Here is a 119,019-nt window from a genome sequence, read left to right as displayed (position 1 = left end):
TGCAAGGATGAGAGATTAGGTGTGCATCCTGGGCTGAAGCTTCTGAGTGGAACAGGAGAAGCATATTGGCCTCAGCTGGACTCATGTGGGCCAAGCCAAAACTCCTTCGTGATCCTCAGCGCACACGGCAGTGATAGCAGCCAAGATGCCAGCTCTTTTCCTCTGGTTTTCAGACATGAAGACCTCTGCTCATTATGACGTGAGTGTGGGAGACCCTGAGACACTGTCCTGGGAACTGAGCAGGTGGTAATGTCTTACTAGGCTGGAAATCACTGTGGTGACAAGGTGACGGAGTAGTCACCATGGTGATGGAGATGGAGGCCTTTGGCCATAAGTCCCAGTTTTCTGCATGGCAGCTCTAATGACAGAATGGTCACTATGGCAACCACGGCCCTCTCAGGAGCACAGAGGCCCTGCAGGAGAGTCCCTTACTCCACACCTGGCTAGAGCAGGAAGTACTGAGTGCTACTGAGCCCAGGGAAGCTGGTTGGAGTGTGAGGGACACAGTCACTTGTGGCCTCATTACTCAAAAGCCGTCCCCAAGCCACTGGAGGATACAGACCTTTTCTGCTGAGTCTGTCTAGTGGACAGCAAGCCCTCACAGCTCAGCATAGCCAGAGAGAAAGCCGACTAGCACTGAGGACGCTGCCTCAGAGACGCCATGGCCCTGCCTAGAGAACACCCGGCCTGATGAGGCCTTAGCAAGGAATAGTCCAGAAGAGAACAATGAAAAGGAGGAAATTGTAATTGAACTTCAAACCCCAAAGCAACCTGAGGTAGACCATATTCTCCCAGAGGCCCAGGGCTGGCTGTGCTCAGTGCTGGGGAGAAGCCTGGGATATCTCTGCTTTGGAAGCCTGGTAGGAAAGGCTGGGGCCCAGCTCCCCCGAGCTGGCTGCTGTGCAGATGCTGGATGACAGAGCCAGGATGGAGGCTACCAAGAAGGAGAAGGTAATTCTGCCTTATGAAGAGTTTTAGAAATGTCTGGTTTTGAGTACCCAACACTCGGGTTCATATGGCACCTGCAATAGTTTGTACCTCGGAATCAGCTTTATATATAGGTTCTTTAAAGATGTGGCTGGGGTGCCCTGTGGGGCAGGAAGGCCCCTGATTTCTAGACTGGCCCTATGATCTGGGAGTCAGGCTGCCAGGAGGCCTGGAAAGCAGCCTCCACTGGGAAGAGGCTGGGAGGGAGTTCAGAGCCCCAGCTAGAGGGCTTGGGGGCTTGATTTTGACTCAGTAGACATCATGATAGGTCAAAGGCACCTCTTCCTCACAGGAAGCACCTATAGGATCCTGAGAGTTGAGGCTCCCTGGTGAGGAGTACAGAGAAGTTAGTTTTTCCAGCAACAAAGAGATCCAGGCATTCTCTGAACCAGCCCTAGGTTGAACAGTGAGCAAGGAGAAAGGTGGGACAGAGGGCATTTGCTGTGAAATGTTGGGGAGAACACACCCACATCTCTCATGCTAGATACTGATCAGAATGAGGAAAGACATGATCAGTGAGCAGGATTCAGTCACTTTGGGCATGTTTTCCTCTGGCTTCTCTCCTCCTCTATGTGAAATGACGTGGTCAGCATAAACACCCCGCTGGTCTGCTTCTAGCAAAGCTAATGATGTTAGGAGAAAAACAACCAGCCCAAGTCATAGGGCCTGCACAGTGAAGTCAGAGGAAGGTGCCCAACCAAGTTTAGAGAAGAGATTCTGCCCAAAGGGGCTACTTCAGGCCATCTGGGGAGAAGGGAAACATGTTTTTTGGTTGATGCAAGCAGAGAAATTGCTAAAAGTGGTGAGAGCTGAGTGTATGGGCTGGAGATCTGGTGCTGTTCCCAAAATGGGGGAGAAACCATGGTGTGTGCATGTATATGCTTTCATGCTTGTGTGTATACAATGCCCTTCAAAGAGTTGCCCCCAAACCCCTTCATTCACAGAAGCTTATGGGGTGAGATGTAACTCAGGCTGGTTGAGTATTGATTCTCAGAGTATGGGGCTGCCCATGCCCTTTCCATTTCTGCCCCACAGGGAGGGAGTGCTGGTCTTCACCAGGTCTGTGGACTTCAGGCCCCAGGGGGCTCAAAAATAAACTTTAAAGGAGTAATAAAATGTCAGTCATCAAGATATTTTTTAAAAATATTTACTTTTTAGTTGTAGTTGGACACAATACCTTTATTTAATGTATTTATTTTTATGTGGTGCTAAGGATCGAACCCAGGGCCTCACACGTGCTAGGCGAGCACTCTACCACTGAGCCACAACCCCAGCCCCATCAAGATATTTTATCACAATATTTTTTAAAATATTTTTTTAGTTGTAGATGGACACAATATCTTCATTTTATTTGTCTTTATGTGGTGCTGAGGCTTAACTCAGTGTCTCATGCATGCTTAGCAAGCACTCCACCACTGAGCCACAACCCCAGCCCTAACACAATATTTTTAAAAGATCAATATTAATTCAAAAAAATTATGATGAGCAAAATATCAAATGCTAAATGAAAATAGAATGAGTATCACTAATTCTGGCACTATGTAGTAGGACCCAGGGTCAGATGAGGGCTGTGGAACTGTAATGCCCATTCCCCTCCCCTCTTCTATGGCTGGTCAAGGATTCACCCCCCCTTTTTTTTCTTTTTTGTTTTGTTTTTAATTTTTTTTTTTTTTTAGATGTAGATGGACACAATATTTTTATTTATTTATTTTTACATGGTGTTGAGGATCAAACCCTGTGCTTCACACATGCAAGGCAAGTGCTCTACCACTGAGCTATAACCCCAGTCCCCCCTTTTTTTGAGGGTAGCCTGACTTATATTTAGGATTGTCTTAAGCATCTGTCTTCTCTGAGCTTCCCAGGTCCCCAAGGTCTACTTCTTTATCCCTGAGAAGTGCTGTCCCCTGCTCAAGCCCAGGTCTAAACTTGGAGCAGCCCGCAATATCTTTCTCACACTTTCAAAGTTGTTCCCTAGATTTCAACTGTGGTTGAATCTATGCAAGCTCCTAGAAGGAAATGGGGCACTTAACCACTGAGCCACATCCTCAGCCCTTTTTATTTTGAGATAGGGTCTCCCTAAGTTTCTTAGGGCCTCTCTAAGTTGCTGAGGTGAGCTTTGAACTTGCAGTCCTCCTGCCTCAGCCTCCCAAGTTGCTGGGATTACAGGCATGCCCCCTTAAGTTTGGCCCATTTCCTTTTTTGATTGCATTAAAGGAGATCAATTTTGCTCTTTCTATTTCTCTGACTGTGCACAGCCATCTTGCTTGAACTGACCTTCAGGGACTCACCTGTGGTCATTTCTTTATGATCTGCAGAAGCAGCATGTCCAGTGGATTCCCCAGATGGCCCTCAGCTCCTAAGGGGCCAGCCTGATCCTACTAACATGCCCTTATTCCTTACAGCCCCTTCCCCACTAGCTATGGCTGCTGAGTACCCACCACTTCTGGTCCATTCGTATGGCATTTTCCTCCATTTCTTGATGGACCACCACTTCAGGTGACCTGAATATTAGGCCTTGAGGACTTTTTGGTCCGTATTTTCCTCTCCCTTCACTGTGGTCCTTCTGCTGGTCCAGAAAAACAACTGGGTGACCCACATTTTCCACAGATCACCTGGTGGGGTGATGAGGAGTTCACAGCAAGTATGTTTGTTAGCATGGCACTTTTGAGGAAGGAAACTGAAGAGGTACTATTCAGGTATATTGATCAGCTGGGCTGCCATGCCAATACCATAGGTGGGATGCTTTAGAAAAAGAAAGTCGATTTATTTCTGCCTATCTCTCTCTCTGTGTCTCTCTATTTCTGTCTGTCTTCCTCTGTCTCATTTCTACTGCAAGAGCCTGATACAAACTTTGATCTTTTCAGGACCCAAGTCTAGCAGACTTGAGAATGTCATCTAAATAGAACACTTAACCTGTTGGGAACAAGCAGGCAACAACACACCTGCATCCCTCTTCAGACACTGGTAGGCTACCAGGTTCCTTCCTTCATACCCATTCCCAAGGCCTGGGCCTTGTCCACTAGAATGAAGATGAGTTTTTCTTAGATTCATCTTTAGCTTTTCTGTAGATTTAAAATTCCTACCACTCCTTCTCATAGAACTGCAAACAGTGTCAACTCTGCTTGAAAGTCCAGAGTGGCTGAGGCCCTTCCATAGTAGGACTAGAGGACAGCTTGGCTGCTACTTCTGCTTCATCTTCACTGGGCTCCAGGAGTGTCCCTGAGACTCAGAGGTGCACGTGTGTGCCTGTGGGGTACATGTTTATGGGATCCCATGACAGTGAAGCCTCAGGCACAGGTGAGAATTGGCCAGAGCCAATGTAGTAAGGAACTGTTAGTAGGTGCAGGGCCATTGGGAAATTTTCCAGTCTCTCCAAACCCATTGAATTCCCAATTCCTGTTTCTATCTCCATAGGCCACCAGGTATTCGAGCTCCTAGTTACCTGTAGCTCCTGCTACTGTTGCTACATCCCAGGCCTTGCTGATAGAGCCCTCTACACCCCAGACAAGGTCTGTGCACTTCCCATATGCATATGCACCTGAGTCTGTCCCTGGGGGAGGTAAGTGCTGGGCCTCAGTAGACAGACAAGCATTGGGGGTCCAGGGGCTGCCACTCAGCCTCTCTGGGCCCCTGGCAGGTCACTAATTGAAATAATGCTTTCCTCCATCAGCTGCTAAGGAAAGGAAGGAAACATTCCTGATAGAGTGGTTAACTGTGGGACAGAAGATGACCTGAGTTAGAGGGAGAGTTGGACATACTTGAGGTGTGGGCACTCAAGTGACCAAAGGCTACAGCTCTGGTGTTTGTGGTCCTGCAGGTACCAATAGCCTTGACCCACTCCCTGGGGATTTCTCACAACTCATCTCTGTGCACAACTACTCTAAGAAGTGAACATCTCCCCCCGTTCTGTGATGATGGAATGAAGGTTGACTAATGTCATGCTAAGATCACACGGAAAATACAAACTGGGACGGAGCCAGACCTCTCAATTTTGAAGCCATGTGCATGGCTCCATGGCCACTGCTCTGGACCATCCCAACAGCTAGAGCCTTTTACTAAGCAGCAAGTCTGAGAGCTCTAAGGGCCTCTTGAGGTGCAGGGGCAGGGTAGAAGGATGCTTCCTGCCCTAATCCCATGACACTGAAAATTATCTGTTGGTGTCAGCAGGACTGGTTCCTTCTGGGGGATCCAGAGAAGAACCTATTTCCTGTCCTTTTCCAACTTCTAGAGGTTGATGGAATTCCTTGACTCATGGGCCCTTCCTCTATCTTCAAAGGCAGTATTGTATTCTTCTCACCTCTGATTCCATCATCACTGCTTCTCTGACTTTCCTACCTCCCTCTTCTATCTTATTTGCATCCTTGTGATGACATTAGGTTCACCCAAATAATCAAGCATAATCTCCTGATTCTGAGGTTCTTAATTAAACCACGTCTGACAGTAAGTCCCTTTTGTCACATAAAGTCACACATTAATGGGTACTTTAAGTCATCTTTAGGTCACTTTTAACGTCAACACAATATAAATGCTATGGAAATAGTTGTTACACTGTACTGTGTAGGGAATAATGAAAAGAGAGCGTATATACATGTTTAGTACAAACACATTTCTTCTGAATATTTTTGTTACATGTTTGGTGGAATCCATGGACACAGAACCCAAGGATACAGAGATCAACTGTGCACCACATATCCCAGCTCCCCCCAGGTGAGGTCTTCATGATCAACTGCTGCCTCATGCCAGGAACCATCAGCACTCCTCTCACCACCAGTGATCCTCATGTCATCAGCTGAAAAAAGTTCCACCTCTAGTGGCTGACACCTAGGGTCACTATGGTACTGACTGTTTTAGGTTCTAAAAGCAGAGCATTAAGATGAGGATTCATACACCTATGGTGTATATGAGTCTCTCTGAAGCAGGGCCATCTTTTGTACTCCTACATCCATCAGTCATTGGGGGTCCCTGGGGAGAGGCTAGAGCTGCCAGATGTAGCACATAACATTTTCAAGATACCCAGTTAAATGCAAACTTCAGATATGCAACAAGTAACTTTTTAATATATATCTCAAATAATGCATGACATACTGTATTTTCTCTGCCAACCACAGAAGACCTAACCACCCACATATTTCTCTCTGAGGCAACTTTGTGGATCAGGGAGCAAGTTCCAGAAGAAGAGCCCAGCTATGACCTGTTAGCAGCCAGCCCTGAGCTTTGGTGAGGGGCCATGGACCAGCAGGTGCCACAGCATCTGCAATATTTGCAATGAACAAGATCATTACATAGATACACAGACATATCTACTCTTGAGTTCTTTAAGGATCAAATAATTAGGTAGTTAATGTTTTAAAGGTTTTTATATCATGTGGAAATATTTGGTGCACTGTTATATCTAGAGAGAACTTTAGTGGCATTTGGGAATTAGATGGGTTTATGGATAGGCATCATGCTTTTTCTCATTTAAAACCATTACTCCTCGGCTGGGGCTGTAGCTCAGTGGCAAAGCACTTGCCTAGCATGCATGAGGCATTGGGTTAAATCCTCAGCACCACATAAAAATAAACCAATAAAATAAAGGCATTCTGTCCATCTACAACTACAAAAAACAAAACAAAACAAAACAAAAAAACCATTACTCCTATAGAATAATGCTGCTATCAGAAAATCAGCTGTCCTGTACATTTTCAAAATGGCTGTAAATGTATAGATGTCAAGATGGGTGACTCCCAGGAATATAATGCATAGCAAAATCCTTAGCACATTTAGCTAGTACCATTTACATAAATCTCAAAGAAGTAGAAAATGAAATACATTACTGAATAAAAGGACATGTAAACTCCACAAAGTAAAAATAAAGGAGTGAAAATTAAAAAAAAAATGGCTGTAAATGTCACAAGTGTGGTTCACCCACTCAGGAAACCCATGAGGGGCAGCATAGGCTGGGTTTAGTTGAACAGTCAATGCTAAACTAAGTCGGCAAGTAGAATAGATACTTCCTTTCAGTCTTTTCTGACACAGCTCACACCACTGCATCAAGTTACCTTGTGAACTTTAGCCTCTTGGAATTAAGCAAGGTGGTCCAGTTGGGTTGGGAAGATCAAGTCAAGTAAATCCTTGGTATGGAGGCAGTCAGACAGCAAGAGAGCCTCAAGCTGGGAGAAGGGAGATGGCTCAGGGTGATCTTATGCACAGATCTTGGGGTTAAGGCTATAGATGAGGAGGGAAGCTTGTATTGTCTGTGCTCAGCTCCTCCCTGCATGATGTCAGTTTAGAGTGCTTATAACAGAGAAAACAGAAAAGGCCACCAATCAGGCATTTTCCATGCAGACCTAGTTGTTAACCTTTTTTCAGCATAGCACAGGGCTTCTACCACCTTGCAGGAAGCTTCCCTTTGCAGGCTCCTGATTCACCTACTTTCCTGATCCCAACCCCACCCATCTACGGTCACTACTTTGTGTGCCCTCCTTGACTTCTTTAGAGCTCCTCTTCCTCACAGTCCAGGGAAGATTGGTTAACACCACTGTGTCAGTTAGGGCTATAGGCTGTACCGGATACCTGACTAAACTGAGTTCATCAATAGGTTTTATTACCTTGTATGATCAATAGTCCAGAGGCAAATTCTCATTCTGATATGGGACTCTGGGTTAGCTCTTCTGATTCTCTTGACTTTACTCTCATGGCTGCCAGATATTGCCACAAGCTCCAGAAACCAGGTCTAGCAGATGAATGCAGGTGGAATGAGGTGAGGCAGGCCCATTCCTGGTGCTGGGCATATTGACACCTGACCCTGAGCAGAATGGAAGTCCTGTGGGCAAGGAGGAAGTCAGCACTGGTTCATAGGAATAAGAAAGTGTCTGCCTCACCCCCAGGAGCTCACGAGGCCAGGAGCTGTCCCAGGGGCCTCTCCAACACAGAATACCAGGAAAGTGAGCCTGAGCCTGCCTGCAGGGTGTGGCTTTAGGTTTCACTGGCCTCTGGATGATAGAACCATTATTGAGTATTGAGAACCCATGATGGACCCAGCCCTGGGACTCAGAACCTGCAGAAGACCCACAAGTTCTGCTCTTATGGGATCTGCCTCTTAGAAGATGGCAATGGCACTTAACCCTAAACAAATAAAATGGGAAGTGTTTTCCAATAGTGACAGTCTCTGTATTAGTCAGATTTTTGTTGCTGTGACAAAAATGCCTGACAAAAACTTAGAGAAGAAAAAGCTTATTTAGGGCTCACGGTTTCAGAGGTTCATTTCGTGGTTGGCCAACTTCAATGCTCTAGGTCTGAATGATACAGAGTATCCTGGAAGAAGGGTATAGTAGAGGATAGCTATTCAGCTCAAGGCAACTGGGAAGCAGAGTCAGAGTGGGAGGAGCAAAGGACTAAATATATAATCTCAAGGTACTCCCACTACCTCCAGCCATACTCCACCTGCCTACATTTACCACACAGTAATCAGTTCAAATTATTAATCCACTGATTAGGTCCACAGATCTCATAATCTAGTCATTTCACCTTCTACATTAAAATGGAAGCTATTGGGGATCATCTTATATCCAAACCATAACAGTCTCCAAGTGACATTTGGGCTGAGAAAGGAAATTGGATGTTGACCAGATACCTTGCTTTCATGATATTTATTCTCCCACACTCAGGAGAAGTAGCCTGAGGTCCAGGACACTGGACTTCAGGAGTTCTGGCTCTCTTGGACAGAGAACAGAGTTTTCCCCTCTGGGAACCACATCTTCTTGGCTCTATAACAAAATAAAATCTCTTTTGAATAATAGGATTTCTCATCTAATCCTTTGGAGTCAAGTGGCATCTTATCTGTTTTATAGGAGTGGACACAGAAGTTTTCAGGGAATAAATTGCTCGTCCGTAGTAGCTAATAGGAGTCCCACCAGCTCCCCAGAGCCTTGTCTTCTGCCTGAAGTACCATTGAGAGAGCTGGAGAATGGGTTCCTTAGTGCTCTATCCCCAAAGGGAAAGATGTAGCTCCAGTCTCTCTAGGCAGCTGCTGGCATCTGAGTATTTTCAACTTCATCTTCTGCTCTTCATTAAAAAAAAAAAAAAAAAAGCTTAAGGTATAATGTCCACACAATAATATCCACCTTTTGCTGGGTGCAGTGGCACACACCTGTAATACTAGAGGCTTGGGAGGCTGAGCCAGGAATAACCCAAGTTCAAAGCCAGCCTCAGCAACTGAACAAGGCCCTAGGCAACTTAGTGAGACCCTGTCTCAAAATAGAAAATAAAAAGGAGTGGGGATGTGGCTCAGTGGTTAGGTGTCCCTGGGTTCAATCCCTGGTAGAAAAAAAAAATCTGTTTTTAAGTACACAGTTTGATGATCTTTGTCAAATGTATATGGTGATATAACAGTCATCACCACCAAGACAATATTTCTATCACCCCCAAATCCCCTCAGGCCCACCCCTTTGGAAACACTTGATCTGTTTGCTTTCCCTTTTGTTTTTTGACCTTTCCCAGAATTCTCTATAAGTGGAATCGTCATGTACAGAACTTCTGAGTGTGGCTTCTTTCCCTTGGCATGAGCTTTGCATAGATCAGGAGTATATTAGTCTTCCCCCTGCCTATTGCTGAGCAATGTGTGTCTACAGTTGGGTTGTTTTCAGGCTTTGGCTATCATGAGGGAGGCTTCTGTAAACATTCCAATACATATGTGTGTCTTCATTTTGGAAAGATAAATGTCTGGAATAGTATTGTAGGTAAATGTATATTTGACTGAAGAAGAAATTGCCAAAGTGGTTTACCATTTGTCACTTCCACCAGAAATGTTTAAAGATTCTAGTTGCTTCACACACATGTTCCCCAACTCTTGGTTTTTCCCAGCTTTTAAATGGTAGCCATTCTGAACCGTGTGTAGTAGTACATAATTGTGGTTTTAATTTACATTTCTCTTTTTGACCAATGATGCTGTATATATTTTTGTATCTGTAGTGAGCATTCTTTGGTGAGTTTGTTTATTTGTTAATTGGTTTCTTGTCATTTTATTGAATTTTATGTTCTGTGTATAAGGCATTTTGTCGTGTATGTACTTGCTTATGGGTGTATGGCGCTACATAGATCCTGATAAGCACCCTGGGCCTGAGTCTGTGTTCATTACTATGAACACTGTCCACACTCTCTACTTACAAGACCTATGCCCCAGAATCCTTCATCCATCACCACTCCCTCCGCTATGATGGTTCAGCTTATCTGTCCCTCCTCTAACTCTCAGAACCAGGATAACTCAGTGCTTCAGAGTGGGTCTTAGAAATAGGGTTCAGGATTTAAACTTCATATTAGCGAAGCTGAGAAGAGTAACTAAATTACTTTATCTCTCTGCAACATAAGGACTTCACTGAGGAAAATAAAGATACTTCATAAAGATGTCTTGAGGATCAAATAAATTAGTCCACATAAAAAGTTTAAGACAGTGTCTGACACAGAGTACAGATTCTCCTTGACAGGTATGGGTTTACATCCTGGTAAACCCATCATAGGTGGAAAATGCATTTACCATACTTAACCTACCCATCATAATTGAGCAACACAGCACACTATAGAGTCTCAGTTGTTCCCCATGGAAGCTGTGGTGGTACCTGCAACTGCCCAGGATTATGACAAAGGATTGTACCACTCGCCCAGGGAAAAGATGAAAAATAAAAATTTGAAGTACAATTTCTATTGGATGTGTATCACTTTTATACCACCATAAAGTTGAAAAGTCAAAAGTCCAGCTGTTGTAAGTCAAGGAACATTCTGAATACATGCATATTAAGATCATTATTCTCCTAGCCCCTCTGTCAGTATCCTGACTCCACATCCCTCACACATATTCCCTGACAGCCAACAGAGCCTGTCTATCATCCCTTATTTATTTATTTTGGTACTGGTGATTGAACTCAGAGGCACTCAACCACTGAGCCTCATCTCCAGCCCTACTTTGTATTTTAAGTGTGAGACAAGGTCTCACTGAGTTGCTTAGCACCTCACTTTTGCTGAGGTTGGCTTTGAACTCGTGATCCTCCTGCCTCAATCTCCCAAGATGCTGGGTGTCATCCCCTTATTTAGTAATCCATTGTAAGTCTATCACCAGCCAAAACAGGCACATATTTTTAAAAAACTAGCTGGTTTGGTGTTCTTGTAGGGAGAAAGTTCTTCTACAATTAATAATATTTTTCTGTTGTTATCCACATATTCAGTTTTTTTCTGTCTTCCTAAGTCAATTTTGAAAATTTATGTTATCTGAAAATCTTCCTTTTCCTCTATATTTTTAAAATGCATTGATGTCTTATATATAACTCATATATTTTTCAGCCTTCCTTGTATCTATAATTAAGTCACTTCCTCGTTCCTGAAGTTGTTTATTTGTGTATTTTCTGTTACCCTTGATCAATTACCAAGTGATTATATATTTTATTGGTCTTTTAAAAGAACTGGGTTTGAGATTTCTTAATCAATTTTACTGTTTGTTTTTTTGTGTGGGCAGGGGTAACTGGGGTTGAACTCAGGGGCACTTGACCACTGAGCCACATTCCCAGTCCTATTTTGTATTTTATTTAGAGACAGGGTCTCACTGAGTTGCTTAGTGCCTGGCCATTGCTGAGACTGGCTTTGAACTCTCGATCCTCCTGTCTCCGCCTCTGGGATCACAGACATGCGCCACTGTGCCCAGCTACTGTTGTTTTGTTTGTGTATTTTCTATATAAAATACAAATAGTTTCTACTTTTATCATTACTGATTCCTTTATTCTGATTTTTGTTTTATTTATTTTATCTTCTTTATGTTCAAGCTTTCAGCATCTTGAGAGAATCCTTTGCTCATTGATTTCCCATTTAGTTTCTAGCAAGTGCATATGAGGATGAAAATGTTACTTAAGCATTGCTATGTCTATTATACATATGTTTTCTATTCAGTACATTCATGGTCATTCACTCATAAAGGGTCTATAATCCAATGCTGTGTCCCTCTTTGGCCCAAATGCCACTTACAGAAGTACTTTTCCCTTTCCAAGTGCACAGAATTTTGGGTTGCCCTTTTGTTCATTGCTAATCCTTGGCCAAGCCTCATGTGCCAAGTGGACCCTCTGTGCCTTAAGTCTGAGCCACCTGAAACATTGGTATCTCTCCAGCCACTTTGACACTGTCTTTAGGGACCTCCACCTGAAATGTGCTTCTTACTCATGTACTACAGCCTATGGGAAATTTTCTTAAGAAAGCAAGAATCTCCAGAAAAAATCTATTAATCTCTTTTATGTTTCCTAAAAGTCCCTGTAGCTTTGCCAATTTCAGTTTTTATTAAGTCTTTTGTCTCTTCTGCTAGATGGTAAGCTAAACCCTAGTCACTGTGCTCATTTTGGCAGTGTTATGGGTTAACTATTAGGTGTCCCACAAAAGCTTGTATGTGAGACAATGCAAGAAAACGTAGATGTGAAATGATTGGGTTATGAGACTCTTAACCTAATCAATGCATTAATCCCCTGATAGGGATTAACTAGGTGGTAACTATAGGCAGGCAGGGTGTGGCTAAAGGAGGTGGGTCATTGTGGGTGTGGGTTTGGGATATGTATTTTGTCCCTGAAGAGTGGAGTATTCATTCTCTCTCTCTCTCTCTCTCTCTCTCTCTCTCTCTCTCTCTCTCTCTCTCTCTTTCTCTCTCTCTCTCTCTCTCTCTCCCTCCCTCCCTCCCTCCTGGTGTGATGTCCTGAGCTACCACACACTCTTCTGCTGTGATGTGCTGCCTCACCTGGAGCCATGAGGAATGGAACCAACTTTCTAAGACTGAGACCTCTGAAACCATGAGCCTTGAAATAAACTTTTCCTCCTCTAATTGTTCTTGTCAGGTATTTTGGTCACAACATTGAAAAAGCTGACTGAAGCAGACAACAAGTATTCTAACATTGGAATGAGAGAGATTAGCATAGCTCCTGTGCAAGAATGACATGCAAACTCATGAAGAGTTCTATATTTTTCTGAACATACCTTCCTTAAGAAATTCCAAAAACAAAAAGAAAGAAAATAAAAACTAGTAACTTTCATAAACGCAGACTGAGCATGAACTAGGTACTCAATAATGTTGAAGGAATGAGTGATCTTGTATTCCCTTCCAACTCGTTTTTGGTCACTAATGCATTCATTCTGAGTTTATAAGGGCACACTTTGTTGCTATAACAAATACACTGAAACCAATACCACATAGAATTGTATTTCCCACAACAATCAAATGCAGGTCTTCATCAGCTGGGAGATTCTCCCCTACAGAGTCATTTAGGAATCCAGTCTCCTTCCATTCCATTTTAATGGCTCCACCCATCCCCTAAAGTTGAGTCATTATCTGCATCTAGTCAGGAAAAAAGTATGAAAGAGTTACTCTCTTCTTTAGTGCCTGAATCCCCAAATGGTATGTATCACTTCCACTCATATTCAATGGTGTTTTAGTTAGCTTTGCATTGCTATGACCAAAAGACTTGACAAGAACAATTTAGAAAAAGAAAATTTTATTTTGGCTCATGGTTTCAGAGGTTCAGTTCATAATTGGCTGACTCCATTGCTTTGGGCCCAAGATGAAGCAGAACATCATGATAGAAGTGAGTGGCAGAGGAAGATAGCTCAGGACATGACAGCTAGTAAGCAGAGAGCTCTGTTCATCAGGGACAAAATGCCCCAGTGACCTACTTCTTTCCTCCAGTCATGCCCTTCCTGCCTACAATTACCACCCATTAATTCATTCAAATTATTAATCTAGCAAATGGATTAATCCACTGATTGTGTTGCAGCTCTCATAATTTAACAATATCTCCTCTGAACACTCCTGCATTGTTTTACACATGAATTCTCAGGGATTACCTTAAATACAAACCATAACATTCTGTTCCTGGCCCCCAAAATCTCATGCCCACTGCACAGTGCAAAATATATTTAATTCATTTCCAAGCACCCCCACAATCTTAACAGTTTGAGCATTTCCCAAAAGTCCAAATCCAAAATCTCATCTGAGACTCAAGGCAAACTCTTAGCTATGAGCACCTGTACAGATCAAAAACAAGTTACATATACTCAACATATGATGGTAGAGTAAACATTTCCATTCCAAAAGGTAGATATAGGGGTATAGAAAGACAGGATAGGACCAAAGCAAGAGAGAAATCCAGATGAGCAAATAAGTCCTGTAGTTCCACATCTAACATCTGGGGCTCATGACATCCTGAGCCCACATGGACTCTCCCTTGGATTGTTTCTGCTTGATTTCTGCAGATTTCCTCAGTAGACATTCCATGTTTCAGGAAATCCTTGGCACCTTTAGTTTTCTTTATATATCTTCACATATTGCCCTCTCAGGGGCTGCCTATAGGGATTCTGACCCTGTTACGCTCTGCCTGCCCTCCCAGACTTTCCTTCAAAATCTCAGTGGAAGCCAGATGTGGTGGCTCACACCTATAATCCTGGCGACTCAAATGGCTGAGGCGGGAAGATCACAAGTTCAAAGCCAACCTCAACAACTTGGCAAAGCCCTAAGCAACTTAGCAAAAACCTGTCTCAAAAATAAATAAATAAGGTCTAGGGATGTGGCTCAGTGGTTAAGTGACCCGGGGTTCAATCTGCAGTATAAAAACACAAAACAAACCTCAGTGGAAGGCTCCATAACCCCTTGACTCCAGTATCCTGCATTCCTGTAAAACAGCCCCATGCGGATGATGCCAAAGTGTGTTGCCATCTTGAGCAGTAGCCAGGCCTCCTGGAACCATGGTTTCGGGGCATCTGAGCGCCTTAGTAGCCAAGCATGATCAAACAACTTCCTAGGCCACTCTGTGCAAGCAGGCTGCCCCCCATGGTCTTTTCTCAAAGGAATTTTTACATCTACACCCTTGAATATACAATATGTATGTCCTTGCCAAGACCAGAGACACTCTTAAGCCATCTTTCCTATTGTCTCTCCTATTTACAAATCACTTAGCAACTCTTTAGTGCCTGTAAAATTTTAAACAACCATAACTTTCTTGGCCCCAGCTTTATACTAACTAACTTTTGTTATTTGCTTTACACTCACTTTTCTGGTCAAATTGCAAGTTTTTCAAATCTTTTCACTATGCTTTCTGCTCCTCTCAATAAACTTGGCTAAAAGCCACTAGCAATGTACATGTACTGCCTGAATGCTGTGCTGCCTTGAAATTTCTTCCACCAGATTAATTAATCCATCACTTTAAGTTCAGTCTCACAGAAAGTCTCAGATCATAGGCAAAATGTAGACAATTTTGCCAGAATGTAACATGAGTGTCCTCTGGTCCAAGTTTCAATAGAGCTTTTCTGTTCCTCTAAAACTATCATGAGCCTTACTGTTCATATTCCTATCAGCATTCTGGTCTTCTCAGTTCCCACCAAAATTGCTCATTAAGGTCTGCTTACTATATTCTAAGGTTTCACCAGCCTGCATCTCCAAACTTTTCCAAATTCCTCCCACAAATGAGTTCCAAATGCTTCCAATCCACATGGTTTATTTAGTCACAGCAGTGACCCCACTTCTGGTACCAATTTCTGCGTTAATTCTGGAAGAGTGTAGGAGCTGGACTCTGATGTCCTCAGGCACTCACAGCAGCAATCAAAGCACCTTCTCAAGAAGAATCAAGTTTGCATCTACATCAGATTCTTCATTCTTCCACATGCCAATCATTCCTAAAACACCCTCACTGACAAACCCAGAAACCTCTTAATCTTAAGCATTTCTTAATCCAATCAAGTTTGACAATACAGATAGACTATCATGAATAGATTCATCTCACTTCAAGGGAGGAAGAAAAACACAGAAGCTTGCCATCCAGGTGCTCAGCATTGCAATCACAGTGGGGAAAAAATGTCATGGATCTGGGTCCACAGCTAGCAACCTCTTCCACAGTCCACTCCACCATGTGACTCAATCCACCCATGTATTTCCTTCTTACACACAGAATACACAACCCCTCATGCAGTCTCTGCATCCAAGACAAAGTCTAAGATGGGGGGCAAGAAGAAGTTCTCAAATAATGCTATTTTGTGAATTAAAAATGAGTCACCCAACCACCATGGAAAAGAGGATTATGGGCAGGGTGTCTATGTTAGCTTTCCATAATCAACTTATAAAGAGAACTTATAAAGAGAAAAGGTTTATTTTGGCTCATGGTTTTATAAATTTTAGTTTATGATCAATTAGCCCCATTTCTTTGGGCCTGCAGCAGCACATCATAATAAAAATATACAGAGTTAAGCAAAATTGCTCATTTCATGGATGGAATGCAAAAGAGAGAGGAAGAGGAAGAGACTGGGTTCATAAAATCCCCTTTAAAGATATACCTCCAATGACCTAAAGGCTTCCCTCCAGACCATGCTTTCTAAAGATGCAGCACCTCCCAATAGCACCACCCTGGGAAATAAAACTTTACCATGCGAACTTTGGTGCTCACTTAAGGTTCAAATTATAACAGTATCTTCTTTTTAAAAAACCATTTGGCTTTGTGTGGTGGCACATGGGAGGCAGAGGCAGGAGGATCACAAATTTGAGGCCAATCTCAGCAGCTTAGCAAGATCCTTAATAATTTACAACCTTTCTCAAATTATAAAAAGGACCACGGATGTATCCAGCACTCCACCCCACCCCCCAAAAATCTTCCATTTAGTAAGAGAAAGGATGGGAAACAAAATGCTTCCATAGCAATGATAAAAATCTCACTTAACAGGCAGGAGGACCCCCACCCCTTGCCAGATTGAGCATGTTTCTTGAAAGGAATCTGGATCTACCTCCACAGTGAACCCAAATGTCCACTGTCCTCTGCAGCCTCAGCCCCACATTTTGGGAGATCCTTTTACTACCACCTACATGATGATCTGAAGTTCAGACTATCCTTCCACAATCTACTTCCACCTGGTAAGTTTTGGGGAGCCCAAGAATTACTTTGTGGCTTGAGCACTCAAAGGCTTTTTCAAGCCAAGCTTGTGGGATTTTCCTCTTAAAAATTTAGTAGGCATCTCATCTCTTTGCTCATGGGGAGCAAAATGTACCAATAACTACCACAAAAATTCTCTCCTAGATTGGTTTTTATGCCCACTTTATTTCTTTTTTTGTTAGTCCCTATGCTCCCTTAACTTACTGGTAGGGACTTTAAGGCTTCTGAAACAAGATTAAGGTGAACAGTCCCTTCAAATTAATCTTCACCATAGCATTGAGTCTCTTTGTTTACTGAGATTTCTGAATGGGCCCTTGCCAGAAGTTTCCTTAGGCTTATGTCTAATTTTGAAAGAATCCAGAATTAATTACCTACTCTAACTCTGTCCATGTAGTGTCTGCAACTATGCAAGGCACAGTAAATAGTGTTGAATGAGTGGAACACACAAGTTTTGTACTAGAAATTCTAGCCAGAGCAATTAGGCAAGAGAAGAAAATAAATTGCTCTGGCTAGAATTTCTAGTACCACTGAGTGGCAATTCCATTTGAAGAAGAAAAAATTTGCTTTTACTCTGAAAATAGGCCAGCTTGTTAGTCATCCTCCTTTTTAAACTTAGGATGAAATATGTGTACCATAAAATTTGCCATTATAACCATTTAAAATGTACAATTCAGAGCCAGGCATGGTGGCAAACACCTATAAATCCCAGCAACTGGGAGGCTGAAGCAGGAGGATTGCAAGTTTGAGACTAGCTTAGGCAACTTAGTGAGGCATGCCTCAAAATAAAATAAAATATAAAAGGGCTGCAGATATACCTTAGTCATAGAACACTTCTGGGTTCAATCCCCAGTATTGGGGTGAGGCATTAAGGTACCATTAAGGTACCATTCAGAGTTACTAAGTACACTCAAAATATTGTGCAACTATCACCCCTGTTTCTAAAACTATTTCATCATCCCATTCAGAAACTCAGTAACTCCCCATTCCCCCACCCCCATGTCCCTAGTAGCCACTATTTTGCTTTCTATTTCTGTGAATTCACTTTTTTTTGGGGGGGGGGGTACTAAGGTTTGAGCCCAGGGGAACTCTACCACTGAACTACATCTGCAACCCTTTTGATGTTTTGTTTTGAAGCATGATCTCACCTCTCCAGTCACAGAATTTCAGCAGGGCCTGGAGGGAGGTGAGGGGCACAGAAAGATGCTACTTGACTCTGGTCTGGCTTTGGGGATCAGGCTGTACCGTGGGTACTAGATATGGAGGTTGCCTGCTTCTCCAGGCAAATTCATAGATAAATAGCATTCCATTGTATGTATAATTTGAAGTCAGGTATTGTGATGACCCCAGAAATGCTGTGTGTGTGAGTGTGTGTGTGTGTATGTATGTGTGTTTAGAATTCATTTGGCTATTCTGGTTTTTTTATTCTTCCAAATGAAGTTTAGAATTGTTTTCTCTAGTTCTTTGAAAAATGTCATTGATATCTTGATGGGCATTGCATTGAATCTGTATGTTGCTTTTGTTAGTATGGCCATTTTAACAATATTAATTCAGCCTATTCATGAACATAGGATATCTTTCCATCCTCTTGTGTCTTCTTCAATTTCTTTCTTAACATTCTATAATTTTCATTGTAGAGGTCTTTTACCTTTTAGGTGCTTTAGATTTATTGCTAGATATTTTATTAATTTTTTGAAGCTATTGTGAATAGGATTGTTTTCTTGATTTCTTTCTCAGCAGATTTATTATTGGTAAACAGGAAAGCTATTGACTTTTGTATGTTGGTTTTGTAACCTGATATTTTGATGGATCTGTTATTAGGTGAAGGTCTTGTGGTAGACCTTTTTGGATCTTCTAAGTATAGGATCATATCATCTGCAAACAGTGATAATTTGACTTCTTCCTTTCCTAATTTTTTATCTCTTTTATTTTCTTCTCTTGCCTAATTGCTCTGACTAGAATTTCTAGTACCATATCGAATAGGAGTGGTTGAAAATGGACATCCTTGTCTTGTAGATTTTTAAATAATGCTTTCAGTTTTGTCCATTCACTTGATATTGGCTTTAGGTTTGTCATATATAGCCTTTATGATGTTGAGATAAGTTCCTTCTATCCCTATAGTTTCTTCAGTGTTTTTATCATGAATGGGTGCTGAGTTTTGACAAAGGATTTCTCTGTTTCTATTGAGATGACCATGTGAATTTTGTCTTAATTATTCATTTGGTAAATGACATTTATTCACTTGCATATGTTAAACAATCCTTGCAACTCTAGAATAAAATCAACTTGGTCATGATGTAATTTTCTTAATATGTTGATGAATATGATTTGCTAATATTTTATTAAGGATTTTTGCATCTAAGTTCATCAAGGATAGTGGTCTATATATATTTTTTAATTGATGTGTTCCTATCTGGTTTTGGTATCAGGATGATACTAGTTTCATGAATGAATTTGAAAGTGTCCCCTTTATGTTTCATGGAATAATTTGAGGAAAATTGACATTAGGTCAACCTTTAAAGGTCTGGTGGAATTCAGCTGGGAATTCATCTGTTCCAGGATTTTCTTTGTTGGAAGACTTTATTACTGATTTTATCTCATCATTAGAATGTTTTTAGGTTTTCTGTACCCTGTAGATTCAATTTTGGCAGGTTATATGGTGTCTAAGACTGTATCCATTTTTTCTGGGTTTTCTAATTCATTGGAGTATAAGTTTTCAAAAGAGTCCCTAAGAATCCTCTGGATTTCTGTGATGTCTGTGGTGATTTCTACTTTTTTATATATAATTTTATTAATTTGAGTCATCTCTCTGTTTCTCTCAGTTAGTTCTGTTAAGGGTTTATTTAACTTTTGAAAGACCCAACTCTTTATTTTGTTGATCCTTTTTGTATTATTATTTTATTCTCTGTTTCATTGATTTCAGCTCTGATGTTAATTGTTTTCTTCCTTCTGATGGTTTTGGAATTGGTTTTTCGTTGTGTTTTGAGGAACTTGAGATATATCATTAGATTGCTTTTTTGGAATCTTTCTGATTTTCTTATGTAGGCATTCATAGCTATAAACTTTCCTCTTAGAACTGCCTTAATAATTTTCCAGAGGTTCTGGTATGTTGTATCATGATTCTTATTTGACTCTAAGAATTTTTAAGTTTCTCCTCTGATTTCTTCTAACACCCATTCTTCATTCATAAGTACATTGTTCAATCTCCATGTGTTCATATGGTTTCTAAAGTTTTTTTCGGGGGTGGAAGGGGGGTGAGTATTGATTTCTATCCCATTATGATCAGATAAGATGCAAGGTATTAAATTTTTCTGGATTTCCCAAGAGTTGCTTTGTGTCCTAAATTATGGTCTATTTTAGAAAAGTTTCCATGAGCAGCTAAAAAGAAAGCGAATTTGGCTATTGTTGGATAAAAGTCTATAGATGTTTGTTAGGTTCATTTGATTTATAATATTTTTTTAGGTCTGAAGAGTTTTTACTGAGTTTTTCTGGATGACCTATCTATTACTGAGAGTGGTGTGTTGAAATAACCCAGTATTATTGTACTGGTGTTTATCTGATGTTTTATTCAAGTAGTGTCTGTTTTGTGTAATTAAGTGCACCAATGTTTGGGCATAAATATTTGCTCTCATTATATCTTTTCAAAAAACATCTTTAGTTGTAGATGGACACAATACCTGTATTTTACTTACTTATTTACTTACTTGTTTACTTATTTATTTTTGTGGTGCCAGGGATCAAACACAGTGCCTCACACATTCTAGGCAAGTGCTCTACCACTGAAGGCAAGTGTTCTACTTGTTGCATTGTTTGTTAATTTGGCCTTATTTGTTCTTCTGATTTAATTTTGGCTTGAAGTCTGCTTTGTCAAACATGAGAATACTTGCTTATGATTGTTTTCAGTCTCAATTTGCATGATATATAATTTTTTATGATATATCAATTTTAATCCTTTTACTTTGAGCCTATGATTGTCTTTGCCTATGAGTCTCTTGCAAACAACGTATCATTGGGTGACTCTGTCTTTTAATCAGACAGACAATTTATATTTGTTGCTATTATAGACAGATGTTTATTTCTGCCATTTTGATTTATTTCTAATGTTTAATTTGGTCCTGTTTCTCATTTGCTTAGCTTCTCTTCAAATAAGATTTATCTGTTCTTGAGCTCTGTGGTTTGTTTTAATTTCTTCTGTGTATAGTATTTTCTTAAGTATATTCTGTGGAGCTTAGTGGTCATTAATTCTTTTGATTTCCACTTATCTTGGAAGATGTATATTTCCACTTCAATTCCAAAGAATAGCTTTCTTGAATAAAGAAATCTTGGTTGACAGCTATTTTCTTTCAAGTCTTGAAACACATCTTTATAAGCCCTCCTTGGTTTTCAAGTTTGTGCTGAGAAATCACAAGTAATTCTGATTGGTTTGCCTCAAAGATGTAACCTGATGTTTTCTCTTGAAGCTTTAAAAATTCTATTATTGTTCTGTATGTTAATAATTATAATGTGTCATGGGGATGTCTTTTTTGGTCTTGTCTGTTTGGGTTCTGAATGCCTCCTGTAACTGGATGTTTATCTCATTTTAAGGTTTGGAAATTTTTCTGTTATTATATTCCTGGAGAGTTTATCCTGGCCATTAGCCTGCAACTCACAACCTTATTTTATTCCAACAGCTCTTAAAAAATTGGTTTCTTAATATTGTCCCACATTTCTTGTATATTCTGGTCATGGTTACTTATTTTCTTTCTTAATTTTTTATTTTTTGGTGCTGGTGATTGAACACAGAGGCATTTTACCACTGAGCCACATCCCCTGCCCCCCTACCCTCAAACTTTTTGAGACAGGGTGTCTCTAAGTTGCTGAGTTGCCAAGGATGGCCTCAAACATATGATTCTCCTGCCCCATCATCTAAGTAGCTGGGATTACAGGCATGTGTCATTGCATCTGGTTCTTATTTTCTTTAATACTTCCTGAATGTTCATAGCTGATCACTTTGTCTTCCAGCTCTGAGATTCTGTCTGAGACATGATCTACTTTATTAGAGAGACTTTTATCTGAACATTTTATTTGACAACTGTGTCTTTCATTTCCAAGATTTCTATTTGTTTCTTTTTCAATATCTCTATGTCCTTATTGAATTTCTCATATATATCTTATACTGTGCCATCTGTGACCCACACAGCTAAACTAGAGGTCACTCAAGTAAAATTCCTAAGGCATCAAAATAAAACATGCCATGCTCCCTCTCCCTATCCCACTATGAGTCAGTCACCTTATATCAGAGAAAACATTCACCATTTGTTTTTTGGGGATTGGCTAACTTCACTTTGCATTATCTTCTCCAACTGCATCCATTTACCTACAAATGCCATGATTTTATTCTCTTTTAGTGCTGAGTAATATTCCATAGTATATATATGCCACATTTTTTAAATCCATTCATCTATTGAAGGGCATCTAGGTTGGTTCCACAGCTTAGCTATTGTGAATTGTAGAGCCCATCATTCTTCAAGTCAAGTTTATGCTGTGCCCTTGCATAATGGAAAGGGCAAGAAAGCTCTCTGAGCTTCATTTATAAGGCACTAATCCTATTCAAAGGACTCTGCCCCTCTGAATTAACTAATTACCTCCTAAAGGCCCCACCTTCTAACACCAACACATTTGATATTAGGATTTAACACATGAATTTTGAGAGGGCACAAACATTCAGACCGTAGCACTTTCCAATTTACCCATTTTCCTTCCCTAATTGCTTGGGTTAGAAATTGCATATTATGTTGAATAGAAGTGGAAAAAGTGGTTTTGTTCCTGGTCTTATGCAAGAAAATTTTAAGTCTGAGTATGTTGCTAACTGTGGAATTTTCACATATTACTTTTATCATGTTGAGGAAATTTCCTTCTAGGGATTATGTGTGTGTGTGTGTGTGTGTGTGTGTGTGCGCGCGCGCGCGCACATGTGGTCACAAGTGTGCTGGAGATTGAACTGAGAGGTAAGGGGCTTTTTACAACTGTGTGCATCTTCAGCCTTTTTCTTTTTTATTTTGAGACAGAATCTCATTAAGTTGCTGAGGTTCTCACTAAATTGCTGAGACCAGCCTTGAACTTGTGACTCTCCTGCCTGAGCCTCCTGAATCACTGGGATTACAGATGTGTTTCACTGGGCCCAGGTCTAGAGTGTTTTGATCGTGACACAGAGTTGGATTTTGTCAGATGCTTTTTCTGAATAGGTTGATATGATCATGTAGTTTCTTTCTCTTATTCTAATAATGGATTGATTTTTGTATATTGAGTCACCTTCGCACTGCTGGGATAAATTCTACTTGATCATGATATATAATTCTTTCAATGTGCTGAAGAATTTTGTTTGCTGGTATTTTATTGAAAATTTTTGCATCTAGATTCATGAGAAAGTTGGCCTATAGTTTTCTTATAGTATCATTGCCTGGCTTCAATATCAAAACAATGCTAACCTTGTAGAATGAATCAAGAAGTGTTTCTTCTCTTCAGTTTTTTTGGAGGAGTTTGAGAGGATTGGAGTTGATTCTTTTTTAAATGTTTAGTAGAATTCACCAGTGAAGTCATCTGGGATTTTCTTTGTTGATAAGAGTTTTGATTACTTATTCAATTTCTTTATTACTTGTTATTAGTCTAATCAGATTTTCTAGTTCATCCTGAATTATTTTTGGTAGTTCATATGTTTTCAGAACTTTTCCAGTAATTACAGTGGTTCAAAGTATTCTTTTATAATTCTTTATATTTCTGTAAAGTTGATAATAATGTCTACTCTTTCACTTACAATTTTGGTAATTTGAATTCTCCCCTCCCCCATCATAATCTAGATAAAGTTTTGTCAATTTTGTTGATCATTTCAAAGAGCCACTTTTGGTCTTACTAATTTTTCTGTATTGTTTTTCTATTCTCTATTTCCTTTATATCTACTCTAATTTGTATTATTTCCTTCCTTCAGCTAGCATTGGATTTAGTTTTCTTTTCTTTTTCTATTTTTTTTATTATTAGTTGTTCAAAACATTACAAAGCTTTTGACATATCATATTTCATACATTTGATTCAAGTGGATTATGAACTCCCATTTTTACCCCATATACAGATTGCAGAATCACATCGGTTACACATCCACGTTTTTACATACTGCCATACTAGTGTCTGTTGTATTCTTCTGCCCTTCCTATCCTCTACTATCCCCCCTCCCCTCCCCTCCCCTCCTATCTTCTCTCTCTACCCCATCTACTGTAATTCATTTCGCTCTCTTGTTTTTTTCCCCTTTCCCCTCACTTCCTCTTATATGTAATTTTGTATAACAATGAGGGTCTCCTTCCATTTCCATGCAATTTCCCTTCTCTCTCCCTTTCCCTCCCACCTCTCATCCCTGATTAATGGTGATCTTCTTCTCATGCTCTTCCTCCCTGCTCTGTTCTTAGTTGCCCTCCTTATATCAAAGAAGGTATTTGGCATTTGTTTTTTAGGGATTGGCTAGCTTCACTTAGCATAATCTGCTCTAATGCCATCCATTTCCCTGCAAATGCCATGATTTTGTCATTTTTTAGTGCTAAGTAATACTCCATTGTGTATAAATGCCACATTTTTTTTTATCCATTCATCTATTGAAGGGCATCTAGGTTGGTTCCACAGTCTAGCTATTGTGAATTGTGTTGCTATGAACATCGATATAGCTGTATCCCTATAATACACTCTTTTAAGATCTTTGGGGAATAGTCCCAGAAGGGGAATAGCTGGGTCAAATGGTGGTTCTATTCCCACCTTTCCGAGGAATCTCCATACTGCTTTCCAAATTGGCCGCACCAATTTGCAGTCCCACCAGCAATGTACAAGTGTACCCTTTTCCCCACATCCTTGCCAGCACTTATTGTTGTTTGACTTCATAATGGCTGCCATTCTTACTGCAGTGAGATGGTATCTTAGGGTGGTTTTAATTTGCATTTCTCTGACTGCTAGAGATGGTGAGCATTTTTTCTAGTACTTGTTGATTGATTGTATGTCCTCCTCTGAGAAGTATCTGTTCAGGTCCTTGGCCCATTTGTTGATTCGGTTGTTTGTTTCCTTATTGTTTAATTTTTTGAGTTCTTTGTATACTCTGGATATTAGGGCTCTATCAAATATAAATCAAAGGCATTCCTGTATATCAGCGACAAATCTTCTGAAATGGAAATGAGGACAACCATCCCATTCACAATATCCTCAAAAAAAATAAAAAATAAAATACTTGGGAATCAACCTAACAAAAGAGGTGAAAGATTTATATAATGAAAACTACAGAACCCTAAAGAGAGAAATAGAAGAAGATCTTAGAAGATGGAAAAATATAGCCTGTTCATGGATAGGCAGAACTAACATCATCAAAATGGCGATATTACCAAAAGTTCTCTATAGTTTTAATGCAATGCCAATCAAAATCCCAAAGGCATTTCTTGTAGAAATAGATAAAGCAATCATGAAATTCATCTGGAAAAATAAAAGACCCAGAATAGCAAAAGCAATTCTAAGCAGGAAGAGTGAAACAGGTGGTATAGCGATACCAGACTTCAAACTATACTACAGAGCAATAGTAACAAAAATAGCATGGTACTGGTACCAAAACAGGAGGGTGGACCAATGGTACAGAATAGAGGACACAGAGACCAATCCACAAAATTACAACTATCTTATATTTGACAAAGGTGCTAAAAGCATGCAATGGAGAAAGGATAGCATCTTTAACAAATGGTGCTGGGAAAACTGGACATCCATATGCAACAAAATGAATCTGAATCCCTTTCTCTCACCATGCACAACAGTTAACTCAAAATGGATCAAGGAGCTTGATATCAAAACAGAGACTCTTCGTCTGATAGAAGAAAAAGTTGGCTCTAATCTACATATTGTGGGGTCGGGCTCCAGATTCCTTAATAGGACACCCATAGCACAAGAGTTAAAAACAAGAATCAACAAATGGGACTTATTCAAACTAAAAAGTTTTTTTCTCAGCAAGAGAAACAATAAGAGAGGTAAATAGGGAGACTACATCCTGGGAACAAATTTTTTTTCTAGTTTTTTTAAGGTGTAAAGGTAGGTTATTGATTTGAGACTGTCTTCTCTTTTAATATAGGCATTTTCCATTGCAAATTTTCCTGTGAACACTGATTTCATTGCATCCCATATATTTTGGAATCTTGTGTTTTAATTTTCATTCATATTCTCCAATTTTCCTTGTGATTTTTTTTCTTTGACCCATTGGTTGTTTAAGAGTATTCATTTAGTTTCTACACATCTGTGAGTTTTCAAATTTTCCTTCAATTATTCATTTCTGTTTTCATTCTGTATGATCTGAAAGTTATTTTGTATGATTTCAATCTTTATAAAATTATTAAGTCTTCTTTTATGACCAAAATATAGTGTATCCTTGAGACTTTTAATGAACATTTGAGAATAATGTTATGCTCTTAATGGGTCTATTAGATCTCATTGGTTTATAGTGTTTTCTGAGTTCTCTTTTTTTTTTTTAATCCCAACCTAACTATTCTGAGAACAATCACCCATGCCATTATGTATATCAATAATTCATTCCTTTTTTTAGAGAGAGAGAGAATTTTTTAATATTTATTTTTTAGTTTTCTGCGGACACAACATCTTTATTTGTAATGTGGTGCTGAGGATCGAACCTGGGCCGCACGCATGCCAGGCGAGCGCACTACTGCTTGAGCCACATCCCCAGCCCTCTCTTTTTCTTTATTGATTTTCTATCTGGTTGTTCAATCCATCATTGAAAGTGGTATATTGAAGTCTCCAATCATTAGTGTAGAACTATTTTGTCCTTTGATTATGTAAATTTTTGCTTCATGTGTTTTGGAGCTCTGTTGTTTATATATTTTTTTGCATCTTGATAGATTGGAAATTTTATCAATATATAACTTTCTTTTGTCTCTTCAAATTTTTTTGCTTAGTATCTATTTTTGTGATAATAACTTAGCTAACACATCTCACTTTTGATTAGTTTTTAAATGGAATATCTTTTCCACCTTTTAACCTTTAAACCATTTGTGTCTTTATGCCTAAAACGAATCTCTTGTGGATAACATAGTGATGGATAATGTTATTTTATCCATTCTCCCAGTCTCTGTTTTTTAGCTGTTTTTTAGATTAGAGTTTAATCCCTCTACATTTAAAGTAATTCATGTTAAGGAAGAACTTCTACCACTTTGCTATTCTTTTTATATGCCATCATATATGTTTTTGTTGCTGTTTTTGTTTTTGTCGTTGTTGTTCCTCAATTAATCCATTGCTGGATTTTAAATTTTAGTTTATTTTTGTGCTATTCCAACTTTATTTCCTTCTTTCAATTTCCATTTTTGAATTATTTTCTTAATGATTGCCTTGAGGGTGACAACTAATATCTTAAACTTATAATAACCTAGTTTGGATAACAGTTTCAATACTGTACAGATACTCTATTCCCATACCTCTCCATCCTTCTTTATTTATATTATTATTCTCACAAATTATGTTTTATCTGCTGTAGCCCACTGACAGATTTATAATTTTTTTTTTGTGTGTGTGCCTTTTAAATCATATAGGAAAACGAGAGGAGTTATAAACCAGAAGTACACTAATATTGACTGTTATAATTACCTCTTAGTGCTGTAGTGATCTTCACAGTCTTTTATTTCTTAAGCTATTATCTAGTATCTTTTTACTTCAATCTGAAAGTCTCCCTTTAGCATATCTTATATGGCAGGTTTACTGGTAATGAATTCCCTCAGGTTTTTTTAAATCTGAAATTTCTTAATACCTCCTTTATTCTTGGAGAATAGTTTTTCTGGTTACAAATAACTAACTGTCTTGATTGACAGGTTTTGTTTATTTCAGTACTTTAAATATGTCATTTCACTGCCTTCTGCCCTCCATGTTTTCTGATGAGAAATCAGCTCTTAATGTTATTAATTAAGATTATATGCAACATGTCACTTTTCTCTTGCTGCTTTCAAGGTTCTATTTTTGTCTTTTGACAATCATACTATAGTATGTTTCCATATGGATCTTTTAGAAGTTTATCCTTCTTGAAGTTCATTGATCTTCTTGGGTTTATGTCATATTTTTTTTTATCAAACTTGACAAATTGGTTTACCATTAGTTCTTCAAATATGTTTATGCCCTATCCATTCCTCTTTTCCTTTTGTAAATCCCATTATACTTACATTAGTATGTTTGATGATGTCCCACAGGTCCATCAAGTTTTGTTCATCTTTTCCTTTCTTTTCTTTTTCTGTTCTACAGACTGAATAACTTCAATAGCCTTATTTTCAAGTTCATTGATTCTTTCTCCTGCTTGGTAAAGTCTGCCATTGAACCCTTCCAGTGATGCTTTCATTTAAGTTATTGTATTTTTCTTTTCTTTTCTTTTTTAATTTGTTTTAATCAGTTACACATGACAGTACAATGAACTTGACATATCATACATTTGAATCAGATGGGATATAAGTTATTGTATTTTTCATCTTAGAATTTATATTTGGTTTCTTTTTTAAAATTTGTTTATTCTAATTTCTTATACATGATAGCATAATGCATTTTAATTCATATTACACAAATAGACCACATTTCATGTCTCTGGCTGTACAAAAGGAGAGTCACACCATTCGTGTCTTCATTCATGTACTTAGGGGTAATGATGTCCATCTCATTCCTCTGTCTTTCCTACCCCATGCCCCCTCCCTTCCCCTCCCTCTTCTTTGCCCTATCTAAAGTTCCTCCATTCCTCTCATGCTCCCCTTCATCCCCATTAAGGATCAGCATCCTCATATCAGAGAAAATATTGAGCATTTGAGTTTTGGGGATTGGCTTATTCACTTAGTATAATATTCTCCAACTCCATCCATTTACCTGCAAATGTCATGATTTTATTCTCTTTTAATGCTGAGTAGTATTCCATTGTGTAGGTATCCCACATTTTCTTTATCCATTCATCTACCAAAGGGCATCCAGGGTGGTTCCAGAATTTAGCTATTGTGAATTGTGCTGCTATAAACATTGATGTGGCTGTATCCTGTAGTATGCTGTTTTTAGTCCTTTGGGTATAAACCAAGGAGTGAGATAGCTGGGTCAAATGGTAGTTCCATTCCCAGTTTTCCAAGGAATCTCCCTACTGTTTTCCATATTGATTGCCCCAATTTGTAGTCCCACCAACAATGTATGAGTGTGCCTTTCCCCCCTACATCCTTGCCAACACTTATTGTTGTTTGTATTCTTAATTGCTGCCATTCTGACTGGAATGAGATGAAATCTTAGAGTAGTTTTGATTTGCATTTCTCTATTTGCTGGAGATGTTGAACTTTTTTTATATATTTGTTGATTGATTGTATATCATCTTCTGAGAAGTGTCTGTTTAGTTCCTTGGCCTATTTATTTATTGGGTTATTTGTTTTCTATTTGGTTTCTTTTGATAAGCTTATTGTCATTCTCTATCTGTTCATACATTGCTCTCATGGTTTCCTTTAGTTCTTTGTCTATGATTTCCTTTATCTCATTAAACATATTTAAGACAGTTGATTTTTTGCCTAAATATTAAAGTTTATTAATCTATAATGCTATGAACTGAGATCATAAAATGGCTGCACTTTTGTTCATATCCATCAAAATAGAGCTGAGGAGCCACTGAAAGAGTCAGGTCCTTTCACAGTAACAACAGAATATTTTTTAAACTGGACCACACCATAGGAACCACAATATCCTGGACCCTAGCTTGCTCTTGATGCATATGTGAGTAGTGATATAATGAATAGCAGTCATTACTAGACATTTGGGCACATAAATTGACCAATTGCCTCACATAGTCATGGGTTTTTGCCTTTTTTACACTCTGGACACCTCCCTCCTTCACAACACAATCCAGTTGCTTAGAAACCTTGTAAGACATTTGGTTTTAAAATGTCTATGACAAATTAAGTCCAGTGTCTGGGTTTCCTCAGGGACAGTTTCTTTTTAATTCTCTCTCTCTCTCTCTGTCTTTTTTTTTTTTTTTTTGCTTATGATTGGGACATATTTTCCTGTTTCTTTGTATGCCTTGTAATATTTTGTTAAGAACTGGCCATTTTGCCGGGCATGGTGGCACATGCCTATATTCCCAGCAGCTTGGGAGACTGAGGGAGGAAGATCACAAGTTCAAAGCCAGTCTCAACAAAAGCGAGGCATTAAGCAATTCAGTCTCTAAATAAAATACAAAATAGGGCTGGGGATGGGCTCAGTAGCTGAGTGCCCTGATACCCAAAGAAAAGAACTGGCCATTTTGAGTAGTACAATATGATGACTCTGGAAGTCCGATTCTCCCTCTCCCTTGTTGCTTGTTGGGTGCCTGTGTGCATGTACCCACCCATGTGTCCACACACACTATATGTATATATATGCATATATATATAAAACCCAGCATGTATATCTCTTTAAATATTCTTATAGATGCCACCAGGGAAGCTACAGCAGCCTGAAGGGGCAGAAGCAAAGGAAAGCTCTACTCTAGGCCCTCAGGGACCCACTAGATCAACAATATTCCCAACCTCAAATTTCTAGAAGCCTAGGTCCTTTCTGCATTTTCTTGCTCCACTCAGCTGCTCTGGAAACATGAACATTGTTGCCATCACCATAGGAGGACTGAGGAACAGTGAATAGTTGCTAGTTTTCCTGTGATGCTCACTTACAAACTGTTAGTAGCCCTCCCCCCACCTCCATCAGGCATTCCTATAATTGCTGTTAGGGTCCAGTCAGATTGCAGAATTATGAAATAGTTGATGCTTAGAGGGATTTTGCTAACTTAATGGTTAGTTAGGTGGAGGGACCATCCCTGGAACTTTCTATTCTGCCATTTTCCATGACAAAACCTCATAGTCCTTCTGTTTTCAGACAAAAGTTTCATTGATTTAGTGTAGGAATAGCGCCAAAGAGAATGTGCCACCTGGTCTGACTTCTTAGAACCCTCTGAAATAATCAATAGGTAGTGGGAGGGAGTTTGGCATTAGACCTGCCATAGATCAAGAGCTTGGGATAGCCTGTGTCCTCGACTGGAATTGTGTTAATTGTTTTTCTGTCACTATGACAAAATATCTGAGAAAATGATTTAAATGTCAAAAGATTCATTTTGACTCACAATTTCATAGTTTTAATCCATTGTAACTTGGCTTTGTTGATACTGGGCCTGTGGTGAAGCAGAAAATCATGACAAAAAGTATGTGGCAGAGCAAAGCTGTTCACCTCACAGTGACCAAGAAACAGAAAAGGGGAGAGAGGGAGAAGAAGGGAGTGGGAACAAAATATAAATCCTTCAAAGGGCCACCCACAATGAACTACTTCTCCCAACCAGGTCCCACTTCCTGGGTTACTTACACCATCTCCTAATAGCATCACAAGCTGGCAACCAAGCCTTTAGCATGTGTCTCCCCAGCTAACCAAGGGGTTGAAATATCTATTGTTGGTAGCAATAATAGTTACAAACTATTGAAGAACTTATGTCAAGAGCCTTATCTGCATTATCCCATTGAACCATCTCAGTTGCCCTGTAAAGTAGGTGATTTGTTATCCCCACTTTTGCTGAGGAGAAAACTGAGGCCTAGAACCACTAAAGGACTTGTCAAAGCCCAGGAGCCAGTGAACGCAGAGTGCATCTTTGGACTCCAGCTGGGGACTTCAACTTCCTGTGTTACCTGGTATTGTCATATTTCACTGCATGGGGTCCTGAGTGATCCTCCCACCATTCTGACCCTCCCTAGCCAATATAAGGGACTTCCCCCATCCCTCACTCAGACTCTGTCTTTGTCTTCTACATAGCACTGGCCTTTAGTCTTAGTTCCAGGCCTCTACCCCCTTTGCTATCAGAGGCAAGTGCTGAGGCAGGGGAGAGACTCTGTGGCTACCCTCTGCCAGCTGAAGCTGAAGCCTTCAAACATCTCCAGCTTGGAAGCAGCCCTGAAGAATACTTCATAGCCCCAGAGTGTGCTTGGCCCTTAAGAGCTACCCATCTAGTCAAAAAGACTAAACTTTAACAATCCTGGAATCTGAATGACCTGAGGGTAAATTTGGCCAAACCTCTTATAGCTAGTACATTCTAGCAAGTCTATTAACTCCTGTTGACCTCAGTGTCCCTATGGCACACAGTCAGTGGTAATCCATATTAAGGTGCTGACATAGCAATTTGCCTATGGAGTCCACTGAGTACCCATTAGCTTTGGCATCTGATCTTGGCATATTAAGCTGTCTCTCAGTCTCTCCCTTGCTCTCTGTCCCTGATATCCTGGCTATAAACCCTATTCACTGCCTAACACCCTCCCATTCACCAGGCCCCTGGACTGCTCTTAGCACAAAGGCCTAGCCAATCTCAAATCTACCCTGTGATAAGCAAACTCTTGCAACACTTGCTGACCTCTAAGTATATTGCATCAGTGTGCCTGTGCTTGGTGCCCAGATGGTGCTGGGGGGAGTCAGGAACAGGCTGGTAATGGAGGAGCTGGCACTGTGGAGTCCCTGGCTTCCTGAACCCCATTTTCTTTCCTATTTGCACAAGAGGTCTTGCAATTTAGTCAATGTGACACTGAATCTCTATCCTTTAAAATCTGGTCCTGGGAGCTTCTACACAAAAATATTAGATAAGGCTCAATCTTTCAGTTTTTTAAAGTTGATTTTAAAATATTACTGTATCAATACACATCATTGCAGGAAATAGAGTAAATAACAGATAAGCAAAAATGAAAATAGGGCTGAGGATGTAGTTCAGTGGTAGAGAGCTTTTCTAGCATGAATGAGGCCCTGAGTTTAATCCTTAGCATTGGGCATGTGCATGCGCACGCATGCATGCGCGCATACACACACACACACACACACACACACACACAAAATGCCTATTACAAAAAAGATAATAAATTAAAATCTCTAATATTTTCATCATCAAGAATAATGCTATAACCATTTTGCTGTATTTCCTCCCATATTATCTATATCATCTGTATCTTCTACACATATCTATGACAAAAATGGATCATATCATGTTTTCTAACTATTTTCCCCTGTATCAGTCATCTGTTGCTGTTGCTATAGGACAAATTATCTCAAGATTTAGTAGCTTCAAACAATAGACCTAAGCATGGAGGTACACACCTGTAATCTCAGCAGTTCAAGAGGCTGAGGTGGGAGGATTGCAATTTCAAAGCCAGCCTCAGCAACTTAGTAAGGCCCTATGCAACTTAGAGAGAACTTGTCTCAAAATAAAACATAAAAAGGGCTGAGGATGTAGTTCAGTGGTTAAGCATCCTTGGGTTCAATTCCCAGTACAAAACCCAACCAAACAAACAAGAATAACAACAACAAAAAACAAATCTAGGCCAGGCATGGTGGTGAACACCTGTAATGAGGCCCTGGATTCAATCCCTAGTTCTGCAAAACAACAATAAACCTTTACTATCTTACATGTTTTCTGTGGATCAAGAATTCAGAAGCATCTCAGTGAGAATCACTTGATGTCATGGACATCTTTCAATGCCAACAGAGGCAAACCAGCCTTTCCATTTTTTAAATGATTGCATATAAGTGTGTAATTTGTTTGGCCAGCTCTCTGTAGTTAGATACATAGGGCATGTACCATTTTTTGGTTCTAGAAAGAATAATCTTGAATATCCATCTTTGAATGTTATAGTTTGGATCTTGTATGTTCCCCAAAAGTCCAAGTGTTGAAAGTTTAGTCACCAGCCTATAGGCATTATTGGGAAGGGTGGAACCTTTAAGAGATGAGCCTAGGGCTGGGGATATAGCTCAGTTGGTAGAGTGCTTGCCTTGTATGCACAAGGCCTTAGGTTCAATCCCTAGAACCACCAAAAAAAGAAATCTTATTAAAAAAAGAGATGAGCCTAGGGGGAAAAATTAGGTCACCGGGGCATGCCTTGAAGGGGATGTTTATACCCTGGACCCTTCCTTTCTACTTTGTTTCTATGCCATATACACCAGCCATGATGTGCTATACGGCCACAGGTCAAAGCATCAGGACCAAAAAATCATGGACTGAGACCTCTGAAACCATGAGCCAAAATAAATATTTCTCCTTTAAGGTGTTTATCTCAAGTACTTTGTCACATCAATGGAAAGCCACCCAACACACTGCACTTGTCATATTATATCCTTGAGATGAGTAAAAAAGTCCTGACTATCTGTCAGTTCCTTGAACAGCAAAAGACAGGCATACCGACTAGGACATAGAGTAGGGTCCCTTCTAATCTGCCCTGCCCTTTCTCTCCTCATTAATTCAGAGTTCACTATCTATGGAAACATCTTAGCTCATTAATGCACAGCTCTGTTTTGTTTTTAAAGAAAGTTCCAAACAGAAACAATGTTTGTTCATCTTCCTCAGACAGCCCTTCAGATACTGAAGTATGTCCTGGGAATCCCCATGGACCATCATCCCTGAAGCCCTTCTCTTCCTGGCCTCTCTTTTCTGGACAGGCTTGTCCGTCCACAATGCTTTGAGTGTAGAAATGTCTCTTTGCCGCACTGATCTTTACTCCAGTGAGGTGCTGGCCCATTGATGCTGTTTCCTTACCCACTGAGGCAGCACAGGAAGGTTGGCGTGGGTGCTAAAATCTGATCCTGGAGGCTTGTCTAGTGTAAGGAAATGGTGTGCTGAACCTTTTTCTGCCCTCACAGGTGCCAGTAAAGAAAAGGAAGTCATCCTCAGGAAATGGCTCTGATAAAGGGTGCTTGTTACTCAAAGTACAAGCAGTCCAGCCAAACCACAAAGAGGGCCCATTTGCCTTTGGCCCTCCCTTAGCCCATACCCTCTGTTGATGAATTTGGATCCTCCTCACCTGTACTATAGCTTGGCTTAGGGGAAGGACAGAACCCCTGGGCAGCTGTTCCTTGGCCTGACCAGTCCAGAAGAAGACTCACCACTCCAAACTCGGACATGAGCCTGCCCCCACAGCAAACAAGGCTCTAAGCCAGGGGTGGAGTGGTCAGTGACCTGTCACATGAGGTCTGGTGAGGCCATCTTTGCTCTATTTTGGGGAAGGGATCAATTGTGTTAGGGAATGACCATACTAACCGTTGGCAGGAGAACCTGGCATTCTTACAGGGCACCCTCTGTACTCTGACCCACTTGCCAGTTGCAGCTAATTTTAGCAAGGCTTGACAGGTGCTGGCAAATGCAGGATAAGTGAGGGTTACTCTTAGATGAACCCAAGGAGGGGCTCCAGGAAATATGTACACCCCATGGATGCACCCAAAGTTAATCCTGGGTCTGAACTTTGCAGTCACAAAATCTAATGTCCTCCCTACTTTATTCCTTTTTATTATTGTTGTTCTGAGAATTTTGAGGGGAGTCTATGATTTACTGTTGAAGAATAAAATGCATATTTTTATGTGGGGGACATGTGAGGGTAGCCCTGGGGAACCGTACCTGTTTCTGCTCATGTGTACATCGGGTTATAGCTAATTCTGTACATTAGGTACAGATAGGCTTTGTACCTAATGGAACAGAAGGATATGATGCCCTGAAATCCCATAAACTGCAATGAGCATCTCAGCTCCTAGACCCTCCAATGCCGACTTGTACACTCCGCTGTGGTCTAAGCTGGGCCCTTCCCACAAAAGCTTTGGCCTTCCTACTACTCAAACACCATTCAGGAACCCCAGATTATATGAAAAGCACATCAGACCTCTCTACAGATGAAAATCCATGAGAATCGCCATTGCCTCCAAGGCCAAGTCCAGACCCTCACTGGCACAATCCAGGCCCCTTGGCACCCCTACCTATCTGTTCCTCCTGTACCCCAAGTCAGCCTAGTGATGTTCTTCCCTCATAAGTCCAAGGAGTGTAGAGTGGATAAACTGGCTCTGACTAATCACCACTCTCTTGGCAGCAATCCTGACCAGTGCTCAGAGGGCACACCATCCTGCCCTGGAGCCATGTCCCTAAAATTCTTATTGACCCTGACCCCACATGGGCCTCCTCTGTCCTTCTGGCCCTGCCCCTGACCCCGTGACAGTGGGCAGAGTATTTCAGCAACTTCCCACTGGGTCTTTTAGTGCAGAAGCCCTTGGTTGCCTGTCTTGGGCAACACTTGGCCAGGCAGCCTTCACCTGTGACAGGTGGCCTCAGATGCCACAGCTACAGCTTCGTCCCAGGCCTCAGCAAGCAGAAGCATCTCCACCTTCCAAAAATACCTCCTTCCTGTGCCCTTGGAGAGATGCAATGGAGTCCATGAGGAGCCAGACCCAGACAGCCTTGACCCTGGTAAGGGCCACTCAGATCCTAGGGATCTTGGATTGGAAGAGCAGCCCCAGACCAGCACCCTTGTTTTTTTTTTTTTTTTTTTTTTTGTTGTTGTTGTTGTTTTATTCAGATTGGGGACAAGGGTGGAAAGCAGGTACTGCACCACTTAAAGAAGGCATGTGGGCCTCTCGGGGTCTTAGATATGACCCCTCTCACTATTAACCCCTCCTTACTGGGACTACCATTGTCATCTCTCAAGGAGCCTTAGGCAATTTATTCCTGGGACTGATGGTGCCTGGTCTCAGGCTTTATCCAGTACTATTTGGCTTTTAGGGGCTCTTTAAGGCAGTTCTATGGGTGGTGGATTGCGATTTTCTTCCTCAGAAGTATCTGGGCAGCTAGTCCAGGGTCACACACTACTGTGGCTGGACAACATGGTACTGGGATTGGCTCTGAAGCCCAGAGGCTGCAATGTTTTCCCAGGGGTTGCACTGGTTCCTGAATGGATCCTTTGGGTCTTGCAGTCCCCTCTGAGCCACCCATCCTGTGCTAGGATGGAGACCTCCATAGGGTATCCTGAATCTCCTCATTAGTCAAATGCACTGCTCTCTGGTGTCCTGCTTTGTACTGCACTCTTGGGTGGGATCTCAAGCATGCTCACTGCATCCTGCCCAGTCTTCTGCCCTTCCCAGTTTGCTGTTCAACCTGGATACTCTGGTGACCTCATCCAGGCCTGTGACCTTAAGGATTTCTCCATACTGTCTATCTCCAGCCAGACATTTCCCTGAATCCTGATTTTACATGGCCAGCTGTACTTGAGACAAATGTGCCCTCAGTGGGCAGATCTGTTAGTGAATCTAGACCAAGTCCTCATTCCCTCATCTGACCTACCCCAGTGAAGTCTCTCCTTCTTGCTGCTCAGGCCACCCCATAGGGTCCTCTCAGATGCTTCTCTTCTTACTCCATTCCTCAAACTGTCTGTAGATATATTTTTTCTATAGACTCTTGCCATCTCTCCACCCTCTGCCCACTGTCTCTGCACTCAGATTGTCAGGAAAGTCTGATGCCCCCACTTCCATCCTGCCTCAAGATGCCTCCACTCTGCATCCAGGAGCATTCAGGCCTCTCACTCCCAACCCCCCTACCCTTCACAGTCTTCAGGGTCACTCCTTTCTTTCCTCAGGGCAGGTCCCTCCACCACCGACCTGCCTCCCAGGAAATAGCAACTGCCCACCACCCACCCTCAGTATGGCATGATTATTTCCTATGGTTTATCTACTTTCAGCTCCTGCTCCACATACCACACATAGACAGCACTAGGTTTATGGTTTATACCCTTCAGGGAATGGGGGAAGCCCTCAGGTGGGAAAAGTCCTGTGTTTGATTGTGATTGTGGAAACCCATTACATATCCTGTGACCTCTTGGGCAAGGTTAGCAAGAGGACTTGTGAGTTAACAGGGGCTGCCTCCCCAAGGTTGCTGTGGCAGGGCCAGGCACTGTCTGTGCTTTTCTCTCCGGAATACATATACCTGAGGAGCTGAGGCAGTGTCTCAAGCTCCCTAAGCAGCATCTTCATTTCCTATCCTGCTCAGGAACGTCTTGTAAGCTTGACACATCAGAGAGACACTTGTAACTGGGGTCTGGGCTCATGGAAGGTCTGAAGGCCAGGGGAGTTCAGGGGCAGGCTCAGATTGTTGCCTGGGTTTACACCCAGCTTACGCCTTGCCTCTGTGGGTTTGGGGAAGTTTGTGTTTGGTTCCCTTATTTGTGAGAAATGAGAATAATAAAAGTACCTGTGTCAGGGAAATTATAGAAATGAAGTTGAAACCCAGGAATGTCACAGTGGGCCTGGCCCACAGTCCCTGCTCCTGGGAACTTCCCAGAGAATCTGTGAGGCAGACCTCAGCTCATGATATGATACCCATTTTTCCCTTCCTATGCACACAGCCTTGAGGTTGTAAGGTCATGCCTGGTTGGAGCTCCCTTCTCTGGGCTGCACAGACCTGGGCTAGGAGTATAGGGATCTGCAGGTCTGATGTACCCCGAGGAAGGAACTTTTACCCTCCAAAAATGAGGCTTGCTTTTGCATGGAGCTCCCCACAGCAAAAGCTGAGCCCCCAGGTGGCTGTAAGCTCGGAACCTTCTAGCACCTGCCTACCAACCTATCCCAAAGGTTGGGGAATGTTCATAAGTATGTCTGTGTGTGTGTGTGTGTGTGTGTGTGTGTGTGTTTAGGCCCATGTGGCATAGATGAGGATGAGAGAATCTGCAGCACTTGGTTTAGACAGAGCTCAGACCTGTTTTATGTCCTGTGACCTGGCAACTTGGACTAGCTAAACACACCTTATTGGAACCCTAATGAGAATGCAAACCTATTTTAATAGAAATCCATATTTTTATGCATCTCTATTTAAATAGATTTTGATTATTGACAGCAAATTTAAGCTTTTTATAATACTATATAGGGAAAATCAGACCCACAGACCAGATGCAACTTTATTGTGTAGGATGGGATAGGCTGCTGCCAAATGTTCCATCTCACTTCCTCACTGATGCCCAGACATGCTGTCTGCCTTCTTCTCTGTAAAGGCCAGCAGAAGGTCCAGTAGGTGTCCTGGGTTGATGTAAGATCCCTTACAGGGTCATGTGAGGGTGTTCTGTTACAGCAGGCCACACCCCCATGTGCCTCTTACAAAATGCTTTCAGGATTCTGCACAATGGATTCTTAGGAGAGAAGCTGCTAGATCAAAATTAAATTTTGATAGAAACTCCAAATTGTCCTCTAGACAGGTAGTATCAGTTTAAAATCATGTGATGCCTGGGATTCCTCAGAGGCATCCTTTCTGGCCTAGAAGCTGGCAGAGGCAGGGCCAGTGACAGGGCCCTCTACCACCTGGGTAAAGAGAGGTAAAGACACAGGCTTCCCTGCACCCTTTGGGCCCTGCTAGCCCCAATGCCTGTGATGACAGAAACAGCAGCAACAATTTATCACATTCTCACTGAGACCCTCAAGGGCTGGGCAAGTTCTCCCTTCAGACCTGCAAGACAGGGATCACTCAGATCCTTTGTCTGATAATATAGCCACATTCCAACCAGCCACCATGGGCCCAGTCCCAAGACACAAACTTCCTGCAAGACCTCAGCCTGAGTATTGGCTCTTCTCATCAAGAGCCTTGGGCTAAAGACCAGAGTCCAGGTTACCAGGCACAATATGGGCTTTTAGATAGAGGAGCAAGGATGGAGCCCAGAGGGGCCCAGGGATTAGACCCTTACAAGACCAGCATCATGTAAGAGCTTCACAAATGTCTTATAATCAGGACCCTCTGAACAATTGAGTCTTGGAGGAAAAGCCTGGCAAGCTAACAAGGACTTCCTGCCAACCACACCTGCGTGTGGCTTCAGGCACTGGCCCCAGGCCTGTGACTATACACATGACTTCTGTAAGCTTTTCTGCATCTAGAGGACAGGCAGACGCTGGCCCCTCAGTTCTGATGCTGATGTAATAAGGTTGTGAGGTAGCTGTGAAAGCACTCGGCTCAGGACCTAGCATGTTGGAAGGATTCAGCAAATATTAAGTACATTACTACTGGTTGTTCCTGGCAAGTGTAAGAGAGAAAGAAGAGGGGACGGATGTAACTTTGGGACTTTGAACATAACCTGGATTGTTCCAGCATGCTGAGAATATCTCCAGGGACATGCCTCAAAATGCCAATGGGGGATTTGGGGTTTGGGGGCTACACTCCCAACTCATGCCCAAAGTGGAAGAGTGCTACCTGTCCAGCCCACATAGGTATTTGATTCCGTTTTTGGTCAGAGCCCTTGTCAGTCTGATTCCTTTCTGATCTTCCCTGAGTTTAAATTTTTAGTGTGGAGCCTCTTTAAGAAAAGTGATTCTTAATTAAGGATCTATATTCAGTAGGAATGTTTTGAATTATAGGAAACCAAAAATCTTGACTGCTTAAATGGTTATTACTTATTCCATAATCAGCATGTGGAGTTGGGTGGGTCCATGGCATCAATCTTTCTTCCCTTATTCCCTGCGCCCCGTCTCCTCATGGTTGCCAGTCATTCTTATATAGTTGCAGTCACAAATTTAGAGGGACACTGAAGTTTGCCCTCCTGCTAAAATCAGGTTTCCCTTCACCTGTCATTGACCAGAAATGAGTCACATGTTCAATCGCCAACAAAAAGAGAAAGAATTTCTGTGCTCGGCTTAGCCTAATCATGACTTAATGTGCTACTCTGCCCATCTGAGAAAAAAAAAAAAATCTCAGTTTTAGAAACTGAAGAAGGGGCAAGTGGCTGTATTGTTTCTTGGCTGTAATCCAGAGTATCTCCAACCTTCTGAACTTATGTGAAAGACAAAAAGAGTACAAGTTCTTAAAAAGAGTGGATCTCATTAAGAGTGGCTTTTATCAGAGGATCTTTCCTTTTTGGAATGAAAATATCTTTGTAATTGGCCAAGGGAGACCCTCCTCCCTCTGCACTTATAGTCTTCATACCATGGATGGTTGTGTTTTGCTAACCAGACCCCTGATGGGCATACAGCCCATCCCTAGTAACTTTGCCTTGGCTATCCCTGTGTATGCTGGTGCCAGTTGGCACATTTTACAAAGCCCTAGAAGTAGAATAACCTGGTCTTTACATAATCATACCACTGCCTTTCCCCCAATCAGGCTGCAGCCCTGTCTTACTAACTCTGCAGCTAGCACCCTCCTTCTCCCCTCCCTTCACCAATATGGAAAGAAAAAGGAGATTCTACAAGACATTGTGCCACAAGGAAAGCCTCAGGGACAAAGGACACCCTGCTCCCTGCCAGCTACTACAGGCTAATTATTGAAGTGCTGGTTTTGGAACTCTTCAAATTTAACTGTGGTAGTTTGAAATGATGGGTATGTTAGCTTTCATCATGATAATAAAATACCTGAGATTAAACAACTTAAAAAGAGGAAAAATTTATTTTGGTTCTTGGTTTGAGAGGTTTCATGGTCAATTGGCTCCATTGCTTTGGGCCTAAGGCAAGGCAGAATATTATGATGGCAGGAGCATTTGTCAGAGGAGATTGCTCACTTAATGGTGAACAGGAAGCAGAGAGGAGGCATGAAGGGTCCAGGGACAAAATATACACTCCAGAGCCTACCCTCAGTGACCTACTTCCTCCAACTAGGCCCCACCTTCTGAAGTTTCCACCCTGCCCCACCCCATAGTGCCACCAGCTGGGGGACCAAACCTTCAACCCATGAGCTGTTAAGGAACATTTAGATCCAAACTATAACAATGGATCTTCCTAGACCCAGAGTCAGAGGATAAAAAGAGATCCTTGATGTGTGGAGATCTCTAGTGACAAGTCCACCTGGCTATTCCCATTCCCTCCCTGTGCAGGTGGAGCAGATCCTGGCAGAGTTCCAACTGCAGGAGGAAGACCTGAAGAAGGTGATGAGACGGATGCAGAAGGAGATGGACCGTGGCCTGAGGCTGGAGACCCACGAAGAGGCCAGCGTGAAGATGCTGCCCACCTACGTGCGTTCCACCCCAGAAGGCTCAGGTACCACAGGGATGGCCCCACACCTGAGCCAGCTGTTGGCCAGGCCTTCCAGAGGCTCAGCTGTCCCCAGACAGGACTCCCTGGGCAAGCGATAATGTCTCCACCTCACTGGGCCAGTTCTTACCATTTACTCCAAAGGTTCATCTCTGGAGCTGATGGGCCTTACAAAACTGGCTATTTAAAAATCTCACAATGAATGAATTCTCTCCAGGGTCACTTGGGAGATCCCAACCCAGTCCTGAGACTGGGCCATTACCCTAGGTCCTCAGTGGTTCCCTGGGTTCTTGGTGTCTCCATCTAAAAGAGCAGTTCCCCCTGACATTTCCTTAGTTTACCTTTGACCTCTCCCACAGCTTGCTCTGGCATATTCCCAATGTGTGGGCCATGCTCCATGTCCAACTCCCCTGGGACCCTTGTTCCTGCCCTCCTCCACTCTCTTGCTCTGAGGTCATTTGCCCAGGTCCCACCCAACCCAGGTTTGGTGGGTGGTGCCACAAGGCTGAGCATATCTCCCTGTGCCTGCAGAAGTTGGAGACTTCCTTTCCCTGGACCTGGGCGGCACCAACTTCAGGGTGATGCTGGTGAAGGTGGGGGAGGGTGAGGCAGGGCAGTGGAGTGTGAAGACCAAACATCAGATGTACTCCATCCCTGAGGACGCCATGACGGGCACTGCAGAGATGGTGAGCAGCTTGGGGATAAGAGGTGGGGTCAAGACAGTTCAAAACCTTAGGGAGTCACCAGTCCTGGAAAAAAGAGCCCACCCACCCACCAGAGACAGGGGAAACTGCGGTCAAAAGGTCCAGTCAGCCTCAGAGGCACAGCAAGGCCGCTTAGAGGCCTCAGTAGACAGCCACTAGGCATGGCCAATGTGTTCAAGTCTCACAGTCACTGTCAGGCCAGTGTTGGAGACAAGAACTGGCTAAACTGAGGTTAGGGGCAGAACTCTTAGCTGGTATGACCCTGTCCCAGAAGAAAAGTCAAAGGGTGAGGACTGTCTGACCTCCTGAAGCTGTGCAGCCTACCCTCCCCATTGCCTTCCACCAGATGCATGCCAAATTGGGTGACAACAACCACAATGTCTGCCCAGGCAGCAAGGCCCTCCACCATGGGGAAGACTAGAGGGGGAGCATAGAAGTGAATGAACCCTGAGGGGAGGGGCAAAGCCAGAGTCCCTAGACATGACCAGGGGCAAGGCCAGTTCCCAGAGGGCAGGGTTCTAAGGCAGAGGTTGCCCACAACTGCCTGGCCCTCATCCACCTGAAACTTGCTCTCTATCCATGGAAATGGATAGCAGGGTGGTATGGGCACCTCCCTGGACTCTGGTGCTCAGCAGGGAGCTTGGTCCATCTGCAGAGTACTCGGAAATGCCCCATTCTATAGATAGGCCTTTTGAGGGGATTTGAACTTTTTGCAGGTATAGGGCAGCAAGGATACCTGGGAGTAGCACCAAGAGTCTCACAGGACAGTTAGCAAAGCCTTGGTGCTGGGGAGGCAGGTGACAGGACAGCTAAACTGGGCACCAGCCTCAGGAGCTGCCATAAACAGAGCTCTGCATCCAGGGAGGTGCAGGGCTTGAGTTCTGACAAACAGTAAGAGGTGAACTGTAGACAGGCCTGGTGGTCATTGGAAGGGACTGATTGCTTAGCATCCCCTGAGGAACACGTTGGCACAAAGTCCTGGGGAAGGGCTGCCAGGTGGCCCAGGATGGTAACCCAATGACCATTTTGGTGCATCTCCCAGCTCTTTGACTATATCTCTGAGTGCATCTCCGACTTCCTGGACAAGCATCAAATGAAGCACAAGAAACTACCCCTGGGCTTCACTTTCTCCTTCCCTGTGAGGCACGAAGACATTGACAAGGTGGGCCAGGTAGAGGGGAGGGATAATGAAATGGATGGATATGTACCCCAGAGGAACTCCGCCCCTGTTGCCTTCATATGCAGCACCCCACCCTGTGCTGGGAAAGAGTCCAAACTCAGCAGGGAGAAAAATATAGATTCAAATTGTGGCCCCATAATTTACTGTCAGTGAAACTTTGGAAAATAAGAATAATTTCAGCTGATTCTTACTATGTGCCAAAGCCTGCCTACAATCCTGAGAGGCATGTGTGCAATCGCCCCTGCTACAAATGAGGAGAAGAAACTGAGGTTAAGCAGCTCATCACAGACCACCATGACACATCATCACTTCTTTTTTATGTATACATTTTTTAGTTGTAGATAAATACAATACCTTTATTTATTTTATGTGGTGCTGAGAATCGAACCCAGTGCCTCACATGTACAAGGCAAGTGCTCCATCATTGAGCCACAACCCCAGCCCAACACATCATCACTTCTGGCTGAGTCAAAAATGTGAAGGATCTGAGATTTTTACCTCACCTGCAACTCACAAGCTAGCCTGCCAGTTATGACCAAACACACACACACAAACACACACACACACACACACACACACATTATCTATATATACACATATAATACATACATGACACATAAATTTTATATATGTATGTCTCTATACATATACACATACATAAAACATGAGGCCTCTGGGTCTGAAACAAAGCAAGGTCATAGTTCAAGGCAAAAGCAACAGCTGGAGCAACATCTCACATGGTTTTTCAAGGCCCGAGCTCCCTTAGAGACATAGAAAGGGCCGGGTGGTACTTCTTCTGCTACAGGAGAGGAACTCTGATCTTATACAGTTGCTCCCCTTGGGACCTATCTTTACTCTAGGGTATACTGTACAAACATTCTTGGGCTGGGGGTGTAGCTCAGTAGTAGAGGGCTTATCTAGCATGCTCGAGGTCCTGGGTTCAATTCCTGACACTACATACAAAAAAATACACATCACATTCTTAAATTGGCTGGGACCTAGCCCTGCAGAAATGTGAGATATTTATGGAAAATTGTTTCCAACATTTATCAAAGCTGTGTGGATACTCAAAACTTGTTTCCTCAACTGTAAAGTGAGATACATGTCCCTGTGACCTGAAAAGGAACTAGTTTAAGGCCATAGTTCTCTGCCTAACACCAGCAACCATAAGACCTTCCTCTCCCCACAGGGCATCCTTCTCAACTGGACTAAGGGCTTCAAGGCCTCTGGAGCAGAAGGAAACAACATTGTCGGGCTTCTGCGAGATGCCATCAAGAGGAGAGGGGTGAGAACACCTTCATCTGCCAGGAGAGGGAGGCCCTGGGCCCCTCCTCACTGCACCAGTGGACCCTCTCCCAGCCCTATCACTGCAGCCCCATCTGTGCTTCTTGGCAGGACTTTGAGATGGATGTAGTGGCAATGGTGAATGACACTGTGGCCACAATGATCTCCTGCTACTATGAAGACCGCCAGTGCGAGGTCGGCATGATTGTGGGTAAGGGCTCCTTGCACTCCTGGCCCTTCCAAAATGGGCAGGGGCTCTGCATGAATAACTGGTTTCAGTCAGTGCAATGCCTAGGGCTAGAGCTAAGTGGTCTTGGAATATGTGGTGTTGGCTCTACGTGCTGGTAAAAAGCATTTTGTAGCATCATGGTATCAGATGGTCCACCGGCTGCACACCTGCCCAGCCCATCAGATGTGATTAAAACCCTTTATCCAGGGCTGGGGATGTGGCTCAAGCGGTAGCGCGCTTGCCTGGCATGTGTGAGGCCTGGGTTTGATCCTCAGCACCTCATAAAAACAAAGATGTTGTGTCTACCAAAAAATAAATATTAAAAAATTCTCTCTCTCTCTCTCTCTCTCTCTCTCTCTCTCTCTCTCTCTCTCTCTCAAAAACAACAACAACAAAAAAAACTTTATCTGGTAAATTGACCACACTGACAGATTTGTCCAAGTGGAAGAGGATAAGCAAAAGTGGTGACATCCCTTCCTGCAAGGTCTTCCTATGGGCCTGTCCTGCCCAGGCTCCTCCTCTAACTCACTACCTCTGCCCCTAGATCCCACCCTGCCCCAACCTGGAGCAAAGCAGGCATCTGAAAAGGGAGCTGCAACCCTACCCTCCCATCCAGGTCCTCCACAATAATCTCCAGAATTTCCCAGAAGATTGGATCCTTAGAAGGAGCTAGCATTTCCTGAGTAACAATCCAGTCAGACCAGATACCTGCTGTGCACACAGATGTGGGGGTGTTTTTCTATACTTTCTGAGCTCTGGTTACCCAGAAAGTCCATGTTAAAAGTTATTTATGGGTTTGGGGATTTATCTCAGTGGTAGAGCACTTGCCTAGCATGCATAAGGCCCTGAGTTTGGTCCTTGGCCTTAAGGAAAAAAAAAAGTTATTTGCTTCTAAGGGCCCTTCAGAACCAGCTCTGAGAAATAATGTATTTGTATTGGTAGGTTCCCATCTATAATTATATTTCCCCCCAAAAAAATATTTTATATATATATATATATATATATATATATATATATATATATATATATATATATAAATACATACATATAAACATCATAAACATTTATGTACATGTCTCTTAAGCTCCAGGCTGACCTCACTTTGTCTCTTGTCTTGTTTCCTACCTTCATTTTCACCCCAGTACTGGGAGATTGAACCCCAGGTCCTATATATGCTACCAGCACTCTACCACTGAACTACATCCCCAACCCTTTTTTTTTTAATTTATTTTTCAGCTGTAGTTGGACACAATACCTTTATTTTATTTATTTATTTTATACGGTGCTGAGGATCGAACCCAGGGCCTTACATGTGCTAAGTGAGCGCTCTACTGCTGCGCCACAACCCCAGCCCCTCCCCAGCAGTTTTTGATATTGTCTTGAGACAGGGTCTTGCTAAGTTGCCCAGGCTCCCTCAAATTTTCAATCCTATTGCCTCAGCCTCCCAAGTAGCTGGCATTACAGCTGTGTGCCACTATTCATAGCTCTTTCACTCTTGCCTTTCATAGAGAAAGTTGTCTTTAAGCCCAACATCTACACATGAGCTCTAGTTGGCCCTAGCTGTGCCCCACCACCAACAACAACCCTCTCCCTTGGAGTTACCTGGGGTTTCCAAGAGACCTCAACCTGAGTTCTCACCAGAACAAGCTACAGCTGTTTGGCCCAGGCACACCCCTCCCAGGATGCTCTTTGGTGGCCCATGACTCACATCTGCCCACACACACTCTTGGTGACTGCTCAGTGTTTAAAATCATGTTTACAATAATTTCCAAGGTCTAAAATTGGGAGAATTAACATCAAAGTCTGGATTTCTGTTCTAAAACAAAAACTGGAAGGCCAGATATCACTGGGCTCTAATTCCTATAAGCAGCCCTGATGACCAGCACTGCAGTTGTCCCTGCTGCCTTCGGGGCTGTGTAGCCCACATAGTCAGCTCAGTATGATACTCTACCTTCACTATCAAAACTCTTAATAACTTATGAACAAAGGACCACACATTTTTACTTTGCTCAGGACATGGCAAATGACAAACCTTGCAGCCATTCTTGCCTGTGGTAATCTCTGGGCTGTTCCAAGAGTTTGCACTATGCCTTACTCACTTTGGGGTGCCCCCCAAACAGGGTTCAGAAAACAGGGCACTTTGACAAGAGAAAGCCATAAAATCTCACAGCCACCTCTAGTTGGCAGAATACGTTGGCACACAGTTGTTCTCCATCCACCCAACCAGCCAGGTAATGGGTGGGGAAGGTGTTACTGTCCCCTTTTAGAGAAGAGGACAGCCCAGAGACTGGCCCATTTACCCTGGGTCACACAGTCAGCCCAGATCTTCCAACCCTCTCCCCTCAGCTTGTGTAGCCTAATGTGTCCCCATCCCTGTAGGTACAGGCTGCAATGCCTGCTACATGGAGGAGATGCAGAATGTGGAGCTGGTAGAAGGGGATGAGGGCCGCATGTGTGTCAACACTGAGTGGGGTGCCTTCGGGGACTCAGGTGAACTGGATGAGTTCCTGCTGGAGTATGACCGCATGGTGGATGAGAGCTCTGCGAATCCCGGTCAGCAGCTGTAAGGACACCCCCCAGCCCATCTCTGGGCTGCTCTCGCTGGGAATGCAGCAGTACATGGGAGCCCCACCACCACAGATAATGGCTTGTTTTTAAACAGGGGAAAACAACCTGCTCATTCCCCTGTAAGCTGGCTCTTCTTCAAGTCAGTCATGCCTTGCCCCTGTGAACCCAGAACAGGGAGAGGCACTGCTTAGATAAGGCCAAACTTCCCCATTCTGACAGGTGACCTTGGTCACAGAGAAGGCTCTGACCCTCAGCAGTGTTTACCAGGTTTAACCCAGAGTTCCTTAAAGCACATATTTGTCTCCATTCACAAAATGAATATTAGTGTTTTGTGAAATGCTATAAATTGGCAGAATACATCTTGGGAACACCACACAGATCATAGCTATCACTTGTTAGCCACCTGCTAGGTGCCAGACCCATGCTAATTCCTTTATGAGCTTCATCTTCATCACAGGCCTCTATTAGGTAAGTAGTATTAAATAAATTTCAAGATAAAAATGTGGAAGCCACCAAGAAAGTTTCAGAAGGACTGAATAGAGGCTTCAACTTCATCCCTTTCCCTCACAGGGCCAACAGCTGGGCCAGATGTGTTGAAAACGTGCACATTCCTAGTATCCAAAGTTTCTAAAACCCCTGTTTATAAACGAGTGAGAAGCATGAAACCCAGGATGTGGGGCAACTGGGAGGGGGTGAAACCAAGATACCCCTGTGGCTACCTCAGAACCCTTAAGGGGAAGTGATGGAGATGTCCCCAGCAGGTCAACTGGTGTAACCCTCCTCCCATGTCCAGGTATGAGAAGCTCATTGGTGGGAAGTACATGGGTGAGTTGGTGCGCCTTGTGCTTCTCAAACTGGTGGATGAGAATCTGCTATTCCACGGGGAAGCCTCAGAGCAGCTACGCACTCGCGGCGCTTTCGAGACCCGATTCGTATCGCAGGTGGAGAGGTGCGTGGAAGAGATGGGGACCCAGGCCAGCGGCAAAGATCAAGAGGGCAAGGGCAGGGACACAGAAGCCCTTGTGGGCAGGGTCCTAGGCGAGGCAGAATCTCTGGCCTAATTCACCAGGATGAGGAGGAACTGGGAGCAGAATCCTGAGTGTTCTCTGGCCCCAAGCCGAGCAGTGGCCAGGTAGCTACCCTGTGCACATTTCCCCCACAAGATGGTTCCTCACTCCCACAGACACCTTCACACTTCATTCACACTACAGCTCCCAGGTGCAGCAATGTTTTTGCACCACATTAGAGCACAGACCCAGGGCTTAGAGGGAGCAGTAAAAATGAAGTACTGGTCTCTGGCGAAATTGGCCTGCTGCCTTCCAGAGCACAAGTCCCGAACACTTTGACTGGGTGAGGTGGGTAGGATCATTCCTTCTCCAGAGAGGGCCCATGGCTCTGCTAGCCAGACCTGGACAACCACCCTTCCACCTCCCACCCCGCAGCGACTCAGGTGACCGCAAGCAGATCCATAACATCCTGAGCACACTGGGGCTGAGGCCCTCCGCCACTGACTGCGACATTGTGCGCCGCGCCTGCGAGAGCGTGTCCACGCGAGCAGCGCACATGTGCTCAGCAGGGCTGGCGGGTGTCATCAACCGCATGCGCGAGAGCCGCAGCGAGGACGTGATGCGAATCACCGTGGGTGTGGATGGCTCTGTGTACAAGTTGCACCCCAGGTAATTCCCCCCCTGCACCCTAGGTGACCCTCCCCACCCTGGCACCCCTCTCCCTACTAAAGTGAGATCCAAATGGCGTGGCCCCCAGGAATTCATGAGCCTCTTTGGGTTGTCCCCCTAGGCCTGGATGGGATGGAGGGTCGGCTGGGTTCTGGGCGCCCAGGAGAGGTGGGGGTTAGCAGAGGTGAGACCTGGAGGGCCGGAAGAGCTTGTAAGGCAGCCCTGTTTCCCTCCGGTTCAGCTTCAAGGAGCGGTTCCACGCCAGTGTACGCAGGCTGACTCCCAGCTGTGAGATCACTTTCATCGAGAGTGAAGAGGGTAGCGGCAGGGGTGCGGCCTTGGTTTCCGCAGTGGCCTGTAAGAAGGCCTGCATGCTGGGCCAATGAGAGCCAGGCTGTGAGGGCCGAACCTGGACTCCATGGGGACTGCGCTCCCTGTAGTTGCTCCCAGCTCACCAGGGCAGGAAGCTGCCTATCCTGCTGCTAATCCTGGAAGATGGTGAGAGATCACTGGAGCCCATCAGGCCTCTTGGCCTTTTCTCCAGAAGTCGGTGGGACAACCCCAGAGCCCTGGGGTAAGGGGCTGAGAGGAGCAGAAACAGAGACTCCAAAGGCCCTGGCCCTTCCTGCTGAAATCAACTACGGAGATGTAGTTGCTCACTCAGGACTTTGTTGCATTTCCACACTGTCTGCTTCTCAGAGCTGCCAGCCTGGCCTGGGCTCCTGCTTTGAGATGGGAGTGCCCTTGGGCACCTGCTGTGGCTTGGCTTCTGTGGAAGCTCACCCTGCTTGGGAGGCAGGGGGCAGGCAACTCCAGCAGCTTGGCCAGACCAGACCTGGGCCCACAGGGGACAGTGGGCTGCTGGTCGCCCAGGCCTCACCGTTTCTTGTGTCTGACCCAAGAGGACAAAGAGCCATAGGAGAAGGCCCAGCTGTGGGGAGAGGATTTCCCAGTCTGCAGGTGACCCCAAGAGGCCTTTTTCTTCACACACACACACACACACACACACACACATCCCTGAGATAGGCCCTTACAGGTGATGAGACAGAGCCCCAATATCCTGCCCCAAGGGTCCCACAAAATGGAAGAGACACCATCAGGAGTCCTTCAACCTGCTCCCAGAGGCAGGAAGGTGTCTTTGGCTCTAAAGGCACTAGTCCAGGAAGAAATCCCAGAAGCATTCAGCATACCTCCAAGGGACCATCTCAGCCCCCTCTCATCCTCATCATATCTCCCATGTGTCACACCACCCTTTCCATGCCCAACCTGGGACTATGTGGGGTTTTTAATTAAAAACTTTAAAAAGTTTAAATATGGCCTTTATTTGACCTCTCTGCATAAGAACCATATGGACAATATATGAAGAGACAGACATCGTCATGTGGCTATATCTTGGAATGCATTATCCTCCAGCCTGTTATGCCTAGGGGAATGTGAAGAACGACAGGATAAGCTGTGGGAATGGGATGATGTGGGGGATCAGAGACATAGGACACTGCCTGCCATGCAATGAGTGTGGGATGGAAGGAGTACCAGGCAAGTCATTGTTCTAGTGAAGGGATGGGCTGGCCCTGCTACAAGTTGTTCTCAGGTCCTGTCCCCTCAGAGCCAAATAGGTAGCGACATTGAGTAGAGGCCAGAGATAGAAGATATCACACAATTCTAAGGTCTCTCTATAGAGACTTTGGTAGGTGAAATATCAAGTGTAGGACCTAACGCCATCTTTAGGTAGAATGAACAATTACATATATAGACAGATTTGTGTCATTGTGTTGCATATTCGTTTCTCAACATAAGAAACTACCCAGCAAATTAGGAACAACTGTGCTTTGTCTCGTTTAGAACATGACCCAAAGTTGTAATTTTGGAAAGTCAGATCCACTGTGAGATCTTCTAATTTTTCTGGTACTTCTAATGTGGAATTGCTCTGGTCCTCTTCATTCATTTGAGTTTAAGTTCTGTACTGTAAGTTGACACAGCATCTGATTGCTTCACCATCAAGATAATGGGATTGTTTGAGCATACACACATTAGGACATATTTTAATATAAATGGCTTTCAACTTCTTCATATTACAGTTTGAGGTATTATATTGATTTTTAAATGTTTTTGTGAAGCTAAGTTGCATATCTGAATTGAAAAAAAAAAGAAATGAATTTTACTTCCAACAATAAAAGAGGTGTTAACAAAATATTTAAATAGGGGACCTGGAGTCTAATGGATGAGAGTGCCTGTCCTCTTTCAGCCTACCACTGATATATATGGGCCTTGCATAGCTGGGTTGGGGTGAGTGTTGCCAGCAGGTCCAGCCAGGGAACCCACTCCTGCCTCTCTCAAGCAGTCCAGCTTCTCTAGCTCCTCTAAGATGCCCCTGGTCCCTCAAGAAGCTGGTGAAGTTGCTGCTCTGAACAGCAGAGGGCGTCCGGGCCCCTCTGTCCACAGTTCAACACCACCTCAGAGTCCCTGTGACCCTCTTTCGTGGGGTGCCAGGGGAGGGTCCATGCTCCAAAAACTTCATGCAAAACAGAATCACATAGACCTGCTGTGTGCAAGCCCTCTGGGGTTCAGGTGTTGAACAGGCTGGGTGTTCAGGAGGAAGCTACAAAAACAAGTTAGCCATCAAGTGAATGGGAAACATGCCCACAGTTCCCAGTTAATGTCATCATAGAGGTGCTAAAGGAGGTGGAGTTGAGGCTTGTAGGACAGCAAGATTCCAAATGAGGATATGGGAACACTCTAGAAGAGCAGGCCACAATAGCAGGGGCACAGAGGTAGAGAGTAGCCGGTACACTTTTCACCCCCAGAATTGCCCCAAAGCCAAGTAAATGGTCCTACAGGGTATAGACAACTCAGAGATGCCTGCTGTCACTTAGTCAGGGGGCAAGAGGCCAGAGCTGAAGGTCTTCACCAAAACCTCTGGGAATCCCAGGTTTTAGACCAGAGATCATCCTCAGAAACACTGTCTCCTTCCAAGCAAAGTGGTGCATGCTTGTAATCCTGGGGGCTTGAGGGAGGGAGGTTCAAGGCAGGAGGATCACAAGTTTAAAGCCAGCCTTAGCAACTTAGTGAGGCCCTAAGCAATTTCAAGACCCTAACTCAAAATAAAAAATAAAAACAGCTGGGGATGTGGCTCAGTGATTAAGCACCCCTAGGATCAGTCCTTAGGACCAAAAAAAGAAAAAGAAACACTGTCTCCTTAAGCCTATAGGGCCTGGACTGGCCTGGCCTAGCCAGAGCCTGAACTGGACCTGCAGAAGAGATTCTCAGATAAGGGGCAACAGGAACCCTTAGCTGGTACCTATAATGGTGAAAGCTTTGAGCTACTCTGCTCTGGGGAGACACAATGAGTGGTCACATGAGATGGATGGACCCCAAGATGTTACATGTGGACATGAAGGTCACCAGGAATGTAACTGGAATCTGCTTGGGGCCCTCATCCTCTTCTAGCCCAGTCAGGGGCTGCCAAGTTTGGGCCTGTTCTCTGCTGCTCTCCTTATTTGGACCGCCAGGTGATAAGGCTGGGACATAAAGGGGGTCTGGCAGCAAGAGGGAGCAGCAATTCGCGTCAGAGAAGATGGTAAGTGCCTGGTGGGGACAAAGAGACCAGCAGTCTCCAGGGTTGGGAGGGGATGGAGCCAGGGACTTCTGTGGCTGTGTGAAGCCTGAAAGGTAGTACCCAGGGCTGGAGAGAGGATCCTCACCCTGAGTCTCCTAGGACTGCTCTTAGATTGTGCATGACGAGAAAGGGACATTTAGGGGACCTGGGGAGAGGACTCCCTCTCATCTACAGTATTGTAGGCCAGCAGGAAGACTGGGATCCGGGGAAAGGCTGCAGCCACCAAGCAGACTCAGCGTGGATCTTCCAATGTCTTTTCCATGTTTGAACAAGCCCAGATCCAGGAGTTCAAGGAAGTGAGTGCCCCACCCCCAGGAAACCCCAACCCCATCCAAAACCTACCCCTTCCCATATGCACACTCTTCTCTGTGTGTTATGGCCCTGGCCCCTGATTGTCCTCCATACACGACCCAGGACTCTCTACCTTCTCACAGGCATTCAGCTGCATTGACCAGAACAGAGATGGCATTATCTGCAAGTCAGACCTGAGAGAGACCTACTCCCAGCTCGGTGAGTGCCTCTGCCTTCCGCCCACTACTCCCCCATCTGCTCACTTGCTTTCCCAAGGGTCCCTGCCCAGGGAAAGAACTGTTTCCCTGCCCCCTTCTCTCTCTCCTTCCCATCTCCTTACACCTCCCTTTTCCTGCCTTTTCACCAGAAGCCAGGAAAAAGGGGAAGGGCAGACTGGCCCTTCTCTGGGATACCAGAGTCCCTGTGTTTGTATCATCCCCCCCTTCATAGGCAAGGTTAGCGTCCCAGAGGAGGAACTGGATGCTATGCTGCAGGAGGGGAAGGGCCCCATCAACTTCACGGTCTTCCTCACACTCTTTGGGGAGAAACTCAATGGTGAGCCTGGGGCAGCTCTGGGTTCCCTTGACCAGACATGGAGTCTGAACCTGCCAAACCCACCTGACCCTGCCAGAACCCTGTCTGGACTCTGCCTGGCCATGGCCCACCCAGGGGATGTGGGGCCTACCTCTGCACATCCTGGGCCCTGGTCAGCCCAGTGCTGACTTGAGTTCAGGACACATCCATTCCTAAATCCTAACTCCTAGCCAGCCCTGCCCACTTCAGGAGGGTGGTCATTCCCAGACCCTCTGATCCCCAAGGAACATTCCATAGGGGGGAATGCCCCCACCTCTTCTGGAACATGGAGAGCTCCCCCCATGCAACTCTGGGCTCCTCTTGGATAGGGCTTGAAAAGCTGGGGACCTGAGTATTCACCTGGCTGCCTTGGTCTCCCAGGGACAGACCCCGAGGAAGCCATCCTGAGTGCCTTCCGTATGTTTGACCCCAGCGGGCAAGGGGTAGTGAACAAGGATGAGTAAGTGTCAACTCCCCTACCCACAGTGAGGGACAACATGCAGAAGCAGAAAGGGGCAGTGGGGCCGCTTACGTGGGGGGCCACCTGAACCTTGGCCTTCAGTGTTCTTTGAGGGGTGACCAGCTCTTTCCTGGGCTATGCCACCCTTTCTCTCAGCTCAGATCCTCCCCACTTCCCAGGTTCAAGCAGCTCCTCCTGACCCAGGCAGACAAGTTCTCTCCAGCTGAGGTGAGCCTGCCCAACCCTGTTAGTACCTATCCCTAGGAACTTCTCAGGGCCCTCCCCAGCAGGGCATTGGGGATGCCTCCTGACCCACTGCCCCCATCACCAGTGTAGTATAGGCTGAGAGGGCAACTGGGCCTTTCCAGAGGATGTTCCATCTCTATCAAGACCTGTAGGGGTAGATGTGGGGTTGGAGGGTGGAAGTATACCAGGCAGGGAGACTGTGCAGACCAAGTGACCATTGAAAAGTGTCTTCATAGGGGGCTGGGACCATCTCTGTGACCAGGGTGCACCTTTTGACTTCTGCCTCCGTTTGAGCCTACTGCTTAGTCTGCCCAATGATGACCAACAGGAAAATAACCAGGCATTTGGGGTTTGGAGTTAAAAAGTTTGAGGCCCCAAAACAGCCCCAGGTTGAGGGTAAAGGGTCCCCTAAGCCACATCTCCGCCAGTTGTTGCCTTCACAGGTAGAACAGATGTTTGCCCTGACACCCATGGACCTGGCAGGCAACATCGACTACAAGTCCCTATGCTACATCATCACTCATGGGGACGAAAAAGAGGAGTAAGGGGCAGGCCTGGGATACCACAATAAACTCTGTTTCTGAATGAAAATTGTAATGTTGGCTTATCTGTGACAGAGGGGGTGGGGACCAGACAGGAGTCTCAGGGACTAATACAGGCCCACTAAGATAATGACCATCACACACACAACTCACTTCATCCCATGCTGCAAAATGAATTATGAACCATGACCATGAGCAGTTTATAGATGAGTACACTGAGGCCCAGAAAAGTGGTCACCTTGCTCAAGGCCAATTTCTAGAAGAGGATTTGTACCTCCTTCCACAAGCCCATGAATGAATCTCAAAGTAGGCACTGTCCATATCCTCCAGGTTATGCAGAACAAAGGGTTTCTGGGCACTCAGCAAACTTTCTACCCAACTAGTGACAGCAGCCCCAACTGTAGAGCACCCCGGACCCACTGTACATTCCCCTCTTGGCACAGTGGTGTAGGTGGGTCCCATGTGAAACCATCCAAAAGCACAACCCAAATCTCATGGGAAATACAGGTGAGAATTATGGCATGACAGGAAATGGACACCAGAGCCCAGACCAGAGCACTTGGAGATATTCAAAATAATACCAGAAATTGGCCTCGAGTCTCCTGAGCCCCTTATGCAAAGTACGGTGAAAAAGTACGGGAATGGGGAGGAAACTAATCTCACAGAATTGTGAGTGTCCCCATCTCCTACCTTATTTCAGAAACCAGTGGCTGGAGAAGTAGGTGACTCCTATCATTGGTACTTAAGGGGCAGCAGGGGTCCCCCAAAGCACCTGAGGGAGAGATAGAGAGGCAATGACAGTTTAGTCAGACCAGAGCTGAGTAGTAACAGCTCTTTGTGCCCCTCAGCTCCCTGCATGCCCTGCTGCAATGTCTGTAGCTAGTCAGATGAGAGGAGGTGATCAAGAGAAGGATGAACCACCCATGTTCTCTTCCTGAGGTCCCAGGAGAAAAGGCATTTTCACCTCAAGAAATGTTAAGTTAATCAGGATTTGGCAATTTTATTACTAAGTGAAGTCTTGAGATTTGATGTACTCATGGGTGGGATTTTTGTGTGTGTGCATGTGATACTGGGGGATGAACACAGAGGGGCTTTACCACTGAACTATGTTTAAGTTGCCCAGGCTGACCTCAAACTTGAGATACTCTTGGCTCAGCCTCCTGAGTCTCTGGGATCACGGGCATGCACCTCCAAGCCCAGCTTCAAGAATAGCTGATTCTAGCAGGGCATGGTGGCACATGCTGGTAATCCCAGCAGTTTGGGAGGCTGAGGCAGGAGGATGCTGAATTTGAAGCCAGCCTTAGCAACTTAGCAAGACCCTTAGCAACTTAGTAAGACCTTGTCTCAAAATAAACTATAGCGGGGCATGGTGGCATACGCTTGTAATCCCAGCAGCTCGGGAGGCTGAGACAAGAGAATCGTGAGTTCAAAGTCAGCCTCAGCAAAAGCAAGGCACTAAGCAACTCAGTGAGACCCTGTCTCTAAATAAAATTCAAAATAGGGCTGGAATGTGGCTCAGTAGTCGAGTACCCCGAAGTTCAATCCTAGTACCCAAAAAATTAATTAATTAAATTAAATTTTAAAAAATAAACTATAAAAAGTGCTGGTGATGTGGCTCAGTGGTTGAGTGCCCCTGGGTTCAATCCCTGGTTTTAAAAAAAAAGAACATTTGATTCTATTGCTTACGAATGATACTGAAATTCATGAATCTGCTTGTGTTTCCATTCAGACAGTGGCCCCTGTTCATCCCTCCAAGCATGCTGAGAAGACAGGGTGAGCAAATCAAGGAATTGTCCTTATGCTATCCTAAGTTGTTTGTTGTTTTTTTTTTTTTCATGAAGTAAGGGATAAATTTAAAATCCAAGCCTCTACAGGTGAAATTGTGATAGACTTTGAAATGGATGAAAACACCACAGGTGTCTCATTATTAATTGGATGGAGTCCTCTGCACCTTTATCTTTAAGCAATTTCATAACTCTATAGGTTATAGAAAACTAATAGCAAGGCAATGACTCTTGTCCACAGACATGCAAATAAATGTTCAGTGGAAACATTTATTTTCCCTTTTACTCTGTTAAAAGAAGCCAATTTTGCAACTGTTAAGCAGATTCACCTCAGCATTCCTGACTGCCTATCCATATGGATGCTTTTTGCATTCTTCCTGAATGAGTTGTAACATTTTATTGTTTCCCTAGTGAATTAACAAATAAAATCTTTGGTGGTGTTCACTATTTGCATGTGAGTCATGACTTTGCTTTGGAAAAAAAATTAAAAATATTGATAATGCACTGCATGTCTTCAAAAAGCTGGATGAAAGGATTTTAAGGGATTTCACAACAAAGGAATGATAAACATTTGAAGAGATAGATATGCTTAACCTGATTTGGTCATTATTCAATGTATACATGTATAGAAACTTCACATAGTCTTTCATGAATCTGCATAATTATCATGCATTAATTAAAAACAAATAAGAGAAGATACAATATTATTATCTTTCTTTTAGAGCATTTCCTTTAGAAAACTTGTAATTGTAGGTTCTTTGTCAACTTCTTTTTATGTAAATCTGCCCAAAGGCTTCTTGCCAATTTTACAACTCAGGAACAATTCATTAAGGACCTGGGAGCCCCATCTGAAATGTCATCACCATGGTAGACAACATTCTTATCTCCCAGTTTCTATGAGAGGGTGTTTCTATGAGAGGGTGGGAGTCTAAGTTCAGCCTGGTGCCTGCCTGAAATTGTAAACCCACTTCCTGTCTTAAGATATGAGTTTATTTTTTCCTTTGGATGAAAGCAATTAACAAACCAGATGGCCCAGGAGGACTCAGTGTATACTGCATGTGATCAGTGGTGTTGTGGAGACCTCTTACCTGAGGACAAGTTCCCCATTTCTCCTGAGAATGTGGACAGAATGGATTGTACCTGGCTATGTACAAGGGCAAGATGTCCATCTTTGCAACCTCTTAGAGGATTGCCAATAATGAGCATTACAGTCTACTTAATGCTTATTTAATAATTTAACTGTTTTTTTTCCATTTACTTTTATGGAAGATTTTCTGGTTTGGCAGATTTTGTTTTTAATCTTCTGGCCAACATGGCCTGATGTTCCATCACTCCAGAGACTCTGCAAGCTGGGGGAAGACATGGGGGTGGGGAGGGACTTTCCCCAGGAACAACTCCAGCCACGCTGGCTGGGGTGCAGAGCATAGGCTGATCCCTCAGAGGCTCAGGTCAGTGGTGGTCAAAGCCCTGCTAATATTGTATCTTCTGATCTTATCCTGAGTTCCTTTTAGCCCTCAGGGTGGATCTCAGGCCCTGCCCTGCACCCACACATCCTCCTTCTCTACACATTCTTTCTTTATCCAAGTTAACACCACTGATAAGGTTAAAGGCAGGCTCTTTAGCTGTGTGCCCTGGCATGAGGAATATGTGACCCTGCATGCTTCTCCAGCAGGCGTAGGCTGTTCAAAGTCTCACACTGTCAGGGCTTGATGGATGCCTGCTGTCTCACAGCCCACCCACTCTCCAGTCCAGACGCTCTCCTCAGGCTGAGACTCCTCCTCAGGCAGAGGTAGCCAGAAGGGAAAATACAAATTAAAATAATAAAAAGTTAAATGATAATTTCATAAAAGTTGAAAGTCGACAGTGGTTGCCTGAGGCTGGGAAGAGTGAAGTCAAAGAAGGAATGGGAAAAGGTCAGTCAATGGTCCCAAGTCACAGTTAATAGGAGAAATTGCCTCCTCATGCTCTAACCACAGTGCACAGGAGTGTAGATGGTCCAGGTATGCTGGACAGATGGGGGAGTAGGTCCATGTGTGTCTCTTCCCATGCAGCTAAACTTCTGGAATTTTATGGACTGAAAGTTAGCAGAGGGGGCACAGCTGTGAGTGAGTCTGTACCTAAAGGAGCAGACACCCCTGCCCCAGTAGGTACATAAGTGCTCCCAAAGTGTCTGGAGCTTAGTGTCCTCATATGTCAAGGAGGGTAGGACTGCATATTGATAGGATCTGATGGCCATAGAGTTCTCTGCCCTTGACACTCATCAGGGCTGGCGCTCCATGCACATGGCAATCAGCTCATCCCCAACTGATGCCCTTCCTCTTTCAGGACCCTAGAATAAAGCCTCCACTTTCAGCCTCCTTTGGTGGCAGGGGTGACCCCTCGTGGTGACAGTGTTCTCTTTAAGAGACAGATATGTGCACCTCTATTAAACCCTATCACACAGCTCGTACACAGCCTCCTTGGGCCATGAAGGTGTGGGCAGGGGCTACAAACTGGGCCGTCCTGGGCCCTGACACAAGGGTATGTCACACATCACCTCAACCCCTAACACAAAGAGAACAAGCTCCATCTGATAGAAGCTGCTACTGTTGGGAGTCTTTATACTTATAGTGGAACCTAATCCTAAACAATACAGAGTGACTTATCCCCATCTTCAGATAGGAAATAGAGGCACTGCATGGCTAAGCAACCTGTCTAGGGTCATACACATCCCAGAGAGGTAAGTTTGAATTTGTCCTGATCTTTGTTTAGATCCCAGAGCACAAGGCAGCTGTGTGGGGCTCCCTCTCTAGGAGCATAAACTAGCTGTACATATCCCATAGATCCTTGCACCTAGAAGTTTCTGTGTCCCCTGCATAACCATGGCCTTCGAATGAAGATGTCTGAATTACACAACCTCTTGACAACACCTACCCAACCTTCGGGCCTCCTCTTCTGAGGCCCTCCCAGAGTAGGCTGATTTTAGTTCAGAACCACTTGGTATATCCACAGGCTGGGGGCCAAGTAGCACTGGATTAAAGAGCAGATGGTTCTAGGGAGGGCCACTACCCCTGATCATCTCCTCCTCTCCAGGTGGCAGAGTCCTGGAAGCCACAGTCACGTCCACACACCACCCAGAAGTGATAATATGATAGAATTCAGTACATCATTTAGTGCAAAGTTTCTACCATCATGAGTCTGAGGCCACTTCTCCACCTCCTGAATTGTTGCTGGTCTATGGCACATTGACTTCCACCTTGCAGTTCTGCCCTCAATTTCTTGAAACCCAAAGTCACCAGGCTGAGACAAAACCCAGAATAAAAGATAACATGGAGATAGAAGCCTGGCCCTTGGTCATCCACCTAAGACTGGACATGAGGGAATGAGGCCTTGATGAACCCTCAGCCTCAAATAGCCACATCCAAGCTCAGGCAGGAAGAGAAAAGACCTGCCTGGTCAGCCCATTGTTACTGTTTTGAGCCAGTAAGATTTGGCACAGCTTGTGCTGTACCAATAGGTAAGTGGTACATCAACTTAGCCAATATCCTGATGAAGACAAACAGAGGCATTGATAAAGTGTTAAGATTAGTCAGAAACTGAGACACTTTTCTTGATTTTGACTATTGGTTTCAAGAAACAGAACCCTATACCCCAAATACTGTTTAGTAGCACCCCAGGTACCAAGTTCTCTGGCTAGTTACTTTGGGCCATGCCAAAATAGAGGGCAGGGAGCACTGAGGTTGGAAGAATTCAGTTGAGGTATATGGGAGTGCAGCCAGAGGCACAGGGACAACTCTTGCCAGATCATCAAGGTTGGCCCTCCAAGATCATCCTTACCTTGCAGTGAACCCCCTCAATCCAGTCTCTGCTACCTGCTGGGGACTGGCCCCTTGCTCCTATTTAGAAAAAAAAAACTTATTTAATAATACTGATTAAATCATGCTAAGGAGACTTTATTCAGGACCATTATGATAGGTAAAGGACCATGGTGATGGGATTTTGCAGTGAGAAGAAACTTTAGGATCAACTCCAAATACAGTGTGGTCATGTGGAATTTATAATCAAGGAGCAGGTGGAATCAGTAGATTGAAAATGACTAAGAGAAGACAACAGGATAGGAAAATTCAGTGACATTAACCTCCCAGAATTCTTGCCAACGTGGTCAGACATCATGGGGGGAAGGAACAGGATAAAGAATCTGATCAGTTATGGGGACAAGGGCCTCTGGTTAAACTAACTTAGCGGGTTCTTTGCAAAAACTAGAGAAACAGAAGTGTGCCAGTGAGCCTAAGAAAAGGATCAGGGGTACTTGCTTTGGCAGCATATATACTAAAATTGGAACAATACAGAGATTAGCATGGCCCCTGTGCAAGGATGACATGCAAATTCATGAAGAATTCCATATTTTTATGTATGACTAATTAAAACAAACTTTAAAAACTAAAATTTTAAAAAAATGATCAGGGGCCTGACTGTAGTTTGGCCAAGTGGAGAATCTCTGTCTGCATGGGGTTAGAGGGAATAGACCTGGCTCTGCCTCTATGGCTTCAGGTCTCAGCCCACAGTCACTTCATCCAGGAAGGATCTCCTGACTCAATGCTGAGCACCATTCCTCCCAGGGCTGGCCTGGATCACCATGACTTCCTGTGAGTACTTTGAAGGTGGCAAACATATTTGTCAGCTCTGTCCTGGCACAGAGCACACAATCTGCAAATGAATTGTGAATGAGTGAAGTGACATGAATCTCTAGACTGTGAAGGTTGAGGAGCTTTTATATAGATGTTGTGGTCCAGTGAGTTTGCCAGACTCAGCTGTTTATAATTGGAGGTTCCTCACTGGGTAGTAAATAAAGTACATCTTCATCTAAAAGCCATCAGCATGGGACCTGCCCTGGTAGCCAGAGGCAGTGCACCAAGGGAGCCCCTGCAGTAGGAAAGAGTCTCCTTGTAGCTGCTATCTGTGCTGGGCATGTGCAAGTGTGCACAAGGGGAGAGGGGGTTGCACATGTGCATGCATGTGTGTGCATGCATGCAGTGTGGGTGCTGTAAGGAGACCCCCTCTTGCTGGCCTCTCTTCCACTGCCCATGCATCCCTGTCACCACAATCTGCCCTCACTGTCCCTTTCCTCTGGGATACATGGCACTCTCTCTGCCACCTCAGGCATCTGGAGAAGCCTCTGATCTTCCATTTGCCACTTAACCTCAGCCCTCCCCCTCCTGTCTGTGGATCATCCCCCAGGATGTTCTGCTGACATGCAAAGCCACACAGCTCCAAAATAGAACCTTATCTCTGCCAGCAGCACCTCCACCCCCTTCTCCCCAGGACCCCCTGAACTCTCAGCTTCCTCTGCATCTCCACCCCTCCCACATGCCAGAGAAATAGGCTGGGCTTCTGCACAAACAGGGGAAACACCCTGAGAGTCCTGTGAACAGTTTGGTCAGAGACACTCATGTCACTGCCTACTGCCACTTGCATGCTTATGACTGGATGTCAGGAATCCATTGCAGCAGCCCCAAAAGAAAGAGATGACTGAAGAAACTAAATCAGTAACCAAAATGTTAACCATACTTTAGAGCACAGGTGCAGCTGGCTTCACCACTGAGCATCACCAAATTCCCAGAAAAGTATGTATGATGTGTGGGAGCAAGAGTGTTCTATAGTTTGTGACCATGTTTTAGCAAGCCTGTGCCCCTGGGCTGTGACTTTCACCAGTGCTTCTCAGGCTCTTTTTTCCGCCCATCACTTCCAGGCGAGATAGGAAGGATAGAAGTGCCTAGAGTTGGAGGACACACACACACACACACACACACACACACCACCACCACCACCACCAAATAGGCTCTGGTACAAACTTCCCTTGTGGGCAGATCTTGTTAAGAACAGAATGCTGGGGCTGGGGTTGTTGCTCAGTGGCAGAGCACTTGCCTAGCATGTGTGAGGCAATGGGTTTGATCCTCAGCACCACATATAAACAAAATGAAAGTTTATCAACAACTTAAAAAAAAAAAAAAAGAACATAATGCTCTAAAGCTAGGCTTAATGGTTCACACCTGTAGTCCCTGCTACTTAGGAGGCTGAGGCAGAAGGAGTGAAAGTTCAAGGCCCGCTCAGCAACTTAGCAAGACCCTGTCTCAAAATAGAAAATAAAAAGGACTGGAAATGTAGCTCAGTGGTGAAGCACCCCTGGGTTCATATTCAATCACTGGACTAACCAACTAACAAAAAACCAGAATGCTCTAGAATATTTCAAAATAGTTATTTTTGAAATATGCAAGGCCTTCCTTCCTTCCTTCCTTCCTTCCTTCCTTCCTTCCTCCCTCCCTCCCTCCCTCCCTTCCTTCCTTCCTTCCTTCCTTTTTCCCTTCATTGTGAGAGCTTGGTTGGGCTTCTGGAGATAAAACCTCATAAAAGCATGGAGTCTTCCTAAGAGTGCTTCCCTGGAGTTTTTAATTCTTGAGATTGTCCATGTTGAACCCCCAACAAATTTTCAATATTAATGTAAGTTCTCATGCCCTAATACTGGATGCAGCTGTGGATTTCTGTATTTTCCTGTCAGAATCAAGTACACTGTGGCTATCTGTATTTGCCTGTCAGAATCAAGTTTCTATTTCTGAGACCCAAATTCTTTGATGGATCTCAGTTGTTAATTTTCAGTTTATTCAACTTTTATTTCTTATTGTGAGAATTGAGTGGTGACTTCCAATCTCTTTATATGCCTGACCAGAAACCAGACGTTAAAGCTCTTGTTAAAAAAAAAAAAAAATTCAGTGTCTCTTTATATTAATTTTTTTTCTAAAAGTATTAGTAAGCAATTGAGAAGTGATATCAGGAAAGATGGTGGAGCAGGAAGTCCCCAGATTCTCTCTCTCCACCTAGATAGCAAACCGGCAGAATCCAACTGATACAGTATTCTAGATTCTACATTTGTTTGTTTGGTACCTATTCATCTGTAACCAAAAAAAGTAACATTTTTTTCTCATAAAAGGAATATGAAAGCCAACATTTTTTCTTTTGTGAACTTGCTTTATATTACTCTGTTGTATCCAATTTTTTTCCAATAAGAAAACCCCAAAGAAGCTGGGTGCAGTGGCACATGACTGTGATCCCAGCAGCTTGGGATGCTGAGGCAAGGAGGATCACAAGTCCAAAGCCGGCCTCCAGCAACTTAGTGAGACCCTGTCTCTAAATAAAATATAAAAAGGAATGGAGATGTGGCTCAGTGGTTAAGTGCTCTAGGTTCAATTCCTGGTACCAACATAAAACAAAACAAAAAAAAGCCCAAAGAGATATAAAAGTATAGTAAATGGCCTCTAAATGACTGTTATGGTTTGTTTGTCTTTAAAGCCAAAAACCTTTGAAAATTGGCCTTCAGATTTGACAGATTAAAACAAATTCTCAAAAATTCACTTTCTCCAAGATTTCAACTGGCAAGCTTTCCTACTATAAGTTGTGTACTTTCTACCCACATGCTCCCATAAATGTAACTTCAATTCTTCAATTCATCCTCCTCTTCTAGAAGATCACATACCTTCTCTAACAGCTGAGTCTTCAGGCTGCTAATGATATTAACTCTCGATATTTCAACAATTATCCTGATTTTTTTCAGAATCTGGCATTCTAGCTGAAGGCAGTCCTTTAAATAGGAGTTTGTCTGTCTCTTCTGCATCTTCTCCATGAAGTACCAATGTGTCCCAATATTTCCAACGAAATTTAAATCTGACACTGAATTTGGTTATGGTCAACTTCACAGCTCTCTTTAGAAGCCAGTTTAATGATCTTAGTCCTTAATTGTATCAGTCACTCATTTCATTTGTATGACTTTTCCCTTCCTTGAAGTTCCTATCTGACCTATCAGTTCACCTTGTAGAAGAACTTAGCTCACCCACAATCAATCAGTTTCCTCCCCTGAGTAATGTTGCTGTCCGGCAGGTATGAACTGGATTTCCTGCTGCAGTTTCTGCTGCTCTCAGAGAAGTTTTCCTCACTGAAAGGCCTGAGAGGAATATTTCTTCTTGGGTCTGCTTTAGCCACCTCCTCTTTCTGACTGATGACAGATAGTCCTTTGATAATGACATCTCACTGCTCCTTGAACTATTCTATTCCAGTAACCATTCTACTTTGGTTTTCAGCATTTTGTTGTGACAATGTGATAGATACTTTCCCAACAGTGGGATGAGAAGTCAAAATTGAGAAGGTGCCTCTTGGAATACAAAGAGATCTCTGTTGACTTTGCTCTCCCTCACTGTGCTCAGTCTGTATTCTTCTGCCATCACTATGGAGACAGGGAATAGTCAGACCTAGAACTGTGTGGCTGTAGATCTGGGAAGATTCTGCTCTGTTTTTCTATAATATATTCATATGAATTCAACCTGTTCTTTGGCCTTTGGTCTTTGTTTAGGGGCTCCAACAGCCTCACTGGTTTACTCTCTTCCCCACTGCCATTGACAGAGGACCATAGGCTTTCAGGCTGAGCACTGGACTTAGTGTTACCCTGCAGACCCTCTTTCTTTACTTGAGAAATATTGCATTTACCTTTTTGCTTGTTAGAGGCATCTACATGTCTTGGTTGATTTTTCAGAACTACATTGTAATTTATTTAGTCTCTACTTTCTGCAGGTAAGATGTCAATATTTACCCTACTGAGTGTGACTAGTGACTCTGCAGTATTGCTCATGTCTGGTTTGCCGGTGTGGCCTTCTAGAACAGCAGGTTATTTCAAGGGACTGATGGCCATGAGTTTCTCCTGGGATAAATATTTACCTTCATTCATTACATGTGACTTGGAGCCCTCAGCAGAATGTGGTTGGGGATGGATTACTTCATGATTTGATTCTGCCTTTCTAGAAAACAATGGTAACAACAGGTTTGGATTTAGAATCATCATTTTTAATGTTAGTTTTGGAGGTTTTTGTCTTTGTAGACTCCAAAATCAAGGAGAATGGGTGTTTTATCTGGGCCACCTCAGGATGTTCTTCATAGAGGGTCTTTCTTCATAACTTTCCCTTAATGTTCTTATCAGTTTTGCCAGCACTGGGCTATAAACTCTTGACCTTGGTGGAAGCTTTCCTTCAATAATCCAATAAAGAATTCATGTTTTTTTTTTGCATTGAAATCATGGTTCAGATTCAGAGTGGCCATTACATAAACACAAATCAAGATGTAGGCTCAGACCCTGGGAAACAGATTCTGGATTCTGGATCCCAGCAGGTGAAGGAAGATGTGAGGCACAGTTGAGATAATAGACGTTCTTTATTTGGAAGCTACAGCAACCCCCCAGTCTCCAGCTCCAGCCTCCTGAGTCCTTCCATGGATCATCTTTTTTTTTTTTTTTTTGCACCGAGATTGAACTCAAGAGCACCCAACCACTGAGCCACATCCCCAGCCCTACAGGGTCTCACTGAGTTGCTTAGTACCTCGTTTTTTCCTGAGGCTGGCTTTGAACTCATGATCCTCCTGCTTCAACCTCCTGAGCTGCTGGGATTATAGGCATGTGCCACCACGCCTGGCTCCATGGACAATTTTTAATATGCAAGCCAGACAAAGAAGACATATTGCCAACAGGTTACATAAGTCGATGAATGCTCACAAGCAAATGTTCATGGCCTTGAGGACATACACTGAGTCAGGGTGTTCATGACCTTGGCTACATACAAAAACCTAGTCTACTGAAAGCCTCAGCAAAGAGCGTAACTATAGCCATCTTGGCTTGCCAAGCAACACAGCATCCCTAAGCCCAAACATCAGACTTATAGGATCTGTTTAAGAATAATTCAAGGCTCATCTAATAGGGTAGGCCAATGAGGCTGTTTGCCATGTCACAGTGTTCTCTAATAGTCAATTCCTAGGTCACCCATTTGAATGATGTTTGTTCATATCAGAAAGAGATTTTGAGTTTTTTCAGATCTAGATGAAGGTTGTATTTCTTATGTAAATACTGAAAAGTTATGCCAAACTGTACAAACCACTCTACTATTAGACTGTCAGGCAGAAATTCCCCTTTTTGCTCCTGGAGCTCTGGGTACAGATCACCAGCTTCACAGAGGCCATGAACAATGTAGAATAGACCTCTCCTCCCTCCCATGATGCTTTGTAGTTGACAGTGTTGGAGTACTTCAACTGAGACAAGAACTGAGCTTCCTGTTCAACATCTGGAGGTATTTAAGAGCTTCATTTTTTGATATCATAAATTCTGATGTCCCACTGGTACTTCATAAGCATCACCTCCCTGTAGCTTCCCTGCCCACAATCTGCAGGGAGCAGTAGGGGCATATTCCCAGCTCAGACCCCAGGTGGGATGTGGCAGCAGCATTGGGTAGGTCTGTGGGCCATGGCAGAAGGCCCTGCTCATGCTGGAGAGGCTGCAGGGGGATAGGCTATGGAGGTCTGGCCAGGGCAGGAGAACTGAGACCTGACCCACCACATCATTGCTGCCATAGCTGATAGTAATAATTTTTAAATAAATAAAACTTAGCAAACTTGGAGAAAGGGGAAACACCTGGTTTTCAGATTGTGAAATAGAAATATTCAATTTTCAACTAAAAACATCACAAAGCAGACAAAGAAACAGGAGTGTATGATCCATTCCAAGGGAAAAATAAATCAACAGAAACCATACCAGAGAAAGGCCAAATAGGGCCAGGCTTGTGGCTCAGCGGCAGAGTGCTCACCTAGCATGTGCAAGGCCCTGGGTTCAATCCTTAGCACCACATAAAAATAAATAAAATAAAGGTATAAAAAAAGAAAGGCCAAATAGGTGACTTGCTAGACAAAGACTTTAAAACAACCATCTTAAAAATACTCAAAATAAAAAAAGTTTCTTCTCAGCAAAAGAAACAATCTGTGAGGTCAATAGAGAGCCTACATCTTGGAAGCAAATCTTTTACCCCTCACACAGATAGAGGACTAATCTCTAGGGTACATAAATAACTCAAAAAGCTAAACACCAAAAAACCAAATAACCCAATCAATAAATGGGCCAAGGAACTGAACAGACACTTCTCAGAAGATGATGTACAATCAATCAACAAATATATGAAAAATGTTCATCATCACTAGCAATTAGAGAAATGAAAATCAAAACTACTCTAAGATTTCACCTCATTCCAGTCAGAATGGCAGCAATTATGCATACAAACAACAATCAGTGTTGGTGAGGATGAGGGGGAAAAGGTATACTCATACACTGCTGTACGACTGCAAGTTGGTGCAGCCAATATGGAAAGCAGTATGGAGATTTCTTGGAAAATTGGGAATGGAACCACCATTTGACCTAGCTATCCCTTTCTTCGGTCTCTACCCAAAGGACTTAAAAATAGCATACTACAGGGATACAGCCACATCAAAGTTTGTAGCAGCACAATTCACAATAGCTAAACTGTGGAACCAACCTAGATGCCCTTCAATAGATGAATGGATAAGAAAAAAATGTGGCATATTGCCGCAGTCTGGCTGGGCACAAATCACGAGCCACTGAAGCAGGAACAAACTTTATTTTTAAACTGCAGGAAAACACTTCACACAGCTCCCGGGGAATCCTCCCGAACGCGCCACGAGGCTTGTCCAGCAACCCCCAGCCGGAACTATCTCTCCCGGAAATCCCTCCTCCTGCACTTCCCCAACCAATGGGAACTCTCGGGGAATCCCCGGAAATCCCCACGAGAACTCCAAAATAGTGCGAGAACTCAAAAGTTGCGGCAGAGGCACCTGTCAATCAATACTGTTGGCAAAATACCAGGGGCCATACAGACTCAGCCGTGGCTCTCAGCATCTCCCCCTTTTTGTTTAATTAAACAACAAGCAATGTGGCTTAGGGACCGTGCCTGTTAGGCAGTCCAATTCAACATATGGTCCTTACCCGTCATCGGATGAACTGACCTCTAGGTGTCAGCCTCCTGTCTTAGGTTGGTACCACTGCAATTGGATCATACCCGTCACTGACTACCGGTCCAGCATACAGCCATACTTGTGGATAGGTCTATGCACCAGTGGGGGGGTAAGGTTCTTTGCCTCACCTCTGTTGGCCCCCAAATTTGGCCTTGGTGCCAGTGGGGGAGTGAGGTTAATGTGGCTTAAGGACCGTGCCTGGTAGGTTGTCCAATTCAACATATGGTTCTTACCCGTCATCGGAAAACTGACCTTTAGGCGTCAGCCTCCTGTCTTAGGTTGATACCACTGCAATTGGATCATACCCGTCACTGACTACCGGTCCAGTATAAGCCATTGGCCCCCAAATTTTAGACCATCACTAGCAGAAGGGAGGAGGATGCAAAATGCCATGACACTAAGCCAATTGAGGGCTCCTTTGAAAAATTGTACCACCGGTGACACCATCAACAAAAATACTCCAGCACTACCACAATTCGCTGTACCAACAGATAGTTCACAATGCATACAAGTGATACATAGTCCAGGCAAGGTCTGCAAGCAATTCAAAGCAGAGGAATCTGTCAATATGTCCATTTCCTCCCAAAGTAAATCGACTCCTTAATTGAGCATTACTTGTGGAGTTATTATTCATTGATGCATCAGTTTTTACAGTTTGTTGTGATAACTATCGAAGAAGCTGTAGTTTGGTTTTATCTTTGTCTTCACCGGCACTGGGATGAAGATAGGAGTTCTGGCAATGATGCTAAGAAAAAAATTATGTAACATTCCAACAGGCACTAAGAAAACAATTTTTTGAACAATTTACATTATCCTGAACAGAATTATTAAATATAATGAGAAGGAAAGGTGAAAGTAAACAAACAGATCTGTTAACCTCCTATTTGTTCACATATTAAAACAATTTTCAACAGCTGTTTACCCAATCTAAATTAAACCATTAAAATCACGTGAATAAAAAAATTCGGATCCATTTATTCATGAGCGCTCCTCATATATGATATATGGACATACGCACATACAGACATACAACACAAAACAGAAGTGTGCACACATAACATACAACACTTAAGACAATAGTAAAGGCCTTGAAGCTTTACCTAGGTGAAATCTCCATTGCAATGCTTAAAAACTCCACAGTCAAAAAATAAAACTGATCAGAAAAACATTAACCTAGGTCTGTATGAGCTCAAAAATAAAATAGAACTTTATGATGTGGGAAAAGGCAAATAATAAAATAAATATTGAAAAAAGCATCCTGGTTAATCACTGTCGCAGATGTAAGAATAGCCAAACTGGAGTTCTGGATATCAGCTGTTATGGATTTGAGTCAAATCATCTTCCTTTTGGCCTGTAGAAATTGTTTTAGTTAATCTCTCTGGAATCCAAATCGGCTGCTGTTTTCCCTGTGGAAAAACACAAACAGAACCCCGACTCCAGACAATCACTGGGTCAGGACCTTTCCATTGTCCTGTTAGAATATCCTTCCAAAGTACCTTAGGCTTATGTACATTTTTTGGACACATATGCCTTTCCGCAGCACTAAGCCCTGAGGAATCCAAATTTAAAAAGTTTAGAGTAAAAAGGGTTATTTTAAGTTTATCTTTTGGTGACATATACCCCTTTCCAATTCCCTCTTTTTGCTTTAGTAAGTACATTTTAATAGTTTGATGAGCTCTTTCAACTATGCCTTGTCCTTGTGGATTGTATGGAATTCCTGTTATATGAGTAATGCCAAATGATGAGCAAAATTGTTTAAAAGAGGTAGAAGTATAACCAGGACCATTATCTGTTTTTAACTGTTTTGGAACGCCCACAGTGGCAAAATTTTGTAAGCAATGAGCTATAACATCTTTAGTTTTTTCTCCGGAATGAAGGGAGCCCATCAAAAATCCGGAAGAAGTATCAACTGTAACATGCAAATATTTTAATTTTCCAAATTGTGGCAAGTGTGTGACGTCCATCTGCCAAATATGGTTAGGTATCAGTCCTCTAGGATTGACTCCAAGATTAACTTGTGGTAAAAAGGTCACACAATTTTGACATTGTTTTATTATTTGTCTAGCTTGTTCCTTAGTTATTTTAAAACGCTTTTGTAAAGTATTAGCATTGACATGGAACCTTTTATGAAAATGTGTAGCTTCTTCTAGTGTAGAGAAAATACGTATGTCATGTGTAGTTTTATCTGCTAAATCGTTGCCCAAACTAAGGGCTCCAGGCAATCCTGTATGTGCTCTGATATGTCCTATAAAGAATGGATCTTTTCTGTCCCAGATTAGACTTTGTATAGCAGAAAACAAAGAGAAAACAGTAGAGGAAGGGGAAATCCTGCCAGCATCTTCAAGGGATACTATAGCATTAACTACATACTGACTATCAGAGAATAAATTAAATACAGAATCTTTAAACATCACAAAAGCTTGTAAAACTGCATTAAGCTCTACCTTTTGAGCTGATTGTTTGGGTACTAAAAATGTAAAAGTTTGATCAGGGGTAACTACTGCTGCTGTACCATTATTTGACCCATCAGTGAATACATTTGGAGCATTCATGATAGGGGTTTTTCTTGTCATTTTTGGAAAAACTACAGGATGCGAAGACCAAAAAGACAACAAAGGATTAGATGGTAAGTGATTATCAAATGAAACATTAGATTTACACATGATTATTGCCCAAGTATTTAACTCATTAGCTAACTCATCAATTTGATCCATAGTATATGGAGTAATAATTTTATTGGGAGAAATTCCAAACACTCCCTTTGCTGCTTTTATTCCTTTGAGTATTAATTGTCCTACAGCCTCAGGATACCTAGTAAGAATAGTGTTAGGAGAATAAGATAAATGTATCCACAATAATGGACCTTCTTGCCAAAATACTCCTGTAGGAATATTTTTTTGTTGGTATTACAATAAATAATAAAGGCAAACTTATATCAATTCTATCCAAATGCATATTTTCCATATATGTTTCAATAATTTTTAATGCCTTTCTTGCTTCAGGCGTTAACATGCGGGGTGAATTTGGATCTGATGGACCTTTTAGGATATCAAATAAAGGTCCCAACTCTCCTGTTGGTATGCCTAGATAAGGCCTTATCCAATTTATGTCTCCTAATAACTTTTGAAAGTCGTTAAGTGATTTGAGTTGATCTACTCGTATTTGAATTTTTGGTGGACGGACCATGGTTGAGGATAATAGAACTCCTAAATAATTAATTGGAAAATTTAATTGTACTTTATCTATTGCTATCTCTAGATTATAATTTTTTAATAAATTTGTAAGTGTGGCATAACATTCTAGCAATGTGTTTTTATCTTTGTGTGCTAACAATACATCATCCATATAGTGAAATATTTGTAGTTTAGGATTTTGATTTCTAAGTGGCTGGATTGCTTTGTTAACATAAATTTGACACATAGTTGGGCTGTTAGCCATCCCTTGAGGGAGTACTTTCCATTCATATCTCTGATCAGGACCTTCATGATTCAGTGCAGGGATAGTAAATGCAAAATGTGGACTATCCTCAGGATGAATTGGAATTGAAAAAAAAAACAATCTTTAATATCTATAGCTAAAACATACCAGGTTTTTGGCAAAGCAGACAATTGAGGAATCCCCGATTGAGCAGGTCCCATAATAACCATCTCATTATTAATGGCTCTTAAATCTTGCAATAATCTCCATTTACCAGATTTCTTTTTAATGACAAAAATGGGAGTATTGTAAGGAGATACGGAAGGTTGTATATGTCCCTCCGCTAATTGTTGCTTGACCAGGTCATGGGCTGCTTGTATCTTTTCTTTAGTCAGGGGCCACTGAGGAACCCATACTGGTCTATCTGATTTCCAAGTAATTTTTATTGCCTCAGTGACCCCTTCTGAAAACCCAGTCCATGTCTATTTATTCCCTGATCTATTTGAATGGGTGCTGCTATGCCTTGTTCTCCTAATCTTTTTTCTTTCCTGAAACCTTGTCTAGCCCTAATAGTGGGCGCATTTGGATTGATGTTATTTGTTAATGTCAAACCTAATTGATCTAGGACATCTCGTCCCCATAAATTTATAGGAAGATGATCCAATACATATGGCTGTATAGTTCCTTCGCATCCTTCAGGATCCTTCCAATCTAATACCATTGCACTTCTATGGGGATTAGTTGCCACTCCTAGGCCTCGAAGCGTTTGAGTGGCTTGTTGTAGCGGCCAATGTTGTGGCCATTCTTGACGAGATATGATGCTAAGGTCTGCACCTGTATCCAGTAGCCCATTAAATACATGTCCTTGAATATTTAGTTTTAGCATGGGGCGAGAATCTAAATTTAAAGACAGCATAGCCCAATCTACACCTGTGGAGCCTAATCCCCTGGAACCTCTTTCTATAGTACTACTGGAAAATTTATCATGTAGGCTGGGTATTATTAATAACTGTGCTATTCTATCTCCTGGTGAAATTACTGATATACCCTTTGGAGAACTAGCTATAATTTTTATTTCACCTTCATAATCGGGATCAATTACCCCGGGACTTATCATAAGTCCTTTTAGCGTAGAAGAACTGCGTCCTAACAATAAGCCTACTGTTCCTTGGGGAAGAGGTCCTTTTACTCCTGTGGGAATGATTTGAACTCCCATCTCTGGAGTTAGTACTGCTCTGGCGGAGGCGCAGATGTCCAACCCTGCGCTCCCTCTGGTTCGTCTGATGAGAGATCTGATGGATAATGTGTCCTGGGCACTACCCTGATGGTATTGCTGGGTTCCTCCATGGTGTTTCTGGGTTCCTCCAGTGCCCCGTACATTTGTGGTCGTGGGCCCCGGAGCATTGGGCCCCCCTGTCCGTTTTTTGGCAATGGAGCTCGATGCCTTTCTCCACGATATCGTGGGTAAACACTTGGTCCTTGTCTGTTTTTTGATAACGGAATACCCTCTATGGTGGTTTGAGAACGGCATTCATTAGCCCAATGTTTCCCTCTACGGCATCGTGGGCAAATACCCGGTATTCTATTCGTTTGATATCTAGCTTTGTTAAACCCTCCTCCTATGGGGCAACTCCTTTTAAAATGTCCTGTTTGATCACAATTATAGCATGTTTTGGGCCTGGCATCTAAAGCCTGTTGTACTGCTGCTAAGACTTGCCCTTGTTCATTAATGTCTCTACATAATTTAATATATGTGTTTAAATCTTCATGTCTCCATGGTCTAATGACCTCTCTGCAACAACGATTTGCTTGGTCATAAGCCAGTTGTTTTATAAATGGCATTGCCTGTTCTGTATCCCCAAAAATTCTAGAAGCTGCTTGAATAAGCCTATCTACAAATTCAGCGTAAGGTTCATTAGTTCCTTGTATTACCTTAGATAATTGACCTTGTAAACCTCCATGCCCCTGTAAAGTTTTCCATGCCCTAACCGCATCTACAGCAATTTGTGCGTATACGCCAGGATCATATTCAATTTGTTGCCGTTGACCCTCATAAGGTCCTTTTCCTAACAACATATCTAGATTTCTTTGAGGGTAACCGGCTGCTGCATTTCGCCTAGCTGTCTCCCTGCAAAATTCCTCATTGGCAACCTTCCATAACAAATATTGTCCTCCATTTAGCACAGATTTACACATACTAGCCCAATCTGCTGGCGTCATGTCCAAGTTGGTAATGGATTCGACCATGCTTACAGTGAACGGTGCTTGAGGACCATAGGTTGTTACAGCCTCCTTTAACTGCTTCACTGTTTTGAAATCTAAAGCACGGTGAATTCGCTGCCCTCCTGCCTGCTCAAGTACAGGGCATGCTAATCTTTGAGGTCCTGTCTCAGGATCCCATCTATCAACTACGGGGTTTGAGGGCCACTCAGCTATCTCCATAGGGGGTGCTGTTGGTTGAATTACGCCCTCTGGTGATAGAACGGTGTTAGTAGCAGCCTCCTGTTGTAGCTTTTTCCCTAATAGCTGTTTCTCCTCTAAGCTTTCTTCCTTTAAATTTTCTTCCTCTGTCTGACTAGCTTGAGAGACCTTCTCTTTTGTTTGATCTAAAATGTCTTTCTCCATGGTCTGAACCTCTAACAATTTACTTAACACTCTTTCAGTTTGTTTTTTACTAATTTCTAATCTGTTATAAAGATAACGCAACCCAATAAGATAGCACAAAACAAAACCGAAACAGAATGAAACAAAAACGGAACAAAAAATTGTTGTATCAATTTTCCTATTTTCTTGATATGTGCATTTGTGGTCTATTTCTATCTCTTCCTCAGGGGTGAACAACTTCAAACCTTGAGCCAACCATTTTTCCCAATCTGCCTGAGAAAATTCTAGGGATAGGCAGCTTGAAACAAACACAAAACAAATCAAAACAAGAACACATTGTTTTTTAAAATGGTCACCCATTCTCTCGCCTTCCCTTAGGGGCAAGTAATTTCACTTACCCCGAAGCTTCAGATGTTCCCCGCACGGGCCACCAAATGCCGCAGTCTGGCTGGGCACAAATCACGAGCCACTGAAGCAGGAACAAACTTTATTTTTAAACTGCAGGAAAACACTTCACACAGCTCCCGGGGAATCCTCCCGAACGCGCCACGAGGCTTGTCCAGCAACCCCCAGCCGGAACTATCTCTCCCGGAAATCCCTCCTCCTGCACTTCCCCAACCAATGGGAACTCTCGGGGAATCCCCGGAAATCCCCACGAGAACTCCAAAATAGTGCAAGAACTCAAAAGTTGCGGCAGAGGCGGACAGGCAGAGGCGCCTGTCAATCAATACTGTTGGCAAAATGCCAGGGGCCATACAGACTCAGCCGTGGCTCTCAGCAGCATATATACACAATGGAATATTACTCAGCAATAAAAGAGAATAAAATCATGGCATTTGCAGGTAAATGGATGGAGTTAGAGAAGATAATGCTAAGTGAAGTTAGCTAATCCCAAAAAACCAAATGCTGAATGTTTTCTTTGATATAAGGTGGTTGATTCATAGTGGGATAGGGAGAGGGAGCATGGGAGGAATAGACAAACTCTAGATAGGGTAGAGGGTTGGGGGGAAGGGAGGGGGCATGGGGTTATTAATGATGGTGAAATGTGATGATCATTATTATCCAAAATACAGGTATGAAGGCATGAATTGGTGTGAATATACTATGTATACAACCAGAGATATGAAAAATTGTGTTCTATATGTGTAATAAGAATTGTAATGTATTCTGTTGTCATATATTTTAAAAAAGATACCAGAAGAGATAAGTGAAGATATGGACAGTCAAGAAAACGATGTATGCACAAATGGGAATATCAGTAGAGAGATAGAAAACTTTTTATTGTTGTTTAGGTAGTAAAAAAGAAATTCTGGCTGGGCACGGTGGCACATGCCTATAATCCTAGTGGCTCAGGAGACTAAAGGAGAAGGATCCAGAGTTCAAAGCCAACCTCAGCAACTTAGCAAGGCCCTAAAAAATTCAGCCCTTTCTCTAAATAAAGTATTTTAAAAAGAGCTGGGGATGGGACTCAGTGGTTAAGCATGACTCTGGGTTCAATCCCAGTACCAAAAAATAAATAATAATAACAATAATAGTAATAGGATGAAGGGAGGGAAGGGGAAATGGGATTAGGAAAGACAGCTAAATGAATTAAATATAACTTTCCTATGTTCATATACATTACCAGTGAAACTCCATATTCTGTACAACCTAAAGAATGGAATCCTAATTCGAATTAGTTATAGTCCATGTCTGTGTATGTCAAAATACACTCTACTGTCATGTATATCTAAAAAGAACAAATAAAAAATTAGAAAAATAATTCTGGAGCTGAAAAGTACAATAACAAAATGAAATAGTCATTAAGAAATTCAAGGACAAATTTTAGCAAACTTGAAGATTAGACAATCTAAATTATCAAATATGAAGAACAGAAAGAATAAAAATGTTGCAGAAAGGTGAACATAGATTAAGGGACCTGTGGAACACCATCAAGCAGACCAATATATCTATGATGGGAATTCCAGAAAAAAGAGTTCAAGAGATGAAGGGATTATTTGAAGAAACAATGGCTAAAAATTTCTCAGTTTGATAAATGATATGACTATAAATATCCAAAAAACAAACAAACCTCCAAGTATGCTAATCTGATACCCATGCTGAGGAAAAAAAGTGATACAAGTCATGCCACAGTATTCATAGTGGATTGGTTACACACCACCAACAGATATCAAAATTAGTAGATGCCCAAGTCCTTTAAGGTGGCTCTCTGTATCCACAGATGCAGAACCCATGGACACAGAGGGTCAACTATATAACAAGCTGCTAAAAGCCAGCTTTTTTAGAGAATATCTAAAAAAAATTAAATTTTAATCACACAATAATTGTACATATTTATGGAGTATTGTGTGACATCAATTTATGTATACAATGTATGATCAGGGCACCTTAAGCATTTACCATTTCTTTGTGTTAGAAACATTCAAAATTCTATTAACTATTTGAAACATATAATTTAACTTATAATTTGAAACATATAACATAATTAACATATAATTTGAAACATATAACTATTATCATCCATAGTTACCCTCCTGTGCTATAAAACTTTAGAACTTATACCTCTTATCCACTTGTATCCCTGTAACTATAAACTGTTCAAGGAGACAATCTTGAAGGCATCAGGAGAGAAGTGACCCATCAAATATAAGGGATACTCAAAAAGATGATCAGATTTCTCATCAGAAATCTTGGAAAGAAATGCTAGGGGGAGTCCTGCAAGTTGAAAAGAAAGTAACTCAAAATCAAGAATAAATAAATAAATAAAGACCTCTGGTAAAGGTGAACAGGGGTAATTATAAAAGCTAGTATTGCTGTAACTTTGGTTTGTAGTTCCACTAAGTGGTTACTAAGTCTACCAAGTGGGATTTTCTTATGAAATGCAAAAATGGTCCGACATAACAAAATTTAAAAATGTAATAGATCACCTGAATGAAAAGGGGCAGAGGGAACCACATGATCAGCTCAATTTATGCAGAGAAAAGTATTTGGCAAAATTTAACATCTTATCATGACAAAACAAAAACTTCAGAAAACAAGGAATATATGGAAACTATCTCAAATAATAAAATCCATATATGAAGAATTCACAACTAACATCACACTCAATGCTGACTTTTGAAATTTTTTCCTTTAAGATCACTTTCACCACTACCGTTCAATTTAGGTATGGGAAATTCCAACCAGAAACAAGAAAACAGAAAAGGCAAGAAACAGAAAAGGTATCCAAATTGCAAAGGAAGAAGTAAGACTATGTACGTTTGCCCAGTACATGTACAATGTTACAAGTGAAGCCTCAGTACAGTACAATGTTACCAGCAGTCAGGCTGCCTTTGTATGAATCCCAGTTGCTGCTAACTGGGTGACCCCTAATTTGCCTGTTTCTTCATTTGTAAAATGGAAGGGCAGTTTATGCTTCAAAGGGTGGATTAAAGTGTCAAGTACTTAGAACAGTGGTAAATCTATTACGGAGCTTCCTCGAAACCCTCCACCCTGCAGAAGTACTGGGACTTGAACCCAGGGACTCTCAATTAGTGAGCTACGTCCCTATCCCTTTTCATCTTAATTTCTGACCGGGCTAAAATCACCCAGGTTAGCCTTGAACCTAGCCTCAGGGTCCCAGCAGCTGTGATTACAGGTGTGCACTATCACGCTGGTCCACTACAGGAGGATAGTGTGTTCATTATCAACTTCTGACGGAGACTCACAGCAAAGGTGGGAGAGGGAGGAAAACTGTACAGGGAAGAACCGATGGGTTCCGTTAGAAATACTACGAATTAATGGGTAGAAAGAGTACGAATTCTGGGGTGTGGAGGACATCGGAGGGTGGGGAATATAGGATGGCCGCTGTGGAACACTTGACAGCAGCCCGCCGGGGTCGGTTGCACAGGGCTGCAGGACTGGAGGGCAGAGAGGGACTGGCCGCTGGCGCCTCCTTCCTTCTGCCAGGATCCTCTCACTTGCGGCCGCTTGCGATCCCTTGCGCTCAGATGAGCCACTCTGCAGGGACAGCGAGGACCCTGGGAGACTTTGGGAGACCCGCCAGGCAATTTCGCGGGGCAGGGCGTCAGGGCGAGGCCTGACAGTCAATGAGACCCAAAGCGACCGGGTACCTCTCACCGCGCACCCAACCACCCAGCTCCCAGCGTGCACGCATGCGTACGGGACCCGCTGCGCCTTTCCCCGCCCCTCGTTGCCAAGGGAACCTGGGACTCGGCTAAGCGCTTCCTTAGCTGGAGCTTCCCCCGCTAAGGGCGCGCGGGGGTCGGCGGGATACGGCGCAAGATGATGGACGGAGATGAGCGGCAACGATTGGCAAGATGCGAATATGGGCGGGTCAGGCGCGTGGGGATTGGCAGAGAGCGGCGATGGGTGGGACAGTCGCGCCGGGATTGGTGGGATGCGATGACGGGCGGGCCGGGCGCGCGGGGATTCGCGGGATGTGGAGAGTCGCGCGGTGAGTGCAGACCTGCGGGGTTAAATGGGCTCAAGGCCACGGATCCGAGACAAGGGCTTCCCGGGCCGCAACTCGCATCTTGGGGAACATTCCGCACTGCCGCGCGGGACCTAGCTCCGGACGCTGGGGGGAGGGCGGCCACGGGTGGATCCGACTCCCGCCTCATGAGACGCGGTAGCTGGCGGGCCGCGGGCACCGTAGTGCACGTTTGGCTTAAAGTTGATTTAGATTCGCCCTTTGGGCTAATAACGAGAGCTTGCATTGTGCAGCACAGCTGTCCAGTACAGGGAACACGAACCAGCTACGGGGTTTTGAACTTCCTAAACAAAACAACAAGTAGGTTTGGGGGTGGAGAAAGCTGTGGTGGTAAAATATCCAAACTACTGTCATTTCAATTGTGTATGAAGAATATCTTGAGATATTGTTTGTATTACTTTTCAAAATCACATGTACGTCCTGCAGGTACAACTCGGTTAAATTCCAATGAAACAAACAGTGCGGTTCTAGGTGCTGGTAATATCTCCAGGAATAAAACAAAAATCTTTGCTGTCCTGGAGCTTATCGTCTAGTTGGAGGAGGCAGGCAAACTTAAAGTATACAGTTTATTAGGAGAAAATGCTGTGAACAACAATTAGAGAAGCAGACATACCGGGGAGGGTTGCACTTGAAAATTAATATGGAGAGGGGTAGGTGAATTTTTGAGTAAGGACATGAAGAACCAGTGAGGTATATGGGAGAAGAGCCAACCAGAATACAGAGACCTCTCCTGTAGCCCCTGCTGTGGGAGGGTCACTAGGAGGAGTGAGAGACATCGTAGGGGAGGACCATTGGGGCCGATCTCATAGGCCACTATAAGAACATAGGACTTTACATAGTGAAATAGGGAATCTTTGAAAAGTTTCCAGCAGAGCAGCAACTGATTTATGTTTTATTTAAATTAGTTTTATTTTTATTACTTAGTTATTATTATTCTTTAATGGTAAGCTTATTTAGTAATAAGGCTGGCCTCATTTTCTGAGATGGAGCAGGGCTGGGGAGCTGGATGGAGGCAAATCAGGTGTTCCAGTTGGGTTGTACTAAGTTTGAGACTCTGGTAGCTGTCCAGATGGAAATGCCTGAGTGGATGCCTGAATTTGGGATTTGCAGAGAGCTCCAAATGGGAGAATCACTCTCAGCTTTCCTTTTCTCCCTGCCTGGCCTAGGGTTATAGAGTGAGACAGATATCCAGACACAGATAGTTCCAGGAAAACACTATGTCTGTTCTCCCTTCCCCTAACCCTTTTTTTTTTTTTTTTTTTTTTTTTGTGCAGGGGATTAAACCCAGGGGTGTTTAACCACTGAGTCACATTCCCAGACCTTTTTATTTTTTACTTTGAGACAGAGTCTCCAGAAGCTGCTTAGAGCCTAAGTTGCTGAGGCTGGCTTTGAAATTTTGATCCTCCTGCCTTAGCTTCCTGACCTGCTGGGATTACAGGCTGTTCACTACCCACACCCAGCTTATGTTCCCCTTCTATCTCAGTGCCCTTTGAAGTGTGGGCAGCTTGGTTGAGACACCAGCAGAGTTGCTGCCTTGGGTTGGGACGGGAGTGGCAAGAATGCCTTTGTTTTCTTGCAGTGACCCTCTTTGGCCTGGGCACAGCTGTCTGACGGACAAAGCAAGCCAAGAGTACAGCCATGTTTTCTGAACAGGCAGCTCAGAGGCCCCACACTCTGCTGTCTCCACCAACAGTCAACAATGCCACCTTCGCCCGGGTGCCTGTGGCAACTTACACCAACTCCTCACAACCCTTCAGGTTGGGGGAGAGAAGTTTCAGTCGACAGTACGCCCACATTTATGCCACCCGCCTCATCCAGATGCGACCCTTCTTGGTGAACCGGGCCCTGCAGCATTGGGGTGAGTTTAGGGGGTAATCCCCCTACCAGCTCAGAACTTAGAATCAAAATTTTTCTCTAACTTCTACTTTCTAGTTACCTTGGGAAAATTAACCTCTTTATCCTTCAGTTTCTTCTTAAGGTAATAATGAGGATTAGGTAACCTGTGGGTTTAATGTTAGGTTTAGTTCAGAGACTGGTTTGAGGTAAGGGCTTAGTTTTGGTGGTGACAGTGAATATTTCATTAGCAGAGGGAAATGTTTTTCCTATCTTCAGTGCAAATTATTCAGCTGTTTGTTCACACTATAGCTAAAGGGCACCTTGGTATGTCAAGAAGACAAGATTTCTGGAGATGCACACTATGGTCTCCAGGGACCCCTCTCCTTACTTCACTGATGGCTTCTCCTGGCTTCCTGTATTGGTAGCCTTGAGTCTTCTGTCTCTTGGGCTTTCTCTGTCTTTCCTAATAAAGTGGCCTGAGCAACATGACCCATTTTCTTTTCCTCATTTCTTCTTTGGTGATTGCACCTGCAATTAGATTATTCTCAGTGGTGAAAAAGGACCCCCATCTCCCACTTTTAACTTTTGGATGATGTTACATTCTCATGATTTGCATGAGTGGTTTTCCATGTTGTTTTCAAATTCATCTCCTATTATGTTTTTAAATTGAGGCTTTTATAGGTAAGACCCTGCCTTACTTATCCCTAGCACCAGACTTGGTGAATCTCAGCCCTGGTGGCCCATGGGAACCACTGGGAACTTTGAGAAACACTGGCTGTCAGGTCCCTCCCACCTCTCATTGAACCATTGGATTAATTCTCAGTTTGTTTAGGCAGTGGGAGAATTCTGGGCCTGGAAGTTTGCTAGGTAGATTAGCAAATTCTTTGGGGATGTGATGTTTTCTTTACCTCAGCCCAAAGTACTATTTGCCTGTCCTCTACCACATAACAAGGGGCTACTTCCTCCCTCTGCTAGAGGAAACACATAAAGGGGAGTAATTTGAACTTTTTCCTTGCTTTCCTTTAAGCCGTTGGGGACACTGTCCGTGGATTCTCCTGCTGCTTGGGCCCAATGTCAATACCACCTTTCAGGAGTTTTACAGCAGCACGTTCTTTCCCGGTGATTGAACCTGCTAACAATGCTCCCAGGTGATTGACAGCAGCCATTGCATTCCACACACTGACTGTGGGCAAGAATTTAGGCAGCTTCCACAATGAAGGGGGTGACTGGCAGCAGGTCACCACAGACCTGGTGGTGGATGCTGGCTATCACCCAGAATACCCACAGGAGGCTTCTCTGTGTAGCCTGGGCTTCCTCATTAAAGCTTACCCTGCCTCTTAGAATGGGTCTCTCTCTACTCACCTGTTCCCTGAACATGCCAAGCCTTCCTGCTGTAGGCTTTTTCCATTCACTGGCACATTCTCTCCCTAGTCTTCTGGCCTTACATTCTCACCTAAGGTGGCATGTCCTTAGGGAGACCACCTTTGGTGACCTTAACCTGTCAGAGTCCACTCTATATTTTCTACCTCAGCTTCCTATTTGTCTGTGGGCAATTATTTGTGTACTGTCTGTTGGCTGTCTGCCTTCTGGAAGGGGATCAGTGAGAGCAAGTGTTGGTCTTTGTGTCCAGTTTTGTTGTTGGTACCAGTGCATTACTTGGAGAAGGGTATTCTGCCTTGGGTTAATGTTTCCACCAAGTACTTAAGGTCATACATTTGTATCCCAACTCTGTGACCTTGGACATAATACTTAACCTCTCAATGCCTCAGTGTGGGTATAATATTTATTCTTAGCGTATTGTTAGGATTGACTGAGTTCAGTGTACTGTGCTTAGTGGGGCCACCTGGGGTGTGAGAGCATATATTAGTCCATTTTCTGTTATTGTAACAAAATTCTTAAGGTGAGGTAAGTCGTGTAGAAAAGAGGTTTATTTAGCTCATAGTTCTGGAGGTTAAAGGGTGTGATACCAGCATCAGCTTCATTCCAGTGAGCACCTCATAGCAAATAGTAGGAGCACATGCAAAAAAAAAAGGGGGGGGGGGGAGAGATCACATCATCAAACTGGAAGCCAGAGAGCAGTTCAGGGACTGGGCTCATTCCTATAATAACTCACTCTCAGGAGAGCTTTAATCTCTTCTGGGGGCTGCTCCCCCAGTGAGATAAGGACCTCCCACTAGATTCCCCCTCTTAAATATCTCTCTACCTCTCACATTGTTACACTAGGGACCAAACCTCCAATACATGAACCTTTGCAAGACAAGCCATATCCAAATTCTAGCAGGAATGTGTTGTTTTCTTTGGTGTGTGGTGTTTCTTACTGGTGGTGGTGCCCCTCTTATCTTGTTTCAAATTACTCCCCTCTTTGTGCTTCCCCAGATGTACCTCGGAGGAATGTTTTTGGTTCTTCCAGGGCAGGAGAGGGCTGGGCTGTGCAGGGGTCAGTTAAGCTGAGGGACTACATGATCTTCACATTACTGTGCCTCCTCCTTACAGGGGTTTTTCCTAGGCATGGGGATCCATTGTGATGAGTCCACAGGCCTTTAGAGACTTGCATTCCTTCCTCCTGCCCACCCTGGCTCTCTATAGCTCTCCTCTAGAATGTACAGAACATTCTGATATGTTCTAACTTACCCCAGGATCCTGGGTATGCCTGGTGATCAGGGCTGCCTGACTCCAGAAGGAACAGAAAACACAGTGGGGTGGAAGAGGGTAGGATGTCTGACCTTTGGATATCTCTGTTTTCAGAGGATGAAGCATTTGGGGACAGAGGATAGAGCAGAAGAATGAAAACTCTTAAATTGTAATATTTTTAGGGCCAGATTCTGTTGGGATTTAGCATGCTTCTTTCTAAGAATGACTATTATAATTTAGGCATAAGTGAAGTAATGCTCTGTACTAGTTTCTTATGGCATTGTAATAAAGTACCACAAACTTGCTGACTTAAGACAATATTTATTCTCTCCATTCTAGAAGCCAGAAATCTGAAATCAAGTTGTCAACAGGGTTGGTTCCTTCTGGAGACTCTAGGGGAGGATCCTTCCTGCTTCTTCCAGCTTCTGGTAGCTCCAGGCCCTCCCAGGCTTGTGACCACAGAACTCTGGTGCCTGCCCTATCTTCACAAGGCCTTGCTTCTGCATATCTGTCCCTATTTGCTTCTGACTCTTAGGTGGATACTTGGCATCTTGGGCCCCACCACACCCACAGGCTTTGTCCCTCTGGCAGATCCCCCTTCACTGTTGTGCTGAGGTCCAGGAGGTCTTTCACTTTATGTTCTCTCCTTCCTGGTAAAGACAAGGGCCCAGGCCTACAGCACTCTGGTGAGGCTCTTTGTAAGTGCCCCATGGCAGAGGGCTGGGCAGGGGCTTCCGCTTGCTTGGTCAGGGGTGGGGCTGGTCTCTGAGTCTGTATCCCTTACACCAGGCAGTGAAGTTGAAGTAAAGAAGCTGTGTGAGCTGCAGCATGGGGAGAAGTGCTGTGTAGTGGGCACTCTGTTCAAGGCCATGCCACTCCAGCCTTCCATCCTGCGTGAGATCAGCGAAGAGGTAAGACCTATGTGGGAGGACACTGATGTGCCACCCTAATAGACCCAAGGGGTTGGGGATGGGTCTCTGCCCATGGAGAGCGAAGGAGCAGGTCCAGAGGGGCAGGGGCTACAGTACCATCTTGAAACATAGGAACTTTGGTGGCCTTGATCCCAAGACTATCTACCATCTCTGCCTTTCAGCACAACCTGCTCCCCCAGCCTCCTCGAAGCAAATACATCCACCCAGATGATGAGCTGGTCTTGGAAGATGAATTGCAGCGTATCAAACTGAAAGGCACCATTGATGTGTCAAAGTTGGTCACAGGTGGGAGCCCAATGAGAGTGGGTAGAGCCCAGCATGAATATGTTAGCATGGGGAGAAACAGGGAATTCAATGAGAGGGTGGTAGAGGTAGGGAGTCCAATGAGGGTATATTGGTAGGAGGTTGGGAGAGACTTCACCATGGTTGTGTTGGGGGGCTCTGTGGGGGCTGTCAGGGCTTGTGCTTGAGGGGCTGGTGCATTTATGTTTGTGGGAAAGTAGGGTGCCATCACTGGGTGAGACCAATCTTCCAGCCTCTACCCAGGGACAGTGACCCCAGAAAGTTGGCTTTAGTTTCAGAGTCCTAAAGAAAATTAACTGGTGTGTTGAGAGGGGCTGGTGGTTCTGCCCATTTGGGTGATGGGAGGAGGTGGGAACACCTGACCACCTCACTGCTCCCCAGGAACAGTCCTGGCAGTGTTTGGCTCCGTGAGAGATGATGGAAAGTTTCTGGTAGAGGACCACTGCTTTGCTGACCTTGCTCCACAGAAGCCTGCACCCCCTCTTGACACAGACAGGTGAGGAGTCCCAGTGCCAGGGCCCCAGTGCCAGTGCAAGGAGAGGTATATCCTTCCATGGCACCCTGCAGGACCCCACTGTCTCTGCAGGTTTGTGTTGCTCGTGTCTGGACTGGGCCTGGGTGGAGGCGGTGGCGAGAGTCTGCTGGGGACTCAACTGCTGGTAGATGTGGTGACGGGGCAGCTCGGGGATGAAGGAGAACAGTGCAGTGCTGCCCACGTCTCCCGGGTTATTCTTGCCGGCAACCTCCTCAGCCACAGCACCCAAAGCAGAGATTCTATCAACAAGGTATGGAGGCTACCTGGCTGTATTCAGCCTTCCTGCTGCAGTGGGCGGGCTCCTGCACTGGGGCTATGTTCACAAGCAGCCCTGCTTCTTGATGGTATATGGGCCAGAGGGGGGTGCAGGGTCTATGAGGCAACTCTAAATCTTTCTGCTGGTGGGCTTTGCTCTGCTTTCCTCAGCTGAGAACTTAGGTGGGCTCTGGGTGTCCCTTTGACCTCAGGGCCTAAGGGCTTCCTGGGTTTCTACTCCCAGGCCAAGTATCTCACCAAGAAAACCCAGGCAGCCAGTGTGGAAGCAGTCAAGATGCTGGATGAGATCCTCCTGCAGTTGAGTGTGAGCAGCTTTGGGGGCTGGCAGGGTATGGAGACCCCAGTCTGTGAAGCTGTTGAGTGGGGATCGGGAGGTTGGGTGGCTGACTTGGGAAGTGGGAGCTCCCTCAGGTCCTGCAAGCTTTCCCTACCCTATGCCCTCTAGGCCTCGGTGCCTGTGGACGTGATGCCAGGTGAATTTGATCCAACCAACTATACGCTCCCCCAGCAGCCCCTGCACCACTGCATGTTCCCACTGGCCACTGCCTACTCCACACTGCAGCTGGTCACCAACCCCTACCAGGCCACCATCGATGGAGTCAGGTAGCTGGTACAGCAGAAGGAGCAGGGGAGAAGGTTGGGGAGGAGGCAGGGCAACAAAAGGTTCTTGTACAAGGTTGGCCTGGAGCACCCCAAAAATATGATATGAGCTCTGGGCTGGCTGTTATGGGTGGAGCAGAAGCAGTGGGCCCCAGGCCAAGGGTCAGCAGAGCCTTGCCTTGCAGGTTCCTGGGGACATCAGGACAGAATGTGAATGACATTTTCCGATACAGCAGTATGGAAGACCATTTGGAGATTCTGGAGTGGACTCTGCGAGTCCGTCACATCAGCCCCACAGCTCCTGACACCCTAGGTAACAGCATAGTCACACTGGTGGGATCTGTGGGCCAAGACAGCTTCCTGAGATTACACTGCCTTGCCCAGGCCTGTTAAGGAGAAGCCTGTCCTGGAAGCTACTCTAGACTCTTAATTTGTCTTTGACCATGGCTCCCCAGTGCTCAAGACCATGGGAGTATATTGGAAGTTTGGGTTTTGCATGGTATAACCCCCCAGTCCCCACCCCTGAGGGCAGAGGCAACAGGGCCCCTGACCTTCCCCTCAGGCCTTGTGGTAACATGGCACTTTTTTCACAACTGGGACCTGCTACTGGCATTTAGTGGGTAAGGGGAGGAATGCTGCTGTATATCCTGTGCAGAATAGCCCCATGGCAGGACTGCCTAGTCCCGGGTATCCTCTATACAGGCTGAGAAGCCCTGCTCAGCAACAGGCCCCTTTCCAGGTTGTTACCCCTTCTACAAAACTGACCCATTCATCTTTCTGGAATGCCCTCATGTCTACTTTTGCGGGAACACTCCCAGTTTTGGCTCCAAAATCATCCGAGGTAAGTTTTGTCTTTTGACAACCCTGAGCTCACAAGAGCAATTTGTTCTTCCCTGGGGGAGAAGTCCCCATGAACTAGATTGTCTGGGGTCTGCCCTGTGAGTGTTATTTTATTTAAGGGGGCCAGGCTGACTGGGGGCTGAAATGGCTCTGAGCTGTGTACTTCTGTTGTCACCCCCCACTGTGACTCCTCTTTACTTCTGGGGGCTTTCTTGTGAGGCACACCTTGCCCAGAACCCTAAGTGGATCCAATATGGCTCCTTTGTAGGCCCTGAGGATCAGATGGTGCTGTTGGTGGCCATTCCTGACTTCAGTGCCACCCAGACTGCCTGCCTGGTGAACCTGCGCAGCTTGGCTTGCCAACCTATTAGCTTTGCTGGTTTTGGAGCAGAGGATGATGACCTTGGAGGCCTGGGATTGGGCCCCTGATTTAGAGGGGCAGCCTGAACCAGGCCATTTGCCTTTGCAATATAAGCCTTGTAAATAAAGCATTTATGTTTACTTGTCTGAGCTTTGACCTCCTCCTGGGCATACCTGGGATAGGATCCTAGTAGGGGGCCAGCCTCTCCCCCTAGAGCTGGTCAGAACAGCAATGGTCAGTGCCATGAGCTTGTTTTATTGGTGTGACCTTGGGTGTCTCCCTGCCTCTCCCTGAAGGCTGGCAGGCAGGGCAGGAATCTCTGCACAGACACTGGCTCTTGGGTCCTTGTCTCCTTTGTGTCCCCTGCAGGACCTGCACGAGGGGCCTTCCATGTGCTGATGGGTGTGTCTGTGGGCACAGGCTTGGGAAGTGTTGCTGTAGCTTGAGCTGGGCCAGGTGGTGATGAGACCCTGGTCTCAGAAGTCTCCAAAGTTCACCGTGTAGGTCTCCACTGTTGTGAAGGGGAACGCAGGGCCAGTAGCTATCTCCTCTTCCTCCTCTTCCCCCTCTTCCCCCTCCTCTTCGGGCTCCAACTCAGTCCCAAACTCTGTTCCAAACTCTGTCCCAAACTCTGTTACTACCTCCGTGTAGGTCTCGGTTTCCGATTCCTCCCAACCTGCAGTGGTTGTAGGTAGAAGGCCCCAGGGTCCCCAGGTAGTGCCTGGGGTGGGAGCAGCAGTGGGGCTGGGGACAGGGGTTGGAGTAGTGGTGGGACCCACAGTGGTATTGAGGCGACGCAGTCGCATCCGCTCTCGCATTCGCAGGCGGTACTGTAGGCGGCGCTGCTGCAGGCGGCGCTGCTGAGGGGTCATGGGGCGTAACGGGTCAACACGCAGAATGGGCCGGTTCCCATTCATGGCCATGATCTCCCGAATGCGTTTCCAGTTGGAGCGAGCCAGGATGAAGTTGCACTGGGTGGCCCCAATGTCATAGTCCACATTGCAGGTCTTGGAACTGGAGGTATAACCCTCTGCATGGGCTGTCACTCGATACTCACCCGGGTTCAAAATGCGCCAGTAATCACCACCACTTGCTACACAGGAAAGACAAGCTGGCTGTCCCAGAGCCTCTTTAGCTCCACCCTTCCCCTCTGAGCTTCCCAGCCCCAACCTCTTCTAGGTGCCCACTAGTCCCTGTTCTTCCTGTGGCCAGGCCTTTCTCTGGCTGAGTCCTGCAGAGCAGGCCATCTTGCCTCACAGATGTGTCTCCCTTTGTTGTGGGTACTTGGGGAGGACAAGATAGACTCCACTTGGGGAAGGTGGGTAAAGGTATGCACACAAGGTACCTGTCTTCACGCCATGGTTGATGCCATTCACAGAGATGGTGGCATTGGCAATGGGAATGCTTTGTTCATCTGTCACTACACCTTTGATGCCACGATGCACCTGTGGGAAGGAGGGAGATGAGGCTGGGGGACCACATGGAGACCCTATTTTGAGGACCCTGTCCCAGACTTCACCCTTCTCTCCACATGCAGCCCAGACTGCCCTACCTGCTCCATGAAGGTGAGCAACGCCTCCTTGTTGTTTTCCCACTCCCGGGGCAGCTCACTTTCATGGGGGAATTTATCACAGCCCAGGTAGATAGAGAGCTCCAGGCAGTTGGTATGCAGGTAACTGAAGTCGTTGATAGCTGGACGGACAGATAGAATTACAGTCAGCCTCTCCTTGGGCTGTTCCCGACCACAGCCCGTCCCAGGCTGACTCACTCCCTGACCGCGGATTCCACTTGGCCCCGTTGACAATGCCCATGCCATTGGTGTAGTCCTGGGCCTGACAGCCTCCTCGGTAGGGCTCTGTCATGGTGAGGTGAGCAGAGGCAAAGGAGATGGCCAGCCAGCGGAAGATGGCATGGTCTGGGGTCTCCTGAGCCTCAGATGCCTCTTCATCATCCTCTCCACGGGCAGCTGCCATGGCTGCAGCTAGCAGCTGCTCCTGGCTGGGTGTGCGGGCCATATCATAGGGGTAGGATACGAGCCGCTCACCACCATTCAGATTTGCTCCGAGCACAAAGGGGTTCTTCTCCATCCAGGCAATGATGGCTCTGACCTCCGTGGATACCTGGGGGTGGCCAGCACAAGAGGCCAAGGCTCCCATCATCATACCCCCTCCATCCTCCATAGATGCTCATGACAGTGGCTCACTTTTCTCATCCCGTTATGTCCCTCTGACTCTCTCCCAGCCCCTAAATCTTAGCACCTGAGGTTAAGCCACTTTCCTACTCCCCAGCCCAGATTTTCAGGGTTAATTCCTCACCGTGGCATCTGGAGACAGGTAGCGCTCAGGGATGGGCAGGTTATTGTTGGGGACCCGGTAGGGGACCCATTTCCTCTCCTCAGCTCCCCAGAGCACAGAGTTTAGATCCGGAAAGTCCTCAAAGATGTCAAAGCCTTCCTCGGTCCACAACCCCAGTGCCCAGTTCCCAAACTCTGAGCCCTGTGAGAAGTCAACAGGGTCAGCTTTGGCCTCTTCAGCTGCTCATCCCCCAACCCCCACCCTTCCCTGGCCAGCCCCAGGTCCCACCTACCATCTGTGCAGCCACTTCATAACCATCAGGGTTCAGTGAGGGCACCAGGTGGATGCGAGTGTCCTGCACCAGGTTGCGCACACGGGGGTTCCCATCACGGTACTCTCGGCACAGGTACTGCATGAGCAACAGCAGTAGCTCTCGGCCCAGCACCTCGTTGCCATGGATTCCAGCTGTGTAGCGGAACTCGGGCTCCCCTGAAAGGGCAGGAGCCACAGCAAGCACTCAGTCTCACGAGGCCCAGGGCATTTGAGAAAGAGCCCAGACACCAGGGGACAGGGGGCAGGGAGCAGCTGAGGTTTATGGTGCCCAGCAAGACAGGCCTGGATCCCCAGAGGGACTCCAGGAGCAAGCAGGAGGTGGTGAACTCCACATAGCAACTGCACAGGCCCTGCTGCAGTGCCAGGGTCTTGCCTCTGATCCTCTGTGGAGTGGAAACTGAGCCAAGTAGCTCAGGGCCAGGCAGCCAGGGCTAGCAGAATGATGCCCTCAGGCCCTCACCCAGCTCATGATCCCCAGGGTTGTCCGAGATCTCCATGGCATATATCTTGAGCCCTCGTGAGCTCTTTCCCAGGCTGTATGTGCGGGTGATGGTGGGGCATTCTTCATTCACCACCTTCATCAGCTGGCAGGGAGAGGGCACCACATCACTGACCATGCCTCTTCTTCTGTCCTGATCTGTTTTATGGGATGGATAGCTAAACCCAGCCCCTCTCAGGTGGCCCACAGGTTCTAGCCTTCCTAAGTCAAGGGGCAATCAACATCCCTCTAAGGGAGGCTGGGCCCCTGAATCAGCAGGACTGGGCTAGGTATGAGTTCCAGTCACCCCTGCAAAGGGCCCACCCTGGCATGGGACACAGGCTTCTAACCTGGCGCATGTCCTTGTAGCTGTGGTGCCGGAAGTCCAGGTCATCAGTCGGAACCACCTCATTCTGTGCATAGTAGCTGTGGACAGCTGCAGAGGGGTAGGCAGTCGGGATCTTGATGTTGACTCACCCACAGATCAACTCCAGCCACCCCAACCCCTGGCCAGCCCCTCCATACTCACGAGTCACGGGGCAGCCCAGCACTTCCAAGCGCATGCACAGGCTGCCATTCCAGGTAAGTGGGTAGATCCGGATGAATCGGGCCACTACTGGCTCTGGAAGCTCACTCAGCACAGGTGTGTCCTTGTCCACATTCCCGTGGAAGATCTGGGGAGGGACAGGCCTCAGAATAGCACTCCTACCCCTTCTGAGAGCCCACTCTGGCCCACACAACAGAAACAGCACAGGGTTCAGGTGCCTACCATTTCCTCATAGCCATTGGTGTACATCATCCATGTCTGGCTGTCATTGCTGAAGCCCACGAAGAAAGTGGTCACAAAGTCGTCACTGTGGAGAAGATGTTGTCAGGGCAAGGCTTCTCTCCTGCACCAGGCCCCAGGCCCCAGGTGACCTAATCCCCCTTTCTGAACCAGCAGGGCTATGGAGTTTTACTCAGGCATCAGGTACCAGGTCCTGTGCCTGTCCATGGCTATGGGTGGTAGTTTGTCCCTGACCTCATGCTCATCTGAACTCAGGGGCTAACTACCATGGCTGAGGGTCAGGGGCAAGGCTGGCCACTCATGGATTTTACTGGCTTTTCTGGACCAGCTCAAGGGCTGACTGAAATGTCCCAAATGGGACTCCAAACCTTGCCAACTTCCCAAGAGCCCAGCCACGTACTGAATGCTGGAGTCTCGGCCCTGGGTGATGACGCCAGTGAACCGAGTAGTCCTCCTGGTGTCCACCTCAATCCACTGGGTCTGTGAGTCATCCTCAGCACACCATGCCCCATCATAGTAGTCATCCTCATTGGCACCAGCCTGTCCAGAATAGTAGGTGCTGAGCATGGGTGGAAGAGCCCTTTGCCTGCTAGGGGATGGGCCAACCACTCACCCACCTGCATGTTGAGCCGGCCACGCTGTGCCCCTAGGCCATGGCGCAGCATGGAGGAGGCGCGGATCTGGTTGTCCTCAATGCGGTGCGACTCCATCCCAATGGGCGGGCACTCTGAGGACACACACCCCAGGCTGATGGCTAGGGGCTCAGATCTCCCTCCACCAGCCCAGAGCTACAGGGCCTACAGCCCATTCCCCTCAAATCAGAGATGCTAATTGGAGGCTGTGGCAGCTTGTGGCTCTGCTTCCTCTGCTTGGGCCACAGCTGCCCTATCTGGAGAAAGAACATGCTGATGGTGCCCAGCTCTCAGGAACCCAGGACTCACATTAAATCCCGTGCAGAGCCCTGCCAGTCATGACTTCACCCAGATGATGAGGTCATCTGCACACTGGCCCCCACAAGGATACCCACCTGTAAAGGCAGCTGGAGGCCTTGATTTTCACCCAAGGCCCTCCTCACTCCCTACCCTGCCCCAGCTGCAATTTTATCTGGTGTATGGTCTTGAGCTAGTTTTTGTCCTATCCCTACCCATCCCCACTCACTGATTTTCTCCACTGGAGCCCACTCCTCTTCCAGCTCCTCGCCCTTTCGGGGACCTGTGGACAAGGGAGGAGCTAGATCCAAAGGCCCAAGGCAACAAGAGTCAAGATGCCCCATGGGGACCAGCCACACACCTTTTTGGTCCTTGCCCTTTTCCACAGCCCACTTGTCCTCTGTTTCCTCCTTGGGGCTGCTGCCCTTTTTGGGTTTCTCTGGAGGATGCAAGGTAAGAGGTCTGTCATCCTGGGCCTCAGCATGGGTGTGGTCAGACTGAGCTGGGACGTGTGAGTAACAGACTAAGCTGCGAAATGGCTGAGTTGGGACATATAGTAGGTGGGCAGGTTGAGCTGGGGTACTTGGAGGTTGGTCAGGCTAAGTTAGGGTATATGGGGGGGTCAGGATGAGCTAAGACATATGGTGAAGCTTAGCTAGAGCATTTGGGAAGTCAGGATGAGCTTGGACTCATGGAAGAAGCTAAGCAAGGGCATTTGGGGGGGGTCAGGCTGAGCTAGGGCACATGAGGAGGAGGTCTGGCAGGCAGAGCTGGCCGTAGGGGGTGGCCCTGGTCCCACTCACTTAGCTCTTCCTTCTCTTCATCTGTTTCCAACTCAACATGGGGCTTCTGTGGCGGAGGAGGCAGGAAGTAATAGTCCACTGTGGGGAGAGAGAGCTTGGCTGCGGCAGCTCTGATCCTGCTCTGGGGGCCTTGGTTCCTGGGTTCACAGGAGCCCACAAAGCAGGACTGGGCAGGAGGGGAGGGAGGTAGGGATCTCGGGGACAGGCTAAGAAGAGGAGAGGGGTCCTCCTATGAGAGGGTGGGGCATCAGGTGGGACAAACAAGACCCTGCTGAGGTCCCCAACTTGGTCCCACAAGGCAGTTTGGCCTGAGGCAAGAAGGAATCAAGACTGGGCAGAGAGTGGTACCAGGGCAGATGACATGCCTGAGTGGCAGCTGGCACCCTATGGAACCGTGAGGACTGAGCTAGAGAGAGGGTTGGAGGAACTGACAGGGATCTGGAGGCAGGAAAAGAATAAGGACCTGCTCAAACCCATAGCCCAGGAGAGAGGGAATCTGCAGGTGCCACAAGCACTGGGGATGATGAGCTGGAGCAAGGTGACCCTCAGGAAAGGTAGCAAGGAGCTGGGAGGAAGGAGACTAGAGCACAGGACAGGGAGGGCTGGGCATGCATGGAATTGAAAGGCCTAGGGACACCCCTGAGGGGATAAAGGCAAAGTCAGGAGCCAGGAAAGCAGGCAGGGAAGGCCCAGTCCCTGGCCAGATTCCTGGCCCCATGTGTCCACTCACCTACATCCCTCAGACTCTAGGACACTGGATACTCACTGTCATCATAGTTAGGGATCACGAAGCCATCCCCGTAGTCAGGGGGCAGCACAGGCTTTGGAGGTGGCTCTGTGGAGGTGTGGAGTTGGGGGTAGGCCAGAGTCCCTCCCCTGCACCTTTTCCCCTTCTGCCCCCCATCCTACCAGTTATCTCCTTCCTCTCTTCTGGCTCCTCAACCTTCTCCTTTGGGCGCTCTGGCCAGAGCCTCCTCCTGATGGGTGGTGGCCTAGGCTGCTTCTGGCGCCGGATGTACTCAACTGAGGGGAGGCAGAATCTGATTTGCCCTGCTGAGACGAGTCCTCAGGTAGGGCCACCATTACCCAGGCCAGGTCTGAGCCACTGGGACAGCGGCCTACTCACAGTCCTCGTAGTCCTCCCTTTCTATCTGGTCATTGTAGTCCAGAGTGGGCACCTCAGTCTCCTCCTCAGGCACTAAAGGAAGATGCCAGTGGCTACTAAAAACCCCACCCAAGCCCACTCTGGGAAACCCCTCAAGTGCAGCAAGCCAAGGTGGTTTGTCACCCCGAGGCCAGAAGGATGACAGCCACTCACCAGGCTGGTGCTCTCCGGCCTCTACATGGATCTCCTCTCCTTGACCCTGCCAGGTATTTGGGAAGGCTTCTCCTGCAACACAGATGCCCCAGGAGCAGGTGGATGGGGGCCTGTCCTAACCACCCTGACAGCCTAAGGCCACCAGCCATCACAGGCCCTGTGGACATACTGCTAAGCCCACACTCCTTGGAGTGAGCACTCCTGTACCCTGCTAGCAACCCTGAAGTCAGAGAGCTGGGCTGGCTATTGACACCAAGGAAGACAGGAAAGAATCCTGAAAGTTCATACAGCTGGGGACAGAGATCCCCATCCCCAAGCTACCAAGCCCTCTTCCTACCCAGGAAAGGCTAGAGCTCTGAGGAAACTCATTGGTCAAATTGCCAAGTTCATGATAAAAAAATGAAGCCCCAAATCCTACTTTGTTTGTAGGGAGAAGAGTTCCAGGGACCTACCCTCCCCATTCCCAGCCTCTAATAGAGGTCAGAGCCCCATAACCCCAGAGAAACCTGGCACAAACCTCCCTCCTGAGGTGGCTCCCCAGGGTCGGTGTTGGGGGGTGGGGGCAGTGGCCACTCCAAGGTTTCCATGGGGGCTGGAGTGGGGAGTCTCTTCCCGGTCGGGGGCCTTTTGGTGGCCTTGGGTGGCTTCTCCTTGGGCTTCTTGGTGGCCTTGGGTGGCTTCTCCTTGGGTTTCTTTGTGGCCTTGGGTGGCTTCTCCTTGGGCTTCTTAGTGGTCTTGGGTGGCTTTTCCTTCCCCTTCTTGGGAGGCCTCGGGGACCCCTCCAGGGGCTGCTTGGTTGCCTTTGGGCCTTTGTCCTTCTTCCCTTTCTTCCCTTTGTCTTTAGCCTTTTCTGGAGGTACTGTCCAAGATTAAGATTTAGAGCGTTTAGAGCCCACTCTGTCTCCGTGTGGCCCCTCAGGATGCCCACAACTTGGGTACAGAGGCTCTTATCAGTCCCCAGAGCAGTTCAGGAAACTAAGAGGTTAAACACTGTGGCAGACCTAGTATTTGAGCCCCAGCTTTCTATCTGTGAGTCTGGGATTGTCACCATCATATCTCAGACTCTCTAAAGCCTAAGTGTGTGACACTCAGATCCAGGGAGAGGCCTACACCTGCCAAAACCTCAAGAGGAGCCCTCCACAATCCACTCCTTCACCAAATGTCCCTTTATCAGTCATGGAGTACCATTCTGTGCTGGACATGGAAAGGACAGAGAGGTGACTAAATCATGCAGGCCCGAAGAATCAACAGTCATCCCTGTAACTATCATACAAATTGAAGGACATGGACCTGGGGTCTCCCTGCAAAGACAAAGAAACTTCAAAGAAAAGGCACACTTGGTGGGTCCTGAGGCCCCCAAAAGAAGAAAAAGTAAGAGATCTTGGATGGGTTGGGGACCTGAGGGCCACACAGGGGACAGAGGAATAGTCTAGGATCTTCTGGCTGCCGGGTCATCTCAGGGAGTCTGGGAGCAGGTGCCCCAGGTGAGGCTGCCCCATGGGAATCCTCCCAGGATGCATTAGCAGGAGCTGCAAATGCTGCTGTGAGTTTAATGGTGGATGGGAGACACGAGGGCAGTTTGGCTGAAATACAGGAAAGTTACAAAACAACCAGGAGAAGGCCAGTTCCAGCGATATTCCAAAACCCTAGACAGCAAGCCTGGGCTGCTGAAGGTGCCGGGAGGTGAGTTGTACAAGGAGAGTCAGGAAAGATCTACAGCTGGGGCTACAGGGAGCAGGAGGAGGAATCTGCTGACCTCAAGAACGATGAATGGTGCCTTAGAGTCTCCTGGGAGAGAGATCATAAGATCTTTTGCCACCCTCCAGAGAGCCACGGGAAACAGCCAAGATTTATTGACAACTGATTACATAAGAAACCTTGGGTTACATGCCTTGGTGATGCATCACCTCATGTAATTCTCATAATAATCCAGGATTGCCCACTTCCACCTATGGCCGTGGGCTATAGGTCTTCAGCAGCCCCTCCCCATACCTGTGCACTCTTGGGGTAGGTGGGCAAGTGCAGGCGTGGGGTGGGGGTGGGGGTGTGGCCTGAAGAGAAGGCCTGTCAGGAAGGACAGCTGGGTGGTGATAGTTCCCTAGCCTAGCCTAAACCCTCTTGGGGCCTGGGGGGGGATGAGCTATTAGAACAATTGTATCCACTAGCTCCCCAAAGCGGCCCTACCACCCTGTGCTGGATGTGCCTTCAGGTCCCAGGGCTCCGCGCCAGCACTGCCCTCGTCTGGCACAGCGTCCCAACAGGCGCGGTTGCAAGTCCTCACCATGAACAGTCTGGGGAGGAGCCAGGCCCTTCAAGTCCTTTCATGCTCACCTAAGGTGCCAATCCCCCCACGGGTCGCCCCGGCCCCAGGCTCTCACCTTCTGCACCCGCCCCCAGCTTGCCCCCTGGCTTGGCTTTGCGGGCGCGCTGGGTGGGTTTGGGAGGCGGCGGGACCTCCACGTCGTCCTCCCGAGGTTCGGGCTCCAGCTCTGACAGGAAGCCTTCGAGGAACTCCTCGATCTCGTCGTCGGTCAGCACCGTCTGTGAGTGCCCCCCAGGACAGAGTGCTAGCAGTGCCAGAAGGCAGCCGAGCAGGGGCACGGTACGCACTGCCATGGCCGCGGCACGGGGTGTGGGGGTGTGGGGCAGGGGCGCTGGGGGCAGGGGCGGGAGAGGGGTTCTGAGAACTGGGGCGGGGCGGGGATCCTCCGGAAAGGGGTGCAGAAAAGTGCGGGGGAGGGGATTCTGGGAAGGGGTGTGGGTGGCACGGGAGCAAGGGGATCTGGAAGAGGGTGGGAAAGCGTTTCCGAGGTGAGGGGAGGTCTGGAGAGAAGTTCGGCGGGCTCTGAGGCTGATGCGGCTCGAGGGTGGTCGGGGGCGCTCCAAAGCGCTGGCGGCGACTGGGCACTCCAGCCCCGCGTGGCGCGCTCCCGCGCGGACCGCCCTCCAAAATGCTAGCTGCGGCCCGGGCGGGGGCGCCGGGGCTTCCGGAGCGGGCTCCCCACCCCCCGAGGGAGGAGGAGGCGAAGGAGGAGTCCGGCACCGACCGAGGGGCTGCGGGGGCGGGGATGGGGGGGGTGGAGCAGTTAGGGCGCCGCGCTCTTGGCAGTTCCCAATGCGCGGACTACCAGCGCTGTCCCGTTGGAGGCCGGAGCCCAGCACCGAGGATCTGAGGGTCTGGGTGGCAGGGACGACTGGGGGGGATGAAGGGCCTAGGAGAAGAAAAGGTACGGTCTGGGGGTGAGTATCTGACGAAGCCAATGCCTCTACCCCACTTTGATCTTAGCACTCGCCAAGTCTGCCAGAGGTGCCTGGGAACTACGGGTCGTGAGGGTTCTGGTCACCCCATCCTTTCCACTCTGTGAAGCGTTTGCCGGAGGGCTCTTCGAAATGTCACCTGCAGCAACCCAGTGTCAACTTCCCGCACTCGTCCCGCCAACCTCACCAGGTTTGTGCAGGACCAATCCCTGTGCTTATAGGAAGAACAGCACATTGAGAATTCACTTTCTAGCCTGGGGCAGTACAAAACTGCTCTCAGCAGCAACTGCTCTGTTTTGGGTAGATGCCTCAGACAGAGGCATCACCCCAGGTCTAAACATGGACAAATTACCATTTCATTTCTTCCCCTTACCAATACCTGTGTTTTTTGTTTTTTGAATTTACACCAGGCATTGGGCATCCTCCTGTATTCCCAGCTATTGGAGAGGCTGAGACAGGAAGGTCACTAGTTCAAGGCCATCCTGAGCAAATTAAGACGCTGTCTCAAAAATAAAAAAGGCTGGGGATGTAGCTCATGATGGAATGCCCCTGGGTTCAATCACCAATACTGCAAAATTAATTAATTAATTAAATATGTTTCTAATGGCTCCAGGTACCACATGAACTCAAGGGCACATAGATTGGGTATCAGGGCATCAGGATCCATCAGTGGTGTCCATCATGGTGCCAGTAGAGGGAGATTTACCACATGTGCCTTGGTGTTTAGCTTCTAGAAGAGCAAATATTGACTGGCCCAAAATGGCTATCACAGCTAAGGGCATGGCTTCTACCGCTGAAGGAATAAGGAATTCAATTCACCCTTGAAGGAATAAGGAAGCAAGACAAAGCACACTTGTAGCCAAAAGTCAAGGTGAGCAGTAGCCAGCAACCTTAATCCAATGTTGTAAGAGTTTGACCCTAGTAATGTAGTCCTGTAGGAACACCCAGGAGCCCTGGAAATATTAAGAGTTGAGTTTGGACTTCATATGTACATAGAGAGAAAAAGCAAGTCAGGAAGCACCTGGGTCCTGATGTGCCCTGGGCCAGCCTGAGCAGACAGCAGCAGCCAGGCACATCCCAGTGGGGCTGCTGAGCTGAGCACCAACAGGACTCACCAGGAGTGGGAGAGTCCTCCAAGGCCTTCCCTCTGCTTTCCCACTGGCTCTCCTTAAGAAAGCAGGGGCACAGTCAAGAGCTGGTCCCTGAAGTCAACCCTGGCTCTGCCTTCCTGGCCCTCTGATCTCTGAAAGTGACCTCAACAGTACTCATCACTACTACTATGTGTGGATCATGCATGTGCCATACCTAGCACATGTGTTCAGTATTCACACCCTACTGGCTCTTGGCTCCTGATTTCCCCTGGAGACCAGCATGGTCCCCAGCCCCTGGGCTCTCAAAATAGCCCCTCATAGCCAGGCCTCTGCCTGCCCTAATGGCCCCAGCCTGGTCCTAGTGGCAGCAAGTGTGAAGCAAGCTCTCATCAACCACTGTCCCCTGCAAACCTCTGACTCATCATTCTCAAAACTGCTTCTGGGAATTTGCTCTGCTGCTCCAGGTTGAGTGTGTCATGCTGGAGGCCCAAGGCTGGGTGAGGGGCTTTGGAATGTCACTTCTCTGGGAATGGCTCACACATGAATTGAATTTGAGCCTGACATCTTCTGCCAGGGAAAATAGAAGCCATTTAGAAAAACAAAAAAGAACTATAAAGAGCCCTTTCCCTTAGCTGCAGTGAATCACCAACATGAATTTGAACAGAAGCCCCGCCACCACCACCATGGGGAGCTGGACCCTCTGTGTCCAGGAGGACTAAGGGTTTGAGGGCCTCTAACTGGGCAGGAGAGGGCAACTTCTCTCCAAGCAAGGCTGAAGTTCCTCCCCTTGGGACCCCTGCTAAGCTTAAAGATCTGCCCCCAGGCGGTCTCTGGGGCTCTGTCTGGGATAGGGAGATCAATCAGGGAGCCTGTGAGGAATCTTCTCTCTCTGCTGAGGAGCATATGCCAAGCTTCCCAAAGGCACAGCCAAAACCAATCTAGAAAGTGGGAGGCTCCTGTTCTCCGTGACCTTGAGCACTAAGGGGCTTCAGAGTCCCAGCCCCTGCCACACCTCAGAGCGTCTTTATCTACATCCAAGGATTTTCCTGAGCTACCTTGGGGGGAGTCAGCTAGAGACCCAGGTGACCTTTCACCCCATTCCCCCTCCCTCCTGCTTCTCACAGCAGGACTGGGCTGGCCTGAAAAGGGGAAGGCCACCCTCTCCCTTGTTGCTACACAGTGAGAAGCAGAGCTGTGGAAGAGCCAAGGAACTCTGAGGGTGGAGGCCTAAAGCAGAGGAGGAAAGAGCAGAGAGAAAGTGGGCTTCAGCCGGTGAGTATGTCCTGTGAAGCTTGTGGGCCAAGAGTGCACCTCTGAGGACCCTTAAGAAAGAACCCTGCCAGGAGGATTCCCTGCTAGGGGAAGCCCCAGGAGAGGGAGAGAGAGGTCAGGCCAGGGACACCTCAAGTTGTCAGGGGCAAGGCCACAGAGGAGGAGTGGTGCCATGCAGAGTGTCACACAGGGAGGGGGGCGCACCAAGGCCTCTTTGCCCTTTACAGTAACACCTCTCCTCCTAGAAGTAAGGGCCCCCTCCTCACCCAGGGAACTTTCTGGGATCAAGCCTTTGGGGTGGGGACAGGAGATGCTGCCAACAGGATGAGAAATCGAAGCTTTGAGTTAGACTGAGTTTAACTAGTTGATGGGCCAGCAGTGGGAGGGAGGGGCCAGAGCCGGGCTGTGAGAACAAAGCCCTGGTTTCCTGCTTTCTCCCACTGGTCTGCATCCAATTTGCAGGCTATGACTTTAAATAAGGTCTCTGTTCCCTCAGGCTATGTTGGGGGAGGTCTTCACAGGAAGGTCCCATTCCTTTGGATAGTTTTGTGGCAGGTACAGTTTGGGCCTAGAGGCAACACTGGTCTATCTGTACTTGGGAGGCATGAGGGTCAGTCCTGACCCTGCATGTTGGTGATCTGACCCATCTCTTCTCCTCCCCTCTGGACTTAAGAGTGCCATCTTATTCACTTTGTGACCATACAGTTTCCACTAGCCCTCATTCAATTCTTCTTGTTCAGAGAACACTGTGACTCCTGAAGGAGGACCCCAAGACCTGGGTAGCCTCTCTTTGAAGATACACTTCTGATCCCACAAGAGTGGGAGGCACGTGGACTGGGGTTGCAGGTTAGTGGAAGAGCACTTGCCTAGCATGTGTGAGGTACTGGGTTTGATTCTCAGCACCACATATAGATAAATAAAATAAAGGTCCATTGACAACTAAAAAATATTTTTTAAAATAAAATAAGAGTGGGAGGTATGTGCTGCAGCTCCCTCTCAAGGAACTGGGAAAGTCTAAAGGTCTCAGCAGAAGTCCATGCAACATACTCTGTACCCAAGTACACTTGTCAGCTTCCCTGAGTTTGTGAAAAGACACCCTTAGCCATCTTGGCAGGACCTGCAGCACCATTTCAAGAGGGGACTGATGAGATGTCACTTGCCCCACTTCTCTGTGGCTCCACATATGGGGTGAACAGAATAGACCACTATTCCTCAACCTACCAGGCCACCCTGAGCCCCCACACCCCGCACCAGTTCAGTGCCCTCTAGTTTCCAGGGCACCATAAACACCTCAAAGGTGTGTTCCTATCAGTGTTTCTTTGGTTCACTCAGGGTATCTATGGAACTTTCAACAAGGTGTAGGTCTGAGGGTGGTCCAGAGGTCCAGCAATCATTGATAGGTAACCTCCCTTCAAAAAGCTAAGGCTGGATGGGGCCTGAGGCATACAAAGTCAGCAATTCAAATGCCTAGACACAGAGGGCATAGGTAAGGACCCTGAACTCCTTGGGGGAAGGAGGAGGGGAAGCTCAGGCAGGCAAATTCTGTCTCCAGGCCCTTCAGGGCATCGCAGGTAGCACAGTGACCTAATACTTGCTAAGTATGTGCATTTCCCCATTTTTCAGAAAACTGAGACCCTGAGAAGTGACTTGTTCAGGACACCTCATGTATGTGATAATGAAGGTCCAAATTAATCCCTCTGAGGCTGAACCAAACACTCCTTCCACATGGGCTTCACCCTGTGGGGCCATCATGCAACAGGGCCATAGCAGCCTTCCTCCAGCCTCCCTCCTGCTGAGACCCATGCCTCAGCCCCTGAATGCCACATGAGCCATGAGCCTCACTAGGGCCTCAGCTTGACAGGGGACCTAAACTCACCTGCCAGCAGGCTCCAGAGGGCCTGTGTTCTATCTGGGAACCCACAGAACACAGGGACAGGAGGCTTCCAAGGCCTAGGAGCAGATCCTCCCAACCTGAGTCTGAGGCCTCCTGGGCCCATGTGGCACAGCTCAGACAAAGAGGGTTGTGCCCCCAGAGGAATGAATCCATGATTAGTGATAGCTTGGGGGTTCCTTTATGCAGAAACTTGTTCCACAGTTCACTGTCCAGTAGCACTGTATGCATGTGTGTGTGTGTGTGTGTGTGTGTGCATGTGCATGTGTGAACTAAATAAAAGGTGCAGGAAGTCTGATCTTAGCCAGCAGGCCCCCCAGATCCTAGATACTGTTTCTCCTGGAGACTGGGTTCACCCATGGGCAAAGGAGAAGGGACCAGGCCTTGTTCCTCCCCTGGGGGAGGTCTTTAGAGACACCCCCTTCTCAGTAGCTCAGGTGCCTGGATGTCATCAGTAGGGTCAGCTTCTGGAGTCCACAAGGATGGGTGATTCCCCAAGCTGTGGTGACTAGGGTCTTCCAGACAGCGTCTAGCCATCCTCACAACTGGCAGAACAATTTCCTTGGTTTCCAACAACTTGAAAACCACATGTGATTTTCCACAGTCCCGGCTCTGCAGGCCTGGCTGCTGAGTGAGCAGAGTCCATGCTGAATTCCTTCCACTCACCGCAGGGCAGACAGCAGGCCCAGCTGTGGGGAGATTCACTGGGATGGGGGTCACCACAGCAAGGCAGGGGCGGACTTCCAGCACTGATGAGTAATTCTGCAGTCAGTAAATCTGGGAAGAGGGCATGTGACCACTTAATGTAACAATCAGCCCAGTGTTAAGTTACAAAGGAGGAGGCATTCTTCAAAACAAGGTTGAGTGGCAAAAATAGTTTAATCCCCACCTCACATCTTCATCAAAATTAACTCCAGAGGATGGAAGATATCAAGGTTAGGGGAAAAAAACCTCAAATGTAGTAAAAGAAAATATGAGTCCGTGTTTATATTCTTGGTGGGGGAAGTTATCTAAGGAAGGATAGAGAATTTTGATTTCATAAAATTTTTGCCTTCTGTATAATAAAAATACTCTGAAGATAAAATTTAAAAGCAGGGCTCGGGTCATAGCTGTGGTAGAATGTTTGCCTGGCATGTGTGGGGCACTGGGTTCAATTCTCAGCACCACATATGAATAAATAAAGGTCCATCGACAACTACAAAAAATTTTTTTTTAAATTTTAAAAGCAAACAAAATACTGGAAAAGAATCTGTAATCCTTCCATCTGAAATAGCCTCTTGTAGCCAGGCACAATGGCACAGGCCTATAATCCCAGAGGCTCGGGAGGCTGAGGCAGAAAGCTCACTAGTTCAAAGCCCCCTCAGCTAAGCAACTCAGTGAGATTCTATCTCTAAATAAAATACAAAATAGCAGGGCTGGGGTTGTGGCTCAGTGGTAGAGTGCTTGCCTCGTGTGTGTGTATGTGTGACTGGGTTCAATCCTCAGTACCACATAAAAATAAATAAATAAAATAAAGGTATTGTATCCATCTACAACTAAAAAAAAATTTTTTTAAAATGGTACAAAGATTCATAGGTAAAAATCCAGACACTTATGCCTTGATAAAGGAAAGCTGCTAAATAAACTTCTTTATATTTTTTAAAACTAATTTGACTATATTGTTCCTTTAAAAAGTGATCTAGAGTGCTGCTTGCCTGGCATGCATGAGGCCCTGTGTTCTATGCTCAGCATTTCAAAAAGAAAAAAAAGTGAGCCAAGACTCAGTGGAATACTGTGTGCTTAGCATGCATGAGGCCTTGGGTTCAATCTCCAGCACCAAAAAATATATATAAATAAATAAGCTCACAAAAGGAGAAACATAAATGAGTAGGAAACATGCAAATGTTCTACCTCACTAAAAGTTGTAAAAGTTCAAATTCAAATGTACCCAATACTGCTTTTTCCTTAATTCTCAGTTAAAAATCTCTCAATGTAAGCAGTAATGGGAGATTACTGTCTGAGTACTACTAGTAACAGGGACCTTCACACTATTTAGGTCATCTTATTCAACGTGATTTGATTGAAAAGAGCAGAAGCCCTACAAAGCAGCTGAACCCCAATCAGCCATCTTGCTAAGTGACAGAAAATCCGATGTAATAATGACTAAAATAAGGTAGAAACATATTTCTTGCTCATGTAACTAAATTGAGGCAAGTAGTCTGAAGCTGGTATGGTAGCCTAACAACCACCAGAGATTCTAGCTCCTTCCATTTTGTTGTTCCCCTAAGCTCCACAGAGAGCTTCTTTCTCAAGAGTACAAAATAGCTATTTGAGACCCAGCCATCATTGCATCATCCTAGCCAGCAGAAAGAAGGGAAGGGAATAATATTAATGTTCAACATCTTCCTCTACAAACACTTTCTAGAAGCTCACACAAAACTCCATGTTCACTCCGTTGGCCTTAGCCACAACTCTGTCACAGGCCATGCCCAGCTACAAAGAAAGCTAGGAAGTATGGTCTTTTTCTGATGTTCTGGGCTCACTAAATGTCAGGTGTTCTATCACTAAAGAAGGAGACAGATACTGAGGAATAATTAACAGTCTTAGTTACATATGGTATTCTCTTGCTTTTGTGTCTAGTAAGAGTGCTAAAATCTTAGACCAGTGTAAAAAAAAAAGTCAATATTTGGAAGAGGAAACTGTGAAAGCTGAAATCCCAGGAAAGTGTAAGAATAAGAAATCAATGGTGGCATTAGCAAGTTTGTAGCCAGTTTCTGAGTGAGGTATTCATATCCTTGCCTGTTTGTCTGCAGACTCAGCCCGTAGCTCAGCCAAGGAAAGCAAGAAACAGGCACCAGCTTCAGGAAGGGAGGGGATCCTAAAAGGCACCCATCCCATTTCCACAGCTCCTGCTGTTAGTGAGGGTGCCAGAAGGGCTGGGGATGTAGTTCAGGGGTAGAGTATTTGCCTAGAATGCATGAGGACCCTGGTTAAGTTTCCAGCACCACAAAAAAGAAAAAAGAGAGAGAGAGAGAGAGAGAGAGAGAGAAAGAGAGGTGGGGAGCAGAATGCCCCCCTAGTCTCTAGCTATGACCTCTTCTAACAGCCACGCTTCTCCAAGGAGTTGTTTGCACTTGAAGTTTCCAATTCCTCAGCCCCAGGCATCTGTTCTTGCCCCTGGCATCTGGACTCAGACCCAGGGACCACACAGGCAACCAGTCCTGCCCAGCCACTGCAGGCTTTCTTTGACAGGGTTAAGTCTAGGATTGCCCCGTTTTTCTCCTCTCCCACCCCCAAGGTCAGCTCCTTTTTTCCTTATGAAAAACCAGCCTCTACCTCAGAGCAAAGCCTGCCCAAATAGGTCCCCAACTGAGGGAACTATGATTGGTTCCCAAGTTTCCAGACAAAGGGGGGAATGAAAAACCAGCCTCTACCTCAGAGCAAAGCCTGTCCAAGGAAGGGACATGACCTTTGTCCTTGGAAAGACCCACAGAGCTCTCCTAGGCACATTCCCACCCTGCTAAGTTGTTTATCTACAAATAACAGGAGAGACCTGCTGCGCCAGGTGTCCCTGACTCAGTGGGGATCCATAGTAACCCCCTAGCAGCCACCAATCAGCATGAGACAGGGAAATACCTGGGATGCTAGATGACCCTCCCAGTAGTTTATGGTGGTTGATAACATGTTGGGAAACCATGTAGTTCAGCACGTACACCCCTCTTGGCTTAAACCAATCAGTTCAAATGAATCCCCCTCTTGTAGTAACCAATCACCCCTACCCAACTTATTCCTGTCAGTGAATGTGCTAATCATGTCTTAGAGTTGTTATTTGATTTTCCCGTGGTGTATGATGATTTGCTAAGAGATGCTATGATGTATGTGGGGGTCCCTGCCTTCTCCAAAGAATGTATAAAACAGCTGCAAACCCTGGGCTCGGGGCCTCTCAGCGTCACCAGTTGCTGTGTGTGCGCGGAGGACCCAGCTAGCTCGCAATAAACACCTTTTTGCTGTTCACATCGATCTTGGTCTCTGGTGGTCTTTTAGGAGTCCCGAATTCAAGCAAACACTTACTCTGCCTTTTCTCTCTGGGAACCTGATGCTTTCTCCCTGTTTCAGAGACCTCCCCACCTGCCAAAGATACTTCTTCTTCTTTTTTTTAATGCCAACATCCTTGGCCTTTGTAATAGTTAATTTGAATTGTCAATTTGTCACAGATTAAGAAGATTAAGAGGATTATGGCTTTGTAGATAAGGGTGTGTCTAGGAATGACTGGCATGTGGGATAGCCAACTAAAATGGAGACCCTCCCTAAACATGCGCAGCACCAACCAATAGGTTGATGGTTTGGATGGAATAAAAGTTGGAAGAACAAAGAAGCAGCAGCTGATGAAAGCTGCTTTCTTCTTGAACGGGTTCTTGATTGCTGCTGCAATCGTCTTAGGATATCAGACTCTCTCTTCTTCACTCTTCCAAAGTGGACTCTGATAGTGATTTTCCAGAAGGCTTAGGTCTCAGACTAGAGTAGCACTGTTGATTTCTCTTGTTCTGGGGCTTCAGCCTCTTGGACTGACCAGCTATTGGTTTTTCCAGTTCTCCAGCCTGCAGGTGGCCCTCGTGGACTATCTAGCTTCTGGTCGTGTAGCCAACCTAATAAGTGCCCCCCCCCCCTTTTTTTTGATACTGGGAATTGAACTCAGGGGCACTTGAACACTGAGCCACATCCCCAGACCTATTTTGTATTTTATTTAGAGTCAGGGTCTCACTGAGTTGCTTAGTGCCTTGCCTTTGCTGAGACTGGCTTTGAACTCGCAATCCTCCTGCCTCGGCCTCCAGAGCTACTGGGATTACAGGCATGCGCCACTGCGCCCAGCCAAATCCCCTTTTTATAATTATACTTCCTATTGATTCTGTTCCTCTAGAGAATCCTGACTAATACAGCCTACTGCCTCCCATGAGCCTAAGCTTTGGTCATTCTCCAGCATTCTCACCACAGCTAACCCACATGCCCATTCCAGGCCTCTCTTTGAGCCTCCACATATCACCCACAGACCATCATAGAGGGCTTGGGGAACTCCCTGTGTTCTTCAAGGAGGAAGTTTCACCCTCTGCTTGAACCCCTCCCGAACTTCCTCTTCCCTCAGGCTTTGGAATGAGCCTGCACTCCCAAGAAGCAGGTACCTCATTTCTGGGCCCTTGAAACCCATGCTCCATCCAGTTCACCATGGCTGAGCCTCACCACTGCAGGCCTAGTACCTTGTCCCTTTGGTAAATCACTCCTTTACAGTCCTGAAGGAAATATATTCCCAAAGGGTAAGGAAGGCTGACTTGATCACTCTGTGTCCACTAGCTTAGAGCTCACTTTTGGGGACTTAAAAAAAAAAAAAAATTAGCTTTCCGGAAGGTTACTATTGGTGCATCTAAAGCCAGACATCAGGGCCCTTGTGAAGTGTGGTCTGCTGATAGGATGGGGGCGGGAGTCTCCTAGTAGGAAGTACCTCTCAGGGGCAGCAAGAGGCAGGGGCTTACATTCAGCACAAAGACCATTTGCTCACTCAGAGAATATCTGTAAACGACTTCATGTGTCAGGATCCCAAGCCCACACAGAGGTGCCCTGCCCTTGGAGTCTTCTCTCCAGAAGAGGAAAGAGTTGGCTACAACCTAGTGCTGGGGGTACATGGGGCCCAACCCTGAGGACCAGCATGGACTTCCTGGGGGAATGCATGAGTGGGATGAACCAGGTGAATCCCTGGGAGAGGGTGACAGGGTATGTCAAGGCTCCAGTTAGGATGACCTTAGGGGATGTCAGAAATACGGGCACATGGTACAAACAGGGTCTGAGGACATGGGAGACCAGCCTGAGATTGGGTTCCATCATGGGCAGAGGGGCTTCATGGGGCTAACTAGGCAGGGATAGCAAGTCACTGGGATGGCCTGCACTGAACAGAGGTGGATGGCCAATGGGGACAATGCTGAGATAGACCACAAGAACTGGCCCAGGAGTTTATGGAGGCTAGGACAGAGCCAGCAAGGTTGAGAACTTGTGGGAGGTATCTGAAAGGGCTATGGGGAGAGCAGGGGACTGCAGATGTGGAGTCCCCCATCCCCAGGGCCTCTTACAGAGAACCAGCTATACATTCCTGTGAAGAGTGAGGGGAGGGCAGACAGCAGGTGGTGATAGGGACACATGAGCCCATTCCAGCCAAATGCAGTGGTAGAACTGGATATAAGGAAGGGGTAACCACATTGCTCATCCTCCCTTGAGATGTTACTTCCCAAAGTCAGTTTGTGGTGTGGGGCCTGAAGGGCCACAGGCTCCCATACCCTATGTCCCTTAATGCCTGGTGCCAGGCTGGACACCAGGCATTTCTGTTGACCTCCCTGCCCGGTCTGCACTCCTGCTAGCTGTTCCCCATCACAGCTCAACTGGTTCTACACAATTGCTACTGACACAGGGAATAAGGATGGGGACAGAGAACTTTAGAGTGGTCAGTGTCTTCCCCCTACCCTGAATTGCAGGACCAGGCAGTGCCTCTGTCCATATTGGTCAGTGCCTTTCCCAGTTGCCCACTAAAGCCAGCAGGAGCCTGGGCTCAGCACCCACCTAGCAGAAGCCCTTTCATGCCCATGTTGGTCACCCCACTGGCTGTGGCTCTGTTGAATATGCTTACTTTTAAAAATATATATATTTATTTTTTAGCTGTAGATGGACAAACACCTTTACTTTGTTTATTTATTTTTATGTAGCTGAGGATTGAACCTAGTGCCTCACACGGGCAAGGCAAGCGCTCCACCACTGAGCCACAACCCCAGCCCGGATATGCTTACTTTAAAAAAAAAAAAAAAAAAAAAAAAAAAAAAAAATATATATATATATATATATATATATATATATATATATATATTAGTTGTAGTTGGACACAATATCTTTATTTTTTATTTATTTATATGGAGTGCTGAGGATCAAGAACCCAGGGCCTCGCAAATGCTAGGCACTGAGCCACAACCCCAGCACCCCCATATGCTTACTTTTAAAAAGTCCTTTATTATGCAAGTACTGCATGCTCATTGTAGAGAAATTAGAAATGACAAAAGGCCAGGGGCTGGAGTGGTAGCTCAGAGGTAGAGTGCTTGCCTGGCACATGTGAGGCCCTGGGTTCAATTCTCAGCACCACATACAAATAAATAAATTAAATAAAGGTCCATCAATGACTAAAAAATGTTAAAAAAAAAAAAAAAAAAAGAAAATAAATGACAAAAGGCCAAATAACAAAGCTATTCTGTTTTATCAAATTCCAGACCATCCCACCTCCCAGGAAGAATAACTACCAGTTTGTTACAACAATGTCCAGAGGTTTTTTGGAAGTGAGCAGACCTGGAGAAGCCCTGAAGGAGCCAGACAGCCAGGTTCACACCCCAACACTGCTGTTCATCAGCTATGCAAGCTTGGCCAAGGGGCTTGCTCTGTCTGTGTCTACAACTCCTCCCCAGAAGGATGGGGACAGTGATATCACCCTCTGACAGGAGTTCCAGCACATTCATGAGTTGACACGTGTAAAGTGCTTACAGCAGTCTGGCACAGATCACTGGGCAAGGCTTGATCTCATTTTGAATATGTGCACACACTTAGAAACATTCTATTATGGAAAATTTCAATCATCTGCAAAAACAGTGAAATGATATACTGAACTGTCTGCCCTGGCACCTGCTCCTGAAGTTCAACTCATGACCCACTTTATTTCATCTGTGTTTTACCTTTTCCTCCATCCGAAGACATCACATGATTTCACCAAGAAATATGTTATTGTGCCTTTCTTTTTTCTTTATTTTCCTTTTTTTTTTCTTTATCACGAGGAATTGAACCTAGGTAAATGTTCTAACATTGAAGTACATCCCCAGCCATTTAAAAATTTTTTAATTATATTTTGAAAAGAGTCTTGCTAAGTTGCCCAGGTTGGCCTCCAACTTGTTTGTGATCCTCCTGCCTCAGCTTTCCCAAATATTTATTGTTCATTTTTTAAAAAATTCTCTTTCCTATAAACTTTTATCATTTTTGAAAATTCCAACTATAATTCCTTAATAGCCAATATCCACCCATAGTGCATATTTCCTTAATTGCCCCATATGTTTTATTTTTATTTTTTACAGTTTATTCATTTGAAACAGGATCTAGATAAGGATAGTGGGCTGGGATTGATAGAACTCTTACATCTGTTTTAACCTATAGACTCCCCCTCTTTTGTGGTTTGGATCTGAAATGTCCTCCAAAAGCTGATGTGTTGGAGGCTTGGTCCCTGTGTTAGACAACTTTGCAACACTGTGACCATTTTCAAGGATTCAAGAAATGGTCAGCTGGCTCCATTGCTCTGGGCCTTTGGTGAGGCAGAACATCATGGAAGGTTTGCAGCCAAGGAAATCTGCTTAGCTCATGGTGGCTGGGAAGGAGAGAAAGACAGAGAGAAAAGGAGAGAGGAAGGGGTCGGAGAGAAAATAAATTCTTCCAGGGCATGCCCCTGTGATCTACTTCCTCCAACACCTCCCAGGAATCCATTCAGCTATCATCAAATAGATTAATTCACTGATGAGATAGGAGCCTGTTAGGGTTTGGATATGAGGTGTCCTCCAAAAGTTTCTGTTAATGCAGTAATAGTCAGAGGTAAAATGATTGGACTGTAAGATCTGTGACCTAATCAGTCCATCCTTGCTTGAATGGACAGATTGGGGGTTAACTGTAGGCAGGTAGGGCCTGGCTGGAGGAGGTGGGTCATTGGAGGTGTACCTTGGAAGGGTACATCTACCCTGAGGCCCCTTCCTCTACCCCCTCTCTATCTGCTTCTAGACCCTGCCATGAGTTGAGCAGCGTTTCTCCACTGGGCTCTTCCCCCATGACATATTGTCTCACTTTGGGCCCAAAGCCATGGAATCAGCCATCTATGGTCTGAGATCTCTGAAACTGAGTTCAAAATAAACTTTCCCTTCTCTAAATTGTTCTTTTCAGGTATTTTTGTTACAGTGATAAAAAGCTAACTAAGACAGCCTCATCATTCAATCATTGCTTAAAAGCCCCACTTCTGGACACAGCTGCATTGCCTCCAACACATGAGCCTCTTAGGGGACATTCCAGATCTAAACCATAACAGTCCCCAAAGCAGCAGTATTCCAAGGCAGGAGGTGATTGTTAATGAGGGCTCTAATCTTATCAATGGAGGAATTCATTGATGGATTCATAGCTTAATGGGGTTATTGGGAGGTGGTGGAAACTGTAAGAGGTGGGGCTTAGTTGGAGGAAGTGGGTCACTGGTGACTGGTCCCAGAAGAGTATATCTTGTCTCAGGTCCCTTCCTCTCTGATCCTATCTGCTTCCTAGCTGCCTGAGCTAAGGAGATATCCTCTACCAAACGCTTCTGTCATGGTGTTTGGCCTCATCTCAGGCCCCAAGCGACGTGGCCAAGCAATCAGGACTGAAATCTCTAAAATCATGAGCCAAAACAAGCATTTCCTCCTTTTAAGTTGTTTATGTCAGAATTTTGTCACAGCAGTGGAAAGCTGACTAACACACCCTCTCTCTCTCTTTTGTTCTTGTACTTTATTTGTTGAATCTAGGCTGATTGCCTTTAGTGTTCCCCAAGGTCTGGATTTAGCATTCTGTGCTAAATATTTAAAACATAGATGAAACCATTCTATTTTTTTTTGTGTGAATTTAGTCTAACAATTCAGAATGCCAGAAATGCATTTTAATTTTTCCTTGTAGCAGTGCTGATGCATGCCTGTAATCCCAGCTACTTGGGAGGCTGAGATAAGAGGATCACAAGTTTGAGGCCAACTTGGATAACTTAGTCTCAAAAAGGACCTGAGATGCAGCTGAGTGGGAAAGTGCTTGCCTATGCATGAGGACTTGGGTTCAATCCCCAGTATTGAAAAAAAAATGTTTTCCTTTAGTGGGTTCATGTCCATTTTGAGTATCCCATTCCACTTCAGTCTGTGGGATACCTGCTTCCCTTTTCTTCCCAGGTCTCCAGGGCACCAGCATGTAAGGTTGAGCTGGAGCATCTGGTCCCCAAGGTCATCTATGTGCTGGAGCATCTGTCTTCCCATCCACATGTGACCACAGAGTCACCATGAGTAACCCAGGGGGATGTCCAGGTGGTAGGGAGGGTACAGCTTGGCATCTGTCAGTCTACACTGCTCAAAACCACTCCTCTCACTCCAAGTAAAAAACCAAAGTTCCTCCAGTGACTGCAAAGCCGCATGATAGAGCAACTTTCTACTCCTTTTCCCTGTCAACTTCTGGGTGAGCTATCAGTTGCCCTGGGTGCTCCCTCTCCCCTTACCTTGACTTTACAGCAGTGATACAGTACTCTGTTTCTATAAGTTGCTGCCCCTTCCCAGTGTCAGCTGGAGCCACCATGCATTGGTACTCAGCAGGAGCTGGAGTTGGTACTATCCCTGCAGCCTTGGTTCTTGTCTGACATGGCCTCTCATCACCACAGACCAATCAGCTGCAAGCCTTTGTAAGGCTGAGCCTGCAAGGGCTAAAATATCACTTCTGCTGCACTTTGTGAGTCAAAGCAAGGAGATCCCAAAATTAAGGGGAGAGAGCAAGACCCTAACTCTTGTTGAGGGGAGCATTAAAGTCACTCTGCAAAATGGTGGCAGGTAGAAGAAATTCAGATGACCAGCTTTGCTATCACTGACTACACCTTCTGGCCCAGCACCATTCTCTCCTAATTGTTGCTCCACTAAAATATCATGTGGGCAGGGGTTTCTATGTCACAGATGCTATGCTCCTTATGTTTCGAACAAGCTGGAACACTACCCGGTTTGTTGAATGGATAGTAGTAGGGAGGATGGCTATGAAGTTCAATAACCAGCATTTTTGTTTGATTTTGCTTTTGCAGGGCTAAGGATTGAACCCAGGGCCTCATGTATGCTAGGCAAGTGTTCTGCCACTGAGCTATATCCTCAGCCCCACTAGCCAGTGTTTAAATCACTTATGTGAGATATATGGTCCTTCTCCATTGCCAACCATGCCTCAACTGTTGGCTGAGCCTGGACTGATTGGCTAAAGAAACCCAAAGTGCCTCTATTATTATTATTATTACGTGCTGGGTATTGAACCCAGGGACTTGTGCTTGCTAAAGCAAACACTCTACCACTGAGCTATATTCCCAGCCCTAAAGAGCCAGCCTTCATTTTAAGGTTCCATCCCTTCTTCACTGTTCTCTGGCCAAATCTGTGGATAGAAAGGAGTGAAAATTCTCCTTTGCTCCTCCATCACAGTCTTCACACTTGGATCCTATCCCAGCCCTCCAATTCCCCACCCCGTTTTTACATGGAGCCTGTCCATGAAGCAAACAGACACATACCTTCCTTAAAAGGCAGTAATAGTTTCTTAAAAATAAAGCATCTATATTTGTCACATAACCAACCAGTCCTTATGCAGTCCACAGTCCCAACACTAGCACATCTACTGTCAAAAATCTAAATCCCGAGGATATCACCCCAGTTCTACTGGGAAGACGGGTAAAACTGGGCCCAGGGTAGCAGGTTGAAAAGTTCCCTCTCACCAAATTTATATCCACTCAGAACTTCAGCATCGGACCTTATTTGGAATAAGGGTCTTTGCGGATGTAATTAAGAAAAGAATCTTGAGATAAGATTATCCTAAATTAGGATGGCCTAAATTCAATGACCAGTTTCTTTATAAGAAGAGTAGGGACACACAGACAGAGACCCAAGGAGAAGGGGGCCATCAAAGGTAGCAGAAGAGTCTCCTTCTCTGGAGAATGCAGGGAGCATGGCCCGGCTGATTCCTAGATTTTTTACTTCTGGCCTCAGAAACTGGGACAGAATAAATTTCTGTTGTTTCAAGTCTGCGAGTTTGTGATAATCTGTCACAGCAGTCACAAGACAGGAGTATACCAGTTTACCCTAACCACAGCTATGTGCCGAATAGCTCAGAGATGGCCCGGGCCAGCACTACTAGGGCCAACAGCCCTCAGGAGCTTGGGTCCAGCGACATCAGCAGTTTGGCCACGCACTTTCCAAGTGCTGCTGGCAAGCAGCCTGTAGGGAAGAGGTGATCAAGACAGGAGGTGGGCCCCAGAGCAGGGCAGAGTCCTGGTTCCTCAGGCCTCCAAATAGGCCGAACACAGCACTGAAGTGAATCTGGAGCGAGGTGCCTGGGGAGGGGGCTTTAAAAGGTTACAAGTACTGAAAAGTCACCCCTATGGACCTCTCTAGAGCTGAAAGTTGGAACAGGAAATAGCCAGATGAGATTCATCTTGGAAAAACACAAACTCATACATCTGGGCAAAAATAATCCAAAACATGCACCGGAATAGCCATGGCTGGGAAACAGCAGACAGATAGCAACCCTCAGGGTAGCCAGCAGAGCCCAGTCAGGAGGTCTGAACAGACTCCCTGATGTTGGAAGAGAAGGGGGAGGAAGCTGGGGTTTATACTGGAGCCCCCAAGTCATGTTCATTGATAGAGCCTGAAGTTCTTACTTCCTACTAGTCCTGACAGTCCAGGGAGCAGAGGAGAGGAGAGGAGACCCTACCTATCCACCCATCCTTGTTGTAGCCCTGCCCACTACCTAGGCCTGCCTTCCTTGGGCCATCTCCCCTGTCTTGCAAAACTTCCCTAGGCTTTGTTTCTGGGGAAAAATATGCAAGCAGAGATTGGCATTTCACACAGCCCCAGAAATAACGATTGGCCTTAGGCTAGGAGGTTCTTCATTTACAAAATGAGGTTGGAAATTTGTTTTTCTTCCTTACTTCCCTCCCTCCTTTCTTCCTTCCAAGTAATATGCCCCCTTTGTAGGAATTTTATTTTATTTATTTTGGTACTTGGGATTGAACCCAGGGGTTAAATGCAGCCACTGAGCCATATCCTCAGTCCCTTCTATTTTTTAATTTGAGACAAGTTCTGACTAAATTGCTTAGGCCCTTGCAAAGTTGCTGAGGCTGATCTCAAACTTGGAATCCTCCTGCCTGAGCCTCCTGAGTCACTGGGATTACAAGTATAGAAAGTTTAGAAAGAACAACCAAAATGAAAAACTTTTAGATCACTCGCAATCTCACTAACCTTCACAAACATTTTCTTGGCCATGTTGCCACTCTATTTTTCATGTATGTCACATATACAGAAAGAGGATTTTAGAAATATGGCTTCACGTTATACACACAGCTGTCTGTTTTCATCAGGAATAATATCAGGCAGTATCTCATGTATCTTTTCATGGCAGTGAATATGGCTGTACAGCACCAGTTTTGAAAAGCCAGGCTTATTGAGGTTGTCACACTGGAAAATGCACCCATTTTAGTGCATAATTATGAGTTTGACAAACACAGTTCTGGAACCTCCACCATAGCAAAGAAACATTCCATCACTCTCAAATTCCCTCAGGGCTCTTTTCAGTCAACATCTATCTGCCTCCACCTCCAACCCCGGCCAATCATTGGTCTGTTTTCTGCCCCACAGCTTTTCCTTTTCCAGACTCTCTTATTCACAGGATCAGAGCCTACTGTAGATGGTTCTTCTCACTTAACATAAGACACCTGAATCTCATCCAAGACGGTTGTACCAGTATCCCTGTCATCTCAAGGCTGCCTAGTATTCCTTGGTATGGATGGATCAGTGTGTGAAGTTGTTCCCAAAGAACACTTGGGGTGTTTACAGTTTTTTTGGAGATTATGAGTAAAACTGCACAGAATCATGTTTAATGGCTCCATAGTATTCTGTGATGTGGACATAGCATAGTCCTTAGCTATTAGATACTTAAGTGGTTTCCAGCTTTTATTTTTATACATGTAAACTTGTTGTCAATGTCTTCCTCTCCCTGAAGAGCCCTGTGCTAGTCAGCTTTCTGTTACCATAACAAAATAGCTGAGCCAGGAGTGATGGCATTAACCTGTAATCCCAGTGACTCTGGAAACTGAGGCAGGAGGATTGCAAGTTTGAGGCTAGTTTTAACAACTTAGTGAGACTCTGTCTCAAAACAACAAAACAAGACAAAACCAAAAACACCTGAGATAATCAACTAATAAATAAACAAGGTTTATTTTAGCTCACACTTTTGGAGGTTTCAGTCCCTGGTCTGTTGGCTGTATTGCTTTCAGGGCTTTTGGGCCTATGTTGAGGTAGTACATCACAAGTGAGCACATGTGGAGCAAGCAGCCAGGAATCAGAGAAAGAGATGGAGAGAGAAAGGGGATGGAGGTTGGCGGGGAGGATAAGAATAAATATGCGAGTGTAAAAAGAGACTAAAACCCCACAAGACCTTTCTTTCCTTTCCTTTCTTCCCTCTTCTTCCTTCTTTCCTTCCTTTTTTTCCCAGGGGTACTCTATTACTGATCTACACCCCTAGCCCTTTAAAAAAATGTTTTTTTGTAGTTGTAGATGGACACAACACCCTTATTTTATTTGTTTATTTTTATGTGGTGCTAACGATCGAACCCATGCCTCACACATGCTAGGCAAGAGTTCTTCCTCAGCCTCACCCCTAGCCCTTTTTATTTATTTTTAAAAATATGTATGTATGTATGTATGTATGTTTGGGAACCAAGGGTTGAACTCAGGGGCACTCAACCACTGAGCCACATCCTCAGCTCTATATTGTATTTTATTTAGAGACAGGGTCTCACCCAGTTGTTTAGCACCTTGTTGTTGCTGAGGCTGGCTTTGAACTTGCAATCCTCCTGCCTCAGCCTCCTGAGCCACCGGAATTAATAGGTGTGCACTACCATGCCCGGCCCTTTTTATTTTTTGAGACAGGGTTCTGCCTCAGCTTCCCAAATTGCTAGGATTATGTGAGCACCACCACACCTGACTCACAATCTCTTTCAATATCAAGCCCCCAGTGACCTAAGACCTCTCACTAAGCATCACTTCTTAAAGTTTCTATCACTTCTATAGCTGCCAAGCTGAGGACCAAATCTTTAACACATGGGCTTTTTGGGGACACTCCAGATCCAAACTATAGGGGTCCTTTCCTCCAGAGCAATTGGATCTCACCTTCAATCCCAGATACCTCCCACTCCCAAAAAAGTGTGGTTTTGTCATTTTCTTGGTTGCTAATTCAACAGAATCATGTTGCCATTTCCCTTTGCACCTTCAACATGTGCCATTAATTTCTTATATATCTGATAAACCAACAGGTGAAGATATTCTTATCTAAACTTGCACTTCTCTAGTGACTGCACAGGCTTGGATGGGTGAGTGTTGGGGGTCTCACCTTGGCCACATATCAGAGTCACTGGGAAGATTTTTAAATGCCAATGCCCAGGCCACATCCAGGCCAATTAAACCAGACTGCCTGGGGAGGGCCTGAACATCAGATTATTTGAAATGCTCAGGGACATCCTGCTGTACTGTACTGGACATGCCTCATCACTGCCCCTGAGGCAGGCTCCCTGCCTTTCCAGACCACTCCTCACTGCCTATCCTTAGTGACCACCACAGACCAGTATGGAGAGATCAGGCCAGGTGAGGATGGAAGCATAAAGACAATTTTCACATGTGCAAGAGATAACCTGAAGCCTCCCTTCAGTGGGATCTTTCCCATAGCCCAAGGTTCACACTCTGGGAAAGGCAACTCCTTCCAGGTGCCTCCTGGGCACACTCAATCCCTGATTTGCCCCAAGTCCTGCTTCTGGCTTGTTGCCAAAGCTACCTCCAGCCCCTGTATATTCTCAGCCAGAGTATGGATCCCCCTTGTGCTAGGTCCTGAGCCCTCCTGTGTTGACACCCTCTCTTCCCCTCAGCTCTTTATTCTGTTTATTCTCCAGAAACACCTTCCTACTCTCTAACACACACAAATAAACACACCACACTCACCAAACACTTACAACACAGAGTGGGCACTTAATTTCTGAGACAGGAGATCATCTCAGAAACAGAAGAGTGCTTACTTTGGCAGCACATATATTAAAATCATAAGCAGCAGGGCTGGGGATGTGGCTCAAGCGTAGCTCACTTGTCTGGCATGCGCAGGGCGCTGGGTTCGATCCTCAGCACCACATAAAAATAAAATAAAAGATGTTGTGTCCACTGAAAACTAAAAAATAAATATTAAAAAATTCTCTCTCTCTTCTCTTAAAAAAAAGTCATAAGCAGCAGAAAATCCTGTCTCCGGTTGCCCCCACCCCCACCAATGGCAGGCCACTTCTCCCTGGAGTACAGGGCAGAGCAGATGAGTGTCCCTTCCCATCTCTTTCACCACCCAAATCGCCCGGCATGGACAGTTTTCATAATGGTAAGCCCACATGTGGTCCCAGCAGACACTTGTCTGCAGCAGACACCACTCAAGGGCCTGGCCAATTTCTAAGCCAGGCAATTTCTTTTAGCATCACTTGAAGGGAATTCTTTGCACAAATATTTGTACACAGTTGCCCAGGAGTTTGAATATTCAGGTCTGAAGGATTATTAAATATTGCCTTTGCCTCTCCAGGAGAGGAGGAAGGCTCTAAGGTGAGCCCAGGTACCCTGGCCCAGACAGGACATTAGGAGAAAAGAGGGACAGACAGTGGGAAGGGACTTTCAGGCAAAGCTGTGCCTTGAGGAGAGGAGGAGCTGGGATCACAGATGTGGGACACAGGGCTCTAACCCTGCTGGTAGCAGAGGAGTAGGGAGAGAGGGGGCACACCCAAGTCTTCTCATGGTGGTGTGGTGTGAAAGGATTAAGTTCCAGGAAGTTCTGTAGGCTTGGATGGGTGAGTGTTGGGGAGTCTGAGAGGAGAGGGAGGCCAAAAAGATGACTGGGCTAAGTCACTAGCCTCTTCCTCTCAGCTCTGTGCCCTCAGTCAGTCAGAACTGGGGCAGAGAAAGGGCCCATAGAAGATAATAAAAAAGGCAGGGGTCGGGGACAACGAGGAGAGAAAAGCCACTGGCTGGTAGTACAGGGCTGGAGGAGTATACAGTTCAGGGTTGAGGAGGGAAAAGAATTGCTGGATCAACATGTAGTTTGGGCTGGGCACACTCAAGAGCTCAGGAGGCTGAGGCAGGAGGATTGCTAGTATAAAGCCCGCCTCAGCAAAAGTGAGATGCTAAGCAACTCAGTGA

The 119,019-nt window shown here is 45.5% G+C and overlaps 4 protein-coding genes, 1 long non-coding RNA gene and 3 pseudogenes across 6 annotated transcripts; 6 read left to right on the top strand and 2 right to left on the bottom strand.

Moving 5' to 3' along the window:
• Window positions 1-12,857: 12,857 nt before the first annotated feature.
• Window positions 12,858-12,956, top strand: LOC114095222 (U6 spliceosomal RNA; annotated as a pseudogene).
• A 28,621-nt stretch (window positions 12,957-41,577) lies between these two features.
• Window positions 41,578-50,637, top strand: Gck (glucokinase). Its single transcript, XM_027938336.2, has 9 exons — window positions 41,578-41,690; window positions 42,216-42,370; window positions 43,431-43,550; window positions 44,758-44,853; window positions 44,964-45,063; window positions 47,461-47,644; window positions 48,443-48,598; window positions 49,092-49,325; window positions 49,567-50,637. Exons 1-9 carry the CDS (start codon window positions 41,582-41,584, stop codon window positions 49,709-49,711), a joined length of 1,299 nt encoding a protein of 432 aa, XP_027794137.2. The 5' UTR covers window positions 41,578-41,581; the 3' UTR covers window positions 49,712-50,637.
• Window positions 50,638-53,129: 2,492 nt separating this feature from the next.
• Window positions 53,130-55,071, top strand: Myl7 (myosin light chain 7). The gene is made up of 6 exons (XM_027938380.2): window positions 53,130-53,237; window positions 53,376-53,451; window positions 53,683-53,787; window positions 54,187-54,265; window positions 54,445-54,493; window positions 54,955-55,071. The coding sequence occupies exons 1-6, from the start codon at window positions 53,202-53,204 to the stop codon at window positions 55,054-55,056; spliced, it is 447 nt and encodes a 148-aa protein (XP_027794181.1). The 5' UTR covers window positions 53,130-53,201; the 3' UTR covers window positions 55,057-55,071.
• Window positions 55,072-61,125: 6,054 nt separating this feature from the next.
• LOC114095229 (U6 spliceosomal RNA) lies at window positions 61,126-61,225 on the top strand (annotated as a pseudogene).
• A 2,994-nt stretch (window positions 61,226-64,219) lies between these two features.
• Window positions 64,220-67,085, bottom strand: LOC114095171 (serine/threonine-protein kinase Nek4-like; annotated as a pseudogene).
• A 12,021-nt stretch (window positions 67,086-79,106) lies between these two features.
• Window positions 79,107-87,666, top strand: Pold2 (DNA polymerase delta 2, accessory subunit). Of its 2 annotated transcripts, none has more exons than XM_027938333.2 (11): window positions 79,107-79,176; window positions 80,792-81,070; window positions 84,469-84,590; window positions 84,773-84,896; window positions 85,296-85,410; window positions 85,501-85,699; window positions 85,949-86,029; window positions 86,171-86,328; window positions 86,511-86,638; window positions 87,065-87,166; window positions 87,434-87,666. In XM_027938333.2, the coding sequence occupies exons 2-11, from the start codon at window positions 80,851-80,853 to the stop codon at window positions 87,592-87,594; spliced, it is 1,410 nt and encodes a 469-aa protein (XP_027794134.1). In that variant the 5' UTR covers window positions 79,107-79,176; window positions 80,792-80,850; the 3' UTR covers window positions 87,595-87,666. The 2 variants fall into 2 exon arrangements, with proteins under 2 accessions (XP_027794134.1, XP_027794135.1); XM_027938334.3 differs by lacking the exon at window positions 79,107-79,176 and adding an exon at window positions 79,190-79,512.
• A 95-nt stretch (window positions 87,667-87,761) lies between these two features.
• Aebp1 (AE binding protein 1) lies at window positions 87,762-97,435 on the bottom strand. The gene is made up of 21 exons (XM_027938332.2): window positions 96,847-97,435; window positions 94,986-95,327; window positions 94,469-94,540; window positions 94,277-94,348; window positions 94,060-94,173; window positions 93,917-93,985; window positions 93,151-93,228; window positions 92,709-92,786; window positions 92,577-92,630; window positions 92,036-92,145; window positions 91,819-91,958; window positions 91,401-91,485; window positions 91,161-91,305; window positions 90,982-91,067; window positions 90,614-90,737; window positions 90,113-90,309; window positions 89,842-90,021; window positions 89,295-89,646; window positions 89,079-89,218; window positions 88,872-88,971; window positions 87,762-88,619 (listed from the first exon to the last, which is right to left on the bottom strand). Exons 1-21 carry the CDS (start codon window positions 97,082-97,084, stop codon window positions 88,003-88,005), a joined length of 3,393 nt encoding a protein of 1,130 aa, XP_027794133.2. The 5' UTR covers window positions 97,085-97,435; the 3' UTR covers window positions 87,762-88,002.
• LOC139706412 (uncharacterized) lies at window positions 96,981-110,861 on the top strand. Its single transcript, XR_011707979.1, has 4 exons — window positions 96,981-97,070; window positions 97,755-97,916; window positions 99,998-100,089; window positions 109,255-110,861. It is a non-coding gene; the product is annotated as an uncharacterized lncRNA (long non-coding RNA).
• Window positions 110,862-119,019: the final 8,158 nt, after the last annotated feature.

The sequence above is a fragment of the Marmota flaviventris genome, chromosome 1 (assembly GCF_047511675.1).
Source record: "Marmota flaviventris isolate mMarFla1 chromosome 1, mMarFla1.hap1, whole genome shotgun sequence".
In the NCBI taxonomy this organism is placed as follows: Eukaryota; Metazoa; Chordata; class Mammalia; order Rodentia; family Sciuridae; genus Marmota; species Marmota flaviventris.
This window is presented reverse-complemented; position numbering and strand designations above follow the sequence as displayed.

Coding starts and splice junctions, on each gene's coding strand:
- Gck (XM_027938336.2), top strand. CDS start 41,582: ATGAGACGGATGCAGAAGGAGATGGACCGTGGCCTGAGGCTGGAGACC. Junction 42,371..43,430: donor TGACGGGCACTGCAGAGATG/GTGAGCAGCTTG, acceptor TGCATCTCCCAG/CTCTTTGACTATATCTCTGA. Junction 44,854..44,963: donor ATGCCATCAAGAGGAGAGGG/GTGAGAACACCT, acceptor GCTTCTTGGCAG/GACTTTGAGATGGATGTAGT.
- Myl7 (XM_027938380.2), top strand. CDS start 53,202: ATGTTTGAACAAGCCCAGATCCAGGAGTTCAAGGAA. Junction 53,238..53,375: donor AGATCCAGGAGTTCAAGGAA/GTGAGTGCCCCA, acceptor ACCTTCTCACAG/GCATTCAGCTGCATTGACCA. Junction 54,266..54,444: donor GGGGTAGTGAACAAGGATGA/GTAAGTGTCAAC, acceptor CCCACTTCCCAG/GTTCAAGCAGCTCCTCCTGA.
- Pold2 (XM_027938333.2), top strand. CDS start 80,851: ATGTTTTCTGAACAGGCAGCTCAGAGGCCCCACACTCTGCTGTCTCCA. Junction 84,897..85,295: donor TGTGTCAAAGTTGGTCACAG/GTGGGAGCCCAA, acceptor ACTGCTCCCCAG/GAACAGTCCTGGCAGTGTTT. Junction 86,329..86,510: donor GCCACCATCGATGGAGTCAG/GTAGCTGGTACA, acceptor CTTGCCTTGCAG/GTTCCTGGGGACATCAGGAC.
- Aebp1 (XM_027938332.2), bottom strand. CDS start 97,084: ATGGCAGTGCGTACCGTGCCCCTGCTCGGCTGCCTTCTGGCACTGCTA. Junction 90,738..90,981: donor GCTACAAGGACATGCGCCAG/GTTAGAAGCCTG, acceptor TCTCCCTGCCAG/CTGATGAAGGTGGTGAATGA. Junction 88,620..88,871: donor CAACCATGGCGTGAAGACAG/GTACCTTGTGTG, acceptor TTTCCTGTGTAG/CAAGTGGTGGTGATTACTGG.